We start from the raw sequence: 143,181 nt of genomic DNA, 5'->3' as shown, positions 1-143,181 counted from the left end.
CAGAGCTTTCCTGCCAAGGAGAGTTCATGAGATGTGGCATAGACACATATGCTCAACCCCCTCCCTGTTCTTTCTGGGTGGTTGAGGATGTGTAATGGTCTTAAGAAGGTAATCTGTGAAGACAATGGGTCAGAAAAGGCACCAGACCGCACAGCCTCAGGGGTCTCTTGAGCCTTTGTTCAAATCCGGGGATGCACAGCTGTCCCACGACGTTACCAAGCCAATGGGTTTGGACTACAGGTTCACTTCTCCTATCTAATGTTTGGCTGGTTGCACTTTCTGTAAGCCAAATGATGATAGGATAAATGCAATCAGTATAGTGTAAAGAAGCCTGAAGTCTTGTTCTGGTTTTGTTGCTAACCACCTGTGTGACCTGGGGCAAGTCAGTAATGTCTCTGAGCATCGAGTTCTTGCAGTGTAGAATGGGGGTTCAAAGCCCTTCTTGGCCCTAGGAAGAAGTCTCACGGTGTCCAACCAGGACTACAAAACACTTCAAAAAATTACTTAGCGAAGAGGAAGGGACAGCAGAACATAGCAATTACATTTGTTAATATATCAATTTGGCTGCTGTAACACATAGCCCCAAAGTAATAACAACTTAATGCAGAAATTTAAATCTAATTATCTTTCCCATAAAAGTTTGAATAGGTGGTCCAGGGCTTGTATGGCAACAGTAATCAGAGCTCAGTCTTCTTCTGTCTCATTGTTCTGTCATTCTCAAGGTCAAGCTTCCATCTCATGTTCCAAGATGGCAGCTCCTGTTCCACCAGCCCCATTCTCATTGCATTCCATCAGCAGGAAGAAATAAAGGGTTACACATAAGCTTTGCTTTCCTGTCCTATGAACCAGAACTTACTCCCATGGCTCAGTTGCAAAGGACTCTGGGAAGTAAATACTTCAGCTGGGTATCCTGCCCAGGTCGTCTATACCTCCAAAGAAGGGAAGCATGGATATTGGAAGCCTCAGTTCCTTGCTTCATGCATCTCCTTGGGGCAGGGCAGGCGGTCTTCAAGGATGAGCGCTGTGACTCCTAGACACCTGTGGCTCTCCCCACTCTCCTCTGCCCCGTGAGCATGACCGTGCTACCTCACACAGCCTGGGCAGGTGCCAAGCAGAAGTTCTGTCTGCCCCCATGAGCTTGGTGAGAGTCATAGCGTTCTCTCTTGCCTCCTCCCCTTGGGTCCAGGGGTCCTCAACTTGAGAATAGAGGGGTCTTAGCCACAGCTGCCCTCAGGGCCCCTGGGGACAGAGGAGAGAACTGAGACCCCTAGGGACAGACCCAGGCCCAGGAAGTCGCTGACCAAGCTGCAGACCAGGCCAGGGCATGGGCTCTGGAACTTTCTATCACCTGGGAAAGGAGGTGAGATAAGATTTGTCTGGTTTGAGAAACAGAAAGGAGAACAATGTGGCCGAGGTGACCTGGGCACTGAATGAGGTTGGCAGGGGCAGGAGAACGGCCCTGATGGGGAGCTGCCATGGTACCCATAGGAAGATGGTCAGAGGAGGGCCTGCTCCAGGACGGCTGTCCACCAGCGATCTGTCCCTCGGAGGACAGACTCCAGCCACCTTCCCAGATCAGAACCCTCCTTGGAAGGAGATGCAATGAACCTCTTTCTTCTAAGACACAAAGGGTCACAGGAACTGGCAGGTTAACCTTTTCAGAGGCACAGCCCTCTTTGGACCAGGACTCTGAGAGGATCTCTCCTGTAGGAGCCCCCTTCAGTCCCTTCTCCCCAGCAGACAAGGCAACTAGATTCAGCAAGGGAACTTGATTTGCCCAAAGTCACATAACAACTTAGTAGCAGAGGCCAAGCCCCCATTCCTGGACGTGTCTCCAGGTGTTCGAGCTGTGTGAGCCCAGCATTCACACTCCTTGAAATTCTCCCAGTTCTAAAGCTCTCATCTTAAAAAGGAGCAAGCCGGGGCTACCCACCGAGTGTTACTTTGTTGGTTTGGGAACAAAATAATAAAACAATACGTTACATAGACCCTTGTTTTGCTCACAAGCTGAGGTCTCCTGGGGCAGCTTGCTGGGTCCCCCAGAGCTGGTAATTCTGTGCATGAAGCTTCTCTTTGAAACTTCAGGCCAGCAAAAGCCAGAGAGAAGGACAAACCTTTTTTGGGTCTAGGGTATAATGAGGGTGTCTTCTTCCAGCCCCTGAGGAATAGTCTTTGGCTCATGACCCTTGGAAGTCAAAGGAGAAAAGGAAAGATATATCCTTCTGAATGCAGACTTCCAAAGAATAGCAAGGAGAGATAAGAAAGCCTTCCTCAGTGATCAATGTAAAGAAATAGAGGGAAATAATAGAATGGGAAAGACTAGAGATCTCTTCAAGAAAATTAGAGATACCAAGGGAATATTTCATGCAAAGACAGGCACAATAAAGGATAGAAATGGTATGGACCTAAGATAAGCAGAAGATATTATGCAGAGGTGGCAAGAATACACACAAGAACTGTGTAGAAAAGATCTTCATGACTCAGATAAGCACAATGACGTGATCACTCACCTAGAGCCAGACATTCTCGAGTGCACAGTCAAGTGGGCCTTAGGAAGCAACACTACGGACAAAGCTAGCGGAGGTGATGGAATTCCAGCTGAGTTATTTCAAATCCTAAAAGATGATGCTGTGAAAGTGTTGCACTCAATATGCTGGCAAATTTGGAAAACTCAGCAGTGGCCACAGGACTGGAAAAAGTCAGTTTTTTTCTAACTTAAAAAAAAAGGCAATGCCAAAGAATGCACAAACTACCACACAATTGCACTCATCTCACATGCTAGCAAAGTAATGCTCAAAATTATCCAAGCCAGGCTTCAACAGTACATGAACCAAGAACTTCTAGATGTTCAAGTGGAATTTAGGAAAGGCAGAGGAACCAAAGTTCAAATCACCAATATCCATTGGAGCATAGAAAAAGCAAGAAAATTCCAGAAAAAAACATCTATGCCTGCTTCATTGACTACGCTATAGCATTTGACTGTGTGGATCACAACAAGCTGTGGAAAATTCTTAAAGAGATAGGAATACCAGACCACCTTACTTGCCTCCTGAGAAATCTATATGCAGGTCAAGAAGCAACAGTTAGAACCAGACATGGAACAAAAGACTGGTTCCAAATTCGGAAAGGAGTATGTCAAGACTTGTATATTGTCACTGTGCTTATTTAACTTATATGCAGAGTACATCAGGGCTTCCCTATTGGCTCAGATGGCAAAGCATCTGTCTGCAATGCAGGAGACCCAGGTTCGATCCCTGGGTTGGGAAGGTCCCCTAGAGAAGGGAATGGCAGCCCACTCCAGTATTCTTGCCTGGAAAATCCCATGGACTGCGGAGCCTGGTAGGCTCCGTGGGGTCGCAAAGAGTCGGACACTACTGAGAGACTTCACTTTCCTTTACTTTTCCTTTCCAGAGTACATCATGTGAAATGCTGGGCTGGATGAAGCACAAGCTGGAATCAAGATTGCCGGGAGAAATATCAATCACCTCAGATATGCAGATGACACCACCCTTATGGCAGAAAGCAAAGAAGAACTAAAGAGCCTCTTGATGAAAATGAAAGTGAAAAAGCTGGCTTAAAACTCAACATTCAAAAAACTAAGATTGTGGCATCCAGTCCCATCACTTCATGGCAAATAGATGGGGAAACATTAGAAACAGTGAGAGACTATTTTTCTTGGGCTCTAAAATCACTACAGATGGTGACTGCAACCGTGAATTTGCTCCTTGGAAGAAAAGCTAACCAAGCTAGACATCATATTAAAAAGCAGAGACTTAATTTGCCAACAAATGTCTGTCTAGTCAAAGCTATGGTTTTTCCAGTAGTCATGTATGGATGTGAGAGTTGAACTATAAAGAAAGCTGAGCGCCGAAGAACTGATGCCTTTGAAAAGTGGTGTTGGCAAAGACTCCTGAGAGTCCGTTGGATAGCAAGGAGATCCAACCGGAAATCAGTCCTGAATATTCTTTGGAAGGACTGACGCTGAAGGTGAAGCTCCGATATTTTGGCCACCTAATATGAAGAGCCGATTCACTGGATAAGACCTTCATGCTGGGAAAGATAGAGGGCAGAAGAAGGGGACGACAGAGGATGAGATGGTTGGATGGCATCACTGACTCAATAGACATGAGTTTGAGCAAGCTCTGGGAGTTGGTGATGGACAGGGAAGTCTGTCATGCTGCAGTCTATGGAGTCACAAACAGTTGGACACAAACGAGCGACTGAACTAACTAACTAATATGATTCTTGATTCCAAGGCTGCTTCTGTTCTTGAAGTCCCTTCAGGGGACTGTTCATAGAGGGTCTGTGTCTGACAGACTGAACTTTGGATCCCAGACCTCTACTTCTGCGCTGTGTGACCTCAGGCAACTTGCTTGACCTCTCCTGCATGCCTGGCTCCAGGCTGCACAGGAGTGAAGTCCTTGGGAGCCTGTTCCTCGCTCCCCTCTGACCTACAGGCGGGCCCTTCCCAGTGGTACAAACAGGAACTGAGCCGGCCGGGATGGCTGTGGAAAAGAACTTTCTGGCTGAGAGGGTGTGTTTGTACAGTTTGCTTCTCTGCCCCCAGGGCTCTGGGAAAAGTTCCAGACCTGAGAAAATTTATCAGATTCCTTTCTTTACCCACCCAGCCTTGAATTTCATGGAAAACAAAACAGAAAAAAAAAAAAAAAAAAAAAAGAAGCAGTCTAACATTTGAGTCAGTTACTGCATGGAGCTTAAAGTCTTTCAAAGCTGAGTTTCTATACTTGACCATCCACTAAGTGGATATTCTTAGACCACATATTTCAAGCTCTTTGAGACTCATTTTCCTTGCTTCCTGGGTGCAAAATGGGCACAACAACAAAGAGCCTGCAGGGTGTTTAAGGATGATCCTTCATTCCTACAGAATATGCCACACAGCCCTTGGCCTGGAGCCCATGATCGCAGTGTGACTGAAATATCTGGTGTTGCTCCTGGAGTCCCTCTCCACACTCAGCCTCACCACCTGCTCCCAAATATGTCCATATTCCTTCTGCCCAGAGATATTATTTCACATGGCCAAGGGGACTTTGCAGGACTTCCTTGGTAGTCCAGTGGTTAAGAATCTGCCTGCCAATGCAGGGGACACAGGTCTGATCCTTGGTCTGGAAAGAGAGTCCAGATGCTGTAAGGCAGCGAAACCCATGTGTCTCAACTACTGAGCCTGTGCTCTCCATAGCAAGAGAAGCCTGTGCACCGCAACGAGAGAGCAGTCCCTGCACGCAGCAATGAAGACCTACACAGTCCAAAAAAAAAAAAAAAAATAATAATAATAATAAAAGAAAAAGGACTTCAGACAGCATATTAAAAAACAGAGACATTACTTTGTCGACAAAGGTCCGTCTATTCAAGGCTATGGTTTTTCCAGTGGTCATGTATGGATGTGAGAGTTGGACTGTGAAGAAAGCTGAGCAGCAAAGAATTGATGCTTTTGAACTGTGGTGTTGGAGAAGACTCTTGAGAGTCCCTTGGACTGCAAGGAGATCCAACCAGTCCATCCTAAAAGAGATCAGTCCTGGGTGTTCATTGGAAGGACGGATGCTGAAGCTGAAACTCCAATACTTTGGCCACCTAATGTGAAGAACTGACTCATTGTAACAGACTCTGATGCTGGGAAAGATTGAGGGCAGGAGGAGAAGGGGACGACAGAGGATGAGATGGTTGGATAGCATCACCGACTCAATGGACATGAGTGTGAGTGAACTCCGGGGGTTGGTGATGGACAGGGAGGCCTGGTGTGCTGCAGTCCATGGGGTTGCAGAGAGTCAGACACGACTGAGCGACTGAACTATATGTGATTAAGCTAAGGGTCTTGAAATGGACTGATAGAATCCCAAGGGTTTTTAAGAGAGAGGGAGAGGAGGAGGATCAGAGTCAGAGATAGGAGGTGATATGACCACGGAGGTGGAGAAAGAAAAGGTGATGCGATTCAGGGCCAGGAGCCAAGGAATGTGGGCGGCTCCTCGGAGCTGGAAAAGGCGAGGGTCAGATTGTCCTGTGGAGCCTCCAGAAGAAACACAACCCCGCCGGCACCTTGATCTTAGACTTCCGAGCTGCAGCGCTGCAAGACCATCAATCTGTGCAGCCTAAAGATAACTGAGATTGTGGTGCTTGGTTACCACAGCCATAGAAAACGAATAGCAACCTTCAAGAGACAAGGATGCCGAGACCCTGTTGCTCCCGGTTTCTGCCCTTTCCCGGTTCTGGGCCTCCAGCCTTCTCTCTGGTTCTGTGAGCTCCCTGACATTCCACACGGCTCATGCTTCCAGCACCAAGCCCGGCTCTCCGGGGCTCCACCCCATGCACAAGCTGAACATGTTCTCTGCCACGCGCAGTGTTGTTTACACTCCTGTGGATGTTTCTTTGGCCATTTATTTATTTCACATTCTGGTTGATGGCTGTGACTCATAACAGCTGATAAGACATGTGCAGATGAGGATTTGTTGGGACTTGTCTCCAGGGCCAAAGGGAAGAATCCGATGCTAGATGTAACAAAGCAGAGTTTTCAAGTTACTTGAGCTGCCCATCAGAAAACATTGGCGAAAAACCACAAGATAAAGATGAGTTGGGCAATTTGGTTATGGAAAAAATTCCCCCTGCAGGCTGGGAGGGTTGACTCCAGCTGTCTGAGTTCTGGTAGCTCATGGGTGATGGGGGCCACCCCACTTGTGACTTTGAGATTTGAAGAGAGCAAAGCAGTGCTTGCAGGTGTGTGTGTGTGTGTGTGTGTGTGTGATATACAATATCTGTACAAAGACCCCTCCCTCCGGCTCTGAGCTCCTGTTTCCAGGAAGGATTTCTGGTGCTAAGAAGCTGAGTCTCTCAACTCTTGTCTTTGGTTACCTGTTGAATGTTGTATCTCTGATTAGGTGTCTGGTTCCCAGAGGTCAGAGGGAGATTTCCCTTCCTCTTCCAGCCCCCAGCATCCGGCACAAACCATGGACCTGGTGCACAATGAGTAATCAGCAGACATGTACAGAATCAAGCTTTCCTGTCTCTGGCCGCCTCTCCTGAATTCAGCCAGTTCAATTCAGTTCAGTTGCTCAGTCATGTCTGACTCTTTGTGACCCCATGGACTGCAGCACACCAGACCTCCCTGTCTATCACCAACTCTAGGAGCTTGCTCAAACTCATGTCCATCAAGTCGGTGATGCCATCCAACCATCTCATCCTCTGTCATCCCCTTCTCCTCCTGCCTTCAATGGGGCAGTGGCAATCCTTTACATCTCCAGCACTTCCCATTCACCGAAAACTCTTAGGAGGGTCCAGAGGAAAGAACACGTGTCTGAGTTCAAGTTCCAATGTGACCTGAAGCTTGATCTTTGCGAAACCTCTCCCAGTCTGGCTCCCTTCAGCCAAGGAGTGGGGTAATAAAACCTTCAAGGGTGGACAGGAGCAGATTTCAGCAGATGGACCTTGCAGTATTGACTCTGCAGTGCCCAGCACTGGGCCTGTAGAGTGGGCTCGGTGAGTGTCCGTTTCTTGAATTTGGGGGACTATCTCTAGAAGTCAAGTCCCCTCTCTTTCCCCATGACCTTCATTTCTTACCTGCATCCTTCTCCCTTGGCCTCCAGTGTTTCCCTCTGAAGCAGGAGGGATCCATCCAGAAGGTAAGGCTTGAAGGCTCCCCATGGACCCCAGCCTAAAGGCCCAAATCTCTCTTTAAAAAAAATTTTATTTCTTTCTGGCTGTGCTGAGTCTTTGTGGCCATGCACACGCTTTCTCTAGCTGTGTCGGGGCTATTTACTAGTTGCAGTGTGCAGGCTTCTCCCTGCAGTGGCTTCTCTTGTTGTGGAACACACACTCTAGACTGCATGGGCTAAGCCCATTAGCTGCCCCATGGCATGTGGGATCTTTCCAGACCACAGATTGAACCTGAGTCCTCTGCATGGCAAGGTGGACTTCCACTGGGGAATCCCCTTACATTTTTTTTTTTTTAAACTTTACTTAGTGATTCATTTGCTGTGCTAGGTCTTAGTTGCACCATGTGGGATCTAGTTTCCTGACCAGGGATCAAACCCGAGCCCTCTGCACTGGTGGTACAGAGTCTTAGCCATTGCACCACCAGGGAAGTCCAGGGCCCAGCTCTTCAGCATGGTTAGCAAGGCCCTTCCTGCTCTGGCCCTGCCTTTTCCCTCCATCAACCTCTTTGCACCCCTACCTCCAGCCACATGGAACACGTCTACCTTCCCACCCACACTGCGGTGTTTAGGCCTCCATCCCTCCCCTCTGCCAGCCACGCCAGGCTCAGGCAGGTGGTTGAGAGCAGTGGTTATGGGCTGAGCTCTATTGGAGTCATAATCCCAGTTCTTCCACCTCCTTGCAGGGTGGCCTTGGGTGTGCAACTTCACTTCCCTGGGCCTCTGCTTCCTCATTGGTCTGATAAGGAAATTAAATACTTCCTTCTGAGGCACAGTGGGTGATTTAATGACTTTTTGCAGGTAGAATTTGGAACAGGGCTTGGTATATATACATATATATATATATTATATTATATTATATTATATTATATAATTCCTACTTTCCTGCTTTAGCTTGGAGAAGATGTTTCGAGTCTCAGCTCAGATGTTAATCCTTCCATGCAGCCTTCTTTGAAGTCTCCTATTATTTTTATGTTGCTGTCTCTTCCTCCCTTCAATTCTGTCAGGGTTTGCTTTATGTATTTAGGAGCTCATATGTTTGGTGCATAAATATTTATAGTTGCTGTCTCTTCCTGGGGAATTGACCCATTTACCACTATGTTACACCCTTCTTAGACTCTTATGACAGTTTTAACTTAAAGTCTAACCAAGTCTACTCTGTTTGGGCTACCATTCAGATGGAAAGTCATTTTCAATTCCTTCATTAAATACTTTTCATTTAAAAATTGAGTTCTATTACCAAAATGATGGATTTCAGCAGTCAGAAGTCATCTCTAATCTACTTTTCCATTATTCATAAGAGAATATGTGAAAGAAATTGTCAATAAGCACAAACATTTTTTTTTCCTTTCTCTCAGTTTATTCTGTCCCTAACAATATTAATTAATTTTAAAAATGAATAAAATGGGTTGATGTAACATCCCCTTGTTCTTGGGTGGTTTTCCGGGAGACTTTGCCATGCATTTCTGGCTTCCTCCCCTCTCTGCCTTCTTGCAGGTTCATTGGCACTGCATCACAATATTCTCCTATCTTGAGAGTTCACATGAGGGGTAGACTCCTAAGGAAATAATCTGAGATGAAAAACTAGCCCCGGGTCCCATGTTAGTCACAGAGTGCTTGTTATAATATAATGCAAACATCTGATGTAGTCTTAATGCCCAGCTCTTACGGTGCTGAACAGGCAAGACACAGCTAAACCACAGGTTGAAATGATAGGCAGCCATAAAAGGAGAGGTTGCAAATATTTATTCAACACCAAATAAAAGCTCAGGATATGTTAGGTTGAAAGAGAGGATAGACAACTGTAAATATCTAAGTTCAATTACCAAAAAATACATATATCATAAAAATAATCTGAAAGGTAAATTACAGAAACGTTAACAAAAATGTTTATCACCAAATGATGGCAGTTGGGCTGTAATTTCTTTCTTCCACATTTTTGTATTTTTTTAACCTTAATGTGAAAGTATGATTTCCAGAGTCGTAAAAGGGAAGAGAAATCTCTATAACCACATGAAAAAGCAGGAAACACAGTTTTGCCCAGTTTCAATTGCGTGGGTGGGGCGTGGTGGAGGTGGCAGCTGGTTTTATGGTTCCCTTTGGTTGAGCTGAAAATGGACATTCGTTCCAGAAAATCCTCAATGGATGGAGAGGGAGGGACCCTGAGCCTATCAGACCAGTGTGTCTCTTCCTGCAGCCCCCAAGATGATCAGAAATGGACATGTTGGCCTGGGGTCAGGGTAAGATCCTATGTAATTGATTGGGACGCACTCAGCCAGCTCTCTCCCCCTGGGGACTCAGTGTGGAGTCAGGCTCTCTGCCGTCTCCCAGAGAACCCCCCAGGAGCGAGCCCCAGGGGTCTACAGCCATGACCCCCTCACGGATGCGGGGGCACTGTTGTGCCTCCCTCCCCTGCTTCAGTCTCCCACCCCCGTGTTTCCTGAGAGCATTTCCCCAACAAACCACCGACGTGCAAATCCCTGTGACAGTCTAATTCTTGGGAAACTCAACCTAAGACTTGGCATCTCCTGCTGGCTCCCCTGGCATTTTTATCATTCTTTGCTTCTCATGGATCTTACACTAGGGACACATGAAAGGTCAAGGTCTTGTCCCCAGCACTCACCCCAATTCCAGATCTCTGGTGTGCCATGCCCTCCAGGTGGGGCTAGTGGTGAAGAACCCGCTTGCCAATGCAGGAGACATAAGAGACATGGGTTCAATCCCTGGGTTGGGAAGATCTCCTGGAGAAGGGCATGCCAACCTCCTCCAGTATTCTTGCCTGGAGAATCCCAAAGGACAGAGGAGCCTTGTGGATGACAGGCCATGGGGTAGCAAAGAGTTGGACATGACTGAAGTGCCTTGGCACACATGCACACACCCTCTGCCCTGATGTTTGCAGAAAGACCCATCTGTGTTTTCTTCTCTGGTTTTTCAAAACTGGCAGCTAGTATATCCTTGTTCCCTTCTGTAGTCATTTCCCTGATTCCTCAGGCACTTATCTCTCTGCAGAAGAGGCTCTCAGTTGCTGTCCTCTGCTCTCATGCAATGCCCTCTCCTTTAAGCCAGATGATAACAGTGGGAACCCTCATGGAGTTTGCTGGAATCATTCAGTGTGATCATGGGTGGAGGGACCACACAGGGTGCTAGCATCCACCAGGTGCTTGGTTGGCACTCCCTGGCTGGCTGCACTTCAGCAGTGTGCCAATGTACCTTGCATAGAGTTCCACAGCTTATTTGGGGCCTGGGAGCAAGAGGGTGACTCAAGGGGGCAGCTCAACCTGGTTCTTGTGGGTGGAGCAATATGTGTAACAATAAATTCACAGAAATCATACCATTGGGTGGGTTCCTGTTGGCCCAGAGAAAGGGTCACATTTCACCCACTGGTGGTCAGCAGTCAGCTTGGAGTGATCCATGGCTCAGCAGCCATCTTGCTAACAACAACATCAAAGGCAAAAATAATAATAAAAACAGTGATTTCTTGACCTAACGACTTTCCATCTCTCATGCACGCGCTTGTGCTTCATCTCTGTCGTGTCCAACTCTTCACGACCCCACGGACTGCAGCCTTCCGGGCTCCTCTGTCCGTGGGATTCTCCAGGCAAGAATACTGGAGTGGGTTGCCAAGCCCTCCTCCAGGGGATCGTCCCACCCCAGGGATTGAACCAGGGTCTCCTGCATTGCAGGAGGCTTCTTTACCATCTGAGCTACATAGAAGAAGCCAAAACTTTGACAAAGTCATATGTAATCAGCTCTCCTTTCTTTCTTTTCTGATCCTATCTTTTCCTTGTTCCAGGAATGTGAAAAATAAGGTAAAAATAGAGGAAAGATAAACAAGGAAGACAAACAGAAAATATCTAACTTATTCATAATTAGGGTTTCTGAGAAAGAAAACAGGAAGATGGGGGAAATCATTCATGTATATACTAGATTGAAACTTGCTTAAAATAAATATGCAGATTCAATGGGTATAGTCTCAGAAAAAAAATGCCAGAAAATAATCAATGTCAAGATATAGTTACTGAACTTTAATTCTAAGGAAAGGACCTCAAAGACATTCAGGTAGAAAAAGGTATGAGAGGGGCTAAAGCTAGGCTGACTTCTGATTTTTTTTCCAGCAGTCTCAACTGCCAGAAACAATGGCAATGAAATTTTGAAGGAAGGAAGTGGAGTTCAAATCCAGTGTAAAATCCAGCCACACTGACTTCTGTATATAAAGGCTACAGACAGATATTTGCAGTGAAGCAAGAAATTAGAAACTAGAGTATGCATGAACTCTTCTTGGGGGGGGGGGAGAAGGAAATAAGAGAAAAACTGGTTGATATAAATTCCTGTCCCCCGGGTGATAAGCACAGGACACTGACAGGGAGAAGCTCCATAAACAGACCAATGATGAACCTCAAGTTCATTTAAACGGCCAAGTGATTCAAAACAGATGCAAGAATTATAGTTCTGAAATAGAATGCAAGTTATATCAAATTTAATATTGAAAACATCACTAATCACATAATAACCATGCAGTGGAAAAAAGGAATGTTAGAAACATACATAAGGGCACAGACTTCCTTTTTGTCATTTATTCATTCAACAAATATTCGCTGAGCCCTTACTATGTGTCAGAACGAGGCAAAGCCCCTGCTCTCACGGACCTGGCATTCTGCTGGGCCCTGGGACAATACTTCCGGCTACTTGCTTAGTTTGGGGTTGTGCTATGAATCCCTTAAGGAGCTGCAGAACCTACCATGCTTGTTCACGCTTTTAATGTCCTCTTTACCTGAAACACTTTTCCTACCCTTCTTCTGGTTTGCTTCATTGACTCCTACTCAACTTTAAATCCTTGATTTAGGTGTTAACCTCTTCCAGGAAGCCTTCCCTAATCTCACACTCTGGTTGTTTTTAAGTGTCCTTCAAAACTGGCTTCCTTGGCCACATCTGCTTCCCCAACTCCTGACAGCTTTCGTTATCTTGATATTTATCACACTTAATTGTAATGAGGTTTTATTCATCTATCAGTTCTTCTAGAAATTGAGCTACTTGAGACATAGATTATGTCTTCTGTGTCTCTGCACTCTGACTGCAGTGCCAAGCAGGGAAATAAGTAGTAACTAAATGTTTATTAGATAGATTAGTAGACAAACTGATGGATGGATGGGAGGATGGATGGGAGGGTGGATAGATGAATGGCTGGATAGGTTGATGAATGGGTGAAGCATAAAAGAATGAATAGATACACAATTCAATGGCTGGATGGAGGGATGAATAGCTGTATGTATGGATGAAAATTTAAGAGTGGATAGAGAAATTAGTTGTATATAGATATGTATGTATGTATGTATGAATGAATGAATGAATTAAAGAAGGGGTGGATGGATTAAAGAAGGGAAGACAGTTGACTGTATACATGGATAGAAGGATGGCAGTAGATGAGCTGGTTTCTGCTCATGCCGCATCAGGCTTCCCCAGCGGCTCAGATGGTAAAGAGTCTGCCTGCAATGCAGCAGACCTGGGTTTGATTCTTGGGCTGGGAAGATTCCCTGGAGAAGGAAACAGCAACCCCACTCCAATATTCTTGCCTGGAAAATCCCAAGGACAGAGGAACTTGGCAGGCTACAGTGCACAAGGTCACAAGAGTTGGACATGACGTGGTGAGTACACCACCACCACCATGCCATATCATGCTCTATGACCCACATCACATCTTATTGATGTAAGCTAGAAACCTACCCATGCCACACAGTGCCTCAATCTTTCTCTTCCATTCTATTGGCTACTTAATAAAGTCCGGGCTCTTCATTGTGCCGTATAATGCCCTCTATGATCTGGTTTCTTCTTGCCTCTCTAGGCTCGTGTCTCAAAGTTGTGTCAGCCCCTGACTCAACCAGCACATATTACTTGTGAGTAGCCACCTGCTCTAAGCGAGGATGACACTCAACCGTTGACATGGCCTCTAACTGGCATCTTTCTGCGTTTGCTTTTCCTGCTTCCTCTTCTTGGAATTTCTCAGGATTCTTTTTCATCTCGTTTGTCCCACCACTCCCTGTATAGAATTACACCTTTACATCTGAAACTCTCTAATTTGCTGATTTGTTTACTTGAGTGTCATTTGTACTAGGCTGTGAATTTCTTGAGAAGACAGACCTAAATCTTGTTCAGTTTAGAATAAGATAATATGCTGCTGCTGCTGCTGCTGTTAAGTTGCTTCAGTCATGTTCGAATCTGTGTGACCCCATAGACGGCAGCCCACCAGGCTCCCCCGTCCCTGGGATTCTCCAGGCAAGAACACTGGAGTGGGTTGCCATTTCCTTCTCCAATGCATGAAAGTGAAAAGTGAAAGTGAAGTCGCTCAGTCATGTCTGACTTTTCGCTATCCCATGGACTGCAGCCTACCAGGCTCCTCCACCCATGGGATTTTCCAGGCAAGAGTACTGGAGTGGGGTGCCATTGCCTTCTCCAATAAGATACTATATTTGGCAACAAATAGATACTCAATAAATATGTGTGAAAATATAACTCTGTGATAGACAGACTAATGGCCCCTAACGATGTTTGGGTCCTTATCCCTGGGACTTGTAAATATTTCACTATACATGGCAAAGGGAACTTTGCAACTGTGATAAAGTGAAGGATTTTTAGACAGAGAGACTATTTATTTTATTTTATATACCATAGTGTGTATACATTAATTCCAAACATCTTTATCCCTCTCCCTGGGCTATTCAGGTGGGACCAAAGTAACCACAAGGCATCTTGTGGAGATGGAAGAAGCCACAAGAGTCAGAAAAGGAGATGTGATAATAGAAGCAGCTGTCACAGTGAAGTGATTGCTGCCTTTGAAAAATGGAGGGAGGAGGTGGGGGAAGGGATAACTTAGAAGTTTGGGATTAATACATACACACTAGTGTATATCAGATAAAACAGATAATCAATAAGGACCTATTGTAAAACACAGGGAACTCTACTCAATATTCTATAATGACCTATATGGTAGGTTTTTCCAAAACTCATGTACAGATGTGAGCATTGGACCGTAAAGAAGACTGAGGGCTAAAGAATTGGTGCTTTCAGATTGTGGTGCTAAAGAAGACTCTTGAGAGTCCCTTGGACTGCAAGGAGATCAAACCAGTCAATCCTAAAGGAAATCAAGCCTGAATATTCATTGGAACAGTATGAAAAGGCAAAATGATAGGATATTGAAAGAGGAACTCCCCAGGTCAGTAGGTGCCCAATATGCTACTGGAGATCAGTGGAGAAATAACTCTAGAAAGAATGAAGGGATGGAACCAAAGCAAAAACAATACCCAGTTGTGGCTGTAACTGGTAATAAAAGCAAGGTCTGATGCTGTAAAGAGCAATATTGCATAGGAACCTGGAATGTTAGGTCCATGAATCAAGGCAAAGTGGAGTGGTCAAACGAGATGGCAAGAGTGAACGTCGACACTCTAGGAATCAGCGAACTAAAATGGACTGGAATGGGTGAATTTAACTCAGATGACCATTATATCTACCACTGCGGGCAGGAATCCCTTAGAAAAAATGGACTAGCCATCATGGTCAACAAAAGAGTCCAAAATGCAGTATTTGGATGCAATCTCAAAAATGACAGAATGATCTCTGTTCATTTCCAAGGCAAACCATTCAATATCACAGTAGTCCAAGTCTATGCCCCAACCAGTAATGCTGAAGAAGCTGAAGTTGAATGGTTCTGTGAAGACCTACAAGACCTTTTAGAACTAACACCCAAAAAAGATGTCCTTTTCATTCTAGGGGACTGGAATGCAAAAATAGGAAGTCAAGAAACACCTGGAGTAACAGGCAAATTTGGCCTTGGAATATGGAATGAAGCAGGACAAAGGCTAATAGAGTTTTGCCAAGAGAACGCACTGGTCATAGCAAACACCCTCTGCCAACAACACAAGAGAATACTCTACACATGGACATCACCAGATGGTCAACACCAAAATCAGATTGATTATATTCTTTGCAGCCAAAGATGGAAAAGCTCTATACAGTCAGCAAAAACAAGACCAGGAGCTGACTGTGGCTCAGATCATGAACTCCTTATTGCCAAATTCAGACTTAAATTGAAGAAAGTAGGGAAAACCACTAGACCATTCAGGTATGACCTAAATCAAATCCCTTATGATTATACAGTGGAAGTGGGAGATAGATTTAAGGGCCTAGATCTGATAGATAGAGTGCCTGATGAACTATGGACTGAGGTTCGTGACACTGTACAGGAGACAGGGATCAAGACGATCCCCACGGAAAAGAAATGCAAAAAAAGCAAAATGGCTGTCTGGGGAGGCCTTACAAATAGCTGTGAAAAGAAGAGAGGCGAAAAGCAAAGGAGAAAAGGAAAGATATAAGCTTCTGAATGCAGAGTTCTAAAGAGTAGCAAGAAGAGATAAGAAAGCCTTCCTCAGTGATCAATGTAAAGAAATAGAGGAAAACAACAGAATGGGAAAGACTAGAGATCTCTTCAAGAAAATTAGAGATACCAAGGGAATATTTCATGCAAAGATGGGCTCGATAAAGGACAAAAATGGTATGGACCTAACAGAAGCAGAAGATATTAAGAAGAGGTGGCAAGAATACACAGAAGAACTGTACAAAACAGATCTTCACGACCAAGATCATCACAATGGTGTGATCACTCACCTAGAGCCAGACATCCTGGAATGTGAAGTCAAGTGGGCCTTAGAAAGCATCATTACAAACAAAGCTAGTGGAGGTGATGGAATTCCAGTAGAGCTATTTCAAATCCTGACAGATGATGCTGTGAAAGTGTGGCACTCAATATGCCAGCAAATTTGGAAAACTCAGCAGTGGCCACAGGACTGGAAAAGGTCAGTTTTCATTCCAATCCCAAAGAAAGGCGATGCCAAAGAATACATAAACTACCGCGCAATTGCATTCATCTCACACGCTGGTAAAGTGATGCTCAAAATTCCCCAAGCCAGGCTTTAGCAATACGTGAACCGTGACCTTCCAGATGTTCAAGGTGGTTTTAGAAAAGGCAGAGGAACCAGAGATCAAATTGTCAATATCCGCTGAATCATTGAAAAAGAAAGAGCGTTCCAGAAAAACATCTATTTCTGCTTTATTGACTATGCCAAAGCCTTTGACTGTGTGGATCACAATAAACTGTGGGCAATTCTGAGAGAGATGGGAATACCACACCACCTGAGCTGCCTCTTGAGAAACCTATATGCAGGTCAGGAAGCAACAGTTAGAATTGGACAATCCAACAACAGAGTGGTTCCAAATAGGAAAAGGAGTACGTCAAGGCTGTATATTGTCACCCTGCTTATTTAACTTCTATGCAGAGAAATGAGAAACACTGGGCTGGAAGAAACACAAGCTGGAATCAAGAGTGCCGGGAGAAATATCAGTAACCTCAGATATGCAGATGACACCACCCTTATGACAGAAAGTGAAGAGGAGCTAAAAAGCCTCTTGATGAAAGTGAAAGAGGAGACTGAAAAAGTTGGCCTAAAGCTCAACATTCAGAAAATGAAGAACATGGCATCTGGTCCCATCACTTAATGGGAAATAGATGGGGAAACAGTGGAAACAGTGGCAGACTTTATTTTGGGGGGCTCCAAAAATCATTGCAGATGGTGATTGCAGCCATGAAATTAAAAGATGCTTACTCTTTGGAAGAAAAGTTATTACCAACCTAGAGAGCATATTCAAAAGCAGAGACATTACTTTGCTGACTAAGGTCCGTCTAGTCAAGGCTATGGTTTTTCCAGTAGTCATGCATGGATGTGAGAGTTGGACTGTGGAGAAAGCTGAGTGCCAAAGAATTGATGCTTTTGAACTGTGGTGTCGGAGAAGACTCTTGAGAGTTCCTTGGACTGCAAGGAGATCTAACCAATCCATTCTGAAGGAGATCAGTCCTGGGTGTTCTTTGGAAGGAATGATGCTAAACCTGAAACTCCAATACTTTGGCCACCTCATGCAAAGAGTTGACTCATTGGAAAAGACTCTGATGCTGGGAGGGATTGGGGGCAGGAGGAGAAGGGGACGACAGAGGATGAGATGGCTGGATGGCATCACCGACTCGATGGATGTGAGTTTGAGTGAACTCCGGGAGTTAGTGATGGACATGGATGCCTGGTGTGCTGCAATTCATGGGGTCACAAAGAGTCGGACACGACTGAGCGACTGAACTGAACTGATTCATTGGAAGGACTGATGATGAAGCTGAAGCTGAAGCTCCTCCAGGACTTTGGCCACCTGATGTGAAGAGCCAACTAATTGAAAAAGCCACTGATGCTGAGAAAGATTGAGGGCAGTAGGAGAACCTTCTCAGAGAATGAGATGGTTAGATAGCATCATCAACTCAATGGATGTGGATTTGAGCAGACTCTGGGAGATAATGGAGGACAGGAGAGCCTGGCATGCACAGAGTCACAAAAAGTCAAACATAACTTAGAGGCTGAAAAACAGCAACAAATATGGGGAAAGAATCTGAAAAAAAATGGATTATATGTATATGGATAACTGAATCACTCTGCTATACAAGTGAAATCATCACAACATTGTAAATCAACTCTTCAGTTCAGTTCAATCGTTCAGCTGTGTCTGACTCTTTGCAACCCCATGGACTGCAGCATGCCAAGCCTCCCTGTCCATCACCAACTCCCAGAGTTTACTCAAACTCATGAATGTTGAGTCAGTGATGCCATCCAACCATCTCATCCTCTGTCATCCCCTTCTCCTTCCTAGCATCAGGGTCTTTTCCAGTGAGTCAGTTCTTCGTATCAGGTGACCAAAGTATTTGAGTTTCAGCTTCAGCATCAGTTACTTCAATATAAAATAAAAATTAAATTCTTTACAAAGGAGGAAGAGGCCAAAAGCCAAGGAATGCAGCTTGACTCCAGAAGTTGGAAAAGAAACAGAAACAAAACTACCCCCCCAGGAACCTCCAGAAGAACACAGCCCTGCTGACACCTTGATTTTAGGTCATGTCGCACTTAGGGATACACTGTCTTCTTCATTCACCATGCTTACCAAGTGGTGACTTTGTGATCAGTACTAATAATCGCAGGCGTTACCAAGATGCTTGGTCCACAACGGGCGAGCCTCCATGGAGCCCTCAAGTTCATAAACTGTAAGATCCTCAAGTGAAGTGAAGTCGCTCAGCTGTGTCTGACTCTTTGCAATCCCACGGACTATAGCCTATCAGGCTCCACCATCCATGAGATTTTTCCAGGGAAGAGTTCCGGAGTGGGGTGCCATTTCCTTCTCCAAAGCTTGTGTAAGATCCTAAGCTTGTGTCATTTTAAGGCACTGACTTCTTATTACAGCAGCAATAAGGAAACATCAGAAAAGGAATGGCTAATACGTGGGGAAGGCTCCCTGTACCTTCCCCTGTGCTTGGCTCACTGCATCTGTTGTGTCTTTTAGCCCTGGGAGGCTGAGAAGCGACGTGACTGTCACGTGGATACTAAGTGGCAGGAGGGGGTTGGAACCCAGGCAGTCTGGCTCCAGAGCCCCAGCTCTTAGCTGCTCCCTTGAATTAAAAGATGCTGGACATCTTCACTGCTGTGACCCCCGGACACCGCAGCTGACCGTGTTAGTGTGGATTCTAAGGAAAAATCTCAAAGGACCTCAGTTCCTTCCTCAATCAGACCCCAGAGGCTGGAATCTCTCTTTCCTCTTTACTTTTCACCTTCTCTTTGCCTCCTTCCGCGAGGAGGAAGCCGGCGGCACGAAGGAAAACAGCTGGAGCGGTAGATGGACCTTGCTGCGAGCCAAGCGAGCTGGGAGGCGGTTCGGAGAGCTCAGCCAGGCTGCACCCCTGCCTCTGCCCTGGGGGCCCCAGTCCTGGCCTCCCACTGAGAAGCTGAGGTGTGCAGGTGCCAAGTCGGCCTCGGGCTCCGGCCAGGTGGGCTGTGGCTTTTCCCAGAAATCGTTGCGCTGTGCCAGTCTCCTCCTGGAATCCACGCTGCCCACTGTGCGGGGCGGAGTCTGGCTCTGCTGCTCTAGGCGGCCTGCGTCGGGGCGGGCAGCACAGGGGCTGAGGGCGCTGCACCCAGGCCCTGGGTCGTCAGGACGCTCTCCTGAGGCCCGCTAGAGGTCTGCGCCCACAGACCCCATGAGCTCTAAAGAGCAGGGCCAGCGGAAATGTGGGCAGTGGGTAGACGGAAAACTCAGCTCCCCTTACCAGCAATCAAAGAAGCATACATCGGTTACCTGTCACACTCATGACGTTAAAAAGGCCAACACTCACGCTTTCACAGGTCCTGAAACAGATTTGCTAGAAATCAGTATAGGCTTATAATAATTTGAAAGGACTTTCCCAGGTTTCTCAGTAGTAAAGAATCCTCCTGCCAAGCAGGAGACTCGGATTTGATTGTTGGGTTGGGAAGATCCCCTGGAGAAGGGAATGGCTACCCACTCCAGTGTTCTTGCCTGGAGAATCCCATGGACAGAGAGGAGTCTAGAGGGCTACAGTCCACGGGGTCACAAAGAGCTGGACATGACTTGGGGACTAAACAATAACAACAATTATTTTGAAAACTTCTTACTCTCTGGCCCACTAATTCCATTTCTAGGGACGCTTTCAAAAGGGAAAGAAGACAAAATAGACATATGAATCGTAATTTATGTAGAACCATTCTCATTGCCAGGTTAGATATAAGAATTAAAAAGGAACAATGCAAAATTCAGATTAGGGGATCAGTAATATTTTGGTAATTCTGAATGATAGTTAGCTAGGTAGACAATAAAATGAAAGTTTTATAGGACTTTGATAGCACGAGAAACTTTTTCTGATGAAGGATTATGTGATAATGAGAAAATACAAACTTAATACATATTGTCTGATTCAATCAGGGTGGGCACACACACACGCGCACACATTTTTAAAAGGATACCCCAGAATGCTGAGCGAGGTTATCTCTGTAACTAGTAGGTATAGCTTTTACTTTCTTTTTTATAATTATTTTTCTCTTCCAAATTGATGTTATATTAAGTTTCAGCTACTTTTAAATCAGAATAAACACAGGTGTTAGTTCTTTAATCCACATCAGAGATACACTGTCTTCTTCATTCATCATGTTTACCAAGTGCTGACTCTGTGGTCGGTACTAATAAGCACAGGTGTTACCAAGATGCTCAGTCCACAGCAGGCGAGCCTCCATGGAGCCCGCAAGTTCACAGAGACTGTGAGATCTGGGCAACCCAGGGACAAAGAGCCTTCAGGAGCCACCTCTTTTTATAAAAAGAGGCAGGTCTGTCTGTGAGCTCCACTTGCAAACCCATGTTTAACCAACCAGCCCCAGGATGTATCAGCTGACCTCACCTCCGTCCGCTTCACATGTGCCTGCCTGGGAAGGACTCCAGGCACCTTAGGTGGACATTTATATTTTTAGAAACAAAACTGATCAACAGCAGGCAAAAGCAGTGTCTGCCTCCAGTTTCAGAAACCCAACTCTGACCTCCCAGTGTGGCATCTCAGACTCCTTGCCCATCTCATCAGGCAGCCCCATGTCCGAGCCCCAGGCCCTCCCCCTCCTCCTTCCTGCAGGGCAGATGGTCCTCTTTTCCCGGAAGACCTGACTGCTCAGAATGGGAGCCCGAGACCTGAGTCTGAAGTCCAGCTTCTCCACTCACAGGTTGTATGACCTTGAGCAAATTACTGAACCTCTTCAAGCTCAGTTTCCTCATCTGAAAAATGGGCACAAGACCATGCCTGTTTCAAAGAAATGGATTTTGAGTGTTCATCAATTAGAGTAAGTACTTCATGAGTTCTCACTGTGTCCGGGCCCCCTGGTACAGAGGGCAAGAGGCCGTGCTGATAAACCACACTTTGCAAAAGACGAGAAAGGCCCTGATATGTAGCTTTTCCCAAATGCTGTGCTGTAAACACGCCCACCATCAACCGTTTCAAGCTACTGATGGCTTAACTGGTTGGCAAGATTCCTGCATCTTTAACAACTGGCTTTTAGGATCTCGTGAGCTTCTGTACTCTGTCTGTCCTGGGAGGACCCACTGAATCCTGATCTTCATGGGCTCACGGTTTGATGGGGGAAAACCAAGAACAATTTGTACAGTAATGTAATATCTTTCTGTCCCACCTGTAAGTTTTGTGATGGCAAAGAATTTTTATTTTTAGGAAACTTTTTCTTACTATGTGATCTTCAGTCCTGGCAAATAGGAAGTTACCTAATAACACATGTTGAATAAATGAACAAATGTCTCCAACAAAAAACAAAATGATTGAACGTTGGGTTAAATGTTGAGATGCAGAGTAATAAGGAGAAAGTCTTTTCAACAGGTGGCCTCTCAGAGGAAAATATATTTAAGAGTTAAATGAAATAGTAATTCTTTTTTTTTTTTTTGGCTGTGCTGCATAGCTTGCAAGATCATAGTTTCCTCACCAGGGCCTGAACCTGGGGCCACGACAATGAAAGCACCAAGTTCTAACCACTGGACCTCCAGGGAATTCCCTCAGTCTTTTCTTAATATTTCATGTGTGAAACGCTTCCAGCCATGAGGAGCTCCCTGCCATACAGAATGAGGTTTTCCATTTTGGGGGGGGCTCTGAGAGTGTGGGGTGAGGTCTGTGGAGTTGATAGGAGAGAAGAGACTCCACCTCTGCTAAGCACCTACTATATATATGCCAGCCATCCAGGGCACAGCATTCTGTCCATCACCTCCCTGAGTCCTCCTAACGCGGGCATGACTCACTCTCCTCATTTTACACCCAAGGAGGCTGAGGCTGGGAGACACTGAGTCACAGGCTTGAGGACACACCACCGGCACGCTCAAACCTGGCTCTCGCCTCGGGCCGCCTGATGCCAGGCGCACAGAGCCCAAGCCCAGCACCACTGGAGTGGGCACTTCCTCGGCCACGTCTGCCTGGACAACGCCCCTCACCAGTGGGACGTGCCTCTCTGAGAGGCCCTGACGGCAAACTCAAGCCACCTTGGGTGATATCCAGGGACTGAGGCACTTATTAGGTGCCCCAAATGCCCTCATCTCTTGGCCTTCTATCCTGTCGCATACTCCTCAGCACAGGCAGTAGAGCTCATGGTTAATGACCGGTCAGTCCTAAAGGAAGTAACCCTAAGTGTTCATTGGAAGGACTGATGCTGAGGCGGAAACTCCAATACTTTGGCCACCTGGTGCGAAGAGCTGACTCAAGTGAAAAGTCCCTGATGCTGGAAAAGATTGGAGGCAGGAGGAGAAGGGGACGACAGAGGATGAGGTGGTTGGATGGCATCACCGACTCAATGGACATGAGTTTGAGTGAACTCCGGGAGTTGGTGGTGGACAGGGAGGCCTGGCGAGCTGCAGTCCATGGGGTCGCAAAGAGTCGGACACGACTGAGCGACTGAGCCGCAACAGCAAGCACTGGTTGAATGCACAAAGGCATGTCCCTCGCAGGGGCAGGTAAGAAAAGCTGGACCCAGAACCTGAGACCAGCTCAGGTCCCAGGAGCTCAGCCCCACAGGAAGCCACATGTTCTCAACCATGTCGGTTTGCCCACAGCCTGGACACAACTTACCAACTGAATAATGAACAAAGTCCCCAGGGAGACTGGGCCCAGTGACCTGTGTTTAAAAAAGGCAGATATGGAAGCCTCGGGACCTGGGTTACTCATTACATTTTATTAAATGCTGATATTGCCAACCCTCATACATCGGCCAAGGGTGCTAAGTCATCAAAAGGCCGAGGCAGACAAACAAGAGCCTTACTGATTAACCAAGCCCTGCTTTCCAGGCCTGCCAGCTGCTCAGCCTCCCTGGCTGTCTCTCCTCCCGCTGGTCCTGGGGCCTCAACTGCCATCTCTGACCTGGCCCTCACACTGGCTCCAAGTTAAAGACACAAACATTCAACCTGCTATGCTTAGTTGCTCAGTCATGCCTGACTCTTTGCGACCCCATGGACTATAGCCCTGCAGACTCCTCTGTCCATGGGATTCTCCAGGCAAGAATACTGGAGTGGGTTGCCATGCCCTCCTCCAGGGGATCTTTCTGACCCAGGGATCAAATCCAGGTGTCCTGCATTGCAGGCAGATTCTTTACCACCCGAGCCACCAGGGAATCCCACATTCTCTGGTAAACTCACAGGTCTTCAAAGTTTTCATGAATAATACCTGCAGAGAAACAGTGAAGTGGGAAGGGAAATGACCGTCAAGAAAAGCAAAACAACGGAAACTGGAACGAAGTTCTGGAATCTTCTAAAGTCCCCAGGGCTCTGTCTTAGCTGACGGGTGTATGAGTTTACTGTGACTGCTGTGAAAAATTGCCACAAACAGGCGCGTAAGCTTCCCAGGTGGTGCAGTGGTGAGGAACCTGCCTGCCAGGGCAGGAGATGCAAGAGAGGCGGGTTCGATCTCTGAGTCGGGAAGGTCCCCTGGAGGAGGAAATGGCAACCCACTCCAGTATTCTTGCCTGGAGAATCCCAAGGATAGAGAAGCCTGCCAGGCTATAGTCCATGGGGTTGCAAAGAGTCAGACTTGACTGAACACAAGGCAATCGAATTAACCGGAGCTTAAAGCAACGGGACTTGGTTATATTACAGTTCTGGGGGCTCAGATGTCCAAAATGGGACTGCGTTTCTTCTGGAGGCTCAAGGCAAGAATCATCAGCTTGAGACTGCCCAACATTTCTCGAATCAGAGCTCGCATCACCCTGCTGCCCACATCTCCATCTGGGACTCCGTCCCTCCTACCTCCTTCTTCTCAGGACCCTTGTGACCACCTGAAGCCTCTCACATAAGGTAATGTGTTCCCAGATTCTGGTTGCCAGCATCTGGACCTCATTGGGGAGGGGGCTGTTACTGGGGGTGGGGGGGGTGAACAGTGGGCTTCCGTAGTGGTTCAGTGGTAAAGAACCTGCCTGTCAATGTAGGAAACATGGGTTCGATCCCTGGGTCTGGAAGATTCCCTGGAGAAGGAAATAGCAACCCACTCCAGTATCATTGCCTGGGAAATCCCATGGACAGAGGAGCCTACAGTCCTCAGGGTTGCAGAGTCAGACTTGACTTAGTAACCAAAACAGCAACAAATATCAACAGTGGGTTTGCACTCTCTTTGCAATAATCACATTGTCCTAAGGACATCAGGCTTCCCACTGACCCACACACAGAGGGATCCCAGAATTTTCTTGCTTAAGGGATTGTGTGCCAGGGCCAGGAGGAGCCCTCCCTCAGGGTGACAAGGTGCAGCTTGCTCTGGGGGGTGACACTCATGCTGCCAGGCATCACCGCCTCTGGGCACATTCTCACCCTTGGATGCCAATGCAGCTCCAGCTTCTATTTTCAGCAAGGGCTCCTGTCTCAGCCTTCACTTTGGAACCAGACTTGGCCATGCCAAGGTCAAGAATAACTGGACAAATTACTCCTGCCTCTGACTCTCTGTTAATGAAACACCAGTGCCATCCCCTCCCCAAAGCTGTTGTGAAGACTGGAAATGGCGAACTTCAGTTCAGATCACTCAGATACCCGAAAAGTTCTCCTTGGACTTTGGAATGAGGATAAGATGTCTGAAGAACAACTCGGGTTCTGGCATCCCCTACCTGACATGCTCCAGAAGCTTCCAGAAGCACTTAGATTAAGATCAAGCTCTCTCCCCAAATCTCCAGGAACCATGTTGTCCAACCCCTGCCCACCTCTCTCCTCTTGACCCAAATCATCCCCACCAGCCCGCTTCCGTTTCCTTAAATACATCAAACCCACTTCTGGGATTTGTCTGTCTTCCCTGACTCTCCAGCACAGTCTTCCCCAGCTAAGTGAGCCACTGTCTCTAGCCTTTGGCACTTAGCCCAGATCCCATCTCTTAGGGCAGATCAGAGTCGTGTCCCGCACTTCCTCCCCGTCTGAGCACCATGCTTCTTTCCTTCATCACACGTGTCATGTTCCTCCTCCTCCTGGGCACCGAGCTGGACCACACCGCCCGCCTTCCTTGCAGTGAGGCATGGTCACGTGACCGTCTTTGCCGCCAGTGGCACGTGTGTGGGAGTGATGCCCTCGGTTACATCACTCGGTTATACAAACCTCCTGCATGATCCTCGCTGCTCTCTCTGTCCCCGGCTGTAAGGCCAAGTACAGAGCATCCAGTGAGGACTAGGAGGTCCTGGCAGATGGGGATATAGGGGCCACATGCTAGTGAAGACTTCACCTGCTAATCGGAGGAGCCCTGATAAACACCCACTCCAGATTTCTCCATGAGTAAGAAAGAAAGTCCCATTGTTCTAAGCTGCTGAGATTTGGGGTTGTTGGTCAACCCTGACATTTTTGTATCTGCTTCCTTGCTGATTGCCCATCTTACTCAAATGTCAGCTCCAGGAGCACAGGGTCACCGGCTGTCCTGGTTCCTGTTGTCTCAGCTCTGAGCACAGGGTCTCTGACACAATGTAGGTGCACAAACTAAGCTTTTTTTTGGATAAATAAATACATGAGTTGTATTTATGTTGAGTTGTCGGATATTATGAGTTGTCAAGCTGCCCTGACTCTGCTTTCTAAACACTCTATGGAAATCCAATGCCCACCTCAAGCTTTTGCAAATTCTCATGGACTTGGGCTCAAGGATTCAGAGTTTTGGCATTTTGCTCCCCTTTCCACTGGCCTATTTAAGTCTGAGTATCTTCATTTCCTCGTATTCAGTTTGATAAGTCAAGCATGGAACCCCATCTCTTGTGTGCACACACACACACACACACACACACACACACACACACACACACACCAGCCCAGGGTATTTGTGGGTACAGGATACTTGACTAAAGTTAGAGGGGGACAGAGGACGACATTCATCCCAGTGCAATGCATGCAGCAACCAAATGAAGTCAACGACCCATTTTTACTTTTGGGGCCCCCCTGCGGCTCCGCCCAGGTGCTTTCCCTACGCTATTCTCACTGCCCAGCCCTTTCCTGGTTGCCTTTTCCCTCTTCCTCCTCTCTTCTCTGTCCTTGGGGCAGATTGTGCTTTTATCCCCAAAGCATTGCAACACCATCTTTTGCACTCCCTTCAACTCTGTGACTCACCATCCTCCGGTCGAGAGGTGAAGTCTCTCTCCATGCCCTCTTGACTCTGAGCAGGTCTGTCTGTAACTGCTTCATCCTGATACAAGAGGGAAGTCATCTTCGTGACTTCTGAGTCCAGGACCTTATAGGCGATGCAGCTTCTGCCTTGTCCCCTTGGACGCCTGCTTTTAGCAACTTGCACTGATATGTAAGAGATCCAGCTCCCCTGGGGCCACCATAGTGTACAGAAGCCCCGCCCACATGGAGACGCTGTGACGCTGGCTCTGGTCGCCAGCCCCAGCTGAGGCTGCACCGGTCCCAAGTCGGGGAGCAGAGGTGCCTTTTGATGTTCTCAGCTACCTGATGTTGAGACAGCCCATTCAGCCGAGTCTTCAGCCACTTTTCTGTGCTCCACCCCACTTTCTGACCCACAGAATTCATGAGCGTAATAAAACTGTGGTTTTCCCTCATCAGGTTTGGGGGTGCTTTGCGCTTCAGTAATAGAGCAGATCTCCCTTCCCAGATCTCCCAGATGCTTAAGGCTTTTCCTAAGCATCCTATTGTGTGCATGCTCAGTTGTTTCTGCCTCTTTGCGACCCCATGGACTGTAGCCCACCAAGATCCTCTGTCCATGGGGCTTCCCAGGCAAGAATACTGGAGTGGGTTGCCATTTCCTACTCCAGACAATCTTTTCAACCCAGGGAGCAAACCCGTGTCTCTTACATCTCCTGCACAGCAGGCCAATTCTTTACCACTGAGTCACCTGGGAAGCCCAAACATCCCATTAGCCAAGGCTTTTATTGTCCTAGTCTCTGCCCTTGGGGTCTCTGATTCCACCCTGAGTGGCTTGTTAAGGTGTTTTCGTAAACAACACATATGGGATGTGTTCTGATGTGAGCAATTAAGATAGCAAAGTGTTTTTATCTCTGCCAAGTTTCTGAGTGCTTGGCATCTAGAGATGCTGAATTAATGTTAGTTTTGAATTCAGTCTTCTTTGAACTCCTGGGGAGCTGGAAGAGGAATGGAAGGCTAGGGTAAGGCAGCAACTTCAGAATTCCAGAAATGTGCCCCTGGGTCATGCAGGATTCAGCATTCAAATCAAGCAGGATATAGCAATGAAAGAGCCCTTACCAGGAAGTTTAGTAGAGGACATTTAATGCATACTGCTAGGTAAAACAGTGTAGGAAGATTTGAGAGGCCTCACATACAAGGCTGCCAGATAAAACACATGACAGCCAGTTACATTTAAATTTTAGGTAAACAAGATTTTTTTTTTCCATATAAGTATGTTTCATGTGATATTAAGGAAAACTTACGTATACTAAAAAAAAAAAAGATGTATTGTTTATCTGAAATGCACATTTTTAACTGGGCTTGCTGTATTTTTATTTCTTAATTCTGGCGAACTCTACTCACAGGGGCCTTTGAGGCCTCCTGGAGGTTGGCAATAGGAGGAAGCATTCTTTCCTGGGGCTGAGGCATAAAAAGGAGGGGCTATTCCCAGGGCCCAGGGGTTGATGCTGCCCCCTGGAGCTGGCACCCTGGCAGGGACTTCCTTGCTGGGGCTGAGACCAGAGAGGGCATTTTGCCTCTGCAAAGATGCTGCTGGAAGCAGAGGGACAAACAGGATAGCTTCCTCCTTCTTCCCCTCCTCCATCCCCTACCAGTGCCTCCTGCTGGCTGACCCCAGCTGGAAGTTACTGGCAAGTGAGCCTGGAAGTGTAGTTTGCAGGGGTCAGCCCTCTGGGCCACAAGCAGAGCTGACAAAGGAACAGTGTCTACACTCTACAGTTCACCGTATTTATCAACACACGTTAGACTTCTTTCACCATTTCTGGAGCTCTCACAATGTTCGTGGCACCATATTAGGCAATTCTTAGTTAGACCACATGTCTTTCCATTCCTGAGCAAATTATGAGGAAGACACAATTCTTTTCCACATGTTACATATGAAGACATCGAGGCTCGGCGAGATTAAGAAATTTGCCCTACGCGGCAGGGTCAGATCTTTGCTACATCAGCAGGAGGCACTTCAGTCCTGTGGGCAGGTTGGGGGAAGGATGGGAGTCAGAGAACCAGAGCAATATCAATTCATCATAGACTCTACGGGTCTGGAAGGGGCACCATCTTGATTTACATCCATTGGCTTTGGTTAACACTGTACCTGAAACATCTTATTGTTATTTGTTGTCTTCTAGTCACTAAGTCAAGTCTGACTGCAGTCCCATGGACCACAGCACAACAAGTTTTCCTGTCCATCACCAACTCCCAGAGTTTGTTCAAACTCATGTGCATTGAGTCAAAGATGCCATCCACCATCCCATCCTCTGTCATCCCCTTCTCCTCCTGCCCTCAGTCTTTCCCAGCGTGAAGGTCTTTTCCAATGAGTCAGCTCTTCACATCGGGTGGCCCAAGAATTGGAGTTTCAGCTTCAGCACCAGGCCTTCCAATGAATATTCAGGACTGATTTCCTTTAGGATTGACTGATTTGATCTCCTTGCAGTCCAAGGGACTCTCAAGAGTCTTCTCCAACACCACAGTTCAAAAGCATCATTCTTGCTCTTCCTAAAGACATCTAACCCATTAGTTCTTCAACACCCCAAACTCAAATGTTGGCAGCCCAACATAGCAGAAAACAGCAGAATGTCATAATTAAGAGTCATTAATTGAACTTGGAGTCAAAGGGCCAATTCAAATCCTGGCTCTGTCATTTATTAGCTCTGTGACTTTAGGCAAGTTACTGAAGCCCTCTGTGTCTCTCGTTTTTCATTTATAAAATGGGGCTAATGATGATGACAAAGACAGTGGTGACAATGATAATGATGTTGTCTACATTGCAGATGGCATTGCTGCAGGAAGAGTCAAGACTGCCTCTACGAGTAACTTTCCAGCGGCAACCCTGCCTGTAGATATGAATGTTCAATGAATTTATCCACGAAGAACACCCATATAGAATCTAGTCCATAGTCTGCACGCAATAAACATTGGCTATTGTTATATTTATTATAGAATCAACTAAGTATGGGACAGTACAGAAAGCTAAAAAGTGAAAGTGAAAGTCAGTCCTGTCTGACTCTTCGTGACCCCATGGAATACACAGTCCATGGAATTCTCTAGGCAAGAATACTGGAGTGGGCAGCCTATCCCTTCTCCAGCGGATCTTCCTGACCCAAGAATCGAACTGGTGTCTCCTGCATTGCAGGCGGATTCTTTACCAACTGAGCTGTCAGGGAAGCCCCTAGAAAGCTAAAGCTCCTGTGAACAGTGTGGTGAGCGAGGTGAGAAGCGGCGTGGAAACACACTGTGTTAGCAAGCTGCCCTGCGTGCTAATTAGGGTCCCGTTGTTATCCCTGGGGGGCAGAGGACAGAAAACACCAGCTCTGGCTGGAAAATAAACATGAGGACTGGGAAGGAGTTAGTCTTACAGGAAAGGACCCCAGAGGAGGGGATATCCAGGGTGTGGGCTTGGAGGAGAAGCAGACATAGGAGCTGTGGGGCGGGGAGTGGGCGTGGGGTGGGGTGAGATGTGGGCACAGGAGGGCAGGCGGCAGAAAAAAGGGCAGAAGCACTGATGCAAGTGGCAGAGGCTGGAGAGGTGGACAAGGAGCATGGGTCTCACAGGAACTCTGGCTGAATTCACGGTAGGAAGACTTTCCAGTTGAGAGCTTGCTTGGGCAGGGAGGGCAGGAGGGCGGGAGGGAGCAGGCTTGGTGCCAGGTCAGTCCCTGTTTTCCATCCCCACTCAGCCATCACTGGGTTGCACTGAAGCTGTCAGGACAGGTCACTTACACAGAGGGTCCTGGGTCCTGGTCCTTAATGAATGCCTTCACTTGGATGCATTGTGCACATGAACAGAGACGTCCAAGCCTAAAGAAGGAAAGCGATGTGCTGTGGGGCCTCAGTGAGTCACTGCATGTCCCTAAATGTGGAGCTGGTGGCCTCTCCTCCTGGCTCTATGCAAGGATTGTGACGTGTGATTGTGGACGTGAACGTATAAGCAAAAAGAATCTTATTGGATAAGACCCTGATGCTGGGAAAGACTGAAGGCCAAAGGAGAAGGGAGGGACAGAGGATGAGATGGTTGGATGGCATCACTGACTCAATGGACATGAGTTTGTGCAAACTCTGGGAGATGGTGAAGGACCAGGAAGCCTGGTGTGTTGTAGTCCACAGGATCACAGAGAGTCAGACACGATTTGGTGACAATTTAGACACTATTCCAGGATCTGGAATACTGCACAATATTCCTGGGGGCCCCTGATCTTAGCACAAAGTGTCCCCCTGTTCTGTCCATCCCCTCTCCATCCCAGGTGGATCCTTCCAGGTGGTGTGTCTTGATCCACAACTCTGCCAACCTGAGTCTTTGGCCTTGGGACAGCCCCGTGCATCCCTCAGTATGCCGTGGGCTCTGAATCTCATCGAGGGTCAGATTAGGGGAGAACTTCTGGGATCCAGACCCCCAAGGCCTTTTACTTTATAGCCAAGAGGACCAGGGTCAAGGAAGAGACAGGGGGATCCTATGGGTTCTCCAGTGGGTCGGGAATGATTCAGGGAGGGCTCTCCTACATTCTCACTTCTCACGCATCCTCCACCTTCTGCTTCATCTCTGGCATTTCACTGCCCACCTGTCCCACCAGCATTCTTCCATTCAGCCAGCACTGACCAAGCACCTGCCAGGCACAGTGAGAACACGAGGAGCCCGCTGCCTGCCCCTGACCAAGAGCTGCCCAGGAGGCGAGGTGGACAGGAAGGCAAAGAAGCAATTTGCTGTGGAGTAAGCATGCTCCTCTGAGAGTAGAGGTCATCCTGGGGGCTCTGGAAGGCTGGTGAGACATGAGATGTGGATGCCAGGAGGCAGGGGGCGATGGATGCTCCAGACAAAGCTGAGAGGCCAGCTCATGATTTTCCAGCGGCCCAGAGGCAATGCATGGCAGCCCTGCCAGGAGGCTGCAGAGCTGGAGATCGGGGGCGGGGCTGGGACTGGGCCTGGGTCATGGGGCGACCTGGTTTCCCAGGGACTCAGAGCCCCAGGAGTATGAATCTGACCAGAGGCATCGCCTGAGCATCCCGGCTCTTTCTAAGCTTCCCGCTCTCAGCTGTGCCTACGTGCGTCAGGACAGAGAAAATTCCACAGTTGACTCAGCGATGACCTGGAGAGGCTGCGCTGTGCGTTTTCCACCTTGATTCGGAAAGTTCAGCTGGTAAGGGGAAGCCACGTGTGGGGACAAGAAGTCGCATTTCCAGGACATGCCTGGAGTCACAGCTCTATTTCTGGAACAATCCACTGGGCTCCAATTTCTTTAGGAAATTCAAACGAAACCCTGCAAGGCCAGTTTTCTCTCTCATTGTTCCTGGTCCTGACGAGCCCTCCCTGCTCCTTCCCGTCCCCCATCACAGAGGCCTGGTTGTGGAGAGTGTGTGACCTGGCCGCCTTCCTTCAGGGCTTCTAGAGGAATCCCTTACACTCTGAGGACACGGGGCTGGAGGGCTGCCCAGAGGCTCCACCCAGAGGGAGATCCTGTCTCCCTAATCTCTGGCCATGGGCCCAGCTCTGCAGACACAAGCCCCTACTGTGTGTGTGTGCTCAGTTGCTCAGCCGTGTCCGACTCTTTGCAACCCCGTGGACTGCATCCCGCTGGGCTCCTCTGCCTGTGGAATTTTCCAGGCAAGGATACTGGAGCATGGTGCCCTCTCCTCCTCCAGGGGATCTTTCCAACCCAGGGATCGAACCCATGTCTCCTGCATTGGCAGGTGGCTTCTTTATCACTAGCGCCACCTGGTAAGTTCCCACAAGGCCCCAGAGGCTCCCGGAAAGCCAGACAGACAATCAGGGAATCCTGCTCTGATCTTCCTCCTGCTGCCAAGACCCTCTTAGATGCCGAGCAAACTTGTATACCCACACCCTGTTCCACATCCATCAAAAGGGGTTATTAACTCATATTCTGCCCTCTTCCTAGGACTTATCAAATGAGAAAATATAGGAAAACAATTATTGATAACTATATTAAATGATTTCTGTATTTAATTTTTTAACTTCGGTGAAATCCAGATTATACGTAAGTAACCGTTTTAAATTATACCATCCAGTGGCATTTGATGCTTTTGCCTTGGTGTGCGATTACCACTAATGAGAAGCTGATACAATGCAACCAGTGAGTAGCCCCTGCTCACTGCAACCAGTGAGTAGCCCCTGCTCACTGCAATCAGAGAAAGCCCGCACACAGTAACAAAGACCCAGTGCCGCCAATAAAAAAATAATTAAATTAAAAAAAATTTTTTTGTAATTAAAGTACCCATGTTACAGAGGCAGAATGGACAGGGTGTGGGGACATAGGGTGGCTGTGGTGGGTGAGAGACGGGGAACCCCAGGGAAGCTGCCTTGCACGTCTGTTTTGCAGACAAGAGAGGCCAACGGAGTCCCAAGAGCAGAAGCAAGGAAGGAAAATGAAGGATTTGGTTTGGGTCTGTGGAAGTTGAAGGGCCACAGCAGAGAAAATATGCAGAAGACAGGTGGGTATGTGGGTCTGGGGGAGGAGAAAGAAAAGAGAGCGGTGGCACCATCAGCGAGGAGCGGCATGCCTGTGGTTTGTAGGAAGAAGACCAAAGAAGTCTTCTCAAAAAGCCCAGATATTTGAAGGCGAAGTGGGGGATATGGACCCTGCAAAGGGCCAAGACGGGATCAGAGAGGAACGGGGTGGGCCACAGCTGCCGCGCGAAGAGCGTCGGGTCTCCCCCTGCTTCCTCTTTTTGGAAGGCTCCTATGATGCCCTCAGGACCCAGCTGGGTGTGACCATCTTCTCTTTTTGGAGCGGCTCCAGTCCTGCTGCACCCCTCCAGCTCAGTCTGGTCAGCAATCTGGACCAAGGTGAAAATTAACCTTCTGGCAGCCCCAGGCATTCCCTGAACGGGGCTGGCCCTTCTGGGATGAATCAGCCCACCAGGTTCACCTCTAACATGCTTGAGTGAGTGAGTGAGCGAGTGAAGTCGCTCAGTTGTGTCCGACTCTTTGCAACCCCGTGGACTGTAACCCAGCAGGCTCCCCCATCCATGAAAGTTTCCAGGCAAGAGTACTGGAGTGGGTTGCCATTTCCTTCTCCAAGGGATCTTCCCGACCCAGGGATCAAACCTGGGTCTCCCGCATTGCAGGCAGACGCTTTACCATCTGAATCACCAGGGAAGCTTAGCATGCCTGCTTTAGAGCAAAACTGTGAATCCCTTGTCCCCACAGCTTTGGTGGGAGATGGAGCACAGATAAGTCTCAGTGATGACTCGTTTCATTCCCGGTATGAGTCAGCTCCACGAGTTTGTTCTCTCTATACCCCCACGGTATAGAGGGTCTCGAGGGTGTAGCTATTTCGGGAGACGCTGCGAGGAGCTTAGGGGTTCCAAGCACAGGCTCAGAGCCTGACCACCTGCTTTGCATTCAGGCTCCACTGCTGGGGAGCTGCGTGTACCTGGGCAAGCCGGTTTACGTCTCAGAGTTGTTTATCTTTAAAACGTACATGCCAGGAAGGGTACCTATCTCCCAGAACTGCATAGCAGGTAAGTTACATCTTGCAAACTGCAAACAGACTGGAGTTTGAGAGATACTTACTATCTGTTAAAGTGAAGTTGCTCAGTTGTGTCTGACCCTTTGCAACCCCATGGACCGTAGCCTGCCAGGCTCCTCCGTCCATGGGGTTTTCCAGGCAAGAGTACTGCAGTGGGTTGCCATTTCCTTTTCCAGTGGATCTTCCCAGCCCAGGGATTGAACCCAGGTCTCCTGCATTGCAGGCAGACTCTTTAGCATCTGAGCCACCCGGGGAAATAGCTAATGCATATTAACTTTCCTTCTATTCTTTTAATTAAGTAAGTAATATTTATTTTTGGTGGAACGGGGTCTTCGTTGCTGCTCGTGGGCTTTGTCTAGCTGCGGCAAGCGGGGGCGATCTTCTCTGTGGGGCGTCTATTCGCGTCCGCAGTGGCTTCTCTTGTTGCAGAGCACGAGCTGTAGGGAGCATGGGTGCAGTGGTTGCAGCCCTTGGGCTCTTCCCGGACCAGGGGTCGAACCTGTGTCCCCCGCATTCACAGGTGGAGTCTCAACCACTGGACCACCGGGGAAGCCCCTTTCATTCTGTATAAATAGAATGAATTCCCAAAGGCCCACATAGTCAACCAACACAAGTTTTAAGAGTCTTCTCTGTACCTGGTACTGTGCTTGTAGTTTGGAATTCCAAAGAGAAGAAACAGACTGTGTTCCTGGGCTTAGGGAACTTTTGTTTGTGACTTCGGGCGAGTGGCATCCTTCGGTGTCAAAGCTTGAGACACATCGATTTTGCCCAGGTCCCCCAGTGTACAGACCTGGTAACAGGGACGCGGGACCCAGTATGTAGCCGCTACTGCCATGTTGCCTGCAAGAATGGGAGTGGCCTGGCTTCACTGGCAAAACCCACCCTCTCTTCCCAGTGTGCTTTCCCTGATGCCCAAATTACTCTTAGCATCTCCTGGAGTAGTTCTGTGGACTTGCTGAGGCAGCTGCCAGGAAGAGCTCCCTTCCCCCAGGAGACAGCTGCTCATGCCATCGCTGGGGTGTCTACACTGGGACGGGCCATCTTGCGCAGAAGGAGCCAGACAAAGGTAACAGTAACAGCCAACCGGACACACCAAGCTCCTAGTCTGCACACCAGCCGTTGCGATAACAGAAGGCATGGATGAAGACTGGGCTGAACAGTCTTGATTCCACTACCCCCTGTCTCTGGGGCCCGTCCCTAGGTTCTGGGCTGGCCTGTCTGCATTTTGCTGAGCCTGCAGAAGGGAGCGCTCCACCCAGGCACGCTCAGGACTCTGGGGCCCTCTCACCAGTCACCTCCCTGATGTCCATGACGTCGAGGAAGACATGGGTGGACATACTGCTCCTCTGCTATCCCAGATGGTCCCCCACATTCCCAGCCTCCCCGGCAGTTCACATGGGTAGATCACGTTGGCCACCAGACTGTGAGTGGAAGTGATGGGTGTGGACTCCGAGTTAAGAACTAGTGAGTCATTTCCACCCCCTCGTCCCTTTGCCAGTGACCTTGAAGACCGTGGATTGAAGTTGAGGTCAGCACAGTCACAAGACGAAGACAGTAGGGGAGCCTGAATGGACGGCCAAACCCACCAGCCTTTGACGCAGCAAGAAATAAGCCTCTGCCGCTTTGCCCTAAGTCACTGGGGTCTGTGGGCTTATTTGTTACTGTAGCACCAGCCTGTTGCATGCTGACTGATGCAGTCACGTCTGATCTTGAACCGTCTAGCCCGTCATGGAGTTTGTGACCACAGGCAAGTAACTAACAGTCTCTGAGCCTCAAGTCTTCCCTGGAAGTGGTAGCACTATCTCATCCGTGGGGGCTCTTGTGAGAACTGAATGAGAAAAAGCACAATGAACGCCTGGAGCAGAGACAGGACTCAGGAAATGTGGGGCTGCCCTCTTGGCTTTCTGTAGACTTTGTCTTCTAGTACCCATCCTACAGATTGAGAAGCTGAGGCTCTAAGAAATCAGGTTTATCCCATAAGTTACGAGGCTCATGAGTCACAGAAAGGGCGGGAGTCTTAAGCTAGTGAAATCTGAGGTCCAGAGGTCCAGCAGGCCATGGGGAGAGCTAAGCTGTGTGACAATGTGACATCATTTAAAGCTTTTTAGCCAGTCCACACTTGCTGGGGTTTTGACCTTTTCCAGCTGCGTCCAGCCTTTTCCTCTTGACCCAATTCTCTTGGCCAAGTGACAGAGATCTCAATGTCCTTATCTGGAGGGTGTGGACTTGATAATTCTCAATGCCAAGTCTTTTTTTTCCAGGCAAAGCTACATTGGGGCCACTACCGAAGCAGGGAGGGAAGCAAGAACAATCAACAGTTTCCCTTGCTTGCTGGCCCACTCCCTGAGGAGGGTTGAGCTGGTTCCTAAGATGGGGTGAGGGTAGGGGTGTGTCCTGGGGTCAGGCTGGAGAGGTGGTTTGCCCACCCCTTAGGAGGTGGTGTGTGTGTGTTGGCGGGGGGCGGCGAGAGGTGGGTGGCGGGGGGTGGGGTGGTGGCATGCATAGCCACTTGCTTTTGCCCCTGGCTCTTCAAAAGTGGTAATTGTTTTTTTTTTTTTTTTTTAGTGTCTTTGTATCTTTTGTCCAGAATTTGTCCCAACTAATCAATGCCAAGTCATTTTAAATTCTGACCTGGGTGTGTGTTTTCTCATACCATTTTCAGACACTCTCTGTGTTGACGATCTGGCCGAAGGCGATTCCACTGCGCCCTCTGGTGGCCAGTGTCTCTCAGTGTTCGGGTCCAGCTCTTGACCAAGGTCTCCGTGGAATGCAGGCAGCTCCCAGGTCAGGGCAAACCAGTCTGTTGGGGGGCGCATCTCCAAATTACTTCATTTTGGAGCAGAGCAGACAGTTCCCTGTCCACACACTCTGGTGGGGATCTCAGCACCTTGCTTTTGGAGTCCTGGCTCCCCCCGCTCCTTCACTGGCAGGCGACTTCATCTCCTGGAATCTCAGTTTCCTTGTTAAATTCTCTTCTTCCAGAAACAGTGCCTCTTGGCAGGATTGCTGCCGGATTAAATGAGACTAACATAGGCAAAGCCCTTAACCCATGTTGACAGCATGTGAAAGGGAGTTATGATCATCATTAAGAAGCTCCCATGTTTTCTGGTGTTGCTGTCGCCCTGGCATAAGACTGTGACCTTCTGATGTCAGAGAAACTGTCTTGCCCATCCCCAGCCCCCAGTGGCTCTTGGTACATATTTATCAAATGACATGTATATATAGATATATATATAACATTGGGCTTCCCAGGTGATGCTGTTGATAAAGAATCTGCCCACCGATGCAGGAGACATCAGAGATGTGGGTCTGATTCCTGAGTCGGGAAGAGCCCCTGGAGGAGAGCATGGCAACCCACTCCAGTATTCTTGCCTGGAGAATCCCATGGACAGAGGAACCTGGCGGGCTATGGTCCATGTGGCTGCAGAGTCCGCCACAACTGCGTGACTAACACACACATACCTAACATCAGGAATCACGGTTCCCACTTTGCAGAAAAGTCCCTGTCTGAATCCAGGTCTTTGACAGCCAGGACCTGTGGACATCATGGTGGGGCGGAAGGCACCCTCAGGGCTCTCGAGTTTCTGCAGTAACAGGTTATACGTAGGCACCAGTACATCATGAGAAACGCTGGACTGGAAGAAACACAAGCTGGAATCAAGATTGCCAGGAGAAATATCAATAACCTCAGATATGCAGATGACACCACCCTTTTGGCAGAAAGTGAAGAGGAACTAAACAGCCTCTTGAGGAAAGTGAAAGAGGAGAGTGAAAAAGTTGGCTTAAAGCTCAACATTCAGAAAACGAAGATCATGGCATCTGGTCCTATCACTTTATGGGAAATAGATGGGGAAACAGTGGAAACAGTGTCAGACTTTATTTTTGGGGGCTCCAAAATCACTGCAGATGGTGATTGCAGCCATGAAATTAAAAGACACTTACTCCTTGGAAGAAAAGTTATGACCAACCTAGACAGCATATTCAAAAGCAGAGACATTACTTTGCCAACTAAGGTCCGTCTAGTCAAGGCTATGGTTTTTCCTGTGGTCACGTGTGGATGTGAGAGTTGGACTGTGAAGAAGGCTGAGCGCCGAAGAATTGATGCTTTTGAACTGTAGTGTTGGAGAAGACTCTTGAGAGTCCCTTGGACTGCAAGGAGATCCAACCAGAAATCAACCCTGGGATTTCTTTGGAAGGAATGATGCTAAAGCTGAAACTCCAGTACTTTGGCCATCTCATGCGAAGAGTTGACTCATTGGAAAAGACTTTGATGCTGGAAGGGGGTTGGGGGCAGGAGGAGAAGGGGACAACAGAGGATGAGATGGCTGGATGACATCACTGACTCAATGGATGTGAGTTTGAGTGAACTCCGGGAGTTGGTGATGGACAGGGAGGCCTGGTGTGCTGCAATTCACGGGGTCGCAAAGAGTCGGACACGACTGAGCGACTGAACTGAACTGAAGCACCGCTTCTCCAGGACTGGAGAAAGGATGCTCTGTATTGATGGTTATCAGGACCCCCTGCTGTGGTCTTCCACTTTCCAGGCGTGTGGCACCCAGGTGGACCGCCAGCCCTACAAAGAAGCTGGCTTGTTCCCTGACTTGTGGGAAGTGCCTGGGGGCTCCTGAGGACCCCACCATCCCCCCAGCCTGTGGCAGCTCCCGTCCAGCTCCCAGCAGCAGCTTCCAGGGTGAGGGCCACATCTCTGTTGGCTTCGTAGATGGTTCTGGACTTCACGCACCCCCGCTCCCCTAACTTTCCTTTGCTGCGGGTGCCACCTGGGCCGTGGGTGCCAGATGGCGCCTTCCCCTTTCCTGTCACTGGTACCCACCATCCTGCTGCTGATGCTCCCCCATTCGCGGCAGACAGCAAATCGATGTGTGTGTTTCTTAGCAACCTGCTCCCTTGGCTTGCAGGCTTCTGCCCAGATCCCTGGCCTTCACAGTCCAGAGCCTGACAAGGCCCAGGTCTCTGATTCCAAGTGGCTGAGATCTTAGTGCTTCAGGCCCACCTTTCAGTCCTGGCCTCTGGGTTCATGGAGAGATTGCTTAAGGAGCCAGTAACAATCCTTTGCTCACTGTACTTCGAGTCAAGCTGAACTGGAGCGTGTGGCTTTGAATTGGAGCAAAACATGCAATTCCCTTATTTGTTTCATCCAGTCGAACTGACTTTTCCACCCCTGACTGCAGCATCCCGCCTGCAGCAGCCATGAGAGCCGGTGCAGTGAGCCCTGCGGAGGTCTGGAGATGTGGGAGGGACTGAGGGAGGGACAAGCTTCCCGGATGCAGCGCAGATGTGATTTTGCTGGGCTGCCTTCTCTCTCTGTCTCTTCTTTGTTGTTGTCGCTGTTATTCAGTCGCTAAGTCATGTTCGACTCTGCAACCCCATGGACTGTAGCCTGCCGGGCTTTTCTGTCCATGAAATTTTCCAGGCAAGAATACTGAAGTGGGTTGCCATTTCTTTATCCAGAGTATATTCCAGATCCACGGATTGAACCCGCATGTCCTGCATTGGCAGGCAGATTCTTCACCACTGAGACACCTTTGAAGGCATGTCTCTTCTTATAAAGGCACTAATCCCACTGTGTGGCCCCACCCTCATGACCTCATATGAACCAAATCACCTCCCAGAGGCTTTGTTTCTGAATACCATCACATTGGGGTGAAGGTTTCAACATGAGGATTTGGGGGGAAGATAATTCAGGTCATACCAGGGGGACTGGAATTGAGCATAGCCAATCTCTGAATCCTCCCCTGTGCCCACAAATAAAAGTGTGGCAAGGTGCCCAGAGTCTCCGAGAAACAGGTTACCTGGAATTTGCCGACTCCAATGAGGACCTGATGTTTCAGTTGAAGATGACCAAAGGGTCGTGACTCTGACACGCGGAAGGATCATCATTGTTCTCCGGGGCTCCAGAGCTTGGAGAGGCCCAGTGGTGCGTGTTAAAGGGAGAGGGTGAGAGGGGAAAATGCACCATCATCCTTGTCCCATGGACGGATGCTGTTGAGGGAGGGCTGCCAGTGCCTGAGCCCCGGCCGTGTTCCGTGGGTGCTGAGTCAGAACAAAGCAGAAGGAGAGGCCAGCCCTTCCCCAGTGGACTCAGAAGGACCCACGGACCAGTGCAGGGCTTTCTTCTCAAGCCCCTAGAGCACAGCTTCCTGTACCTCACACAATGTCCTGACTTAGGAAGGGATAGACTTTGGTGACTTGACTTTAGTGAGTGCTGGTGTAAACAAAACATCTTCCAAAGGCAATTGGAGGATGGGGCGCCAGAGGGCCAGGGACACCTCCGCTTGGTGAGTGACACGGCAGACGGATGTGACAGGCACGTTCCAAGAAACCCACTCGCTCATGCACAAGGACAGAGCAACGCCTGAGGTGAATCCCTAAACACAGGGGGCCATGAACAGTGACAATGAATAAGGAAGAGAAAGAAAAAACGAGGGGGGGTGCGGTATGTAGGAAACACTGATGCTCATACACTCTCTCCTGTCAATCCTTGTGTATATGTGCAGATCCTTACGATAGAAAGTAAAAAGAAATTAGAAGCCCACCTTCTTTTTTGGTTGGCTTGTTTTTTTCCTACTTTCAAACTTTTTCATTGTTTTTTAAATGTTAAGATAACTTTTATGCAATTTTTAGAGGTACTTTCCATTTACAGTTATTACAAGATAGTATCACTCCAGTATTCTTGCCTGGAAAATCCCATGGATGGAGGAGCCTGGTGGACTGCAGTCCATGGGGTCATGAAGAGTCGGACATGACTGAGCGACTTCACTTTCACTTTTCACTTGGAGAAGGAAATGGCAACCCACTCCAGTGTTCTTTCCTGGAGAATCCCAGGGATGGGGGAGCCTGGTGGGCTGCTGTCTATGATGTCGCACAGAGTCGGACACGACTGAAGCGACTTAGCAGCAGCAGCAGCATGTATATTCCTCATGGTGAGCAATACATCCCTGAGCCTGTCTTCTTCACCCCGCATTTGCACCTCCCACTTCTCCACTTCTATATTGCACCCCCCACCCGACTTCCCTGCACATAGCCACTTGTTTCTTTTTTGTTATATTCCCTAGCTGATTGTATTTTGTAGGTTCCACTGTAAGTGAGGCCATACAGTATTTGTCTTTCTCTGTCTGACTTATTTTGCATAGCATCATGCCTTCCAAGTCCATCCATGTTGCTGAAAATGAGAAATTTTTGTTCTTCTTTTCTTATTCCGTTAATCCTTTGTGAAACAGTCATGCGTGTGCTTGGAGCAGCCTCCGGGATGCTGCTGGGAGTATTTCGTCAGTGGGCCCATAGCCAAATCCTGGGGGACCAGCTTTTGTGGGAAGGGTCAGTGGTGCAGAGCAAGCTGGCTTTGGCTTGTACCCAGCGGGTGCCTGAAGGGTCCCAAAGAAATGCCTTTGCATTCTCGGGACCACCTATGGAGGATCATGGCTGATTCTGTCCCCTGCTGGCAGCTCCCGCCTAGGACAAGGGAGGGTGAGTTCCCACCTGGCTGAGCTCATCCGGTGGGGCCTGACTTCGTGTGTCGCCACCTTGTGGCCGCATGCCCACATTACAGCTCTATTGTGATAGAATGGTTGTGGGCGTGTTAGTAGCTCAGTCTTGTCCGCCTCTTTGCAACCCCATGAACCCCACCAGGGTCCTCTGTCCTTGCAGTTCTCCAACCAGGAACAAACCTAGGGGAAGATAGGTCTCTGATGGAAGGTCAGTAATATTTTCAGTCAACAAATGATAAGATCAGGGCCCAGATATGGTATAATTCATTTAACTCTCAATGCATGTTTACAGCTTCCTGGGTGGCTCAGATGGTAAAGAATCTGTCTGCCATGGGGGAGACCTGGGTTCCATCCCTGGGTCTGGAAGATCCCTTTAAGAAGGGAATGGCAACCCACTCCAGTATTCTTGCCTGGAGAATCCCATGGACAGAGGACCCTGGTGGGCCACAGTCTGTAGGGTTGTAAACAGTCGGACACGCCTGAGTGACTATCACTTTCACTCACATGTTTACATGGATGGTACTTCAACACTCCAACTTTGTTTGGTCTCTAAGTCTTGTCCGACTCTTTGTGACCCCCTGGTCACATGGAGCCTGTAGCCTGCCAGGTTCCTCTGTCCATGGAATTTCCCAGGCAAGAATACTGGAGTGGGTGACCATTTCCTCCACTGGGGGATCTTCCCAATCTAGGGATCAAACCCGAGTTTCCTGGAATTGGCAGATTCTTTACGAGTAGCACCACCTGGGAAGCCCCGTCCCAACTTTATTCATAAGGAAATACACACAGAGAGGTTAAGCGACGTGCTCAAGTTCACATAGCTAATACGCAGTACCCTGAGCAGCCTGACTCCGGAGCGCCTGTGCTAATCTCTGCACCGTCCTGCCTCCTGAGCTGCCTTCAGGTCACCACAAACTTGTCAAGAGACTGGGGAGGTGTCACTGAAGAGAACAGGGAGCCCCAGATCTGGAGAGGGAAGGAAGTCTTGGCTTAAACATCACCTCTGCCCGCAACTGCCTGCTGCCATTCACCAGCCCTGCAGGGTTGTTGAGAAAGTTCAAGATCACCCCTAGGGAGGGAGTGTGCAAACTGTAAAGTGCTGTACCAACTGGGAGGTAGTATTATTGACACCAACTTTCCATTCTGTAGTCCAGTGATTGGATTGCTGGAATTATTCTAAAACCTGGGAGATTTGTGCCGACTCTGGATCGCACTTGTACCCATACATGGATGTGCCCATCTCTAAGGGAAGGAGGGACACTAACTCTGCCCACATCAGGCTACTTCATTCAGCAAACGCTCAGTGCACTGAGCGGGCATGTATCTCCTCCGCCCTCCTAGGATGCGTTTGTTCTAGACCTCACACCCCGTCTGACGGCTCCTGCGGTGGTGCACATTGGATAGATGAGACAGCTGAGGTTCAGAGGGCTTGGGTGACTGGCGTTAGTCACACAGCAGGGAGAAGGCACAGCTGCATCTGAGCAGAGGCTAGCTCTTCATGTCCTGAGCCTCTGGGTACCTGGTCAGGGTGGACACTAACCCCGGAGGTGTCTTTTAAGACTCAAAGCATCTCTTGCATGGAGACTTTGAGAGGCTGCACCAAGACACGGCCCTTACAGAAAAACGACGGACACACCTGAACGATAAAATAGCTCTCTTTTATTCATTTTGATTTGGATCATTGGAAATATTCAACAATAAATTAAAAATAAAAAATAGAGCGGAGGCTGTGGAAAGCAGACTCTTGCCAACTCCATTCAAAAAAAGCATGCAGATGAACACTCAGCTGCAAAGCACTGGAGCCAGGCAAGGAGGGGCGGACGAAGAAAGCGGACTTTAAAACACCACCAACCAACCCAACAGGACTGCAAAGAGGGGAAAAGTGCTCGGGGAACTTTGGCTTTGACACGAACTGGGTTAAGTGCTAGTGCGATGGTGCACCACGTCCATGCTACCGGGGCCCAGTGGGGGCTCCTGACACAGACCCGGGTTAAAGCTAGTGTCTGGACCAGGATATTGGGCGGGGGGAGAGGACGGCAGATCAGAAGCTGAGCAAGAGGGTCAAGTTCAACATAAGTACAGATCTCTGATGGGCTGGGAGGGAAACAGGAGGCTGGAGGCAGGCTTGGAGGAAACGCGTTGCTTTGGGTAAGGACAGACTGTGTGATGCCACCTTGCCTGGTAGCTGTTCCTCACCCTCTTCTGTGCACAGGTGTCATGTACCCACCCACGGCCCCCCGGGGGGCTCAAAACACATTAGCCCAGACCCCACAAGAGGATGACCAGCCGATGGCCTGTGGCCAACCCTGCCACAAACCAGATGTCCCTGATGGACGTGTTGACAGCCCCCAGCGTTTTGGAGGGGTGAGAACAGTTGCGGGTCCTGATGGTGCGTGGCCGGAGCCCCAGCCATCTCTGGCTTCCCTGGAGAAATCGCTTCCGACCACAACCATGTGAGGGAGGGCGAGCTGTTCTCAGTCTTCCACTTTTTCTCTGGGTTCAGGCTGCCTTGAAGGGAACAGCTGAAGCGAACATCACAGTGCTCAGCGTCCTCTGTGACTCCATTCCACCCTGGACCCAGAGGCCCAGTTTGCATCGAGGTAGGTTTGCCCTTTCCCTGGCCCTTCTGGCCACAGCCGAGCCTTGGGGGGGCGGTCTCCTGTGAACCTGCCCCCGACTCCCACCCACCATAGCAATCACCTGCCCACCCCTCGTTGCCTGGCTTCTCCCTTTTATGTCCTATTTCTTTAGATCTCGCTTCTCCCACTAATCCCAGCCTAGGTGATTTTCTGGACAATACCTGATGAAGCTGGGGTTTCCAAATGCATCCATTCAAGAACTTTCGTCTCTGCCCCAGATCACTACCCTCTCGCCCTCCTTTCTTCTCCTTCGCGTGGGTGAGGCCGGGGGCTCCAGGAGATGTGGCTACAGGCGTAGATTTTGCTCCAGCACCAGAGAGCAGCTTCCTGATTCCCTGGGGGAGCCAGAAGGCTAGGGTGTTGTTGACATCTTTCTCCCTCATTAGCCCGGTTTCTTTAGCTTCAGGCTCAGCACTGATTGCTACAGCAGGAATGCCTCTAACGCTTGCCCAGGGCTAGTCTCCAGGGAGCTCTGTCTGCGGAATGGGCAGAGCCCTGGGCTGGTATGCTGGGCCCCAAGGAGAGCCTCCCCTTGTGGGTGCTTCTCACCCTCCGGCTGGTGGCCAACCCCCCGTGGAAACATTCTTGTCCAGGTCTTGGCCACTCTTACCCCAGGTATGGGCCCCGCTGGTTTAAGGCGATGGTGTGTTAATCCTGGCCACAGTGGCCGGCTGGATTCGCTTAGGTGGCTGTTGGTAAGCCCAGGAGACAGACACAAAGCTGTGTCTGCCCCAGCTGTGGGAAAAATGCGAAGCTATCTCCTCCACTGGAAGAAGGGCGTGAGAAGGCAGAGGTCACAGCTTGCCTCGGGCTCCCGTGGCGGCCTGAGAACGAAGTCGGGTGGTGAGAGGCTTGTAGTCAGAAGCTTACACTGACCACGGTTCTCAGAGGGGCTGGGGAAGCCCACCTCTCGGTGGCCTAATAGGGACCCAGTAACACCCTCTTTTAGCTCGAGATCTATTTCACAGTCGGTTCACTTGTGCGGTCCCTTCCCTTCTCTGGCCTTGCTTTGCTCATCTGCAAAAGGGGACCTGAGGACTGAAAGGCATGTCACAATGAACAGCCTGGTGGCAGGGAGAGACTGGGTGGAGGCCAGGCGACAGCGATTCAGCCAACCCACACACCCAGCAGACTTCCTCACGTCAAGGACTGCCATGACCTCTAGCTCAGGATTTATGCTGGGAATCGTGACCTCACAGCAATTGACAAGCATTTGTCAGTCAAAAGGATCTTCAGGTTTGGAGGATTTTAATGCTGGAACAGTTTTTTTTTTGTTGTTTGCTCGTTTGTTTGTTTGTTTTTTTTCCTTTTTTTTGAAAAAAGACTTTCTGGATTCTGAATCTTTGAGAATCAAAGAAAAACTGGACCCTGTCCCCAGGCAAACCTTTAGGGGAAGAACCAGCAGGGTGTGTGACTTCTAGGGACACTTGTAAATGACCGATACCCGCTGTGGACCCTCCCTGTTGGCAGAGGGAGACGAGGAGGCGGAGAGCAGGGCTTGCCAGAGGGCTGTGGGGTGCGGTGGGGCGGGACCCCAGGCCTCTGAGAGTGGCATCCTTCATCCTCCTCCAGCCCACGGTCACACCTTCTCAAGGCACCCGTGGCCCTTCAGGGAATGCCCTCGACAGCAAGAAATTTCTCTTTTTTTGATTAAATGTCAGTGCGTGCATGCTAAGTCGCTTCAGTCACGTCCGACTCTTTGCAACCCTATGGACTGTAGCCCGCCAGGCCCCTCTGTCCATGGGGATTCTCTAGGCAAGAAGACTGGAGCGGGTTGCCATTTCCTCCTCCAGGGGAATCTTCCCAACCCGGGGATCAAACCCGCATCTCTTACGTCTCCTTCATTTGCAGGCGGGTTCTTTACCACAAGCGCCACCTGGGACTGAGTCTATTCCCACCTAGCCCCAAGGCAGTGCCGCTTGATTTGGAGATTCTTAGCCTGAGACTGAATCTAAGCCCACAGTGAGGAAGACGAAAGTGGGGCTGGAAGAGAAGGAGTTACACAGCATCCGGCAAACCTACCAACCCGACACCCCAGGGTCTGCCCACCAGCAAGCCCTCAAGCCCTAAACACCCCAGTACCCCACGTTTGAAGACTTCTACAAAACTGGCTCTGAGCGCCCACACCTCAGTTGCCTGCCGAAGCGAGTGTAACCGAGTCACAAAGTGCAGACGATGTCAGTTGAATTTAAAAGACAAAACAATAAATAATTAGGAAGGCTGACGAGGAAGAAAGAGCAGCTGGGACGTGAAGGATGAGGTATGACTTCTCCCCTCTGACGGTCACGTTTCTAGCATGTCCTCACACAGGTGGCCGGGGGGATCTGACCCTGGGGGCAACTGCTGGCTGATGCCCCCTCTCCGCCACAAAGCTCTGGAAGGTTATGGGCACCAAATCCAATAGTCTGTGAAAACAAGAATGTATGATCCATGGCTGACGGGCCTCTGGATGGAGCCTAGTTCCAACTGAGCGTTCTTGCAGCTCAAACACTGGCTCCGGAAACTAGAACACTCTCCCCAGCTACCGACCAAGGGGAGTGCGCTGCTGGGGTCTCTCCTTCCCCAAGTTGGGGCTTTTGCCACATTTCAGTCAATGTATGCATTTGTCCCCCCAGTACCAAGGCACATGGAAGCACGTAGACCAGTGCTCAGCCGTCATGATAACCACAGAGATCAGTTACTCGAGGAAACGTCAGCTTGGGAAAAAGACATCTCCTGGGCATTTAGAGTCTCTGAAGACCTTCAGGGCGGGGACCCCTCCTGGCCACGGTTCAGTGATCTTTGGGCAGAAAGGGGAGGTGGGGTGGCTCTCCTGGAGGTCATCTTCACCCAGAAACTTCCCAGCAAGAATCAGAGTGTTGGCCCCCGACCCCTCGGCAGCATAGTCTCTGTGCTTCCCCCCGGGAGACCATCCTCTCCTCTAGAACATGGGACTCCTTGGATGGGGCCTCTCCAGAGTCTTCCCGCCTCCCCCAGCCCAGAAGAACACTGGGGATGGGTGGGGGAGCGGTTTCTCCCCTCCCGAGACTGGTTCTGAGACTTGCTCTGCAGCCCTGGCAGGGGTCGGCGACCTTGCTGAGTAGATGCTGCCCAATGTTGGGGTGCAAGAGGCTGTGAGGGGCACCTGGGCACACCCCTGAGGCTGGCCCTCAAAGTTCCTGGAGAAGAACAGCTCCAGTGAGAAGCTGGGGCTGGATGTGAAGTCGCACGAGGCACACCTGTCCTCAGCCCTTCGCAGCGTCATCTTCCCTTGAAGATCCGGATTTTGTTGATGGACGCCAAGGTGGCCGTCACGTTGGACTCGAAGTCCCCATCGTGCACCCCAGTCTTTCGGAAAGCCCCCGCCGACGGGTTATTCTCCCAGTAGTGGTGCCAGTTCCCTTTGCTGTCCGCCCCGAAGCCGTACAAGTCCACCTGCCGGAGGCAAAGCAAAGGCGAGAGCCGGTCAGTGGGGGAAACAGCCTCCAGGAGCCTCCAGGAGCCTCCAGGAGCCTCCAGGAGCCGGGAACTCCCGGGAGCTCGAGGTAGCAAAGGCAAGTTGAGTCAAAGGCAAGTCCAAGGCCAGAAGGCATAATAATGGAAGCCTATTGCTTGTCTGTGCCTGCTGGGTCTACCTCCAGGGAGGTACAACCTCTTCTCCAAGGATTGAAGAGCAGAACTTCAAAGTCCAGCAGTCCACCCTAGGCCTCAGTTCTGCCTCCAGCTGGTATAACCAGTGAATGCCAAACCACTTCTTTGAGCCTCACTTTCCTCATCTGGGAAATGGGGCCAAGAGCGACGACCGTGGAGAGGTGGGTGTGGTCTACCAAGAAAAGGTACCTATCCTTTTCTTCCCCTGGGCTGGTGTTCACCTGGTCCAGAGGTCCTCACTGTCTGGTGGGTGGGTGGGGGGGTAGGCTTCTTACATGCGACAAGCATTTACTGAGCCTTTATTTTGTGTTGTGTGCATTAAACCTGTCAGAGTTCAGGGGGATGCTGGAGAAATTAGGGATGAGGGAGTTAGGTCTCAGTCCTCGGAGCTGCTGCTGCTTCTTTTTTTTAATCAATATATAATCATATCTTTATCAACATGCCCTTGCCAGCATGAGTACTGTTTTAGAGGAAAAAAAAAATTGTCTACTTAGACGAAAATATGTATTTTTGGTTATATGATTCCAGGATGTTTTCTCTTTCTCTAGCTTCTATGATCATATCACCATTTAATAAATTTAAACTAGGGTAAAACACAAAATATATGAGAAAATTTTACTTATACATTATGCAATGTAAATCCTAACTTTTCTTCCCTCAAAACTCTCCATAAACGTATTTTTAATTAATGTGCTTCTTGGAGAAACAAGTGTTAACACAAAATAATATATTTCATGATCAAATAAGGTAGGAAGTTTAATAGATGGTTATTTTTTTGCTTTTGTTCTGTTCGAAAATCAGCAAACTTATCCTGTAAAGGGTCAAATATTAAGTACTTTTTCATACCCTATCTTTTAGAAACAAATCACAGTCCTGCCCATATTCGAGAGGAGGTGATGACAAAAAGGTGTAACAGAACCCTTGAGCTGCTAACTTATGACAGCCACCAACTGAGCCCTCAAGAGGGGCTGATGCCAGGGCTTCCCCACCGCCCCCTCCCCTGCCTCCCCGCACCGAGGAGGGCGCGGCGACTGGAGCAGGCAGAGAGCTTGTCCGACAAGGTGACCTTCGAACTGGGTCTTGGAAAATGAGTAGAAGATGACCAGGAAGGGTCTGGCATGCTTTCGCTTTAGTCACGTCCGACTCTTTGTGATCCTACGGCTCCTAGCCCACCAGGCTTCTTTGTCAATAGGACTGTCCAGGCAAGAATCCTGGAGTGGGTTGCCATGCCCTCCTCCAGGGATCCCAACCCAGGGATCGAACCCATGTCTCTTCCCTCTCCTTCACTGGCAGGGGGGTTCTTTAGCATTAGCATCACCTGGGAAGCCCAAGGGACTGGGGAAGAGGCTTTCAGGGGGAGGAACAGCCATGTGGGATGCAGCGTGGCAGACAGATTCCAGGGGTGGGGGCCTGCAGACCAGGAGACAGCTCTGTGCTGACTGCAGACTTTTCAGGAAACGCCAGCACGGCCCTGGCCACCCCAGGGCAGGAGGGAAGGGCACTCCTGAGGCAGAAGCCCATGTGCTCTGCGACCAGCAGACAGGAGGTGGGGGCTGCAGGGGGAGTCGAGAGGCAGATATGGTTTCTGGCAGGGACCCCGGGTTTCTGTGAAGGATGCAGGAGACGGTGACAGAGCACAGCTCCTACCTGCGATTTCCAGCTCTGAGCCGTGCAGGGGCAAGGACGGACCGCAGGTGACAAGCAGGGACACTGGGGGGGCCTGCCTAAACCCGGGCCAGGGAGGAAGTTGGGGGGACTGTGGTCCCCTCCTGTTTCACTGCCCACAGGCAGTGAGCACCCCAGATCGCCGATGGAAACATGGGCACAGCCTGGTGGACAGCTAGGCGAGTCCATGATGGGGAAAGGCTGCTACTGCTGCTGCTGCTAAGTCACGTCAGTCATGTCCGACTCTGTGCGACCCCATAGATGGCAGCCCACCAGGCTCCCCTGTCCCTGGGATTCTCCAGGCAAGAACACTGGAGTGGGGTGCCACTGCCTTCTCCGGATGGGGAAAGGCATACTTGGCAAAATCCCTGGTTCTCAATCTTGGTGAGCAGAGGAACTCCTGGGTGCTGGGGGATCCCTTGGGTCCCTGGTCCCCAGCCAGCAGTTCCAGTGGAAGTGGGCTGTGGCCTGGGGGCTAGAATCTAGCTGCACAGATGATTCTAATGAGCAAACGAGATGGAAACCGAAGCCCCAGACAGCTCCCCCATTACAATCTGCTCCCTTATTCGGCCCCCAGGTCTGAGCTACCTGATGGGCCTGGCCCTGCCCAGGGAAGCTCCCACACCAGGAGAACACGGCTCCTTCCTGGAAGGTCCTATGGAGGAGACTGCAAGCCCCACCGTGGGGACAGGACCTGAGCTCCCAGAAAAGGCCTGGGGGTGGGGATGGAGGCCCTGACCGCAGGCGCTCTCGCAGCCCCCTGGGGAACCTGAGGCAGCGGGGGATGGGGTGCGTCCTACCTCATCACAGACGTGCAGTGAGAAGATCACCGACAGGATGCCGGTGGACGGGTACCGCCCGTGGCCCTGCAGCCAGCTGTCGAAGACGTACTTGATGAAGGCCGGGTGGTAAATCAGGATCTGCGGAGGGAAGGATGTGGCCCAGGGTGAGGGGCTGGGGGAGGACCCCAGGCACGCGTCAGGTGGCGCACGCTGCTGTGTTCACGGGGGACAGCAGTGCCCGGAGCTCATATCCCTACAGGGGGGTTGGGAGGGGTACAATCTAGTGGACAGTATGGACCCTAACCTAAATCATGAAAGGCTGGGCTGGAGGAAGCACAAGCCTGAATCAAGACTGCAGGGGAAAATGTCAATGACCTCAGATACGAAGAAGACACCACCCTTATGCTAGAAAGTGAACAAGAACTAAACAGCCTCTTGATGGAGGTGAAAGAGGAGCGTGAAAAAGCTGCCTTAAAACTCAACATTCAAAAAACCAAGATCATGGCATCCGGTCCCATCACTTCATGGCAAAAAGATAGGGAAACAATGGAAACAATTACAGGCTTTATTTTTGAGGGCTTCTAAAGTCACTGCAGACGGTGACTGCAGGCATGAAATTAAAAGATACTTGCTCCTTGGAAGAAAAGCTATGACAAACCTAGACCACATTTTATAAAACAGAGACATTGCTTTGCCAACAAAGGTCCGTATAGTCAAAGCTATGTTTTTTCCATTAGTCACGTAGGGATGTAAGAGTTGGACCATAAAGAAAGCTAAGCGCCGAAGAATTGATGCTTTTGAACTCGAACTGTGTTGGAGAAGACTCTTGAGAGTCCTTTGGACGGCAAAGAGATCAAACCAGTCCATCCTAGAGGGAATCAGTCCTGAATATTCATTGGAAGGAATGCTACTGAAGCTGAAGCTCTAATACTTTGGCCACCTGATGCAAAGCACTGACTCACTGGAAAAGACCTGGATGCTGGGAAAGACTGAAGGCAGGAGGAGAAGGGGATGACGGAAGATGAGATGGTTGGATGGCATCACCAACTCAATAGACATGAGTTTGAGCAAGCTTGGGGAGTTGGTGATGGACAGGGAAGCCTGGAGTGCTACAGTCCATGGGGGTCGCAGAGTCAGACACGACTGAGTGACTGAGCTGAACTGAACCTAAATCACGGATGCACAGAGGATGCTGGAATAGAGGATGAGGCCACAGAGAGAAAGAAAGCAGAGAAAGGTGAGGAAGGCATGGGTGAGAAGGCGGCATCTGAACAGCAGTCAGGAGGCCAGGAGCAGGACATGAGGCTGCAGGAGAAGGTTCCAAGGGAGCAGCATGGGCCGGGGACAAGGACACTGCTGGCACCCTGCAGGAAGACACCAAGCCACCTGTCTGGCCTGGCATGGGCCTGAATGACCTTCAGCTCCTAGAATGACCTCACATGCCAGCTGTCCCTCTCCTGGTGTCACAGGTGGGGAAATCGAGGCTCAGAGACACTAAGTAACGTGCTCAACGTCACACAGCCACCCCCGGGAGGACATCGGCACACAGCATCAGTGAACAAGCTGTGTGTCTCTGGGCAAGTTGCCTGGCCTCTCTGAACCTGATCTCTTCATCTCCACGCAACACTTCACTTCCACCATCCCTCTGCCCTTTGCCCACGTCTTACCTAACCCCACACCAGGGCCTACTGGGGAACATAGCGATACAGAGACAGGAGGTAAGGACTGGCTTTGAGATGCTCACACCATAGGGGCAGTGGCTCTCAAACAGCGTCAGCATCCTTGGGGGGCTTGTAAAAACCCAGAGCTTCTGATTCAGCGGATCTGGGGCAGCCCGAGGACCTGCACTGGTGACAAGGGCTGGTCCAGGGTACAGGTTTAAGGGAAACTTTCCAGGGCTCGTCTCTCTGCTCTCTAAGTGGGGGCCCACCCACTGCCGCCAACCCTGGGGGCCCAGGGGCTCTCTGCAGCCAGATGCGGGCAGAGTGGGGAGATGGCTCTCTCTGTCATCAGGCGGAGCCTTGAAAGCGAGACTGAGCTAGAGGGCAAGGCACCTGTGCCTTGACTCACCTTATTCTTTTTCACTTTGATCTTGGCGGGGACAGGAACGTAGGTACTGCAGGAGGAAAAGGCAGGTGGTTAGCATGGGGAGAGGGTCGGCTGCCTGGGCATCGGCTGGGGAGGAGAGGGCTGGAGATGCAGGCGGGCCACGGGGAGAGGCGGGCGGGCCACCGGGAGAGGCGGGGGGACCACGGGGAGAGGCGGGGGGACCACGGGGAGAGGCGGGCGGGCCACCGGGAGAAGAACTCTTCCACCAAGGGGCTCCACCTCCTGCAGTAGCCCATTATGGACACCAGAGGGCGATCGTGGCTAACTTGAGACCCTTCTGCAGACGCCAAGCTGAGCCCTAGCTGATACAGCCCCTCTGTCCAAGCCTGCTTCCCTCACTGCCCTGCACCCCGAATCCCTCGGGTTTCCTAACCAGGCCTCAGACAAGGAGGCTCTCAGCCATCTCGGCACTAAGGCCCTTTTCTTTCAGGCAGGAATGGGACCAAGTGCGAGCCTGGCCAAGCCTCCAGGTCTCCCTGGAGGACAGAGGTCATGAGGACTAGTGTGAGCTCAGCGAGACGCGTGCCAAGCGGCCGGAACAAATCAGATGTGAACTAACTCGCCGATGGTCCAGGCAGGACCGGTGACTCACACCAGAGCCTACATGCTCCTCACCCAGTCTGCCTAGCAGCCGCTTGGACAGTGTGAGAGGCGGGTGGAGGGGGTGCTGTCATAATAGGAGAGCAGCACAGAGATGAGAAAGTTCAGCAGGGTCCACCTCCTGGGGGACTCGCAGGGCGTTTGGGGAAGCAAGGGCAACCCACTCCCGTCTTCTTGCCTGGAGAATCCCCTGGACAGAGGAGCCTGGCGGGTTACAGACCACGGGGTCGCCAAGAGTTGGACACGACTGAGCAACTAACACTTTCACTTTTCCCTTTGGGGAAGCAGACCCGGGAGGTCTACTGTGTTGTGGCGTGGGGAGTCACGAGCGGGAGGAAGGCCAGAGCTCGGGGGCATCGGGGTGATGGGAGGAGGGGTACCAGGAAGAGCTGGAGGCAGCCTGGGAGCGGGGCTCTGCTGTCTAGGAGAGGCTGTCTGGGGAGGCGAGGTGCGCCAGCAGGACAGCATGAGTGTGGCTGTAGCGGGTGGAGCCCCCACCACGGCAGGGGGCTCAGAGGCCCTCACTCAGCAAGGAGGAGCAGTGACCGCCCCGGCAGTGACCCCCCCCCCCCAGCCATGCAGACGCCTCAAGGGGACTTACTGGGAGATGGTGCCCGTGGTGGTGGCACTGATTACCCACTCCAGATCGACAGTCTTGAAGGGGACCAGGACCATGCTGACATTCTCTGCCAGCTCCCTGAAGCTCTCAGGGTACACGAGGTGGTGGGTGGTCTTCCTCCCGACGTCGGCCTCAAACCCTGCAGTGGGGGCCTTGTTCATCCTGGGGGTGGGGGAGAGATGACAGGCATCATGTCACCATCAAAGATGACTTGGAGGGTCAGCTTTAGCTCAGAGAGGCTGTGCTGTGTCCCAACTTCCTCATCTGTAGAATGGGCACAGGGAGGGCATAGGTCAGATGCTTTAGCTACTTTTTTCTCACGTATGATCTCAGGTGAGCCTAACCATCCCCGTCACCAACAGCTGACTCTGTCCCGGTGCAGTGATGTACCTCACTGACCTTTAACGATAACTGGAATGTGTATTTTATGGTCCTACTTTTATGGCCAAACTAATCTGAGCATAAAGAATTTATCCCAGAACACAAGAGCTACCCAGTGGCGGCCTTGAACTCAGGGCCTGTCAACCCTAAATCTGACTCTCTTCCCCTCACCATAGAGATTCCCACTGGACACCAGTACACTGAGGATCCCCGAGGCCAGGTGAGTGGTCTAAAAACATAAAGTCAGAGTCCACAGACATGGGGGACAGTTCTAGAAGGGGTCTGAGGATGGCTGCCTGAGTTTCTCACGCTGGGCACTGGTGCCCCGGGTCTGGTGCCTGGTGTTGGGGTGACGAGAAACCCAGGAGAGAGGTTGGCATCTTCCTGGAACATTCATTTCACTTGGAGACAGGGAAACCTATGTTTGCATTAGAAGCATAGGTTATATTATGGCCTAAATGGCCAAGCAGGGACGGACTGCAAAGCTGAAACAAGAATCTTGTTAGTCTAGGCCTCCAGCCAGGCTGCTCCAGGCCGAGTTCCTGCCCACTGGGTGCTTCTCTCTGGGTTCAGAGAGGCCTTGCTGATTCATCCCCATCCTGCAACGCACATGGGGAAACTGAGGCCCTGGGGAAGTCTGGACTCCCTGACTGGAGTCCTGACCTCTGACCCTGAGCCATGACGCCTGCTGCAGCTCCAGGGGCCCAGGTAGGGGCGGCGGGGTGGGCCAGGGCGCGAGGGGCCGCTCTCACCTGAGCACAAAGTCGTGACTGTCTATCTGAGGCCCGTACCAGGACTCCCTCAGGTTGCCCGAGTTGCCCACGACGGCGCAGCGCCGGCAGCCCACGGAGCCCTTCTCCAGCAGGGGGTCCACGTCCCCGGGCACCACCTGGAACAGCTCCTTGATGGTGTCGTTCAGGTTATTAGGCTGCTTCTCCCGCTGGAGCTTCTGTGGGCAGAGAACGCGGGACGCAAGTCAGCCAGGCTGGACCCCGAGCTCCTCGGGGCTGGTGACCTGGCTCCTCCCGAGGCACCTGGAGACAGAGCTCCACCTCCCCGACAGGAGCCACTCGGGGAGACGGGAAGGCCAGAGATCACTCATTCAGTCTACAAATGCTTCCTGAGCACCTGCTATGCTTGGTGGGTGAAGAATGTGCCTGAATGCAGGAGACCCAGGTTCAGTCCTTGGGTTGGGAAGATCCCCTGCAGAAGGGCATGGCAACCCACTCCAGCAGTCTTGCCTGGAGAATCCCAAGGACAGAGGCTACAGTCCATAGAGTCACAAAGAGCGGACACAACTGAGCGACTGACACTTTCACTGTCATGAATGTGGTGCAGCTCCGGCCTCTTGAGACCAGGTGGTATGAGTGAGGCACATGGAAGAAAGGTCAGGTGACCCTTCGCGCCTGCCTCCTCTGCCTCGGCTCTGCTCCCCATCCTACCACTCGGCAGCCTCAGCCCAGGACCACTGGGGTCTGTCCAGACCTAAGAATCAGTGCTTCGCCGGATGCATCAAGGAGCTATTGTCTGCTTAACAAATTATTTTCATGTCCACACCCAAGGTCAACTACCCTGGGAACTCCCTGACCCCCAGGCGCGGGCAAACACTGGGTTTATCCTGAGGGTGGGCAAACATTGGGTTTATCCTGAGGGTGACCAGCCACCTGGTTGGCCCAGGGTTAAGGAGTTTCCCAGACTTTTAATAATCTGCCTGCCAATGCAGGATACACGGGTTAGATCCCTGACCCAGGAAGATCCCCTGCAGGAGGAAATGGCAACCCACTCCAGCCTTCTTGCCGGGAGAATCCCACGGACAGAGGAGCCTGGCGGGCTACAGCCCACGGGGTCAGAAACAGCTGAGCACTAGCACTGGGGGCGGGGCTCTCAGGGACGAACATGGGGCGAGTGGGCACCCGTCGTGAGGCCCCCTCTGCCCACCCACGTCCGCCCACCACCTCTGGGGGAGCTTGGCCACACTGCACGGTGACCACACGCTGGCACAGACCACTCCCCGACTCAGAGTGAAACCTGGAGCGGTCTCCTAAGTAGCATCGCATCTCCCGCGTCACCAGGTCATGGTGCTGTCAATTCAGCACAAGGAAGGAGGGTCTGAGTCCGTTGAGCACGTGTCCCGAATCCAAAGGGGAATTTGAAGCCAGGCTTTTATAAGCCCACCTTAACGTCTCTCCCCCAACACCACCCCTGTCTCAGAGCCCTGGAACCTTGACCTATGGAAAGCCCAGTCCCTAGGGCTGGGTTGGGGGAGGTGGCTGTGGGGTGAGTCCCACCTGTCTCACCAGCCTCAAAGACAGAGGAGGGGTTGCTGGAGAGAAAGGTGAGGTTAGCTTTTGCTCTGGCCACTGTCTAGGAAATCAGGGACCGGGGAATTGTGCGGGGAGGTCCCCGGGCACCTGGTCACCACCTGGGACGGGAGGAGCCAGCATCCACAACAGGAGGCACAGCGGGAGACCTGGATGGTGCTGTGGTAAGGCCACCTAGCATCTCCTCTAGCCTAAGACACGGCACATGCGTGCGGAGCTGTGGGCAATGACGTCAGGACCATGGGCACTGGCCTACTGTAAACATCACATAGGATGGTAATCATGAAAAGAAAAAGGGAAACTAACAAATGCTGGTGAGGACCTGGAGGATCCGGAGCCCTCGTGCCTTGCTGGGGGGAATGTAAAACAGTGTAGCCACAGTGGCAAACTGCTTGGCAGTTTCTCAGCGATTCCATCGCTAAGTACTAAAAAGAGCTGATCAGGGACCTCCCTGGTGATTCAGTGGTAAGGACTCGGCGCTTGCACTGCTGAGGGTCCAGGTGCAATCCCTGGTCAGGGAATTTAAGGTCCCACAAGCCGCAACCAAGAAAAGGAGAAAGAAACCTGAAATCGGGGTCCTGAACGAGGTCACTTGTGTTCAGAGCGGCATTGCTCACAATAGACAGAAGGCGGAGACAACCCCAGGGTCCACTGACAGACAAATGAATACGTGAAATGTGAAGCATCCGTGCAATGGGACATCACTCAGTCATTAAAGAGAAAAAGAAAGAAAAGGGACATTCGATATCCAGTACCAAGGGGTGAATTTTAAAGCACATATGCTAAGTGTTATTTCACTGACTTACTTGCCAGACACAGGACATATTTGTATGATTCCACTTACAGGAGATGAAGTCACCAGATGCATCAAGACAGAAAGTAGAATGGTGGTTGCCTGGGGGATGAGAGGGACGGCATGGGGTTTCGCTGGGGTGATGAAAGTGCCAGGTATGGGTAGTGGTGATGGTCACCCAACATCATGAATGCATTTACTGTCACTGAATTGCACACTTATAAAGAGTTAGGATGATAAACACGGTGTGTACGTGGTGATGGTTTAGTCACTCAGTTGTGTCCGACTCTTTGTGATCCCACAGACAGTAGCCCACCAGGCACCTCTGTCCATGAGATTCTCTAGGCAAGAATACTGGAGTAGGTTGCCATGCCTTCTTCCAAGGGATCTTCCTGACCCAGGGATCAAAGCCAAGTCTCTTGAGTCTCCTCCATTGGCAGGTGGATTCTTTACCACTGCCCATCTGGGGAGCCCATGTGATGCCTATTCTATCACAACAAGACAAAAAGCACATCCAGATTAAACACTTGCTCCTATGGGACCTCCTGGGGCAGCTCCAGGCTCCTGAATACACGGTCACCTGGGGATCTCGCTAACATGCAAGATCTGGGCACCAGATTCGGCACTTCTTACAGGCTCTCAGGCGATGCTGCTGCTTGTAAAGTGGGGACCACACTCTGACAACCCCTGGGATTGAAGACCACAGCCAAGCTCCCCATAAGGAAGGGCCCGGACATCATGAGGATGCACCCAAGACCAGAGAGAGTCCTCGGGGAGCATGACGCTGCATGCTGGGTTAAGGAGCCACGTGGCATTCTTTAATCCAGCGCTCAGTAGTTAGTTACTGAGCGCCTCCTACGTGACACACATGCCTGCTTTGTCTCAAGGGACCCAGAGTTTGAAGGCTCAGAGCTGGCACCCGTGTTGGGAGGACAGCCTTTCGTTGTCCCATTCACCTATTAGTGACTCACTCCTTGATTCATTTTTAAAAGCTGTTGTTCAGTTACTCAGTCGTGTCCAAATGTTTGTGACCCCAAGGACTGCAGCATGCCAGGCTTCCCTGTCCTTCACCATCTCCCAGAGCTTGCTCAAACTCATGTCTATGAAGTCAGTGATGCCATCCAACTATCTTGTCCTCTATTGTCCCCTTCTCCTCCTGCCCTCAATCTTTCCCAGCATCAGGGTCTTTTTCAATAAGCTGGCTCTTCTCATCAGATGGCCAAAGTATTGGAGTTTTAGCATCGGTCCTTCCAAGGAATGATCAGGGTTGATTTCCTTTAGGATTGACTGCTTTTAAAGAGTAAGTTTATTTTAAAAGGCAATCTCATATCTCTGCCACACGTGAAAGCCAAGAGTTACTTGGCAGAACTAAAAAAGTAATTATCCAATATGATGAAAACAAAATCACCTTATTCACTTCCAGCTCCATCCTGTTGCTTGCCCAGGCAAGCCACCCTGTCTTCACTATTAATAGAACTGAGACGGGCAGGTGTTAAAAGGCTGCATCACGAAACAAGGAGGCACATGTAACCCTTGCAACTTCAAAGATGGAAAGAGAATTAAAGCAGGGATGACTTCCTCCAACCCATGCCTGACGGGATGGTGTTAAAGGCCCTGCCCCCGTATCACCAGGAATCACGCCCCCGGGCCCCAGCTCACACTCCAGGAATCTTGGCTCTGTTCCCGACCTTCATTGGCAGGAGAGAAAACTGAGGTCCAGAGATGGAAAAATTCAGGCCAGTGGGGGAGGGCAGAGCGGGTAGAACCGGGGGCAGCGGGGGATCTAGCTGTTTCTGGGGATGAGCACCCTAAAGCGTCCCCTCACTGGCCTGGGGAGCTGAGGCCGGTCACACCCTTCTGCATCCGTCCTCCCTGGGAAAGGACCTCCTGATTTCTCTGTCTTCTGGAAATGACAATGCAAAGTCCCAGAGGGCTGCTGACAAGCACACAGGAGAGAGTGGGGCAGAGGTTCAAAGTCGCCTCCTTCCCTTCTCCTGACTAGTTTCCAAGGACTGTAGCGTATTTCCCCGTCTGCAGTCAGGGCTCAACCAGTGCCTGCCCGCTGCTGGTAGGGCTCGTGTCTTAGGGCAGAGCCTGGAGGCAGAAACTGAGACAGCCAGCGTGACCTTGATATGAAGGACGTGGGGGATTTTGTGATCCCCAAGGCACCTGGGCTGTCAGCTTCCAGCCCCTAAAGCCTCCATCCCTGGTCCAGCCTCCCTGCCCTCGCTCCCATGTGGGTCTGGAGAGGCCGCAGTGGGCAAGAAGGCAGAAAACAACGGTGCCTGGGGGCAGACGGCACAGCCCCAGGCCTGGCTTTGTACTGACGGCCGGGTGACCTCAGTCAAGTCCTTCACCTTGACCTGGAGACAGGAGAAGAGGCAGCAGACCAGAGGGGAGGAGCAGTCTAGGCCCAGCCCCTCTGACTGACGCGTCCAGCACCTTCCGTGGCCCCCTGCCAGACCCCAGCCTGCAGGGCATTTCCTGCCAGGCTCGTCACATTTGGAAGGCCGGGCTCTGTGTTCAGCATCCTAGATCTGGATTAGGCCTGGATGCCTGGGGGCCTTTAGGCAGTTCTATGGTGCCTCCCGGGAGCTCTCAGGATGGTTTTGATTCCAGTATTCTGTGTCTCTGCCTGGAGGGACAGAAGTGCTTGTCAGATGTGGTGTCCCGACTCTTTATTCAAAACATGTGGTCTCTGTGTTGTCAAGGAGCCCAGAAGCTGGAAAGGCCTGCTCCTTTCTGTTGATTTCTATTGGTGAGGCCCCTTCTCGCTTCCCCTCCTCCCCTGCAAAGTCCCTACCAGGGGCTAAACTCCAGCAAAGAAGGACTGCAGACAAGCACTGGGGTAGGGATTTAAAAAAACAGATAAAATGTTAAACAGCCATGTGAGAAAATATTCAGCCTTCGTACATGCTGAAAAAAATGCGAATTCATTACCCCTTGCCCATTAAAGCAGCGCAAATAACTAAAAATGTTAAAAGCTAATGTTTGCAGTGTTGTAGAGAAACGTAGTGAGGAGACTATTATGACTTCAATCTGAAACTCAGCAAGATGAAGTTCCTCAGAATCATTCTTGATATAATATAGGAAATTAAGAGCAAAAGCCAGGGACCCTGGGTGCCTACCACCCATCACTCAGTCTTGTGACTGTCCATTTTCCCTTCTCTCCCACCATCCCTAGAAAGGGAAAGCTCTTTTTTTCCATCTAAATATATTGGCATCTACTAGATGCTCAACACATCTTGAATGACTGGGTACTTTTCACTCTCCTTCAATCCATTTTGCATTTGACAACCAGGGTGACTTTTCAAACAACTGGGTCAGACCACGGACCTCTCCCGATTAAAACTCTTGACGTTTTCTGCTGCATTTAGACACAAATGCCACACTCTTCGCTTTGGGTCTTGCCCGCTCCCAGACCTCCTCTAGAGGCAGCAACCCCCACTCACGGCCACACAGAGCTCCTCTACTCACCTCCCCCACCCCCCAAGACACCAAGCTGATGCGGCCCCAGGGCTCTTGCACCTGCTGTCCCTGGGACCTACCGCACTTTCTCCTGATCCTTCCACAGCCTGCTTCCTCTCTGCCTTCAGTCTCCACTCAAGTCCTGGCTCCTCAGAGGTCTTCCCATTAACCCCATTTATAGAGGCTTCTGCCCCAAGCTCTTCCCTATCACAAACCCCTTTGTTCTTCCTCCGAGCACTTTTATCTGAGCCTATCTTGTTTGTTTGTTTTTTATCATCGTTCTCTGCCAGAATATAACTGCATGAGAGGAGGATTCTGTCTTTTTTGCTTCTCAGTAATAGTTAAATAGTGGCCTCTAAAAAGATATGTCCAAGTCCTGACCCCTGGAACCTGTAAATGGGACTTTATTTGGGAAAACAATCTTTGCAGATGTAGTTTAGAATTCAAGATGAGGTCCTCTTGAATACAGAGTGGGCCCTAAACTCAGTGACAGATGTCCTTACAGAAGAAGGAAGATAGGTGCTTAAGACACAGAGAAGGGGTCTGTGTGAAGACGGAGGCAGAGACCGGAGGGATGTGTGTACAAGCCAAGGAATTTGCAGCGATCAGCGACCCTCAGAAGCAGGGAGAGAGGTGTGAGATGGAGTGTCTCAGAGCCTCTAGAAGAACCAACCCTGCTGATCTCAACCTTGATCCCAGACTCTGCCTCCAGAAACAAGATGGAACGCACGTCTATAGCTTCAAGCCACCTTCTACGTCACCTGTTTCCGGCAGACACCAGAAACGCCTACAGAACCCTCGGCTCTGATTTATATAGAGTGGATTCTCAATGCATAGATGCTGAATGAATGAATGACTAATATTCCGAATCTCACCAAGCGCCTGGCAGGGCCCCAAGTGCACGCCAGGGACTGAGCGTTTGGCCGTCAGGAGCCCCCACCCTGCCTCCCACGAGACCCACCCACAGCCCCGGTTCTCACCAGCCACCAGTTGTAGGTGTCTTCCTCCAGGAGCGCGTTCTTGGCCGTCAGCAGGGGCTGCATGGACCGGTTGAACCGCTCGTCGAACCAGGAGGAGACCCTGCGTTGCCCGATGCAGCGAGCACAGGTACAGGGCCTGTTGGAATACTTCATGAGCTTCTTGAAGTTCTCCGAGAGCTCGTGGACCATCTGCTTGGGGAACCAGGTGGTGGCCAGCATGGTGTGAGAGTAGTTCAGGAAGAAGGAGGTGAGGAAGATGAACAGGAGGAGGAGCGTGAGCACCTTGAGAGTTCTTTTCCTCATGGTCGCCTTTTCTGCCTTCCTGAGGGGGCGGGGCAGGGATGGGCTGGAGGAGACCAGGCCTAACTGGGGAAGAACTCCCAAGAAAGAGCCCAGAGATGGAGGCTCAGTCGCAGGGCAGGACAAGACAGGGACGGCCAGGGAGATTTAGAGCCTCCTGACGGCCACGTCTGCAGGCTGAGGGCCACCAGGCTGTGCCGGACATCACCCGCAATACTCAGAGGCTAAGTGGACCACTCGTGGTGGGTTGGCTCTGCTGGCATGCAATTTGTTTTTTCAGGAAATAAAGTGGCCTGTTTCATCAGCAATCTTCAAACAGCCGATAACGTCTCTTGATGAAGCTTTAATCAAAACTTAATAACTGTGATTTCCTTTCCCATCCAAGGGGGTGGCGGGGTAATTAATCCTTGTGACAGTCCAGGGTCCCTTGGAGGTGAAGACGTCGTAGGAAAGGCCGCGGTGCGGGACAGAGGGAAGCTGTTTCTGCCACCGCCCTCTGGAAAGGATGGTGCGTGACAGTCCTTAATTAGAACTGGGTCTTGCCCATGCTGTCACCAGAGATGTGGTGGGGAAGCAGCTGGCTTGATGAAGGCACTGGGGGCTGTCTGTCATCTACACAGAGAAAGAGGAAGAAAACAGGATGAATGTCTATTCCCTTCTTTTCTCTCTCTCCACTTCCTCCATTTCTGCTCTGTTGCGACACCACCGATATGGCAGGTGACAATTTTTTAACCTTTTGAGCTTCAGTGCGTGCATGTGTACAGTGGGATGTTAATGCCTATTGTGCAAGGTTGCCAAGAGACACGGAAGGTGTCCCCCCACATCTTCCCTGCAGCCAGAACCTAGTACATTGAAGCACTCGACCAAAGTTTGTGAAATGAGTTAATAATGCACGTACGGTGCTGGGCACACAGAGCTTGCTGAGCACAAGCTACTTTCTCTCTCCTTCACTCCCTCTTGGATTCTGAAGTTCAACAACAACCAAAATGCTACTCTTAGAAGGTAGCCCAGACTTCTACCTGGCCCAGGTTCAAGTACTGGTTTACCAGCTGAATGGTTTGGGACAATTTATTCAACCTTCCTGACCCTCAGTTTTCCCTTCTGTAAAATGGGACAATAATACCTCCACTTATGGGATGGGCCATGAAGATAAGACACAAGAGATTCAAGCTCGATCCCTGGGTTGGGAAGATTGTCTGGAGAAGGAAATGGCAACCCACTCCAGTATTCTTGCCTGGAAAATTCCATGGACAAGAGCAGCCTGGCAGGCTACAGTCCACAGGGTCACAAGGAGTCAGACATGACTGCACACACACACACACAAACTTTCCTTTGCCATTTTCTGTGTATGAATGGATATTCTTGGATGAGCCACTAAGAGCCAGAAAGGATGGTGCATTTATGCATATCTAATTCCTCAACTAACAAAGTATATTGTCACCCAGATAGGGGTCTCCCAAGTTATCCAAAGAAGAAACTGAGATTCAAAGAGATTAAGTGGCTTTGCCCAAGGTCATGGGGAGAGGAAGAGGTGAGATCTGAGTCTGGATCCCAGACCTTCTGAGTCCATGCACCTGGAGGGGCTGGGGTACCAAGAACAGGGAAGGAGTGTGCCTTGGATGGACACCCTGTCCGTTAATTGGGCCCCAGATGACCATACTTGGAGGGATACAGAGAAAGCTGGGAGCCATTTATTCAGAGAAAGCACACCGGGACGCCTCAGAGATTCGTAACACAAGTCCCCACACCTCCCTGGCTTTTGGGTTCCTGCACAGCACAGCTGTGGTCACACCTCTGCACTTGAACCTGACTCCCCTTGGTCCTTGCTGAGCATATGCCCCTGTCTCTATCCATCTGATCAATTACGTTTGCCATCCCAACGTGTAGGCTGTCAACCAGCTGGATTTCCGGGCCCCTCCCCTGGCCCCACCCCCAGGGAAGAGACAGTGAAAGGAAGATTGATTACTTTCTGGTAGAAAGAATCTGGAAGAAATAATCTGGGGCAGTTCAAAAATCAGATTAAATCCACACCGCTGTCCTGGAGATAGCCAGGGGACAAGACGTGTTGTACTGCTTCCTCGAGCCCTCAGCCCAGGGGGCAAGGTCTCCCCATTTGCCTTCTGCTCCACTTTGTACTTGTCGTCACAGCGTGACTTGTATGGAGAACCTAACGGTGTGCAAAGCCGTCCCTTCCAGCCATCCCCTGCTCCTCCGTCCAGCAACCAGCTCTGTCATCTGAGTCAGATTAACCTGCTTATCCTCAAGGGCGGACTCTGATTTAACTTGGCAGGCAGAGGGTTCCCACCCCTCCTATTGCAGTAATTGGTCTAGGGATGGGCACTCAGCCTAATTCATCTGGAGCGAAACTCCTGACTTTTGCAGAGGAGGGGGGAAAGAGACGTTCTTTGGCTTTGGCCAGTTTGCTGCTTGGATGTGAGGTCTGGAGTTGTACCAGACACTTAGCTCCCTCACTGGAAGAGGCGATCGGTGTTAAGTCCCTACTTGATCATGGCTGCCACCCTCCCTGGGCCTTGACTTTTCAGTGACATCAGAGAATAAATCCCCTTTATTGTGTAAAGCAGACTGCTTGTAACTTGAAGCAACATGACTGATCCACAGGTCACAGTTGTTCTGGCCTCTGGGCACCCAGCCTGGCCGTCCCCACCATCCAGAAAATCCACCCCACCCTGCTTGGCTCCCTTGACTCTGGGAGGGAGGTCTGCCCACGCCTGGCCTGAGCGGGGGCCTCTCCTGGCTTCCGCTGCATCCCGGCTCCTCTCTGCCTGTGCTGTGTGCTTGTCTGTCTCCTCCCTGAGCTGGGCGCTCGTGAGGATGGACACTCAGTCCCACTCATTGTCCTGGCCCTGACATCGGGAACCCACAGGGTGTAAAGGGACACAGACGTAGATGAAGGGAAAGAGCCACTGAGTCAGAGGGGAGAGCTGGGCCAAAAAGCACAGGCTGAGCCTGAAGACAGCGATTCTCACCAGGCTGCTCAACCCCATTTGCTGTGTGACTGTGAACAAGTGCCTGACCCTCTCTGAACCACCCCTTCAACTGGAAAATGGAGCTGACAACACAGATTCTGCCCACTTCTTGAGGCTATCAACCAAGGTACGATCTATCCATTCAACTGATTCACTCAATGCGTATTTGCCAGGGCCCTGTGCTGTGCCAGGCTTTGGGCTGGGTGGCAGGGATCCATCATGAAAATTTCTTAGTGGGAACTTCCCAGGCACCTGCAAGGCCCCAGCACCTTTGGAAGAGAGGATGCTGGTGTCCTGGGATCCGAGAGGGGCATGCATGTGGGTGGGGCGGAGGGTGTGCAGGATTCAGAAGCCAGGATCAAGACTGAGTGTCTCTGAGCAACATGGAGACTCACTGGAGGGTCTGACTCACAAGGTCTCATTACATTTGTCTTTGTAATGAGCAGAGCCCATGATGCTCTTATGAACTCTGTATCCTGATGCCAAGGGCATCATTTCACTGAAACAGATAATTACTGAACCATGTTGATCAAATACAACTGTGAATGAGAAGCTAGGTCCCTTACAATGTCCCAGCTCCAAGAGAGGTATTAACATTCTACCCTGATGGTGGAGGGAGGGGGCAATGAGTGTTGGGACAGAGGGCAAGGCCCAGCTGCAGAGGCAGGGGGGACCGTGACACCCTTCGCCCATCCATTCATCTGGTACATCCTGGTAGCTGCATCTCCGAGGCCAGGGTGCTGGTTCTAAACCCACCTACCAGCAGACCCTTCCAGGCTGGTACCCTCAAAAGCCCTGGAACAAAACTGCCGTGGAAAAGTAGGAACAGCCCTCCCCCCCACCTTCTCCCCTGCCCCAGTGAAGAAACAAAGAATGCGTGACTTTCTGTTCTCTATTAAGTGAGGCAGCCTGCAACACACGGGGAACGCCAGCCAGGGCCCCTGAGATGGGACCGAGGCCAAGGCGCCACGGGCCAAAGATCTCCCAGAGCCAAGTGCACAGCAAGGAAGGCTGGCTACGCCTCCCCTAACAAGGACGAGGAGAAGGAAGGGGAGGCGGACCCAGCTCCCAGTGCTGTCTGCAGAGAGGCAGCCATGTCTCAGCCACGGACAGGAGTTCTGGGGGACGCACGGAGGAGGTGCACAGAAAAGATGGATAATTTGGAACGGTGGCTCAGAGGGTAAAGCGTCTGCCTGCCATGCGGGAGGCCCAGATTCGATCCCCGGGTTGGGAAGATCCCCTGGAGAAGGAAATGCAACCCTCTCCAGTATTCTTGGCTAGAGAATCCCGAGGACAGAGGAGCCTGGTGGGCTACAGTCTATACGGTCGTGAAGAGTTGGACATGACTGATGAACTTCACTGGGGGACGCACAGAGGAGGTGCGTGTCACGGTCCTACAGGATCACCCCTCAAAGTTGACACAAGTCAGTGCCCCTTCAGGAACTCAGAAAGGATTCCCTGAAGGAGGGTCCCTAATGAAGCTACCCTCCCCTCCTCCACCCCGAACAATAGGGAGATAGTGGTGATTACCAGCCACTAAGAGAAGAACTGCTTCCAGTACTTGGCAAACCAAATGAATGGACAGATTGGGTTTGTGAATGTTTGGTTAATGCCTGCTAAACTTCCCGCTTGGGAAGATCCCCTGGAGGAGGGCATGGCAACCCACTCTAGTATTCTTGTCTGGAGAATCCCATGAGCCAAGGAGCCTGGTGGGCTTCAGTCCACGGGGTCACAAAGAGTCAGATGCGACTGAGTGACTGAGTCAGATGCGACTGAGTGACTGGTAGCTCTCACAAGGCTGGGATGTCATACTAGCTCTCTGCATAGCCTCCTGCCCTATGTTGGCTGGTGAAGTGACCGGGTGAACACTAGGTTGCTGGTAATATTCACACTTCTGATAAGGAGTGTCCTCCATGGGATCCTCAAGTCAACTGGGTGAAATAAGCCAAAGGAGCCACAGGGTCCCAAAGTCAGACACAACTTAGACACAACATCAGACATGTTTCCCTGAAATGAGAAACCGAGGTTCAGAGAAGGCATGTGACTTGTCCAAGGTCATACAGCGAGATGCCAGCAAAGCCGGCACTTTGCTCCAGGCTCCTACCTCCTGCTGGGCTGTCCTCCTAAACACAGCTAACTGTTCTACTTCATCAGGACCTGCCCTCACGGCCCTCATTTCTTTTCTTGTAATTTCTGTTGGTTTCAAATCTGTCATGTTTCTGACTTCCTGAGATGGATACTACCTTGTCCATCCTCTCTTCCACTGTGTCCACTCCATTTAAATTATATACTACATTTATTTCAGTTACTGTAATTTTTTCAGTTTTAGAATTGCCACCTGAGTAATATTTTAAATAAGATCCAGTTTTCAGGTGAAAATCTGCACCTTGTTGCCTGTCTGCCTGAAATGATCCATCACGGTTATTTTAAAACCATGTCTTGCCCTGGTGACATCTGGAGGAGATGAGGGTCTATTTCTGTTGTCTGTTTTCTCTCCTTCTCTCTCTTTGGTCATTTGGTTCTGTCTCCTAGCATGCCTGGTTAACAGTGGACAGAGCGCGGGCCGGAAGTGTAGCAGCTGAGGACAAGGCGGGCCTTAGACAGGAAGGAGTCTGTTTGCCCCTGGAGGCAGGCAGAGCACAGACACATGCCCCCTGTCCCAGCTGGTGACCAGACAACCAGGCCGCACAGTCTTCATGACGACTAGTTATTCCTGGCTTGCCCTTACTTATAAGGAATAGCCTTTCTTCTTTTAAGAAAAATATTTTATTCCTTTATTTTTGGCCCTGCTAGGTCTATGCTTTGCTTTGATAGGCTCTCCTCTAGCTGTGGGCTCCCCTGGCGGCTCAGACGGTGAGTCTGCCTGCAGTTCGGGAAACCCAGGTTTGATCCCTGGGTCGGGAAGATCCCTTGGAGAAGGCAACGGCACCCCACTCCAGTACTCTTGCCTAGAAAATCCCATGGATGGAGGAGCCTGGTGGGCTACAGTCCATGGGGTCGCAAAGAGAGACACGACTGAGCGACTTCAGTCTCTCTTTCTTTCTCTAGCTGTGGCGAGTGGGGGCTACTCTCTAGCTGTGCTGCACGGCCTTCTCACTGCAGCGGCCACGCCTGCTGTGGGCTTCAGTGTTGCAGCTCCCAGGCTCCAGAGCACAGGCTCAGTAGTTGTGGCACGGGGGCTTCTCCCACGGAGAAGGAAACGGCAACCCACATCAGTATTCTCACCTGGGAAATCCCTAAGGACAGAGGAGCCTAGTGGGCTACAGTCCACGGGGTCCCAAAGTCAGACACAACTTAGCGACTGACTTCCATGCGTGGATATTTGAATTGCTTCCACCTTTACTGGACTATTGAGCCACTTTATTGGTGGCTCAGTGGTGAAGAATCCATCTGCCAGTGCAGGAGACCCAGGTGGAACCCCTGGGTCAGGAAGATCCCCTGGTGTAGGAAATGGAAACCTACTCCAGGATCCGTGCCTGAAAAATTCCATGGACAGAGGAGTCTGGTGGGCTAAGTCTACGGGATCATGAAGAGTCAGACATGGCTGAGTGACTGAACACATGGGCTTAGTTGCTCTACAGCCTGTGGGATCTTCCAGGACCAGGGATGCAACCAGAGTCTCCTGCACTGAGCCACATAGTCCTTCTTAAAGGAAAGCTGGGAGGGCTATGAGTTTGGAGGCATGCCTCCTCCATGCACTCTCTCACTTCCAGTTTCTTTCTCCCCTATACTGTGAGACTGTCAAAAGCTCAGTCTAGCTTTTCAATCTCTCAGCTGCTGTGTTCAGCTTGTTTCCTTAGGCTCTAGTCCCATGCAACTTAAATTCTGCCAAATGCCTCGAAAGGAATAAAAAAGGTCCAGAATAATGGCCCTCTTCCTGAGGTTTCTGTTGCTTTGCTTCTAGGCCCCTTCATTTCAGCTGACCTGGGAGTCCTGCACCCCATTTTCATCTCGTTTCATTATTACTGGTGGTCACTCCTCACCTCTTGAGAGTGCTCAACACTGAGCTGCTTCTCTCTGCTTGTCTTCTGGAGCCGCTGGCCACAGGACACTTGGAATCCATCTGTTCTGGTTCTGTCCCAGTGGATCACGGCCAGTGGGTTGTTGGAATAAAAAAATGGCCCAGACATACCTGGGTTCAATCCTAACTCTTCCTATCCCCAGTTCTGTTCTCAGGGGTAAGGCACTGCAGCTCTCAGACACTTGGTTTCTGAATCCACAAAGTGGGACTGTGTGCGTGCTCACTGATTTCAGTTATGTCTGACTCTTTGTGACCCCATGGGCTGTAGCCCGCCAGGCTCCTCAGTCCACGGAATTCTCTAGGCAAGAACACTGGAGTGGGCTGCCATGTCCTCCTCCAGGGCAATTTCCTCACACAGGGATCGAACCCGCATCTCCTGCACTGCAGGCAGATTCTTTACCCCTGAGCTACCGGGGAAGCCCACAGCGAGGCTTGTAACGCCTGAAGGCAGGGCTGCCGTGGGATAAAGGGGTTTGCACAAAAGCGAGCAGCTTGGTTTGAGGGCACAGAGCAGGCTCCTTATAAATGTCAGTTCTCTTCCCTCCCTGAGTTTCAGGTTTCTTATCTGTAAAAAGCCCAACAGATTCCCTGGCTTGCCTTACTGGCGGGGTTATTTAAAAGACTGAGTGAAATCAGGCATGAAAGGACAAACTAGGGGAATGAGGAAAATGATGATTCCGACTCGCTTCATTAGCTGCTTCCATGTGTTGAGGGATGGGACAACCAGCCCTTCACTTCTTCCTGCTCTGCTGGCCAGGACCTCTGAGGATCTGCAGGGAGGAGGGTCCCAGAGCGATGCATGGGCTAGAGTGTAATGGGTATCTGTGGTCATTCACGGGGCCCTTCTCTCTTCAAAGGGTTAACTGTTGGAGCGTTAACCTCTGTGCAACGTGAGGGCTTTTAGGGCATCCTGATTCTTCCTGCTTGCACGGTCCCTGCCGGCTAGCATCTTCTGGGCTGGGGATTCTGTCTCTGCTCTCTCCTCTGCATTGTAGGGGCTGGAAGGTTAGAGATGACACTTCCCAGCTTCCCCTGACCAGGGGGCTCTGCAATAATGGATAATCAGCATGGAGGTAGGCTTGTCCTCCTTCCTGTGGGGGTGGAGGCTGCTCTGTGGACCAACCCCTCTGTCTCCCTCCACCTTCCAGTTTGCAGGGCATCTCCACACTCTGAGCTGGCATCTTTTTTTTTTTTTTTTTTTGAGAGTTACTTTTAAAATTTTATCTGATTTTTGGCCGTGCTGGGTCTTCATTGCTGTGCTCCGGCTTTCTCTAGTTGTGGCGAGCAGGGGTTACATTTTGTCATGGTGCACACATTTCCCCTTGTGTGCCTTCTCTTGTTGCAGAGCAGGGGCCCTAGGGAGCGGGCTCAGGAGTTCTGGTGCATGGACTTAGCTGCCCCTTGGTATGTGGGATCCTCCTGGAGCAGGGATCGAACCCATATTCCCTTCACTGGCAGGTGGATTCTTAACCACAGGAGCACCAGGGAATCCCTGTGATGGCTTCTTGTGGCTTCCTGGCCTCTGGGCTCCAGCCTTCAGCATCAGGACTGATATACCTGAGGGCACGGCTCCCATCACCTTTCCAATGACTGTCTAAGCCCCAGATCCTCTGAACCAAATCCTTCTGAAGCTTCTGCCTCAGTGAAGCTTCATCATCACCTGGGGATAAGGCGGTGCCCACCTCACGGGCTTCCCTTGTGGCTCAGCTGGTAGAGTCCGCCTGCAATGTGGGAGACCTGGGTTCGATCCCTGGGTTAAGAAGATCCCTTGGAAAAGGGAAAGGCTACCCACTCCAGTATTCTGGCCTGGAGAATCCCATGGACAGAGGAGCCTGGCGGGTTACAGGGTCCATGTGACCACGGGGTCACAGTCGGACACGACTGAGCGACTTCCATTTTGCGTTACACTTCACACACGCCTCATGGGGCTGGGCTGAGAAAGGCTCCAATCAGTGCAGGCAGAGCTCAGGGGTCTGCGCCCAGCACACAGTGAGCACTCCCTGAATGCTGGGCTTGACTTCTGACATCCTCCAGCGGCTTCTGGTTTCCCGCAAGGAACACCATCTAACACCCCCACCCAGCCCTCTCCTTTCTGCCCACTTCACTGAACAGACGCCGAGACTGAGCTCAGAAAGGGGAAGCGATGCGTCCAACAACACATGGCAAAGTCCAGAGCCGAGAGGGGAGCAGGCGCCTGACTCTAAGACTGCCTGGATCCTTAGAAGGAACCCGCTCTGTTCACGCAGCTGCCCTGGCGTGGCTGTTTCCACACCTGCCGGAGGCAGGAGGGTGGAGAGCGTCACGGGCTGGGATGGACAGGAAAAGGAGCCGGCAGGGGCTGAGGGGGCCGCATCAGGCACTGATTAATCCGTCATCAGGGCACATCGCCTGCTCATGGAGGCTGTCCCTTTGCAGACCCTGTTTACCCACAGTACTGGACAGTCACAGCTCTAGGGCTGGGTACCAGCTCCATCTTTCAGAGGTGGGAACAGAGGCCCACAGCTGTCAAGGGACAGAATCCCAAGGAGCTGGGGTACTGGAAGAGGGGGAGTGCAGCAGGTGGGGGCCCCGCCCTGAGCCCCTCGTAACGTCCGAGCTGAGGGAGACCGACAGTGACCACGCCACAGCGGCGACATGAGGATCTGCGTGCAGCCAGTTCGGGGCCTGGCAGAGGGCAGATGTGACCTCTCCTCTCCCAGCTTTTGCTTCCTCCCTGGTCAGCATCTCCCAGCCAGCCCCACCCTCTGAGTCACACACAAAGTTGGCAGCCAGGCTCATGTGGCCCAGCCTGGACCTAGACTAGCTCTGTGTATGTCTCTCTCTCCCCTGGCTCAAGAAGGACCAGCCTTGGCTGCAGCCAGACCCAGATCGCTCCAGAAAACATCATCCAAGAGCAACCCAGCTTGAGTGAGGTGAGGCCTGAGAGATGGTCTCAGGGAGAGCAAACAGGCTGTGATAAGTAACACAGAAATCCTGCCTGACTTGCCAGCCTGCCAGCTGGCCATATAGAGTTCACACTTACGGCTGCAACATCAGCCACAACTACATCATCAACTCCTGCCTAAGTCTCCAGGCTGTAGGTCTGCCACGCAGATTTTGAATCTGCCAGCCCCGCGTTGCATGTTGTTGTTTTTCAGTCGCTAAATCACGTCTGACTCTTTGCGACCCCATGGATTATAACCCGCCAGGCACCACTATCCATGGGATTTCCCAGCAAGAATACTGGAGTGGGTTGCTATTTCCCTCTCCAGGGCATCTTCCCAACCCATGGATCAAACCCACATCTCCTGCTTTGGCAGGCAGGTTCTTTACCACTGAGCCACCAGGGAACCCCATGCCCCCCGCCACCGCCCACCCACATGGCATGAGCCAATTCCTAAAATTGAATCTCTCAATATACACACACATCTATTGTATTGGATTTTTTCCTCTGGAGAACCATCTGTTACCCTTTGCTTCGTGTGATCGAAGAGAGAGCCAGGGATGAGTCGGGGGTCCCCTAAGAAAGTGATAACGGCCAGAGGACCACAGGATGGGCCAGTAACTGGGCAGAGAGGACAGGGGCCTCCGGGCAAAGGAAGCTGCAGGTGCAAAGGCCTGTCAGGAAAGCAGGTGGGTTGGCAGGAACTGAGAGAAACGGTCAAGCTGAGCAGAAACCCAGAGAGGAAGATGCAAGATGGGGTAGGGGTGGGGGTGGGTCAGGCAAGGGCTGGAGCCACATACCAGGGGCCAGGGGAAGTCTCTGCAGGCTTTGCAGCAGAGGGGAGGTCAGGCTCTGGAGGGTCCCGACTTGCCAAAGTCTTCTGGGTTGGGGCACCCGCAGGGCACCTCCCACGCGCAGCACCGCCCCTGCCCGGCCGGTCCTGGGTTTCTGGAAGGGTCAAAGCTGTGTGGCCCGGCCTCCCAGGGGCTCGGGTGGTGAGCTGGGTACCTTGGCTTTCCTTACCTCCACTCCTGGCACTCTGCTCTGTGCCCAGGGCTGCCCTGGGGCCCCACCCGTGAGTTCCTATGCTGGTTGGCTCTGGGCCGTGCGGGCACAGACAGGAGACTGAAAGGAGGATGGGGGCTGAGGCCAGACGCTTACGGCTCTGGCCCCTCCCGACCCCCGTGGGGCAGCCAAGACCTGGCGGCCTCTGGCTCCTGTCAATGGCCCTCTTCATGCGATGGCTCTGTTTGCGGGTCTCAGTCCTCTTCAGCCCCAGGATGAGAAACACCCCATGGGTTTTCATCCCCAGAGGCCACACCCACGCCCTTGAGAATCACGCTGGCATTCACCTGCCCTGGATGGCCCACTCTGGATGGACCCTGTACATCCTGCAAAGATCATCCCCTGGAGGTGTGGTCCGCAGGGAGCCCCGCCCCCCATGGAGCCCCGCCCCTACCCTTTCTCTCCCCAGAGAAACAGCTGCTTCAAGAACAGCCACGGCAGCTCGGAGGGCTTTTCAGGAAGTTGGCTCAGGCTCTTTCTGGAATCCTCCCAACGCTGCTCCCAACGCTGCCCGGGACTCACCCATCAAGAAGCCTCCCTGCCCTCCTCCGGCCAATGAGACAGCCCGGGGCAGGGACAGCACTGGGATGGGCGTCCCTGTGGGTGCCATGCAGGCTCCAGGCTCACCAGATTCCAGGTTCCACCAGGGGGCACCCTAACAAGCCCTGCCTCCAGGCTCCCGGGGTAACACCCACCAGCTTCCTCCCAACGCTGCCTCCTGCTGGATAACAGGTGAGTCACAGGCCCAGGCCCCTTTAGCCCTTGACTGCTCCGGGTGGTGCCTGGGATTTGACCCCACCCACTCCTGAGGCCCTGTCTGTGAACGATTCACCGGCTGTCTCCCACTCGTCAACTCTCTGACTTCTGCTGGACTTAACTATCCAGGTATCAGACAGAATCTTCATTGTTTTTCCTGTGGACCAAGGCTTTTGAGCTGTGGTGTTAGAGAAGACTCAGTCCCTTAGACTGAAGGAGATCAAACCAGTCCATCCTAAAGGAAATCAACCCTGAATACTCATTGGAAGGACTGGTGCTGAAGCTGACGGTCCAGTACTTTTGCCACCTGATGCAAAAAGCCGACTCGTCGGAAGAGACCCCATGCTGGCAAAGATTGAAGGCAGGAGGAGAAGGGGTGACAGAGGATGAGATGGCTGGATGGCATCACTGACTCAATGGGCAGGAGTTTGGGCAAGCTCTGGGAGATGGGGGAGGACAAGGAAGCGTAGCGTGCTGCAGTCCATGGGGTCACAAAGAGTCGGACACGACTGAGCGACTGAACAACAACAAGGCTCATAGAACATCCCTAACCAGCTCTGGTGGCCACGGGGAGTGACTTTCATCCTATCTCCCCGTCTATTCACACAACCCACCCATCCAGCTGTGTCAGTATCTGACACTTTCTTTGCTGGACACCTGGCAAGGCACCTAGAGGCTCTCCAGGGTGGACACCCTTCAAAGACATGTGGCTTCTTAGGAACCAGCCCAGGTGTGAGCGAGACAGTCACAAGTCGTCTGCGGAAGGTAGTATTATCATCACCTCCTTGGTACAGGGCAGAGCTGCGGTCACATGACCATGGAGGAGCTCTTCAATGCCACCCTCCTGGCTTCTCACCTGGGCACGTGAGGACACCTGTAACACCTCACGGAGCACCACCACCTGTCTTCACTGCTAGATAGTGAAGCCCGCCTGGGCAGCAGCCCATGAGGGGCCAGCATCACGAAGGAGAAAATCCCAAGGTCCCCAGGGATTTGGAAGCAGCAGGTTGGTAACAACCGAAGGGAGGAGGGACACAGCTTCTGTGGATGAGGTGGGCATGGAGCTGGACCTTGAACACAGCAGGGGCCCTGGGGCTGATGGAGGCGATCGGAGAAGTGGCGGAAATCAGGTGGTTTCCAAACAGTGAGTTGGTGGTGATGGGGGGCACAGTTCTGGAAAACGGGGTACCCTTAGGAGTGACTGTGGTAGGCGGGGGCCCAGTGATGGAAGTCTGTAGGAATGCAGACTTTGGGATGAAGGCAGTGGGGAGCCAGCGATGGTCTGTGAGCAGCAGAAGGCATCCACACAACCAGCACGTGGAGCCTGGACTGGACGGTGTGCACACCGCACCCCCTGGAGTCTGGAGAGCAGCCCTGCCTCCATCTTGGTGCGTTGGGAAGCCCGTTTTGGGGGACTTCACTTTTCTCCATTCCTTCCTGCAATGACTTTGCCCATTTCCTGCACACCCAAGAAGTGCGGCAGGTTGAGGGAATCCTCTCTAGGACTTGTGAATTCTCTTCACCCTAGTACCTCTTGCTTGCTCCTGTGTTGGGGAGCTGGAGGACAAAGCAGAGGGTCCTGGACGCACCAGCTGGACTTCAGAGCAGGCAGTTTGGAGAAGCACCCGTGAGAAACACGATTAACCAGGATTAGGGTCATATGAGAAGGAGCTAGATCAATTTTCATGCTTTGAGCTGCACAAAAGGGAATTTAAATCCACAAATCTCCTTATGTGTGTAGACTGAGGGATGCTCAAATCAGAGTCCAAAGACATGCACACAATATCCAAAGTGTGTAACGTGGTCAGGAATCTCAGGAGTTGCCCTGTGTAGGCACCTCCAGGCAGACACCAGGTCCCAGAAGAAAGAGGGGTTTCCCTGATTTGGGTGGCAGAGAAGTCACGACAAAGGAAAGGCGATTCTGAAGGGTGAAGCCCCCACCACACCCTCATCTTGGGGGTCTGCCCTTGGTTCTAAAGAGCTGGGGGTTCCCTGACTTCCTCCCAGGCCCCCTGACTTCAAGGGGAGATCTGAATTCTAATGATTAACAAGGGGCATCCAATCAGCTCCTGAAGGGGGTTGAGGGGATTGATCTCTGGTGACGCCCAGAATGGGGGTTCAGATTGCAGGATAAACCCAGCGGCCAAAGAGGCAAGGGGTCCAGCACCCACCTGTGTTCTGGGGTGGGCAGGAGCCCCAGAAAAGCACATGTCTGGCACAAACCATCCCTGGAAGTCAAGGGTCGGAGGACTGTCATGGTGTCCAGTGGGGTGACTGGGATAGAACTGGCCCAGCTCCCCACCCCTGGCCAAGCCCCGTTTGGGAAGAGAGGAGGGGCTGCTCTGTGTATTCAACCCCGCAGCGCTTTGGGCCCAAGTCACCCATGTGGGGCCCCCTCCCAAGTCCTGAACTTGGGAAGGAGGGACACCTTGCCCCCTTGATGTAGGGCTGTGCAGTTGTCCACGGGGAGGACTGAGAGCAAAGCTGTCTGAGCAGATGCGCAAGGATGGTGTCAGGGGCTGCAGCGAGCTCCCGGGGTGGCTGAGATCAGGCAGCTTGTGGGCAGCAGAGGCCCAGCGAGCCGGGCAAGAGCAGAGAGACCAGGAACGACCTGCGCACGTGGAGGGCGTGGCAGGAGTCCTCGGAGCCGGGAGCAGCAGGGAGGCTTGGAGCCACGGGAGAGGGGGATCCCCAAGTGAGTATTCCCCATTTGCTCCCACAGCTGGTGAGTCCCAGAGAAACCAGTGCTGGTGTGTGTGTCAGGGAAGGGGCAGGGGACCTGTCTCTAACATCCACAGCTGTGCGTCAGGCACCAAGCTGGGCGCCTCTCCCAGGCCGTGAGGGGGTGATGCTGCCTCTGTCAAGGTCAAGGCTGAGGGCTCTTGTTCAAGGGCACCTGGCCAGGGATGAGCCTGAGATGCAACCGAGGGTCAGAGCCTTCCTGAGGCTGCCGTGCCTGTGGGAGGCCCTGCCCTGCATCTTAATCCCCCTTGGGAGATGTGAAGGACGCCCACAGCCAGGTGGCCCTCTCCCGCTGCTGGAGTTTTGGCCCCTTGGCCTTGTATCTCACTGTCTGTAATTAATGAATGCCATCTACTGATAGTAAGTGCTCATTGTCCAAGGCCTTATTTGACCAAAGGGGCTCAAGCAGTTAAAGCACACGATCATGGTCAGCCATTGGGCAAGCAGGGGATGGAGACAGAGAACTCAGGCCAATTTCTGTTTCCTGTGAGAGAAGCAGAAAGAGGACAGAGGGCTGAAGTTCCAAAGCATGATTAGCTATGTGACGAGCCACCCTGACTACAGTGATCCTTTGTGTGCAGAATCGGAACCGTAAAAACCCAAGCCTGGAAATGAGACAGAGACGAGCTGTGACCTCCACAGGGGCCAGTAGCCTATCTGACTCCTCCTCTGTACAGAGCCTGTTAAGAGCAGACGTACCTTGTGCCCTGACTGTGTGCTGAGTGTACCTCTCAGGATTGGTCGAAGAGCTAGCTTTCTTCCTGTGAACTTACTGAACCTATTAATATGCCCATTTTACAGATAAGGAAAATGGAGGCTCAGGGAGGTTAAGCCATTTGGCCCAAGGCTGTACATGTGGAAAGAGGGACGCTAAAAGGTGATCTAGGATTCAAGAGCCTGAGCTCTGCACCTAAGCGTCTACCCCCCAGCCTGAGCTGCTCTCACAACTGGAGTGCTAGCTGGAGCCCAACACCCCTACCGTGGGTGCATCCATGCTGCCTGGAAGGTCACACACCCACTCAGCCCTACTCCCATTCCCACTCCTCCCTACAAAGTGCTCACAGCTACTACCCGTCCTCTGCAGTGGGGGAGGCAAGTCAAGCAGAAAGGCAGGAAAGAGTGAGCTACGCTGACCACCCCCTCCCGGATGGTGAACACTCCCCTTGTGGCCACAGGTGCTTGGGGACAAAGCCGTTCTGCTCCAGCTCCCCAGGCTGAGGGCGGGAGACTGCAGGGTCTGTCCCCGGTTGCCCATCAAAGAGCCTCCCACTTGGGGAGCGTGGCACTTTGAAACCCTCTCGTTCTGCCTAATTTGCTTTAAAGCACAGACTTCCTTTCATCTTTTCCTGAAATGCCATGGTGAGAAGCAGGCTTTAAAGAGGTTGGCTGCTGCCCTGAGGTCTCAGAGGCTGGCTGGGTGGCGGGTCCAGGCCTGTCTTGGGGTCTGGTGGAGCGTACCTGACACCAGGCAGGGTCTCCATCCGAGAGTCCCAGCGCTTCTATTCTGCCAGCTGGGAGACCTCACCCAGCCATGGGGCAATGCACATCCTTGTGTTTGAGTATCCTGAGCTGACACAGGGACCAGTGGAGTTTGTGGGAGGGACACTGGGGTAACTACAGCCCTCCCCAGATATACAATACAGGCTAAGAGTGATGGATAACGAAATCAAGCCTGTTTTACGGCAAGACAAGAAAATTTTCCTCTGGAGAAAAATTTAAACACAAAGGTTATCTTTGTCCATGTGGGCCTGCTCCTTCCATTATAGTGTGGATTGTGTGTCCCTATTAACCAGACCATCTTCCTAACCCGGGGATTGAACCCAGGTCTCCCGCATTGCAGGCAGATTCTTCACCATCTGAGCCACCAGGGAAGCCTAACTAACACTCATTTTAGTGTGTGTGTTCGCATCTGTATTGACCAGATCTGCTTAAAAGATGGGAGGTCCTGATGGCTCAGGGGGTGAAGAATCTGCCTGCCGTGCAGGAGACCTGAGTTCAACCCCTGGGGCGGGAAGATCCTCTGGAGAAGCAAACGGCAACCCACTCCAGGATTCTTGCCTGGAGAATCCCATGGATAGAGTCTGGCAGGCTACAGTCCATGGGGTTGAAAAGAGTCACACACAACTGAGCGACAACACTTTCACCTTCTTTCACTTCCTTAGAAGATTTCTCCTTCATCTCATCAAGGGCCACCAGATTCCTCAGGAGATAACCTTTCTTCTTAATCTTGTGAGGGTTCACGAAGACCCATAACCCATCGCTTGCTTTGGATGTGTAGATCTGGATTGTGTAAACTGTCCATAACATGTCATCTGACGTAGAACTTTTTGTCTCTAAAATGTGTATAACTGTGCTCTGACTTCTAACATGAGGAATAGTCCTCCGAGTTTTCTGAAAGACTGTCTCCTGGGTTATGATCCTCCTGCCGTGCTAAGTCGCTTCAGTTGTGTTGAAGAAGAGTCAGTTCTTCACATCAGGTGGCCAAAGTATTGAAGTTTCAGCTTCAACATCAGTCCTTCCAAAGAACACCCAGGACTGATCTCCTTTAGGACAGATTGGATGGATCTCCTTGCAATCCAAGGGACTCTCAAGAGTCTTCTCCAACATCACAGTTCAAAACCTTCAATTCTTCAGCTCTCAGCTTTCTTTATGGTCCGACTCTCACATCCATACATGACTACTGGAGAAACCATAGTTTTGACTAGATGGACCTTTGTCGGCAAAGTAATATCTCTGCTTTTCAATATGTAGTCTAGGTTGGTCCTAGCTTTTCTTCCAAGGAGCAAGCGTCTTTTAATTTCATGGCTGCAGTTACCATCTGCAGTAATTTTGGAGCCCCCCAAAAATAAAGTCTCTCACTATTTCCATTGTTTCCTATCTATTTGCCATGAAGTGATGGGACCAGATGCCATGATCTTAGTTTTTTGAATGTTGAGTTTTAAGCCAACATGTGATCCTCAGGTTGGCTCAAATAAAATTTTCCATTTCTTTCTTAGATGGACTATTGATGATGCTTTTTTTTTTTTTTTTTTCCATCCACTGGGGCAAGATCTGAAGAGGCGCTGCCTTAGCTGTTTTCTCTCTTGCTCTATTCTTTTGCTCTCTGGGAACCTGACCCTGTTTACCTTCACGTCCTCCCTTCTCCCAGTGAATGACCAGCATCTTTATCAGGGAAGATCCTGGCAGGTGAATTCTACATAAGTGTCTGCATGTGTGCTGTGAACTAGAGCTGCAACTCAAACAATTTCAATTTCAGTTAAGAAAGAAATAATCCAAAACCTAGAAGGCTGAATTATCAGGGTGAGTTTGCTTCCTCACATTAATGCAAATAATAAGCACATGGTCTTCTGATTCAATGTATATGCCTAGGTGCTTATTTCCTTCCTATTTTATAGGTAGATAACAGATGTAGAGAATAAGTGCCTACTGATAAGCTATGACCTAGGAAATGGTACCAAGAACCTTCACTCCCTTTTGTTTCCTGAACTCAACCTCTGAAATTATTGACTAAGTTATGTTGCTGTTATTGTTCAGTCGCTAAGTTGTGTCCCACTCTCCGTGACCCCAGGGACTGCAACATGCCAGACTCCTCTGTCCTTCACCATCTCCCAGTTTGTTCAAATTCATGTCCATTGAGTTGATGATGCCATCCAACCATCTCGTCCTCTGTCGTCTCCTCGTCCTGCCTTCAATCTTTCCCAGCATTGGGGTCTTTTCCAAGGAGTCAGTTCTTCGCATCAGGTGGCAGCCAAAGTACTGGAGTCTCAGCTTCAGCATCAGTTCTTCCAACGAATATTCAGGACTGATTTCCTATAGGATTGACTGGTTGGATCTCCTTGCAGTCCAAGGGACTCTTCAGAGTCTTCTCCAACACCACAATTTGAAAGCACCAATTCTTTGGTGCTCAACCTTCTTTATGATCCAACTCTCACATCCATACATGACTACTGGAGAAACCACAGCTTTGACTGTACAGAAGAACCCATTCTGAGATGAGGCTCCAGGCATGAAAGGAGTAGGGTCTCCCCCACTTCACAAGTCTCTTATCTCTGACCTAGGACTCCTCTGTGTTCTGCCAACATCCCCAAAACACTAACAAGTTAGCTATTAGCTCATAAGTGGAATAAATCAAACCCCAGACCATACACCCATTAGCTTGTAAGTGGAATAAATCAAACCCCAGAGCTTACTTTCCATATCTTAAAGTATTTTGCTATCGGCCCAAATCCCTTGTTGATGGAGTGGCTGTTTCCTGTCCCCTCCCGGCTGGTGAATTCCATGTCTCCAGCGCCACTTTCCCAGGAACTTCCCTGGTGCCCTTGCCCCTCCTTTTCCCCAGAATTCACATGAGGCTAGGATGCACTGGATGGAATGGAATGGACCAGAAGAAAATTTGCACTGATTAAAGGAGAGGCAGACATTAGCTTTAGTTAGTAAACAAAGGATGTGTTGCGCCAATGAATTTGGAGTAAACATTGTGGATAACAGAAAACATAAAAAAGTGAAAGTTTCTGAATGTTCACATTTTTGTGACCTTGAGAGTGAACTCAGTCACAGACTCTCTAGAGTTCGACCAGATGTAGAAAACTGTCAGACTGAGCCTTAAGTGCTCTGAATGCACAGGCTGTGTCTCTGGTGCCCTGGGCCCTGGCCCCTCATGGGGGCCTGTTATGGGCAGATGGACAGGTCATTAGCCCAGTGACGTGGATGGGCTTGCTGGTCGACCACGAGGCTGCCTGCTCCCTGCGGAGGAAGCAGGGAGGGCTGAGCCTCATGGTACAGGAGCTTTTTGACCCTTTCTTATGAGAAACGTTCAACTAACCAGGCGGAACTGCTCTCTGATAATTCTTTTTCCAGCTGAATGAAATTCAGTTCATGGAAGACTTAATAAGTCCTTTTGGGCCCTGAAGAAACAGACATATTCCTCTGCTCCGGTAAATGAGTTTCTGGCTCTGCAGCCCCAGGTCTCAGATCAGGGGGAGGTGAGGACTATCTGAAGCTCCAATCTGAATGCCTCAGGCAGGATGGCCAAGGTCGTGCCCTCTTCACTGGGCACCTCTCCGCTGAGAGCTCCAGGTCTACAGAATCAAAGGGGCGCTGCTAGAAGGCTCTGTCCCTGGGCTGGGCTGCTGCCTGCCTTGGAGGCAAAGGCTCGTGGCATTTCAAGATCGCAGAGGATCACAAGGAGGATCAGGCCTCTCCACTTTTTCTTCCCCCCAGGTGCAGACACGAAGGCTCTAGGAGAGGATGTGATCTGTCCAAGGTGGTAAATGTGGTAGCAGCAAGGAGATTAGAAGCTGGTGTCCCTCATTCCCAAAGCATGTCCCTTCCGGCACACCCGGGCTGTGAGCTGCTCCGGAAGGAGCTAGACAAGCATCAGCACCAACAAGGATGCACAGGAAACGGAGCCCGGAGGGCACAGGGTCTGCTCAAGATCACAGCCCGCTAATGGCCAGGCCCCCGCCCCCACCCCCACCCCGGGCCTAGCTCCGTGCGCTGGAACCTCCTCTCCTGTGCTCAGCTTGAGGTCAGCAGTGCAGCCCCAGCCTACTTTCTTGCTCTGTTCCTGTGATTTTGGGGTCCAGGTTCCTGCCCTGCTTGGAAAGATGAGCTTGAACTAGTGCACCACAGCACGCTGAAAACTCAGTCTTGGTTCAAACATGCATTATGAGGATAAATGCAAAGCAAGAAGGTGAAACTATTTCAAGTGTCACCCAAGAGCACTGTGCACTGTGCTTCGTAGCTCAGTGGTGTCAGACTCAGGGACTGCAGCCCACCAGGCTCCTCTGTCCATGGGGATTCTCCAGGCAAGCATACTGGAGTGGCTTGCCATGCCCTGCTCCAGGGGATCTTCCCCACCCAGGGGTTGAACTCCTGTCCCTGCATGGCAGGCGGATTCTTTACTGACTGAGGCACTAGAGAAGCCACCCAGGAGTGAACTGTGCACAGAAGATGAAGGGATGAGACCAGCAATTTCTTGTTATAGTCGCACCTTCCCTCGGCTCCAGTCAGTTCTGTCTGATTTTTCTTACCATGCAACAGCTACTCCCTGCCACAGCCCTAGACGCGTGGAGGTGATGGATGGAGGGAATAATGGTGACGATTAGGAGCTGTGTTGCTGGGAAGGTGGGAAGGCAAACACCCAGACCATCAGATGCCAAGGGTGCGAGGTACAGTAAGCACATGCCCTGCCCCAGGACCTTTGCACATGCTCTTCCCTCCACCTAGACTGTCTTAGGGTGGAGCCCACAGGGCTCGCTCCCTCACTGCAAGCATGCTTCTGCCCGGCCGCTCTCCTTGGAGAGGCCTTTTCCGATCACCCTAAGACAGGATCGCTGTAGGGATCACTCCTGTCACTAGCCCTTTTGTTCAGCTGCATTTTCCCTCACAGCCTTAATCACAGAAGGGCACCCCACTGCATCCGAGTTCCTTCTTTGTCTGTCTGTCTCCCCACCAACCAGGGGGGCAGGAACTTCACCAGTGTCCCTCACTGCTGCGTTGATCTCGCTGAGAACCACACTGGGGCCTCAACCTATCCATGTGGACTGACAGCAGGGTGAGAGGTGGTCCAAGCTCAGGGAGCAGAGGTGCATTCTGGTGTGCGCACAGTGTGAGTGAGGGGTCTCGGTCACTTCCCAGCCTCGGTGTCCTCACACGGCGAATGGGATGATTCCAATGACAACTCAGTCGGCCTGACCCGTGAAGGGGTGGGAGCAGGTGCCCTCTGATCCCTGGACCTTGTGTCTGGAGGTTTCCGGTCCTCGCTAAGCTCTGCTGGTCCCCGCCCAAGCAGATCGGCCATCCTCAGGGAGAGGAAGTCAGAGCCCAGCCTACACTTCCTTTGGTTTTTGCAAAAGCAGCAAACCCCAAAATACTACAAAACCGCACTGTGTATTTGTACAGCACTCAGAGGTGTGATCTGCAGGTGTGAGAGCTGCCTGCTGAGTCCCTCTGTGGCTGGAATACGATGTAGGTACACTGCCTGTGCGGAGGCCCCTGGCCCGCTGTGGGGCCCACGGCTCTGGTCTGAGCCTCTGACTGACCTCCCTGGAGTGGGGAGATGGCCTCTGTCGGTCACGGGAGGCTCATCCCCGAACCCACGTGTGCATCTGGCTCTGGGGCTGTCTTGATCAGGGTACAGCATTGTTTTGATCATACGCCACATCTCCCTCAGTCCTCTGCCCCCGTGGCTCTTCCCTGTCAACCCAGGAATCTGCAAGAGTATCATCAAAGGCTCACCAATGCTGCAGCTGAGAAACCACAGCCAGGGGTCAGTCTTAGCTGTACTTGGTCCATAACCCACTGTACAGATGGACAAACTGAGGCCCCCAAGAAGAGGAGGGACTTAGTAAAGTCCACACTGGGTGATGTGGCAGAACCAGGCTTAGAACCAGCTTTCCAGACTTCCGGACAAGCACATCAATTGTGGTTTTCATGTTTTCTTTAAACGGAATCTCACCCAGGCAGAAACGAGCTACTGAAACTCAGCTTTTCTGGGTCACATGGCTTGGGGGGGGGGAACCCCTGGCCCAGCTGCTGGGCCTCCTCATTACCACTAAGGGGGTTCAAAAACCAAATCCGTTAGTAGACCACACCCAAGGTCCACACTGGTGGCCTATGAACATCACACCCACTTCCACTCCAACCCCAGGGTTTTTCTTTGAGGAGTTTGGAGACCAAATCAGGTAGTTTGCATATGGTCATGCTACTAAATGGGGCTTGTTCATATTCAAAGGGTTCTCAAAGATGAGTTCCAGGAAATCTTCTGAAAAGGCAGAGACTGGTTTCAAGGATGAGAAAGAGGAGATGGAAGAGAAGAGTCGTGAGAAGCAGGAGGACCGACGCAAAGTGGGTGTAGTCAGAGCCAAGGCGAGGCTGCAGGAGGAAGGCTGGGGGACGGCATCAGTACCCTGTGGGAGCCCATTCAGATACGGGGGGAGGAACAGGGGGCTCCAGCCTGCACTCACCGCCCTGCCCTCCGTCCCACCATGGATCCTACTTTTGGAATCACACAAAAAAGGACCCACTCATCTTCAAAACAGTCTATGGATACAGTCCGCACATAGGGTATCTGATCTTTACAATAAGGGGGTATAACGCATTTCTTATTTGTATCTGTTGGAAACGTTGATGAACTTGTGTGTCTTAGACACTCAGTCCTGTCTGACCCTTTGTGACCCCATGGAAACTGTAGCTCCCTAGGCTCCTCTGTCCATGGGATTCTCCAGGCAAGAATACTGGAGATACTGATGTATTTGAACGTGGCAAAAAGTGGAAGTAGCTAACCAGGACAGTTCAGTGATTAGACACACACCCCATTCCCTGAACAGTGTACAAACAAGTAGGATCAGAAAGGCTTGCCTTCTAAACGCCCTGTAGGCATGGAGAGCCTACTCTGTTCTGGATGCTGCAGGAAGCACAGGAAGAAATGAAAGTCACCAAGGCACAGATCTCCCACACTCAGGTGGAAGAGGACGATCCAACAGCTTAAGGCACAGAAAACAAGGCAATTAAGAGCACAGATTCTGGTGTCAGAGAGCTGGGTTCAAAGTCCAACTCTGCCACTTACCGGCTGTGTGATCTCGGAGGAGTCCCTTAACCTCTCTGAGCCTCTGTTTCTTCATCTGAAAAATGGCCAAAAGAGAGAGAAAAAAAACGAAACTCAGTCTTACAGAGAGGGCGTGAAGATCTAAGGAGAGAGCCTGCCTCGTGCTCAGCTCAGACACAGAGTGAACGCTGAGCGCTGAGAAGTGACAGAGACGTGGAGGGCAGAGGGGACAGCAGTCACCTTCAGAGTCCCGGGGGTGGGGGGAGTCGGGGGACCCGAGGGTGCAGGCTTCCTGTTCCACACCGAACGTGAAAGCTCCACGCTGCCTGATCGCTAAGCCCGCTTCCTGCTCTAGAGCGAAGACAGGAGGGCGGGCTCGGACCCAGCGACCGCTGTGCGCCCTGCACTGAGTTTAAGACACTTCACACGTGGGTTAACCTACAGCTTCCTGTGGGACAGAGGAGGAGACCGAGGATCGTCAGGCAAAGCCTGTGGGGTCGAAGCCCTTCTCTACCCAGAGGACAGACACGGGCAGGTGGCACTTGTGGGTGAACTGGTGGCAAGTCCCAGATCACGCGTGGAGGCGGGGGACGGGGTCTGATTCCGGAACATTCTAACCGGCAACAGACTGCTGGGTGTTTTGGGAAGAGAGAGAGAGAGCTTGAATCTGAGAAATCAGGAGGCATCATTGCTATTTAGCTGCTTTTCCTAAACATGGGGGAGCCCTCCCTAAATAACAACGACAACACCCTATGGTGTTATTATTATTACACATAAGCCTGCGGGCTTGTGGATGACCTGTGCAGGTTAGTGTCTGCACGGAAGTTGCCCTGGCCGGCATGAGGGAGTCACCGCCTAGGGTGGGGCCAGCCTACCTCCGACTCTCCATGGAAACCATATGAAAGAACTTTTTTTCATTGAAGCCCTAGTGGTAAAGAATCCTCCTGCCAACGCAGGAAGCATAAGAGATGCGATTTCGAACCCTGGGTCAGGAAGACCCCCTGGAGAAAGAAACGGCAAGCCACTCCAGTATTCTTGCCTGGAGAATCCCATGGACTAGAGGAGCCTGGTGCGTTACAGTCCATGGGGCTGCAAAGACCTGGACATGACTGAAGCGACTTAGTGCACGCACATAGTTGATTTACAGGGTTGGTACCTGCGCTGTAAGCCCCAACTCTCGCGGTTGGTAGGAGAGGTAGATTTTGAGATCGTACCCTTAAAGCTTCCAGAACCATTCCTGGCATGTAGTAGGGACGTTAAGAAAGGAGAAACCAGTACCTCTTTCCTCCCTGGGGCTGTCCTGGAGGACAGGCAGGAAACCTGAGTGCCTGCAGGGGCAAGCGTTGGTAACTAGAAGCTGCTGGCCCTTCCGCAGGTAGCAGACGACTCCCAGTGATCCTCGGAGTCACTTCACCCGGTGGGGGCAGGTCTCGGGTTTGAATTTCCTCAGCGAGGGTCAGGCAGGAGGACGGGGCTGGGTCCCTGGAGAGTGGCTCCTCTTGGCACCCAGCCCAGAGAGCCTTTCCTGGGTGGCTGCTGTGTCTATTGGCTGCTGGCAGCTGCCTCTTCCTCCAAAGGACTGTCCTGGCCAGATAGGAGCTGCCCAGCCAGGGAGGAGACCATGCCTGGCCCCCAGTCTATGACAGAGGGAATCAGAGCTGCTCAACGGTGACCCCCCTTTGCCTCCACATGGAACTAGCCCTTGGTGGGTGCCCTGTGCCCCTGGGGTCAGGCTGAAGCTTGATTCCATCCCGAGACACCTCCCTGCCCAGCTTCTGTCTTCCCCCTGCCCTGTCCGTCTCCCCTCACTGCCTCCTCAGTAAACCACATGCCCCAAATCCCGGCCTCAGGCTCTGCTGGGAGAGACCTGGGCCTCCCTGGGTGAGGCAGGTCAGACGTCAGGAAGAGAAAGCCTCAATGTGAAGTGCTCTGAAGTTCCGAGAACTTTTTTTGCAGAGCGGGGAGGCTCCCAGGGCCACTGTCTGGTCCAAACTCCTGGCTTTATAGAGAGCAATAGAGTGGTGCTGGTGACCCCACGGTGAATGAGGAAACAGCTTTCTCCTCTGGCAGCTCGGTCACCACACAGAGTGGAGCACAGGAAACACTTGGGTAGCCAAGTCAGGGGGATGGCGTGACAGTGGGGGACAGGGAAGTGGGCCCTGGGGTGAACTCCAAGCTGAGCTCCTGAATGAGCCGGCCGTGAAAAGGCAGGGGTGAGGAGAGCAGAGAGCAGGTGGAGGGGAGAGTCCGTGCAAGGTTGTAAGGCAGGAACGAGCCGGGTGTACTCTGCCCGAAGCCCAGCACTTTGAGCCAAGGGGTGATTTTACAGGACGAGGAAGTAGGGCCTGATCATGCGACTCCCCTCCCCCGGGGCGGGGGGAGCAGAGGCTTGTCACCCAGCAAATTAGCAAAGACGAGCAACTCTTCATGACCCCAACCTAGTCACCTTCTCTAGTTGAGCTCTGTCCTTGGAAAACCAGTGCATGCCTGTCCCACTGGGGTTTCCCAGGCCAAGTCCATCTTTCACATCGAATATTTCAAAGCCAGTGATTAAGGCTCGTGAGTTAACCAATTAGTGGTCCTCGGAACATCAGCTCCACTTTCCAAAGAGTTTCTTGGGCTTTCATGTGAAGGCACCCGGCAGACATGAGGCTGATAAGCATTTCCACAAGGCCCATAAATTTGCCCCCCTTCGTGTCATCCCACATCAGATGGATGGGGCACAGGAAGCGTGGGGAGCTCCTTCTGGGGAGGAATCAGGGCGGAGTGCAGGCTTTGGGTGGGGTGCTCGTGGCCACTCAAAGGAAGAGGCAGGTCCTGCTGCTCGCTGGCCAGGCAACCCGAAGCCAGAGCTGAAAGCGTCGGGAGCCTCAGTCCCCTCCTCTGGAAAATGGGGACAGCAGAAACCACGAGAGAGTGGACCGAAGGCTGCAGGAAAGCTGGGGACAGGCGACTGGCCTTCATCACTGACAGCACCACGAGCCTGGTCCTCCTCTGCCTGGGGCGCCTACCCCAGCTGGAAGCAGCACGGGGACACGGGGCAAAATCCATCATGGGTTATGGACAGAGGCTGGAGTAGAAATCTGAGGGCGCCCACCTCCTATTCTTCCTTTCTGAGTCCTCACGTACTTCACACAAATAACCTCTGACCTTTTCAAACAGGATTTCAAGTGATAAACCAAAGTGTTTGTTGCCACAAGCACACAAAGGGCAAAGAAAGGAAATCCTTGTCATTTCCCTCTTTAAATCTGCAGCCTTAATATCCAGCACCCTGAATTAAATCTTTTTGATATACTTGCACATTTGGGCAGTAAATACTCATCTCGGGTTTTAAAAGATCGACAAACACAATTTGAAAATTCTCATCAAGGCAAAGCTTGCTAAGGGACAGAAAAGCAAGGATATCTGGGCTTGGAACTTTCATTAATGGTGTATGGGAAGGTAGATATGCAAGGAATCTGCAGTCCTTGTGAGAGTGGCAAAGATTAACAGAATGGAATTGTTCCGGAGCATCTAATAACACAGAAGAGTGACTGTCTTCAACGAGCACCTACTAAGTGTGCGGCAATTTTTACAATAGAACGTTTTAGTGGATGTTTTACTGTGTAAAACACTTTATGTGGATAAAGCTATTCAATCTTCCGAACAGCCTAGTATCAGGTACCTTTTCATCACCCCATATTTGGGCAAGCACAGAGAGGTGAAGTCACCTGTCCAAGGCCACACAGCGAGTCACGGCAGAGTCAATATCAGAAGCCAGATTGCCAGGCTCTGGAGCTGACGCCAACAGTGCCAAACGGTCCTAACTTCTCTCCCCTCCTCTTTCTACAGACCTTGATGGTGCTCTATCATCGTTTCCATACTTAGGAAAGCCCATTGAGCTGCAGAAGGTGAAGGGCTTTTCCCAGGTCACAGGCCAGCTGTGAATCAACTCAGGGACAGTCCAGGTCCCAAGCCTCATTTCTGCCATGTGTCCCGAGGTTAACCAAACCAGAAATGGGTCAGAAGTGAGCTGGGAGGAAAGAACAAAACCATTCAGCCTGTTCAAATTCAGAGAACCAAATGGACCCTTTGCCAAACCAGTTTGGGTTTTCACATGAACAATTAAAATTCTTTAACAGGAAATTTGGATCTTAGGCACAGCACAGGGTATAAGGAGATCTTTGAAACTAACACTTTCACTTTTCACTAATTAGAATGATTCAAACAGCAAAGTGACATCAATTCAAACCTATCAGAATCTCGAGGATGACAACATCTGACCTACCCCTGACCTCTAGTTCCTCCCGCCCCGCAAGGCACACACCCAGGGAAACCTCCAACTGCGATTTGGGACTTGCAGACTCTCCCAGAGTGGACCAGAGTCTACGCACTGGCTCAGCATCTCCCGGGAGCATGGTGCTCAGAGTGGCCGTGCCCTCCTCGTTGTGGGAGGGGAGTCAGTGGGTGAGACCAGGAGGAGTGAGCCCCGGCTTGTCCCCTTTCTCCCTTCTAACAGATGCCCAGGCTCCTTCAGGTGGCTCCCTCCCCTCCTCCGAGTGCCCTCTATGGGGTGGTAAATACCCAAGTCGCCTGCCTACAACATGAGCACAAATGGTCCCTGGAGACTTGTCAGATGTCTGTGTTCCCCGGGCAGTGAGATGCCCTCCTGGGGCCCTGACCTCTGAGCACATGTGCGAGGCTGGAAGGAATGAGGTTGTGGGGGGTGCAAGAGCCTGCATTCCAGGTCCAGACATCACTTGGGTCTGCCCTCTGAGACCCTGCCTTCCTAGTCCAGGGCTCAGGGCTGTCTCTGGCATCTTGTGGCTCAGCCAGTTTCATAAAAAGGGAGGCCACACTGCTAGCGTCCACACTGGCCTCCGCCCATCCTGTTGGCAAAATCCAAGTCCCTCTCACTATCCAGCCCATCTTCCTCACACCTCACCGTCTGGATCACTCACCCTCCCTTCCTTGATGTCTTCTGGGGTGATCCAGCCTCCTCCCCCGACCCCACTGTCTTCATTTCCTGGACCTCTTGTTGCCCCACCCACAGTCTTGGCCTTGCAAGAAGGGCCTATCTCGGGGGTGAGATCCTTGCTATTTTCTCAGGGGAGAGCACCTCCCATGAAAGGCCAGGCAGCTGGCCCCCCTCCAGGAACCACACTCCTAGAGCCCCCAGCCACCTCCGTCTGCCTCGCCCTCACACGTGCTCCCCTGCCCTCTCTGTTCTCTTCCGGCTAACTCCACAACTGCACTTGAACTCACCAAGTTCAACCTGCCTCAGGGCCTTTGAACTTGCTGACTGGGCTGACTCTTACTCATCCTTCCTTTCCCAGCTCAGATGTCACCTTTTGGTGAGAAGAAATAGAAGGGAAAAGAGTTCACATTTCTCCAGCTTTTCCTTTGTCAGTTTACAACCATCCACTTGATTACATTGGCAATAACTCCGCGACAGCAGCAGAGCAACAGTGATGAACACGGGCAGCCCAGGGTCACAGCTGCGACATAGGGAACTGGAACCGCTCATGATCAACTCCAAGCTCAGGTTCACTTCTCAAAGCCATGTGGCTGACCACAAAGGAGAGGAAACATTCCCCTAGACCGCCTGAGATTTCACAGGCAGACTCTAAAGACACCAGTTCAAGGGCAATCAGACTACCCAGGCATTCGGCTGGAGGGACCCTTCAGAACGAGGCCAGAGCTGGTCTCTGCACCCTCGGAGCTAAAAGCATTAGTTCAGCAAGTACACAAAAAGCTCCCCTGGGGGCAGAAGTGCCCTGGCCACCCTGCCCACTGCACACCAGCTGTTTCCTGCTGATGGGTGATGGGTCAGAATTTGCTGTCTGCTGCATTCTTTTTCAGCTTTTATAGAAACCATTCCAGGGTTGTTTACGACAGCCCAGTAGCTGAACAGTCCCAGGGAGGAGGCCTAGAAGCCCCAGTCTTACCCCCAGACTCTGCCATTACCAGCTGTGTGACTTAGAGCTGGTGCTTTTCCTTCTCTGGGCTTCAGGTCCTGCCTCGGAACAAGGTGAAGTTAGGAGCCTGTTGGGATGGGCTCAGTCATGTCGCTCAGCATGTCTGACTCTTTGTGAGCCCGCCAGGCTCCTCTGTCCATGGGATTCTCCAGGGAAGAACACTGGAGTGGGTTGCCATTCCCTTCTCCAGATGATCTTCCTGACCCAGGGACTGAACCCAGGTCTCCTGTATTGCAGGCAGATTCTTTACCACTTAGGCACTGGGAAAGCCCACTGGGATGTCGGACCGTGATTTATCTACCCAGGAACTTTGGTTCTGAGCCTGTTTCCCAATCTGTCAAATGTGCTAAATCAGAGGATGTGGAAACTTCTGCCTCACAAAGGTATTTTGTCTGTGCTATACGTGTGTGTGTGAACATGCTCAGTCGCTCAGTTGTGTCCAGCTTTTTTCTGACGCCATGGACTGCAGCCCGTCAGGCTCTGTCCATGGGATTTTCTAGGCAAGAATACTGGAGTGGGTTCCCAGTTCTTCCCACAGAGGATCTTCCCAATCCAGGGACTGAACCCAAGTCTCCAGTGTCTTTGCACCATAGGCAGATTCTTTATGGCTGAGCCACCAGGGAAGGCCCCTGTGCCATACAGCCATTGACAAAACTCTGAATTAGCTATAACTTTAAAAAACCAGAAAGCTTATCATAAAAATCTGGCTCTCTAGCTTCTTTCAACAAAAGAGGAGAAAATTATGGAAGTCTGAGCTCCCATTCCTGAGAGCAACAATCCCCTGCAGTGAGCAGCAGCCACGACCTTTGGTCAGAACTTGCTTGGTTTCCCAGTTTGCCGCAGGGCGTACTCATCCTATTGTCTTTGTACCACCCATATGGTCACTGTGAACAGAGGCGACTAGGACTCCTGGATGAAGGGTCCTGAAGGTCCCCTTTGCTCCTGCTTTTGATGACTTTCCTGATATTTTTCATCCTCACTAGTGCTCTCCTGCCATCCCCTGGGGTAGACAGTGGAGGGCCACCAGCTTGAGGCTGTGACCTCCAGGGCTGTCTCCCCTGTGCTATGGAAGAGGGAGGCCCTGACTCTGCCAGGATTCCGATCCCCTGGTCAGTGGAAAGATGATCGCCTCCAGAACACACCAACCAGCCATCAGGCCAGAGGGAGCTCCCTGCTGCCGCTGCAGCCTCCTATAATTACCTGCAGTGTGTAATAAAGCCCCGCTGAGAAACCTTAGAAAGGACCCCACAAGGAGAAGTGTTTCCTGGGTAATTTCCTGATCATAGAATTTCAGGGTTAGAAGGGACTTTATAAAAGCTTCTAGACCAACCCACCATCTGATGCTTCAATCTCCTCCAGAGCGGCTGACACAATACCTTCCATCAAATCCTGATGATTTGCCCATCAGGAGCTGAAAATATAAAAAAGGCAGCAAAGGCGGCCCTGCCTGCAAGTCCTCCCAGGCTGGGGAGGCCAGTCTGGCAAACAGACAGTGAGGAGGCAGGATGTGCTCAGTGGTGTCCGACTCTTTGGGACCCCATGCGCTGTAGCCCGCCAGGCCTCTCTGTCCATGGGGATTCTCCAGGCGAGAATACTGGAATGGGTTGCCATTTCCTTCTCCAGGACACAGGATGGCGTGGGCTCTGATTCTCAACAGCCATCACGAACTCAGCCCATACTATATGCCAAACACTCTGCATAAATCATCTCAGCGAATTCTCAAGAAAACTCTTCCTTGTTTGCAAGTGAGGACTCTGAAGCTCAGAGAGGTTAAGGCCCTTGGTCAAGGTTGCACAATTTATAGGTGCTGGAGCAGGCTTTGAACCCAGCAATATGAGACTCCAGAACTGGGTCTGTAAACACAACCTTAGCCTGCAATTCTGGAAGGGTGGCTGGGGAGCAGAGAGGAGAGGCTGGGGCCCAGAGCCTGCCAAAGGGACAGATGTCTGTCCTGAGTCCAGAAACACACACAGAGGAGAGAGTGAGCCCAGAGTGGGAGAGGAGCCAGGCTGAGGGCAAGACAGGCCCAGGGGTCTGGGGCCTTGGTAGCAATCAGGGAAATGCCAGTAAAAGCAGAATGAGACATCACTTGACACCTATTAGCCTGGCAAAAAATTAGCAGGCACTGTGATGCCAAGTGTTGGGTGGGTGGATGGGAAGGCAGACTCAGCAGGGGCCCTCAGACACGACCTGGCGGTGCTATGCCAAAAGTTACACATAGGCATCCTCTATGCCCCAGCAGTTCCGCTTCTAGCTATGCAAAGTGTTCGGGAGTCTATCTGGAATGCTCTCATGCATGGAAGAAAAATTCTGATTCACAAAGAATTTTTTAAAACATGCGGAAGTGTTTCTGTTGTAATGCCAAGGGGGCAGGAGGCAGAAAATACATGGGATGAAAACAGAGCCAAGAATCCCCAACAAGGGCCCGGGATTACATGCTAGGCACGTTTAACTCAATAAATCAATGTGGTCAAGTCTTGTTACTATAAATAATCATGTTTTAGGGACCTTTGATCTGAAATTTCCAATTTCCCCTGATCATTCAATACATATTTACTGAACACTTGTTGTATGCAGGTAATGGATCAGGCGGTAGGGCAATGTGGGTGTTCAGTTGCTCAGTCAAGTTCAATTCTTTGCCAATCGGACAAAGATTTTTCAGTCTATCCCATTGACTGTACCCTGCCAAGCTCCTCTGTCCATGAGATTTCCCAGGCAAAAATACTAGAGTTGGTAGCCATTTCCTTCTCCAGGGAACCTCAATCCAGGGATTGAACCCACTTTGAACCCACACCCTGCATTGGCAGGCAGATTCTTTACCACTGAGTCACCTGGAAAGCCTTACAGCAAGGAGTAAAATGGGTGAAAAGAGCTTAAGTTCCAGGTGAAAGAGATAATCGTCAGAGAAATAAATGAGTAACAGGTCAGATGTCCAGAGACCATCCATAGAGAATAACGAACGGAGGATGGGCGGAGAAGGCAGGGAGTGGGTGTGTGCCCACACAGCTGCACTGTTTTGTGAATGAAAGTGTTAGTTGCTCAGGGTATCTGACTCTTTGCAACTTCATCGACGGTAGCCCGCCAGGCTCCTCTGTCCATGGAACTCTCTAGGCAAGAATACGGGATTGGGTTGCCATTCCCTTCTCCAGGGGATCTTCCCAACCAAGGATTGAACCTGGGTCTCCTGCACTGCAGGCAGATTCTTTACCATCTGAGTCACCAAGGAAGCGATATTCGACAGTGAATCCCATCTTGCTGGAGGCAGCCCCCTATGCCAGCAGCACAAAAGCTTCAGTGTCCTGCCTCGTCTGCCTTCCAGGGGGTTCTAGTCTTTCTCGCTTCAAGTGAAACTTAACTGAGCTCATCAGGACGCCTAGAGCTGCTTCGCATTCATCAGAAAGAGAGGCTGAGTCTCGTCCAGCTGGTGCCTTTCCTTTGAGTCGGGTACAGGTGGTTTCAGATTCTTTCAGCAGCAGTGCGAGCCCCGCGCAGCAGAGGCACGGTTCCTGCCAGCTCTGCTCACCAGTCTCCAACAAGAGGACCTACACGTGCAGCATCCAAAGCCTCAACAAGCGCTCAGCTTCTGCCCCTGGGGTCACCGGCCAGGAATCTTCTCTCAGAAACGACTCGATGTGTGGACAGAGTTTTGTACCCGGAGAGGCTTACCATCATGTTATTTTTTTTTTTTTCTTTCAGTCTCATTGAGATGTAACTGACAAAAAGCACTGTATAAGTTTAAGGTGTACGACATCATGGTTTGACTTACATACATCAGGAAATGATAAGTTTAATGAACATCCATCTTCTCATATAGATACAAAATTAAAAGAATAAAACTTTGTGATGAGAACGTTTAGGATTGAGCCTCTTAACATTTTTTATATCAGTATATAATACATGGGCTTCCCAGGTGGTGCTAGTGGTAAAGAACCCGCCTGCTAAGGCAGGAGACATAATGAGAGGCCGGTTCGATACCTGGGTCGGGAAGATTCCCTGGAGGAGGGCATGGCAACCCACTCCAATATGTTTGTCTGAGAAAATCCCATGGACAGAGGAGCCTGGTGGGCTACAGTCTATAAGGGTCACAAAGAGTCGGATACGACTGAAGTGACAGCATGCTTACATATAATACACAGCAGTGTTAATTAAGGATTCCCCACTGGCTCAGCGGTGAAGAATCTGCCTGCAATGCAGGAGCTTCAGATGAGGGTTTGATCCCTGGGTCGGGAAGATGCCCTGGAGGAGGAACTGGCAACCTGCTCCAGGATTCTTCCCTGAACTCCCATGGACAGAGGAGCCTGGCGGGCTGCAGCCTGTAGGGTTGCAAAGAGTCAGACACGATTGACCAGGAACACAATGAGTGTAAGTTATATTTATCATGTTGCACATTACATCCCTAGGACTAATTTATCGTATAACTGGAAGTTTTTACCTTTTCCTTTCATTCAAGTCTCTCTCCCTTACCTTCCCATCTCTGGTAACCACAAATCTGATCTCTTGTTTGAAGTGCAATTTTTTTTTTCAAGTGTAATTGACCTACAATGCCATGTTAGTTTCTGATGCATAACAAGGAGACATTTTTCTTTATATTTCAAAACGATCACCATGATAAGTCTAGTTTTAATATGTCACAATAGAAAGATATTATATAGTTAGTGTCTATATTCCCCACACTGAATATTTCATACCTGTGACATTTACTTTGCAACTGGAAGTGTGAACCTCTTAATCTCCTTCACCTATTTCTTTTCTCCCTTCCCTCCTTCTCCTTGGCAACTGCTAGTTTGTTCTCTGTTTTAATATCTCTGCTTCTGTTTCATTATGTTCATTTGTTTAACGTTTTTAGATTCCACCTAAGTGAAATCGTACAGATTTATCTTTCTGTCTGACTTTTTTCACTTAGCATAATACCCTCTAAGTCCACCCACTTTAGGTGGCAATATTTCATTTTTTATGGCTGAGTAATATTCCACTGTGTGTGTGTATACACCACATATAATATGTATATATATATATCACATCTTCTTTATCTATCATCATGTTATTTTTAACAGTAAAATGCCACAGAGCTCCAACATGCTCCACCTTAAGGAAATTACTAAGTGCACCATAGTCTGTGCAAATATCTGTTATACTGTGCAAAATTCTGCATCTTTAATAACGCTCATGAAGAATTTAAAGCAAGAGGAAACATTTGCTATACTCTTAAATTGTTAAAAGACAATGGAAACAGTATTAGAATCAGATGACAGTTTTAACACTAGAGGAACTGAAACATATACAGTGAAAGAGAATTCTCTGAAATGCTAAAATAGGTACTTTCCTGGAGGGGTGGTTCTGTGGGATTCTTTTTTTCCCCCACATTTTCTTCTCTTTTCAGGATTCTCTTCACTGATCGTGGCTACTTTTATGATCATGAATGAGAACTACCAATGCTCCCCAACCCTAAAAACTGCTGGTACCTTCAAAACTTTCTCCAGCCACCCAATGCTTGGCCCCGGGACCCTGACCTAGCGATCTCCCGAGGCTGTATTTACTGAGAAAATCTCCCAGGATTTGGGATTTCATTTCCAGAAGCTTAGACCCAAAGAAGAGAAGGAAAAACAGGATGCGATATACGATGCCAGCAAAGGTCTACGAGAATGCAGGCCCAGCCAGGGTGGACCTGGCTTCCAGGAAGGAGGACTTGGGCACACCATCCCTGGATTCTGAGGCTCCCTAGAGCCCACCCAGCCCCCAGAACCTCTCTCCAATCCCAACTGAAAGCCTGGGACAGCGTCACTTTCACCCAGGAGCACAGAAAAGTCCTTCCTCATCTTTCAAAGCTTCATCAGGGCTCCACACGGGTGAAGCTCCTTGCACTGTCCTTGTCGGGACATATTACAGTGTCATATATCGTATGCCCCAGCAGAAGTTCCGAGGCTCAGAGAGGTCTATCTACTTGCCTGAGGCCACACAGCTGGTAAGAGACAAGACCTGGGATTGAGGCTTCTGCTCTGAACCCTGGAGGACTTCACCCCACGCCATAGCTGGCCCAGGAGCCCAGCGCTGGCATCCAGAAGCCTGGGTTCCACTCCCAGCAGAGTCACTCAGCAGCTGTGGAGGTTGTGCTAGTTAACCCCGGGGAGACCAGGTTCCATCTGTAAGCTGGAGGCAAATCTGATGCTGACCCTAGGGCTTAACTGCTAAGCCGCTGGTACATTGTAAGCACATGATCAATGCTGTTGCTCTTGTTGTCACCTTCGTCCTCCCTGGAGTAAGGTCACTCTCTAGCCTCATGGTGTTCGCCAGTACACTGCCTCCTGCCCTTCTAAGCCCCCCACCCCAGGCCAAGGAAAGAGCATGCCTGGATCTGTCCCCAGTCCTGTTGGCTCATCGGGTAAAGAATCCGCCTGCAATGCAGGAGACACAGATTCAGTCCCTGGGTGTGGGAAGATCCCTTGGAGAAGGAAATGGCCACTCACTCCAGCATTCTTGTCTGGGAGCGCTGCAGTAAAGAGACCGGGACAGAATCACAAGAGGAGAGTCAACTCTGAGACATGAGCAGAGTGTTTCCAAACTGTTTCTTGGCTCAGTGTGGCTGCCTTCTGGCCAACTGTGCTCCGTTCCCGTCTAACTCCAAACAGATGGGCCGGGGCCCCACCCCCACCCTGCTCAGTCATACCCCCTCTAGGGGCCTCCAGCCTTTGGACCAGAACCGAAGAGAGCCGCCCAGCTTCCTGGGGAGGGTGTGGTGCAGCACTTCCTGGGGGTTTGCCCTGTCCTTCGTGTGCCCCGGGCGCGCCTTTGCACCCGGCACATGGTGACAACCAAGCAGGTGCACGGCTGTTGCTCCCTCCATGCTGAGAGGCAGGGAAGCCTAGCGGTTAAGCAAATGAACTCCTAGGCCAACTTCCCCAAGTCTGAATCTGGTGCTGCCAAATCTTTGCTGGGCACCCCAGGGCAAGTCTCTCAACCTCTCTGTGCCTTTTTCCCTCTGTGTAAAGAAGGGGTGGTGATGCTAAAACTAGCACCTACCTCAAAGGGGGCCCTGCAAGGATGGAACGCCTGGCCGGAAAGTGGTAGAAGCAGGACACAACCCAGCAGTGTGCCCAGGACAGCGCTTTAACCACCAGACAGCACTGCCGCCTCCAGCTGACATCACTGTTCCGCAGGCAAGTTGACCCCCCAGCTTCCTTTAGTCCTTCCAAAGGTAGCCTTACCTTGCTTGGAAGGCAGGTCCGAGCTGTGAGCAACGTGCTTTCTGACAAGTCCCTAAGCTGAAGATTCTACCACCTTTGCAGACACAACAACTTCCCAGCCCTGGGCACCAGAGACCCTCACCCTCCTGTTCCCTCTTCATCACTCATTGCTTAGCAAGCACCCAGGGTCTGGGCTCCTGCAGATTGTCCAAGATCAAGGGGAAGGAAGCTGGAAAGAGTGGATGATGACTTCAAGGCTCACCAGGCATCCGGAGCCAGCAAATCCATGCAGAGGCTTTATGAAAGGCTTGGTCTAATCACAGAGTTCGCTTCAACAAGCTAACGTCTTCCTTTCCATCCAGACATCTGTCTCCACACAAAGAGGGCTTCCACCCTGGGGCTGGGGGCCTAATTGCTGCGGGTTCCTGAGATACAATTACTTTGTCAAAGAGAAACAGGGCGAATCCTGGGACTTGCAGGCAACAGAGAAACCACTGTAAAACCCTGCAATTAAAGGGCAGGAACAAAAAAGGGAGCTGTCACAGCCCCTGGGGTGGAAATAGCTCAGCGTGGTTTCCTGGGTTTGCAGTACTGCCCAAGCTGAGGTCAGAGCGGCCACTCATGGGAGGAATCATGGGAGAGGTTCTGCAGCAGAGCAAAGTGGGAGGGGTGCTCGCGGCTCCCTGGTGCAGAGGTGATGAGGGAGGGAAGAGCAGGGAGCAGATGAGGACGGGGGACCAGAGGGCACACCTGCTGAGGACCAAGGACTCCGGGACGGCATGATATTCACATATGTCATTGCACTTAGTTCTCAGAACAACTCAGCCACCTGGAGCCTTGTAGCACCAGTTGCCAGATGAGAAACCAGAGAGTCAGAGACTTGCTCCAGCCTATCAGAGTACAGGAGAAATATCAATAACCTCGGATATTCAGATGACACCACCCTTACAGCAGAAAGTGAAGAGGAACTAAAGAGCCTCTTGATGAAGGTGAAAGGCAAGAGTGAAAAAGCTGGCTTAAAACTCAATATTCAGAAAACTAAGATATGTCATCCGGTCCCATCACTTTATGGCAAATAGATGGGGAAACAGTGGAAACACTGACAGACTTTATTTTCTTGGGCTCCAAAATCACTGCAGATGGTGACTGCAGCCATGAAATTAAAAGATGCTTGCTCCTAGGAAGAAAAGTTAAGACAAACCTAGATAGCATATTATAAAGCAGAGATATTACTTTCCCAACAAAGGTCCATCTAGTCAAAGCTATAGTTTTTCCAGTAGTCATGTGCGGATGTCAAAGTTGGACCATAAAGAAGGCTGAGTGGAGAAGAATTGATGCTTTTGAACTGTGGTGTTGAAGAAGACACTTGAGAGTCCCTTGGACTGCAAGGAGATCCAACCAGTCCATCCTAAAGGAAATCAACCCTGAATATTCATTGGAAGGACCGATGCTGAAGCTGAAGCTCCAATACTTTGGCCACCTTATTCGAAGAGCCAAGTCATTAGAAAAGACCCTGATGCTGGAAACGGTTGAAGGCAGGAGGAGAAGGGAATGATAGAGAATGAGATGGTTGGATGGCATCACTAACGTGATGGACATGAGTTTGAGCAAGCTCCGGGAGATGGTGAAGGACAGGAGCCTGGCTTGCTGCAGTCCATGCAGGGTCACAAAGAGTCGGACATGACTAAGTAACTGAACAACAACAATCAGATACTGATTCTTGAGCCCAGATCTGGCTGGATCCAGGCCCAGATACCCATCAACGTTAACTAAGGTGCACAGCCATATTGCCACTGCCTGGAGAAGGGGTTGCTTCTTAATAAAGGCTAAGATGAGAGTTGGTAGTAGTCTGGGTTGTATTTTTCTACAAGTTCCAAGCCAAAGGAGAGGTTTGGGTTTGGTGGATAAAGTACTGGACTGGAAATCAAACCTCAGATTCAAATATTGCCTCTGTCATCAATGCTGTGTCATCTCGGCCAAGTTACTTCAGTTTTCTGTGCAACCATGTTCCAGCTCGAGAAAGGGGGCTGGGGTGGAGGATGAATTCAATCCACTCTGCTTCCCTCCAGCTCTGTATGCTTTCTCTTGCATTTCAGTTTGCCCTGGGGGTTACGAGCCAGAGCTCGGTGTCAGAACACTGGGTGCAAATTTGAGCTCTGCTCCTGTGTGGTTCAACCTCTATGATGCAGAAGGCCTTGTGTAACGTCAGGATAATAATATCCACAGCACAGGCAGTTATGACAATAATGTGTGTGAATAGTAAACAGTGTGTGAATCGAACTTGGAACACACAAGGTGCTGTGTGTGCTCCTGCCTAAGTATATGTCGGGACTCAAGCCACTCAGACCCCAGAACATTCTAATGCAGGACACGATCCGCTTACCTCCTGGGGGGTCTCACACCTCAATGCCTCCTTTCAGGGACTAACAGCAGACAGGAAGTTCCAGGTGCCCCCAGCCCCCATCACAGCTCTGCGGTTAAGGCCGGGTGTCTTAGAAGTCTGTGGGCTGCGGCCAGTGGGGAGGCATTCCTAGGCTGTCAGGGGTCGGGAGGGCTGAGCTGAATCCTCCCAGGGCCACCTTGAGGGGATGGAATGATCTGCACCCGCTTAAAACCAGTGCAGCGAAGATGTTCCTGGAGGAGGGGATTTAGTGACTCGCCCAGGGGTCCCAGAGCCCATGACCGGCCCCTCCCCAGCATTGGGTGCTGGGAAGGAAGGGACAGGGTCCAGCCTGGCTTGCTAGGCTCAGGACCTGCAGGAATGTCATCGCCTCGCTTGCTGACCCGTCCTGTGTCCTGGCAGCTGGCCCTGTGTCAGGCACATGCCAGTCATGGAGGGTGCGACGCTGGGTGCAAACACTGTGCTCAGGAAGAGCTCCTGCCCAGCGATGGGGGGCCCATGGCAACAGCAAACAGGATGCGCGTGTGCCGGTCAAGCTGTTTCCCTCTGCAGCCAAGGCTGAGTTAAGGCCAGGATTCCGTGAATGGCCACCCGTGGGCCCAATCTGGCCGGCCGCCTGTTTTGGTAAATGACGTTTTACTGGAACACAACTATGCCTGTTCATCTCTGTACTGCCTGTGGCCACTTCTGCGTGGCCATGGCATATCTGAGAAGTCACAACACAGACGATCCAGTCCACAAAAACGAAAATGTTTACTATCTCTGGCCGTTTACAGAAAGAACTCTCTGCCCCTGCTCCAGACCTCCAAGGGCTCCAAGGGCAGGGCCGTGAGGGCAGGGCCGCATGAATCCTTCTGACACATCAAAGCTTCCTCTCCTCCATGGGAGGTGAAAACAGCCACCAAGAGGGGAAGGGCCGGCGCTAAAGGGGAGTGAGCATTGAGGACTGAGAACCGTTTCCCCAGGAGGTGGCCGTTCTGTTGAGTTAGTAAGGGCTCGTAAGGGACCTGCTGGGTGAAGAAATAGGAGAAAGGACTTCCCTGGTGGTCCAGTGGCTAAGACTCTGGGCTCCTAGTGCAGGGGTCCTGAGTTCGATCCTTGGTCGGGGAACTGGATCTCACATGCCTCAATTAGGTGTTTGCATGCTGCAACTAAAGAGCCTGCAACTAGGATGCAGCACAGCCAAATATTAATAAGTAAGTAAATAAATATTAAAAAAATAAATAAAAGAAATAGGGGAAGGGCACTCCAGGCAGAGGGTTGGCCAGGCAAGGACGCATGGGTGCTGCAAATACTGAGCTGGGAGATGGGTGCACGCGGGGGGCACAGAAGCACCGCACAGTCAGGCGTTGAAGGCTCTGGGGGCAAACCTTGCAATGGTGGGTCCCCCTCTCCAGCTGTCTCCAGCCACAGTGAAGATGACACACACAGAGTTCAGGCTGCCATTCCCTGCCTCGTGGAATTTAGCATCTTGTGGGGGAATGTGACAGGCAAATGCCAGGCAGAACGTGCTGAGTGCCTGGGAGGGGCACAAGAGCATCTGAGTGGGTTCTGTGGAAGGGGAGAGGTCAAGGTCCATTTGGGGACAGGATGAAAAGGGTCCTAGAGGACAGATGAAATTTGAGAAAGTCCCTATGGGCTTAGAGGTTGGGGGTGGTGCTCCTGAACAAGGGTAGGAGGTCATGAAACCCAAGACCAGCTGCCGCCCACTTGGTGGACAGAAAATTGAAACACCCAGCTAATGGGCCTTAATCTGGTAGGCGGATTAATTTCCATCTGAGCTGGAGGATGCAAGGCTAGGGGCCAAAGTGGACGACCTCGGATGTCCAGAGGAGGGACTCCAAGCCCAGTCAAGGGCTCAGGGCTGGTTTCCCAGAGAAGGGGAGGCTGACTAATTACAGGAGGAGGGAATTAACCTCAGGAAGTCATTGAAGTCCATCGAGACAAGGGTCACCCCTGGAGAGAAGTGTCACCCAAAGTCCAAGGTGAAATCCCTATAATCTGCCCTCCCCTTCCTCCCTGGTCATCCGGCCGCTCACTCACTCTGCAGGGCCCCCCGAGTCCACTGCTGGTCAGACGACCAGTCACACTCCTCCTGACCTAGGGCATGGCCATGGTGGCCCCCGGTGCCCAGCTGGGTCAGATCCTCACGGCCTCCAGGTCTCTGCTGACCTGTCTGCTCTCCGTATGGCCGCCCCGTCACCTCTGCCGGCGGTCCCCTCAAATCCTCTCCTCCCCTTGCTTCTCTCTCTCACAGCACTTCCCATCTTCCTACAAATCTTTGAATCCTTTACCTTTGTCTTTTATCAGAAGTCATATATTATTACATTTCCCAAGGGATTGACTGAAGCAGCCCTGGCTTTCTGAACCCTGCCTGGTACAAGGAGGCATCCAGTCAATATTTGTTAGTAGAATTAATGAAAAAAGCAAGAGGAAGAGCAGCAACCAGCACTTTATTAAAAGACCCTCCGCCCAAATACCTTCTTCCTGTGCCTGAAAGCTGTGGCTGGATAATTCATGCTGACCTATATTTTTTCCCTCTTTGAACCGATGTGTATTTTCAAAGGCTAAGGGAATGCATATGCCTTGGCAAAGCTCACACTGAGAGCTTCCAGACAAAAAGCATTTCAGGAAAACACTCCCCCTGTGAGCCGTGCTGCTGATAGAGCAGCCCGTGAGCCCCCAGGAGCTGCCTGGGGTTTCTGGGGACTCTCTGGGGCCAGGCACCTGGGACCCCCACTTTGATATCTGCCCCAGCGGCCAGCTGTTCTCAGTCAGGCGGCTAAATGAAGACAGTCACTTCACCAGCAAAGGGAGGAAGAGAAAATGAGAAGGACGGTCTGGAGTTGTCACCAAGCCCTTGATCGGGGCTCCAGGGAGCATGAGGGGGACAGACACGTGGCCCCACAGCTGAGCTAGCGTCTGGCCATGCTCCGCGAGACAGACCCTGAGCACAGTGTGACGGTCCCTGCAGTGCCCCCACCCGGGTGCGGGGTCAGAAATGCTGCCTTACGATGCGGTGCTGGGCTGGGGGATTAATCGGGAGATGGGGAGAGAGATATACGCTGCTATGTACAAAATAGGTAACTAATGAGAGCCTGTTGTACAGCTCAGGGAACTCTCCTCAGTGATCTATGGGGACCAAAAGGGGAAGGATGTATGCACTCATATAGCTGATTCACCTTGCTGGACAACAGAAACCAACACAACCTTATAAAGCCACTACACTCGAATAAAAATTGATTAAAAAAATAGATATGGCTCTGTTTAAGATTCAAATTCTTAGAATTGAAGTGAAATGGGTGACTTGCTGTGGTGACTTAAAATTGTTTTTTATTCAGTATATACATGTATACACATACATAGTATATGCATGTTGTATGATATGTATACATACATGCACCTGGTATGACATGTATACAAATACATTTAGACGCATATAGTGTTCATATAAAGTATGATATGTATACACATATGCATATACATATAGCGTGTATGCACACCTGTATATGTGGATACATGCATTTAATAAGTACCTAGCTCTGTTCTTCGACTGTTATACATATTCGATCATTTAATTCTCATAATGATCCTGAGTAGGTCCTACTATACCATTTGACAGAGGCTGGAAGCGAGGCACAGGAGTTACCTATCCTGCCTAAGGTTGCCCAGCTGGGTGCAGGCGACCCTGGGAGCTGGCCTCCCCTCCCCTCTCAGCAGTCTGCTTGAAAAGCCAAGCTCTTAACCATGCACTTGTGCTCCGTCAATCATGTCCCAGGGCCGCCAGGGTGTCAATGAGCCCCTTCCAGGGTGTCCATGAGGGCAAAGCCATTTTCACGGCAAGACACCACTCGCTTTTTCATTCTCACTCTCTCAGGAACTGACTGTTGCCTCTGTTCCCCAGAGACAGGCAGTGTGGGATTCCAGCACGGACCGAGGCGACAGCAGACTGAGAGCCCAGCTGCTTTCCTCTGAGCCAGACATGGAGATTAGTAAGACGATGCTACTTTTCTCACTAAATTTCTGTTTCATTTGGGAAAGCAGCTGTTTTTCATTATACTTATATTATCAGGCGATAGACCTATTATTGCCAATTTTAAATAAAGCGATAAATATGTAAAGAATGTCTCCTTAAAAGACAGAAGACACAAAAGCTATTTGAGACCATCAGTAACATTTAAGACCCTGTAAAGAGGCCTTCAAAACCAACGGTTTAAGAACAGCTGCTATGCTACCAACTGCCCCTTGGGGTTTTTGAAGAGCGCATCTTGGCATTTCCTGCCCAGCTCAGGACTGGCCATGTTGCAGGATGCACAGAATCCCGGGGCCCTACTTATAGAACATCAGAAGACCCTCCCCTCCAGCTGCTGTGACAGCAACATGCCTCTTCCTATGTGTAGGAGTGTGTGCTGCTGCTGCTGCTAAGTCGCTTCAGTCGTGTCCGACTCTGTGAGACCCCACAGACGGCAGCCCACCAGGCTCCCCCGTCCCTGGGATTCTCCAGGCAAGAACACTGGAGTGGGTTGCCATTTTCTTCTCCAGTGCATGAAAGTGAAAAGTGAAAGTGAAGTCTCTCAGTCGTGTCTGACTCTTAGCGACCCCATGGACTGTGGCCCACCAGGCTCCTCCGTCCATGGGATTTTCCAGGCAAGAGTGCTGGAGTGGGGTGCCATTGGCTTCTCCGAGGAGTGTGTGACAGAGTGTCTATTTGTGTGTGTGCATGGGGGGAGGGACACTGGACCCGGTTGAGAGCAGCAGGCCCACTCACCCTCACAAGCTCTTACTGTTGCCGCCGCCAGCCTTTGCATGGGTCCCGCTCCCAGTTCAGTGGGAATTGTTTTCCAGCTCCCGTCCCCTGGTCTATCTTCCTCCATTTCTTCCACGACAAAGTCACAACTGATAATACGTGACAGGAACAAACATTCTCAGGATCTCTGTCCTGGGAACTTAGCCCAAGGACACAGTCCAAAAGAAATAAAATGCTAAAGCCACTAGACGTTCCGTGCAGTGCTGTTTACAATGATGATGATGACGGCGATATACACTAACATACTTTATACAGAAATATGCTGCCATGGAGATGACTGAGTCAGTGGTACTGCCACCTGGCGGGTCATTACACAGCTGTACAGGGTGACAGCCGTCCAGGACAACTCCAGAAACACTCATCGAGTAACCCCTCCTTGACCTGGATACTGGGGGCTCAATGGGGAAGGAGATGGCCCCTGCCCTCAAGGAGGTTTCAGTTAAGTGACTGTCTACCTGCTGAGATTTCAAAGTACAGGGAACCAATTCCAAACACCTACCCACCTCCCTGTCCCAGAGACCTTCCCTTCAGTCCTTCTCCTTTTCTGACAGCCAATCCCCTGGCACTGGGGATATTTTTAGTGCCTATGACAAAGTGTTTATGAGAAGGCCATTGAGCCACAAGGCGGTGTGCCTCTTCCCTGCACAGTGCATGGGATATTTTGGCCAAGTGCATTTCAGACAGGCTGGCTCTGGGTCCCTCCCATGTCCTTCTTCCTCTTTCTCATGATCCAAATCTGAAAGGGCTGTGGTGTGCTGTGGTATCCTGGCAAGGCGTGCTTGCTTAATTTAGGCTGAGCATGTAGATCTATAAATAGCAGGTGTTCTGAAGGCAGGCAGGCTGAGCTGTGAACAACAGAGACGGTGGACAGTCCCAACATTAACCAGCCAGAGCCTCTAGGCGTGGGATTCCCCCATCTCCAGTTCTCCAAAAGCGGGAGGTGGAGCAAGTGTGGCAGGCTGAGTGATGCCCCAGAGGGTGTCCAAGGAGAAAGAAATGATCCCCAGTGGGGAGCAGACCCGTGTCCAGCTCAGCAGAGAGGTCAGTGAGCTGGACATCATGTTGATGAAACCAACAGCCAGGGCTGACTCTGTGTGGCTGAGACAAATGGACAAACCGTGCCCACTTTCAGCTGCTCATGCTTGGCCCTGGAGATGCGGAGCTGCATCTGGCCCGGCTGACTTCTCAAAAAGTCCCCGCGAAGGATGAATCACACATTCCTGTTCCTCACTGAGCTCCTGGGCCAACAGGGAAAACAGACACACACACAGGCCAGGCACCATAAGGAGTGGAGTCAGCAGGATGAAAGTCAGACACACACACACACGGGCACACACACGGGATGTTTGGGGGAATGTACAGGACGCAGGGAGGAAAGATTCCCAGAAGTGGTGCTTGAATTGAGTTTTGAAGGAAAGATGACTGAAGCAGGAAGATAAAAAAAAGGGCATTCTAGGTGGAGGGCAGAGCAGATAAACATCACATATTCCAAGTCCCGGAGACAACAAAGCTACTTCATTTAGTATGAATGCTATTTAGGGTAATGAGAACATAGGAAGCATCTGTATCTCTATCTGTATCTACAGCTGTGGTACTGTGTACCGTGCTCAGTCGCCCAGTCGTGTCCCACTCTTTACGACCCTATAGACTGTAGCCCTCCAGTCTCTTCCGTCTTTGGGATTTTCCAGGCGCGAATACTGGAGTGGGTTGCCATTCCATTCTCCAGGGGACTTTCCCGACCTAGGGACTGAACCTGCATCTCTTGCATCTTCCGCATTGGCAGGCGGGTTCTTTATTTTATCTGGGTAGTTGTAAATGCCTGACAATTAGCTCTTTTGATTGCAATGTAAGTGCCTGACATTAAGCTTTTAATTGTTTAGACATCTATGTCGTAAACACACTGCCACAGATACACAACTAAAGAGTCACGTGGCCCCACCCATGAAGTTCCTCTTTCTAGAAAGTCTGGGTGATCTAGATAACTGACCTTGCTGAGTGCCCTTGCTTTCCCAACCTACGCTTGCTTTAATTCCCTCTCTTTTGTTTCAGATTTGCCAATGAGGAGTGACCTTGCAAAACACTAGCCCCCACCCCCGCCTCCAACCCAGGCCCCAGTAAAGGCAGAACCCCCGGTCTGTGCATGCCCCCCACCTCCCTGTGTGGCCCTGGGCAAGCCATTTACCTCCAGAACTCATCAGCCAAAAACCTTGTTTGTTTTTGTTTTTCCCTAAGTTCCCTGATGGTCATTGCTGAGGTGCATCTTGTAATCATAATAAGAACTACAAGGCCAGAGAGTAGTGATAAGGCTGAGGATGTTGGCAAAACACCAGGTCATGGTGGCCTTGTCTGTCCTCTGGTGGAATTTGGACTTGGTCCCTAGACCATAAGGGAAATGGTCAGAGAAAGAAGGAAAGGCATAACTCGATGCCCTTCGGGAACAAAGGTTATTGGTGAACACCCAAATGCTTATCAGCCGGCCGGGTCTGAATAGAATAGAAATTGTTTTTGGAGAATAACTCAAGTCTGTGGGCTTGGCTTCTAAAAGGACGTTATTTTGCTGACAAAGCTATGTTTTTTTCCAGGAGTCATGTATGGATGTGAGAGTTGGACTATAAAGAGGGCTGAACGTTCAAGAATTGATGCTTTTGAACTGTGGTGTTGGAGAAGACTCTTAAGTCCCTGGGACTGCAAGGAGATCCAACCAGTCCATCCTGAAGGATATCAGTCCTGAATATTCATTGGAAGGACTGATGCTGAAACTCCAATACTTTGGCCACCTGATGTGAAGAACAGATTCATTGGAAAGATTGAAGGCAGGAAGAGAAGGGGACGGCAGAGGATGAGATGGTGGGATGGCATCACCAACTCGACAAACAAGCTCCGGGAGATGGTGAAGGACAAGGAAGCCTGGCATATTGCAGTCTATGGGGTCGCAAAGAGTCAGACACAACTGAGCGACTGAACAATAACAACAACAACAACAACAAACGTCCGTGCTTTGGGTGGATGCCCTCCTGTGGCACTAGTGTTGTTAAGGCCTCTGGGCCCGACAGCAGCAGCTACCGCTGGGGGTCTGTGCTGTAACCAGACACCTTCCCCTGCTACCCTCACAGCTCACCCACATCCCACCAGCACAGCTTCAAGTAAGCACACTTATAACAGGGCTGTAACTCATCCAGCATCGCCTATGGCCAGGCACCGCGCCCAGCTTTCTGCATCATTGTCTCATTTAATTCTCACAACCCCTTGTAGGTGGGTACTGTGACCATCCCATTTCTTACAGATCAGGGATCTGATCTGTAAAAAGTCTGATCTGATCCCCAAAAGCTGGAGAGGGACAGACGTGGGTGCTGCCTGGCAGGTGCCACTCCAGGCCTTGAACCTGCCACAGCCTGCCTGATGCCAGGGGGGGTCTATCTCCCCTGGTGGGTGGGACTGGTCCCATCAATGGAGAGAACAAAGCTCATCAGGTTAAGGACACATGGCTGGCAATCAGAGAGCTATCCTGAAGCTTTTTCTTTGGAATCCAGGGACCCTGCTTCCTCCCTTCCATCCTGGCTGTCCATGGGGGCTGGATATTTGAACATTCAGGGAGGAGGGCACTCCCTGCAGCTGTCAGGAGCTTGACCTTTTCTAGAAGATGGTAATGACGTGAGGTGTGGCTGCTGACGACCGTGAAGAGCCTAAGCTCTGAAGTCCAGGAGGTCTGTGGGTCCTTGGTCCATTTTAGAAATGAGGCAACAGGTGCAGAGGGGGGCTGGATCTGAGGGCTGGGGGTCAATCAGAGTCCCAGGAAAATACGTCCAGGGTCACATGGAAGGAGAAAGTCCAAGCAGACCTTGCAGTCAGAAGCTGGACAATATTTCTGCTTTGCAAATAGGGTCACCTGTACCATTTTTCCAGATTCCACACATACGTGTTAATATACGATAACAAACGTATGGACACCAAGGGGAGAAAGTGGGTCGGGATAAATTGAAAGATTTGGATCGACACGTATACGCTGTGTGAGTGCATGTTCAGTTGCTTCTGTTGTATCCGACTCTGAGACCCCATGGACTGTAGCCCGCCGGGCTCCTCTGTCCAGGGGATTCTCTAAACAAGAATTCTGGAGCAGGTTGCCATTTCCTCCTCCAGGGGATCTTCCTGACCCAGGGATTGAACCTGGGTCTCCTGCATTGCAGATGGATTCTTTACCACTGAGCCACCAGGGAAGCCCCCTATATACACTACTATGCATAAAACCGGCTTCCCAGGTGGTGTTAGTGATAAAGAGCCCACCTGCCAGTACAGGAGATGTAAGACACATGGGCTTATCTATGAAAAAAAATAGTGAACTGAGAACCTGTTGTATGGCACAGGGAACTCTATTCAGTGCTTTGTGGTGACCTAAATGGGAAGGGGATATATGTACACGTGTAGCTGATTCACTTTGCTGCACAGCAGAGACGAACACAGCACTGGTAGGCGACTATACTCCAATACAAATTAGTTTAAAGAGAAGCTGGACATAAATGAGCAGCAGGAGAGCAGAGTCCATGGTTGAGCTCGTCGTCATCACGTGCCCAGCACCAGGCACATGATGGACTAGGGTAAAGCCTGTTGGATGGACGTGTGAACCAATGAGCCATTATGACCATCCAGGAGAGGGTACAGAGGCTGAGAGGGGGTTCAGGCCCTGGAACACTGTCAACAGTGCCATTTCTCACGTGTTCCATGGTTGCACCTCATCAAAGCATTTCAACGTGCTGGTAAGAATTCTCTGTATGACCTAGACAGGTGGGATGAGGTGGAAGGTAAGAGGGAGGTTCCAGAGGGAGGGGACACGTGTATACCTATGGCTGGTTCATGTCGATGTGTGACAGAAACCAACACAACACTGTACAGCAATTATCTTCCAGTTAACAATAAATAAATTATTTTTTTTAAGAAGAACTCTCTGTAAGGATCAAGTATGTGATATCCCATTCTATGGATGTCCTTTAGCCACTCGCCAGTGTTGGACACTCGGGATGTTTCCATAATGTTGCTATAAAAGAGTTAGGCAGTGAGAATCAAGGAGAGGCAATGGAGCAAGCCCTGCCTCCAGAGCCCTGGACGCAGACTAGATACCTTGAAAGCCCAACTCCTCCACTCATTAACTGTGCATCTGTGAGCAAGTGACTTAGCCACCCTGGGCCTTGGTTCCATCATCAACAGAACAGGAAGAATGTGGGCAGCTGGCTTTCAAGGTGGCCGTGGGGGTAAAGTTGTCACTACTCGGGGCTGTCAGGAGAGCCTGGTCAGCCCTCTGTAAGTGCCCACACTCACCCCACCAGCGCTTATACCCCTAAGTCCAGACAATTCCACAGAACATCGTCCTGGAAGTGGGACCACACGGTCAGCCTGCAGAATTCTAAGGAGAGCATCTGTGAAAATCCTGGCAGCATTAAGAAAAGTCTTTAGCCCAAGCACAGAGGCTCAAGGGACCCAGAAGACGAGGCTGCCCTGCTGTACAGCAAGTTCCCTACATACGAACAAGTTCCATTTTAAGAGCACATTTGTAAAGTAATTAGCCTCTAATTAAAATAAATAAATTAATTTTAAAAAATAAATAAAAACACACATTTCAAATTAAAATAAAAGGAAAAAATAAAAAGCATATTTGTAAGTCGAAAGTCCAACTAAGTTAGCTTAGGCACCCAGATAACACAATCTGCTATCTAACACTGCACTGTAGCAGGCTTATAGAACTTTTCACACAAATAAGACATACAAACAAACAGAAAAAATAAAGAGCAGTTTTTTTTTTTTAATCTTACAATACCTTGAAAACTACAGTACGGCTACATTGCCGCAGCTTCTATGCTTGCTTCTGGACATCCTGAGCTTGAGATAAACTACATAACAGCTATGTTGCCGCAGCTTCTGCGCTTGCTTCTGGACATCCTGAGCTTGAGATAAAAGGCACCGCACTACTGTTCTCTATACGGTGCTGCACAGTAAGGTGCACAGAAGACAACCGCTTGTAAAAGATGCACCTAGGTGACAATGACAATGTAGTCAGACACATGGACTAATTTTCATGATTTACTAACTTGCATTCACACATCTGCATCTTTGCAAGTTCCCAACTTGAAGGTTCGTATGGGGGCCTTATCACATGACACCAGAATTCCTGCTGCAGGCCTTTCTGCCAAGTGTTCATCCAGCCTCCTGCAGGAAACAAAGCCTCGTGCCCTTTCACCTCCCCCAGTGGAGGCCTGGGCCAGGCCAAGGAAGCCTAAGGACCAGGGACCCTCAGAGGATCCCCATTAAGCTAGGGCTTGTCTTTTAAATTCCTAACCTTATATTCTTTTCTTAAAGAGAACGCCTAAATTCTGTTAGCTTCCAGCCTCACAGAACTCATAATTGCATGTCTACATATCACTAATTTGTTCATCTGTTTCTCCCATTAAATTAATTTTTTTTTAGTTTTTATTTTATATTGGCGTATAGCTGACTAGCGGGGCTTTCCTGGTGGCTCAGCAGTAAAGAATCCACCCGCCAATGTAGGAGACATGGATTCGATCCCTGGGTCAGGAAGATGCCCTGAAGAAGGAAATGTTAACCCACTCCAGTTACTCTTGCTTGGGAAATAGCATAGACAGAGGAGCCTGGCGGGCTATGATCCACGGTGTCGCAAAACAGTCAGATGCGACTTAGCGACTAAACAAGAACAATAGCTGATTAACAATGCTGTGATAATTTCATGTGGACAGCAGAGGGGCTCAGCCTTACATGCACAGGTATCCATTCTGCCCTAAACTCCCCTCTCATCCAGGCTGCCACCTAACATTGAGCAGAGTTCCTTGTGCCCTACAGTGGAAACCCACCAAATTATTAACATGTTGAAGATATAGCCCTTGTCTTACTCTGTTATCCCTCCAGTGCTTAGCCCAGTGCCAGGCACCCAGTTGTGCTCGCTGAATGAATGAATGAATGAATGAGGGAGTGAGAAGGAAAAACCTTCTGTGAACAGAAACTTGTGCATTTCAGTTTTTCCACTTGGGTTCCCTCCTCAGACTCGCCCAGGGCAAGCTAATCCTTTTCCACCTGACAACATCTCAGACCCTCAGAGAGGGCTCCTGCCTTCCTGGGACACAGCCCTGGCTTCTGTAACAAGCGCTTCTTTCTTAAACGTTATCAGCAACAGAAATTCCACCAGCCTTTCCCTGCTGTCCATTTCCATCCCCCTAACGACTGCCAGGCTACGCTCTTATCTAGCAGAGTGCCTTGGCCTGCAGTTTGCCTGTGGGCTGGTTGATGAAATTTGTTTTGGGAGAGGAAATGCTTGAGTTCTGAGGGAGAGAATGCACCCGTGACTCTTTAGGCCTGAAAGGACTCATGGCAGGAAATGGGCCTGGCTCTGGGGGTGGCGGGAGGCCACACCCCCCGGGGGAGAGCAACTGAGTCCCCTCACCTGTCCTTAGATCAGCAGCCCCTGCTCACCGCCCCCTTCACTGTTTTATCTGCAGTGGGACTCAGTTCCTTAAACAACTCAGAGTCACCTTCCTGGGCCACCATGTCTACCCTGGGATCCTCCCGGGGCCCCCTCTGCCTGCCCCCAGCCCTGCCACTCACAGATCCATTTCTTCCTGCTCAAGGCCAGTCTCCTGCCTTCTCCCCGCCACCCCCCGTTTGCCAGCACGTGAACTCTCTGGGTCTCTGACTAGAACAGGGCCTGGTGCATCAAGAGATCTGAGAGCTCTCTGACTCAGCTCTGATTTGCCTGAAGCACAGGTAAAACTAGCACGGATCCACTGCACATTCTGCATATATTCTGCTGAGAGCTGGGGACACAAATGTATTTACGTTAAGGCCTCTGTGCTTAAGTAGCTCCCTCCCAGAAAACCCCAGCGCGAGAGGAAATGCCCGCTCCCCAGAGAGGCCCAGTTCTGTAATCACACCTTCAACCAGATCAAGGCCTCTGCAGGCCTAGGACAGCAGCCACACGCCACCCCCCAGGAAGCACACAGGCACACCGCAATCACACACGGATGCACATTTCCACCACGTGCATCGTCGCACGTCCTGTTACATGCGACATGGCTCTATCAGTGACGTAGTCGTAAGCACAGCTCCTGGGGTGTGAAGCGAAGGAGACAGTGTCCACCAGCATCGTTTGGCTTTCTTGCTGCTGTGAGGGCCTGAGATCCCCTGATCCACGGGGACAAACGCTCCCCCACCTTCTGCTCTGTTGCTTCCTTCTGAGACTGTTCTGTCTCCCAGGGCCATCTGATCAAATGTCAGCCTGCAGGCAGGCACTCTCGGCAAGCATGCCACATTCGCTGGCTGCATCACTTGCACAAGTTAAGGAAATTTTCAGAATCTTGCTTCCTCCTCTGAACTTGGGCCACTGGGATTTTGTGAGCAGTAATGGCCAGGCAGAGGTCTGGACAGGATCTGATCCATAGTTTAGTAAATGTGGTGAGTGGTGGTGCTGACAGCAGGGGCGGGGTGACTCTAGCATTTAGATGTGCATCAAGAACATTCTGGCATCATCAGTGTGCACGTAAGGTGGTTTTAACACAGAGATAGGTTGAGTTAGAAATGGGCTTCTCAGGTGGTGCAGCAGTAAAGAATCCATCTGCCAAAGCAGGACACACAGGTTTGATCCCTGGGTTGGGAAGATCCCCTGAAGGAGGGCAAGGCAACCCACTCCAGTATTCTTACCTGGAAAATCCCATGGACAAAGGAGTCTGGCAGGCTGCAGTCCATAGAGTCACACAGTTGGACATGACCAAGCAACTGAGAACACACCCACACGTGTGAGTTAGAAATAATCTAGATGGTGTGTATGTGTACATATAGAAACACATGTATATGATGTGAGTGGATGTATATGTGAGGATGTATGCATATGTCTAAGAACATGGATGTGTGTATAGCCATGCACACACACACACACACACACACCCCACACACATTTCACAGTACCCAGCTCCATCTGCCCAGAGGGCCTGGGAGCAATGCTACCCTAGGAATAAAGGACACGCCTTGTCACCAGATGGCACTTCTAAATAACATCCTGCACTGAAAAGCACCAGGATTCCTTGAAAAATGCTAACTCTGAGGCTGGGCAGAGGAAGCACAAAATGAGGCTAGAATATTTTGTCTCACCAACAAGTAAGAAAGTGCTCAGAAACCAACAGAGAGATGTTAAAAAGATGCCGCAGCCATCCCTCACTGGATACATTTGGGACAACTTTAAAATATCAAAATGATATTTATAATGACAATGATAACAAATTTATTAAGTACAGTTAAAATCTGCCAGTTCACACCCTGCATAAAGAAGGAAAGGAAGGAGGAATGTTCTTTTCTATGCTGGAAAACCAACTAACAAATGAAAAATAAACAATGAGATGAGAAAAATCGCTATTTGGTAACCATGCTGATAATAAACTGACGCAGGCAAGAACCATCAACAGATGCTAAAGCTCACGTGGCAGGTTAAGGAGTAAAAGGATATTTACAGAGTCTTATAGACGCTCCCGGTAAGATACTTGATAATTACAAAAATGAAATGGTAACTTCACATGGAGACACCTCGCAGAGGCCACCTCAACCAGGTGACAAATCAACGTCACCAGCTCTGAGACAGAACAACATCATCCTCCTAACAGGAGGCACTGAGGACCCAGCATCAGTTCCGCGAGATTCCTGGCAAGAGCCCACGGTCTCAATCGAATCACAAGGACACATCAGACAAACACAAACTGAGGGATATTCTGGAAAATAATTGGCTTGAATGTGTCAAAAAAGGTCAGTGTTGTGAAATACAAATCAATGTTAGCAGCAAATCAATGCTAAGCTTCTGACTCAGCTGTACTATGTTTATAATAATGCTGTGATTTCAGGAATATATAAAATGCTAACACTGGAGAAATCTGGGTAAAGGGTACCCATGATTTTCTGACTATTCTTGCAGCTTACCTGTAAATTTGCAATTATACAAAAATGAACTAACTGAAAAAAAACCCATTTTTAATTGAAAAGAATGCTCTGGGTTTAACTTTATTTAATTTTCATTTATTAAAATTTCAATAGCCACAGATGGAGTGGATGTATGTGGACAGCTCAGTTCTAGACCCGGGACCGACACTTTTTTTTTTTGTCTTAAGGACCGGTCTGTAAATATTTCAGCCTTTGGGGCCACACTTTCTCTGTTGCAATGGTTGCTGTGGTGTGACATACCACAGATAGCCCTGATGAATGAGCATGGCTGAGTGCCAATAAAACTTTATTTGTAAAACATGACCAGGAGGGGACTTGTCCTGTGGGTCACAGGGTTTGCTGGCTGAGCGCTCACCCCAGGACACACCAGACTGTCATTGCACCAGACTGTCATTGCAGCGCTTCTTTGGGATGACGGGCACTTGTCATAGAAGGATCTCCCAGTTTTCATGAGAGCACAAAGACCTCTAAAAAACAGAGAGGTTGCTTGATACTCTAAGAGGCTCACGTTTCTCCTTGAGGGAGAAAGCCCTCCCTCTTTATGGAATACCCAAGTTGCAAAGAGATCAAGAAACAGGGGCAATCTCCCCCACCTCCATCTTCTCCCCACAACCTGATGTAATCCACAGAAGAAACAGGAAAGAGTTTCTCACTGGTGTTAGTCAGTTATTACCTCAGTGGGCTGAGGGAGTGTCCATCTCTGCTCTTCAGACGACTGTCCTGGACACAAAGCTCAGAGTGTCTGCTCACCACAGCCCCTGGAGATGCTAATCACTTCTACTGGCATTTCCACATCAGAAAGGTTGAATTTGAAACCAGTACCAGCTGGAAGTGAAGACGATAAAAGTTTGTCAGCTTTGACATTTCACTCACTGCCTTTTGGAGATGACTCAACATAATTAAAAGGCATTCACCCAGTTCCCCATTCACCCAGCCAATGATTTATACATCAAATATTTTGTAGATAAACCCCTATTCTGCTCCATGCTCAGAGTCAAGTCCCAGAGACAGAAAGGTGAGTATAGTTCATACCCCTCCAGGAGCTCAGCCTGGCGGAGGAAACAAATAGACAGTCCAGGCCAGTATGATATGAGGGTGTGGATGATATCTGGGAAGAAACAGCCAACTCAGTCTGAAAGACAAATCTGAAGAGGAGATGGTATTTTTAGGTGCCCCTTGATCAGGGTACAAGCAAGATGCTATTTGGCAAAAGAAAAGCCTTGGGGGAAAATGTGTTTCAGGACAAAGATAAAGAAATAGGTAGGATGTGAAGGCGAAAATTGTGAGATCAAAGTTAGGATAAACCAGGCTGAGGCTGGACAGGAAAGGGCTGTCGAAGACCTCGTCTGAGAACGGGAACAGAGACCCTCAGCTGAGTTCTTTCTGTGTGCCAAGCACTGCAATGTGCAGACCATGGGTTTTCTTAGCTGACACTCTCTTGAAATCCAAGGTGCCCAGATTGATTATTCCCACAACACGGATGGGCAGCTGAAGCTTGGAGAGCTGCCATGAGTGGAGCTGCCCGGCATGACAAAAGCAGTCAGCGGCAGAGAGGAGAGTGTGACAGGACACACCCATCCTGTCTGCTTCCAAAGCCTTCATCTCAGCCACTGCGAAAGAGGATTTCGGTGAAGGTCCCCTATTACTCACATCACCTTGCAGCATCCCCTCTGTGGTGGGGCTCTGCCACCTCTCTCACCACAAAGTGAAAACCGTTTCTCCACTCTTGGAGTCTGAACTTGGCCATGTGGCTTGCTTTTGAACAATAAGCCGACGATAACAAACTTGACACAAAGAAAGGCTTAAGAATGCTTAGGTGGAGGACTTCCTCTTGCTTGCTGCTGGGAATCATTCTGCAATCACAAGAGCACACCTGAGCTAGCCCCTGGAGGATGAAAACCAACCAACATGGGGAGAAGCTTCAGCCCTCCCAGCTGAGCCTGCAGGCTTGCAAGTGAGATTATTACAGGCAGTTGAGCACCAGCCAAGTCGACTAGTCCAAAAGAAACACCTAGTCTACATACCCACAGCATCAGGAAAAATAATAAATGTTTATTGTTGAAGGTGCTAAGGTTCGAGACTGTTTGTTATGCAGAGAAACCTAGCTGATACAACCACCAAGTTATCCTCACACCGCTGGCAGTGAGACCACATGATTTCTATGTCAGAAAGAAAAGTCAGTCTGTGCTGTCCAGTTCAGCCTGATTGTCAAGAGACGATGAGGGCCAGGGATAACGCTGGGCTGTGGGCAAGACGAGGAGAAGATTCAAGAACTATTTTACACAAGAAATCAACAGGATTTAGAGATCAACTGACTCCAGATTTGTTTACAGGCATCTGGTGTTGATGATAAACAGACTCTATTTGGAGGTCCCGATGTAGGCGGGATGTTTATACAGAAGAAACACAAAGTGGCCAGAGCAGCTAGGGGAAATTCCGGGAATGAAACTTTATTTTCAGCCCCAGTTTTCTGGAAGAATGAAGGTGGAGGCTCACTGCCTCACAGCCTCCAAATGGTGTCTGCCACCTCCTCCAACGCCAGAGGGGTCCTTGTACACTGCAGCTCACACCTTCCTCCCTCCCATTACTGACTCACACCATCCCCACCCACACTCTGCTCACCCTTCGGGTCTCAGTGTCAGCGCACTTCCCAGGGACATCTCTATTGACAGGACAGACAAAGCCAGGCACTGCCATGACACATTCCCAGAATTCCCTGCGCTCCTGCAGAGCATCGGTCACAGCCCAGTAATTCCACGAGGCAAGAGTGAGGCAACTGTCCTAGACACCACTCTACAAGCCACCACCCAGCTCTCCCCCCCGCCCCCCGGGAGAAACTCAGTTACTATCTCCTGAGTCAGAGAATGAGCAAAGCAGTTCATGCACCACACTTCCAAGATGTTTGCTTTGACACCATGCTGTCCTTACCCTGAAATGGGTTAGGGAACCTTACAGGGACTCCACGGTTTCCTGTGCTGATCTTCCCTGGTTCATTCTATTGTTTAACAAGAATTTACTAAGTGCAAGCCATCACCACAATTCTATCACCCATTGTTCTCATGAGACTGAAGCCCTTAGGGGTGGTGGAAAGGACAGCATTTTACTGACTTTACTTATTACTAGATTTCCCCACCCGCACTGGACACTGTATGGGTAAAAGGGGCACTTGCGGGGAGGGGGCACTCAGTAATGGCTATAGAATGAATGAGTGAGTGGGCATCACTATCCACAACAGCCAAGACATGGAAGCAACCTAACCGTCCATCAACAGATGAATAGACAAAGAAGATGTTTTATATATATATAAAACAGAATATATAGCTGTATATATATATATGTAAAACAGAATACTACTCAGCCCTAAAGAAAAGAATGAAATAAAGCCATATCAACATAGCTGGACCTAGAGATTCTCATACACCAAGTGAAAGTAAGTCAGACAGAGATAAATATCAAATGATATTAGTTATATGTGGAATCTTAAAAAAAATGAACTTATTTACAAAACAGAAATAGACTCACAAACATAGAAAACAAATATACATTTACCAAAGGGGAAAGGGCGGACAGATAAATTAGGAGTTTGAAATTAAAACATACACACTTCTGCATGTAAAACAGATAACCAACAAGGAGCTACTGTAAAGCACAGGGAATGATATGCAATATCTTGGCAACTGCATTGGATTTCCAGCCCCAACCAGCAAGCTTGCAACCATGAGGCCTTTAAAACTGGATCTGTGCCCCCCAAGCATCACCCACCTTCCAGAACCCGGGGTTCTCAGCTGCTCTACCAGGACCCAAGGCACTGATCACACAGAGAAGGAGAGGACCCCACTTCCTTACCTGCTGGGCCCAGGAGCAGCAGCCTCATCAGCTACTTTGACTCTCCCTGATTTCTGATTTTAACTGATCTTTAACACCTCCTCTTGTTTTGAATAACTGTATGCGTACATATTTTTGGCTTTGCTGAGTCTTCATCGGTGCGCAGGTTTTTCTCTAGTCTTGGTGGGCGGGGGCTACTCTCGAGTTGCAGCGCACAAGCTTTTTGCGGCAGCGGCTTCTCCTGTTGCAGAGCGCGGGCTCTGGGGCTCACAGGCTTTAACTGCTGTGGCTCACGGGCTTAGTTGCTCTGTGGCATGTGGGATCTTCCCAGATCAGGGATTGAACCCGTGTCTCCTGCGTTGGCAGGCGGATTCTTTACCACTGAGCCGCCAGGGAAGCCCTAAAAATCTCTTCTAAAATGCCACATCACAACTTTCTTCCCTATGCCCTCTTGCCCTGCATCTTCTTATATTCCTCCTGCTTTCCCAAGGCTTCCACTAACTCAATTCTTGAAAATGGTGAAATGTGTTCATACACAGGGACTACACAGGAAGACAGATCAGATGTAATCCTCATTTTTGGAAAGGGTGCAGAAATGCTCATGTGACTCTCCCAGGTACAAATGAAGAAACTGAGGCCTGGAGAGGTGGGCCCATGGATCACACAGCTGAGAACAAGGCTATGGGAACATGGGCCAAAGGCTTCTGATTCCAGGCTCAGGGCTTGCCCCCTCATTTCTCTCCATCCAACTGGCAGCAACCAGCTACCAACCGGGTCCTTAATGGTAAACTGCTGGACTTAAACCAGGAGACCTGAGGCAAGAAAAATGCCCACAAATTCCAGCCGCGAAGGACAAATTCCAGTCAAACGAATTAGCGCGTTCTCACTTCTCCTAATCTGGATTCATAAATCATACCTTCTTTGCCCCTGTTAGTGCATCTACCACCTGAAATTCCTTTCTTCTGTGCAACAGAATGCAATAAATCTTATAAGAGAGTGTGTTCTCCAATTCTGTTTCTTCTTAGGATAGGGCAGGGAACAGGATATGAAACTCTCCATCACACCTGGAGTATAGTAGTTTGCTTAATAAAGCATAGCCTTTCTCCTCGAAGTCAAAAAAGAAAAAGATAATCTGAATAATTATTAACACTGGGCCTAGGTGAAAAAAATACTGCTGTGCTTTTAAATTACAGGAATCTTTTCTCAGAGGCCCATGGTCATATCATGTTCCAAAACAGTGTGGCTGGCTGCTAGGTATGCCAAGCAGAGGAGGCCAGCCACACAAAGTCTAGCTGTGTGAGTTTAGAAAAACAGCCTTTCTCTGAGTCATAGTTTACTTACTAGTAAAATGGAAACTGAACCTCCCTCAATGCTTCACAGGGCTGTACTGCAAAGCAAGAGAATAAGAAACAACATGAATTTGCTTTAATAAAAATTATAAGGTAAAACTAGCAGTAGTGATGGTAGCAGGTACTGTTTTTAACTGTTTGTGAAGATTTTGCCAAACTAAGCCCTTTGTACTCAAAAGTTCAGTGGCTCCTCATAATGGTCCTGTGATGTGTGCGGTATTATTATCTGCAGTCACTGTGTAGGTGAGTAAGTGGAGGCTTGCAGAGATGAAGTAACTTGCTCATGGTCATAGTAAAGAGTGGAGCCTGAATGATAAACTGATTCCTAGCTGGACTCCATTTAAGACCAGGACTAACACAGCTCCCTTCAATCAGCACTTACTGAGCTTCTTCCGTGCTGTGCAAGCACTCTGCTCTGCCCTGATGGGGACGGCAGTACACTTGGGGGCTCTCCCACTGTGGGGAAGAGGACTCGGGCAGACAGTAAGAACCACCTCACTCTGTACCCAATGAAAGAGGGCACGGGTTAACTGGGTGGTTTCTTAATCTGAATTCCTGACCAGCATTCAATGGTCATGGAGGACGAGAAAAAGAACTGAGACTGGCTAGATCAGCTTGCAATGGGAACAGATGACGCAGAAGAGCAAGGGTAAATGGTGAGATGCCCTAGAAAAGCCTGGTGTCAGTGCTAGAATGTCCAGAGCAAGACTGAAAGTGGGGTGTGAAGGCAGAAATTCTGAGTGTGCAAACCAGAGATGACGGAGCTAACTAATACTGAGAGCGAAAGGAAGCTGAGTTCAGCAGCTTGGCCCTCTCCAGGGTTTCGCTGCACCTCCCCCGTCTTGGTGTGTGGGCTGAAGAAGCCAGTCAGAACTTGGGCAAGAAGCAGGTATGTTCACCAGGCTGGGAAAGCCAGCATGCACCCTCCCTCTCTGAAAGGGTTCCACATGCTGGAGTCCTGAGAAGGAGTGGATTTCTGAAGCCGGTGCCTGACTGCTGAGTTCTGGCTGCTCTGCCACGGGAGATATTATTATAACAACAGCTACCACGGGATGCATCTGGACAGCAAGGCCAGAACCACAGTCACATTCCACGTGTGTGATTTCATTCCATCTGCGCAGCCAGCCTCTTGAGGGTGGTAGTCTTATCCCCACTTCACGGATGTGGAAACTGAGGCTCTGAGAGAGTTTAGGTATCTGCCCACAGCCACACAGTTAGAAATCAGCAGAGATGTGATTCAGAGCCAGGGCCATCTTGAGCCCCAGGCTTCCTCTTCACCCTCCAGCCTGGCTGGGCTCCAGAAGGGTGTCCTCCTGCACCTCAAATCCCACAGGTCTGGGATGGGAGGGACAGCATGGTCCCTTGGTTTGTCCAGTTGCCATGCTCCCTGTGGCCATCCATGGCCCCCCAGTTACCTTCGCAACCAGACTGGAAATCTCCAAGTGGCTTTCGCTTTCTAATTTCTCAGCATCTGAGTACAATCAGCTCTTGAACCTCAAAGAGATAAAGTCACCACTTCTCACACTGGAGCAACGCAAACACTCCCACGTGGACTACCCAGGAGCTGCTCAGGCCTCTGCCTCCCACCCACTGCAAACCTCAGTCTGCTGGTTCACCTAAAATGTGGGTCTGCCTAAATCTCTTTCTGCTCACAGGAAAAGACACCTTGATCACGGCTGGAAGAGGGCAGAGCGGTTAGGAGCACCAAGCGGGTGCCTTGAAGTTTTCCTCTCTTTCTCCTTCTACTGATCACATGGCTGGGGAGATGCCCTTGGCTCCAAGTGTGGGTCCCACTCCAGGGTCCCCCATGCCCAGGCTCTCCCATCTTCCAGCCTGAAGACCGTCTGTTCTCTGGGCCTTTCCCACACTGCCTGATTTATCTCAACTCTCAGCCAGAAAGATGGGTGGTGGTGTCCCCAGAGTACCGATGGGGAGACTGAGGCTCAGGCATGGTAGGCACTTGCCCCACACTCACAGCTAACAAACAGTGGACCTGTTCTCTCCCCCAACCCCAGCCTTCACTGACCTCTCTGCCCCCGATGGTTTCCAGGGCAGGAGGTGCCCTCGTGGACTTTCTTGTTGGGTACCCTGATTTTGCCTGCAGAGGAAGGAGATGGGAGGCTGGGCAGCCTCCCCGGGGCCTGGTGGGCACTGCTTTGTGTCTGTCAGAACTGGGAGAAATCGTGACATAGGCACGTGTTTGTTTTCTAGGCAACCACGGCCAAATGAAGGAGGCTGAACTATGTACTTTGGGGCAAGACAGTGGATGAGGGGAAAGAAAGAAGGAAGAAAAAGAAAGGAGAGTGAGAGAGAGGCAGGGAAAAAACCAGTGCTGACCGTGAAAACCTTGGGCTGGAGGACGTGCTGGCATCACTCAGCGTCTGTCCTGTCCATGGCGAATGAGACGGAGTGCCACCACTGGGTGTCCTATTTATAGTCCTCTGAAGTATCATTTGGTGAAGGAGGGGCTTCATTCTTTCCGGCCTCTTATCTGATTCCTGGATTTCCCTGGTAGCTCAGCTGGTAAAAAATCTGCCTGCAATACTGGAGACCCCAGTTCAATTCCTGGGTCAGGCAGATCTGCTGGAGAAGGGATAGGCTACCCACTCCAGTATTCTTGGGCTTCCCTGGTGGCTCAGCTGGTAAAGAATCTGCCGGCAATGCGGGAGACCTGGGTTCGATCCCAGGGTTGGGAAGATCCCCTGGAGAAGGGAACGGCTACCCACGCCAGTACTCTAGCCTGGAGAATTTCATGAACTGTGTAGTCCATGGGGTTGCAAAGAGTCAGACATGACTGAGCGACTTTCACTCACTATCTGATTCTCAGAACAACTGAAGGGAAGTGGAAGGAAGCTGCTGTCACATGGGGGTGGATGGGACACATGGAGCCGTGCTGGCAGGGGACCAGTCCCCACCTAGAGGGCCTGAGGTTAAGTGGCCCACTTCCACGAGCCTCGGTGTTCTCAACTGTCAAAATACTGATAACAAGAAGGACCGAAAAGCCCTGTTTAGAAGGTTAAATGAGTGCAGAGTGTCCAGAAGTGGTATTTCCTGGGAACGGGACTTAGGGAGGAGAGAGGACAGAATTCACAAAAACTGACACGGACTTGCTCAGAGGGAGGTCTCAGGGAGACTGGGGGTCAGGAGGGAAGTCTAGGAGACTGGGGAGAAAACACGATGGGGATCACTAGAGGAGAAGGCCTGCCCAGTGGGGTTACCTAGGAGCCCTTGGCACCCGGGTCAGTGCCCGCTGCCACATCCCGTGCTCTGCACATTGGAAGCTCATCTCCAGGACACCTCGAGGTGCCCAAGTCAGCTGTGACAGCCTTGAACTCAGGGCTGGTTTCTCACTCTGGCTCCGCCTGCTAATGAGGAATCATATGGGTCAGGCCTCCACCTGAAATCTCAGTGGTGAAATACAGGGCAGGGAGCATCTAAAATGTCATGTCTGAAGCCTCAGGAGGACTCTCTCTACTACTAGTGTCCAGGAGCCACACCATAGCTTCTTAAGCCCAGAGAACTTTCCCAGCCTTAATTTCAGACAGCTCCAGAGACACCCCACCCCCATCTTACCATCTCCTTCAGGAAGTCCTCCGTGGATGGAAGCTGTGTGTGAGGAGGAGCTCTCTAATCCACAGAGGTGTCCAGAAATCAGAGGGCCATCACTGGCAACATTCAAGCAGAGGACTGTTAACCACTTGGTAGAGACGAAGTGAGGAAACAATTCAGGGGAAGCTGAGCAAGGCATTGCTTAACTTGAAAGCTGATGATGATCACAGCGTGCACTCTGCAAGCACTTATACAGCAGGCACTCGGCAGGGTCCTGTTCTAAACACCTTCCAAGTATTAACTCATCTAGTACCTGCCAGGTGCTAGGTGCTATTATTATCCACAGTTTTAGAGATGAGGTGATGGAAGCACAGAGAGGTTATGAAACACACTGAAGGTCACACAGCAAGCCAGTGGCACAGCCAGTACTTCCACTGAATGAATCAATGAGTGACTCAGTCAATGAATAATTGAAGTCTGGGAGTAGAGGAAGGTTGAACAAGGGCACTGCGAAGGATCTTTGCAAATGCTCAGATTTGACAGTTCTTCCTGACTTCATGCTCTTTAAAGGTACAACCTTTGTAACTTGTTATCATTCAATCAACTCACGCACAACACAACTTACGTTCCGAGAAAAAAAGAAGCCCCTTCACTCCATTCCAGAGGCAGGTTTCCAAGGACACAGGGGGATTTCGATACTCCAAACTGCCTCCAGGTCCATCACATCTTTTCTCCTTGTTTGGACGTTTGGCATTGTAGAGATATTAGGGGAAACACACTGACTGAAGCCCCTCACCTTGGCCAGGCGTCATAGTAACCGTTCACGTGAGTTATTTTACCACTGGAGGTCGTGGTAAGGAACATGGAACTAATAAGCCACCACCAACAGGAAGAATTCGGGAAAGATCAAAAGGAGACCCCACGTGTCCTTCCATCTCCCAGAAGCCTTCTTGCCAGCATCCATGTTTGCTGAGCTATGCGTGCACCACCAGGAAGGACTCTGCGTCAGAGTGACTGGCCGAAGACAACCCGGAAACTAACCGCATGACTATAAAACCCCGGACTGTGAGCCTCGTGTCAGAGCAGTTCTCCTGGGCCCCCTTACCCTGCTGCTCTCCACGCAGGCACCCCTTTCCAATAAGGTTTCTTGCTTTGCGTGTCTCCTTGGCACCTGTGTCTCCTGAGACAATTCATTTCCAAGCGTTAGACAAGAGCCCACTCTCGGGCCCTGAAAGGGCCCCCGCCCCCACTTTCTGCAGCGAAGACATCAGTTTAATTTCTATAATCCTATAGCTCACGATGGATTTTTGCGTAGCTCGGTTTGTTTCCTGTCATAGATTACAGACAGAAAATGGAAGCGGCCCTTATGCTGGAGCCGATTTTTCAAACCATTCTGAGAGGTGTGTTTTTCATTTGAAATTACCCTTGGGCGGTGGTGCACAGCCTCACTATCTTCTAACCTCTCCTTTTCATTTTAATTTCCTTTCTTCACCAAGAATATGCTCCAGAAACAACGAGGAATACCCCCCACTAAGACATTCTTGTTGGTGGCAGCTAACGTTTCAAAGCAACAGTTTTGATTCATCAAACTCTCCACCAGGTGGTAGGATTAACGGTGTTTTCAAGGAAGAAGAACAGCAAACACTTTCTCCATTGCGAAGGTGTTATTAGTGTGAAGTAAGTCAGGAAGAGAAAAACAAACACCGTATGTGAAGGCATCTATATGGAATCTAGGCAAACGGTGCTGATGAACCTATTTGCAGGGCAGGAATGGAGACGCAGACGTGGAGAACATACTTGTGGACACAGCAAGGGGACGGAGACAGTGGGACAAGTGGAGAAAGTAGCATCAGCATAGACACACTGTCGTGTGTAAAGTGCACAGCTGGGGAGAGCCCAGCCTGGCCCCCTGTGATGACCTAGAGGGGTGGGGTGCAGGCAGGGGAGGGAGGCTCAAGAGGGAGGGGCTATATGTATGATTATGGTTGATTTGTGTTGTTGTATGGCAGAAACCAACATAACATTGTAAAAATTAAAAAAATAAATATATAAAAAGGGGACGCTTTTAGCATCACAACAACAACATTTATAGTTCATTTTTCTTGCAGCAGACTGCCCGAGAGACACCTGTCTAGGATCCTGGTTAGGTCTACATGCCTGGTGACAAACTTTATACCAAGCCTTCCTGCCCAGTCCTTCTTCAACCCCTGGGCACTGTGTGGGCTCTCTGAATTCAGTTTGTGTGGACGAGCCAAAGGAGGAGAGCTTGCAGTCAGCAATGCTGGGATCCACGCGGAAGATCAGAGACTCCAACCAGACTGCGTGTGTGCTAAGTGACTTCGGTCGTGTCCGACTCTTCCCACCAGGCTCCGAAGTCCATGGGATTCTCCAGGGGATCTTCCTGACCCAGGGAACAAACCCACATCTCTTCTGTGTCCTGCATTGGCAGGCGGTTCTTTACCACTAGCACCACCTGGGAAGCCCACTCATGTCATGTCACGTTCAGCCGCAGTCGTGTCTGACTCTTTGCGACCCCATGGACTGCAGCACACCAGGCTTCCCTGTCCTTCACTGTCTCCTGGAGTTTGCTCAAATTCATGCCCATCCAGTCAGTGATGCCATCCAACCATCTCATCCTCTGTTGTCCCCGTCTGTTCCTGCCTTTAATCTTTCCCAGTATCAGGGTCTTTTCCAAAGAGTTGGTTCTTCACATCAGGAGGCCAAAGTATCAGGAGGCCATTTAGGAGGCCACCCTCTAAAACGTGCAGGCAAGCTTCCCTGTTCCCAGACTGTCTGCAGGCATCTTCTCTCCTATCGCCTTTCTTCGAAACTCTGTTCATGTTATTGTTCTATGACTTTGACTCTATGCACTCGCTAGCTGACTCTCTCTCCTGGGAGAAAATTATTTATGGGCAAAATAACTAAACAGTAGGGAAATTATCTAGCCACATGCCTGAGTTAGTGGTTGAGAGCTCCTTTCTGGAGGTTCCACTGTCATCTGCCTACCTGAGTCTCACCAGCACACCCCACTTCGACAACCCCTCGCTTAAGGCTTCCCTTGGGATGGCGCTCTCTGGCTTCCTGCTAACACTAAAGCTGGTTCTCAGCCTAGTCTGTTTCCGCTCCGGTGCATTCATACACTCTTTGCATGATCTGTGAACGGCAGCTGTGGTTGTTATGTGGTGTTGTGTTATATAGCGCTGTGTCATATTGTGTTGTTACGAAGTTTTGTTCCTTAAGTTGACTGTAAGATCTAATAAGGATGCTGAGATCCAACTTAGGGGATTTTCTGCCATTGTTCTCAGACTTAGCCGAGCAGAGAGAGGGAGCAGGCATTGAGGTGGAGACAGCAAAGGCCGGGATGCAGGGAGGTGGCACCACCAAGGCTGGAGGTCATTTCCACGAGCCTGGTCACCTGTCTGACCTTCAGCTTCCTCATCTGTACAGCTCAAGGTGGAAAGAGTGAAGGTAGGGGTTCCAGAGGGTGAGCAGAGGAAAATATGTGATGGGGATTCAAGGTGGCTGGATGTGTGGGCTTATTATTCCTTGGCCCACCTATAGGAGTCACCTATTTTCCCATGAGGGTAGTCCAGGCACACGGAAGATCTGGGCGAGGGCAAGACTGTGTGACCTTGAGTAAGTCACTACATCCATAAAATGGGGAGGACCCGTGTCACAGTGGAGCACACAGAGGGGACGGACTGAGGTCCATGCAAGGTCGGAGCTGCAGATGTTGGTGTGCAGAGGTGGGCATTTCAGAGAGCATTTGCTTTCAGAACACTGGGAGCTCTCTGAGCTAGACCAGGGTCGGGAGGGAGAATGCAGCTCTTCATGATTTGGCCAAATTCAGGGGATTTATTTTGGGCTCCAGTCTGGTCTTCCAAGGAAAAAGGTTTTTTGAGGGGTTGTTTTTTTTTTTCCATTTTCTTTTCTTTCTACTGAGCCTTTTATTTCTGAAAAGGTAAATGCCCAATTAGAAGGATTTTCATCTTTCATGCAGAGTTGTCTTAGGCTTTTTGAACATGAAACGATCTTTTGGAGTCATTCCACCCTCTCAGAGAAGTAGCCAGGTTTGCTTTGGTTGTGTTTTTCAGTTGGGTTTTTCTCAAGAGCTTTCTGCTAAGTAAATATGCATGAAGGGAATTTTTAGCCACTCCGGTCTGTTGGTTCCATGTGGATTCAAATGGATGAATATTTAATGCAGCACAATCTATTACAATGATATCGATATTGGTTTGATTTTTTTTAAGGTATCTAGTGAAATTCGGAGAATGTATTTTCTTTGTACACCCAAACAGGGACTTTCCAAAAGTCATTTGCAACTTCTTCTTCTTTTTTTTTTTTTCTGCCACATAATTTGGAACTAATGTTTTCTTCTCAACTCTGAATGACTATAAATAATTTTTAGTTTGTACTTTATAATCTTGTATGGGTTCCAGAATCAGGCCTAGTTAGATAGCTTTTATGTATCTTAGAGGAGAAAAAATATATATGTATACATACACATAGAAGCAGATGAAATGGTCCAAACATCCTCAGGTGTTTTTGGAAGGGAGAAAATCTTTAAGAATATTCAAATAGTATTCCTTGAATATTGAATAGGTTAAAAGGACACGATGGCACACAACCCACTTCTATACCAACAGGTCTGGATCTAGACCTTTTCAGGAAAAAAAGCCAGGATTTGTTAAGAGACTCTCATTTATCTTTCACATCAACTATCCAGAGTATCAGGGCTTCCCAGGTGGCACAACGGTAAGGAATCTATCTGCCAAGTAGGAGACATGGCAGACTCAGGTTCAGTTCCTGGGCTGGAAAGATCCCCTGGAGGAGGAAATGGCAACCCACTCCAGTATTCTTGCCTGGGAAATCCTATGGACAGAGGAGCCTGGCGGGCTACAGTCCATGCGTCTGCAAAGAGTCAGACATGACTTAGCGACTGAACAACAGTAACTATGCATTCAAGAAAATACCTTTGCTCTCCAGCAGTCTGACTTATGCCTAAAGGAATTCCTCAAGGTACTCCTGGGTAGTCTCCTCAATGAATCTTTCTGTGGGTCCCCCAAAGCAGAAGAATCCTTTCTTCTCGGTCAAAACCCTGCCTGAGCCCATGCACATTTCCACTCCAGTGCAAACCCCACCAGAGGGCAACCCTTCACGTCCGCATGTAGGGGACAAGGATCAACCACGTGTCCAGCACGTTGCATGGTGTCAGGGACACAATAAGTTCCTAATAAATGTTGGTTCAACCGAAATAAAAATAATCCAACAACAAAACTTAAAGAAATAAGAAAACCCCATTTCTGATACCAAGCAGGACCCTGTGGGGCTCTTGGGCATAAAAGATGGACTTTGCCATGAGAGTCTGCTCCTCAAGGATCCAGGAGAAAGAGCAGGAGGCACACAGTAGGCATGGGGTGGGCGAGCCTTATCTGTGATGCCAGGGAGGCCTGGAGGGTACTGAGGATGAAGCTGGAGGCAAAAGCAAATGATGGGGTGGGGGCTGCCTTCACAAGGAAAAGGCTCAAAGGGCCCCAAGGTGATGTCAGCAGAGCTCCGAGCCTCTCATTTCCCACAGTGAAACTGAGACCCTGAGCCTGAAACTGTCTGGGTGCCAAGTGGTCAAGCCATTGCTCACTGGCCCTGAGGCCAGAACACAGGCTGTTGCTGGGGTCCGAGGCTGGGCTCCTGGAATCAAATTAAGGCGGGGCGGGGGCACCCAGATTCTCTGCTCGGCCAGGGCAGGGGTGAGGTGGGGGCCAGTGCGGCAGGATCCAGAGAGTTCCAGACCTGGAAAAAGTGCATGGAAGCCTTACCCTAGAATAATTCCAGCTCTTTCACCCGCCCATGATGGGTGTGTGCAGACATGCACGGAGGACTCGCTGGGAAGCCGTGCAAGGTTTTAAGTGGATTTTATTTTTTGCTTTCTTGGCTGTTTTTTGTGATGTGGGAGGGGACTTCAGGGAAGGGTTAAGGTTTAGATACTATAAGGCAAAGCCTGTTCAGATACAAATCCTCTGAGTCAGCAACAGACTCAGGCAAGGTTAACTGACCAGAAGATTAAGAGGCCCCTATGGGGCCTCTATGGGGCTCCCACGGGGCTGCAGACAGCTGGCCTCTAGCTGATGCTCCTGGGGTTGGCAGTGGAGAGAGGAGACAGACACCCACCTGCACAAAACCCTCCCTGCCAGGCCCACAGATGGACCCAGCCCACCAACACTGGCACACGGAGAGCTCCAGACGGCCGGTGCTAGGACTTCAGGACCTTAGGTCTGGTGAGCCCAGCCTGTGCCTCCAAGTGGAAACAGTCCTGAGGTGAGCAGGAGGCCACTGCTGATAAGAGCCTGGAGGAGCAGAATGTGCACCCCCTAGAAAGAAATTCCTCTGCCCAACACTTTCTGTTTTTTTCTCTTTTTTTTACTCTAAGCCCAGTGTTCCAGGGGAGTGCTGGTCCCGCCACCAATGGAGGAGGGAAATCAAGGCAAGACGCTGCTGGGGCCCAGGCCCCAGCCTTGCCCGGGAGGCAGACCTGGGGAGGCAGACCTGGAGAGCAAATGCAGGCCTTGCAAAACACAGGACGGCATATTCCCACCCACGTGGGATTCTTCAAAGCAGGGGACGGCTCCCCCCCCTACTTATTCTGTTATTTATTCCACAAAATAAATTTTTCATAGGATGAAATTCCTTTCATGTCCAGACTTGAGGTCAATACATATGAATATATATACACAAAAATAGTGTGTAAACATATGTATGTATATATACTTATACACACACATTCACACAATTCATATAATATTTAGTCTAACATATTTGGAAGGTAATAGCCGTGACCCCATTTTACCCCCACTTGGCACAAGATCAGGACATGTTAAAGTGGGGGATTCGGGTTAGTCTCTTCAGCTACCCGCAGGATTGCAGAAAAAGGCCAGGACATGTTTGGGGGCAGTAAGGAAGGTGCTGGAAGGTGCTAGAAAGTGCAGGGAGCGACTCCTGGCACCAAGTCTCCAGCGCCCCTTCCCATCCCTGTAGCCAAGCGGCAGTTTCCACAGTGGTCGGCAGGGGGCAGTGCACTTTGCCTTTTCTGAACCTGAGGAACGCAGTCGCTCAGCTCCCCAGGGACACACACACACACACACACACACACACACACACACACACACACACACACACTGATGGCTGCGCTCGCATCTTCTAAGAATAGCCCATCTTTGAGCCCAGCGCACAGTAGGTGCGCAAAATACGTCTAGAAGTCAAAAGCTCTGGACAGGGCAGATGGATGCGAATTCAATAATAGTAAACGGGGAGAAAGAGGGAAGAGACACCGTGGCCTCCGCCAGCGCCTTCCCAGGAAGGGACCTTTTCACACCTTTCGCACCTACTGTGTGCCGGACGCGACAGCTGGACCACCCAGTCCCCAGCGGACCTCATTTTCCGAGCTGGCGAATACTGCTCGCCCAACACACACAGCCGCAGAGCGGGAGTGGGTGCTCACTGTCTCCCTGGGGAACCATCTAGGCGCAAATCCAGGTGGCGTGGGATCCAGGAAGGGGATGGGCCGGGAGAGGCGAGGGGTTCCAAGAGGTAGGCACGTGAAATCCAGGCGGATGCCCCATGCGGGGCCGTAGCCAGGAGGCACTGCCCTCAGGGTCAAGGCTTTCTCCCTCTGCGGGACACGCAGAGCCCGCGAGACGCAGTGACCCGCCCAGCCCTCAGCCACGCGCACACTTGCGAGCGGACTCTCGTCCGCTCGCCAAGCGCCCCCACCGAGCTCCACGCTCTGTAGGCTCTGTCCGCGATCCTCGCGTACGAGGGAGGTGGGACTTGGATCTCTGGCGGACAAGCAGAGCCCAAAAGATCCCAACACCCTTCCCGGGAGACCAGGCCACGGGATAGAGCGTAGGCACCCTGGGGCATAACTGTGCCCCGCTAGGGAGCAGCCTCAGTACCCATCTCAAGTTCAGCCGCGCTGCCTCCCGCAAGGTCAAGCTCAAACACACTCTCGCTTAGTGAAAGAAGGAGCTCAAAGTTGCGCCACCGTCCCGATTTCGAACAAGGCTGTGCCCCCATCTGGGCACTCTGCCCCAATGGCACTGCTGCCCGCTCCCGCGCCCCCCGGCGGAGCTACTCCTACCCCGCGCAGGTCACACACCCCAGACGCAGACAAGTTGCTAACTTTTGTCAGATTATTTCGCGGCAGCTGCGGCGCCTAACGGGATCCCGGGCAGACTCAGTTTCGAGTTGCCGCGGGCACCACCCCGGTCAAGCTCCCCTTCGCCCACCTCAGTCCCTCCCTGTTCAACACGCCACGTCCAGCTGGCCTGCCCCGGTTGCCAACCTCTCCACCGTATCCGGAGCAACGCGGGCCTGCGGTGTCCCCGGGGGCGAAGGCCACCTCCCGGATCCGCGCCTTCCTGCAGCGGATTTGGACGCTCGACTGGGATCACTGGGCGGCCTCCGCGCGCCCCCGCACCCCGGATTCCGCTCTAAAGGGTCGCAGGGCCCCATCTCCTCGTGGGGTCTTAGCCCACAGGCGAACCCGCGGGGCATTTCGCTTTCGGCGGCCCCAATCGGCGGGATGCCAGCTCCGCGCGCCGAGTGCAATGTCACTGGGGCCACCCCGGGGACCGCTGCCCTAGACCCGGCGTAGGCTCCCTAGAGCTCCCAGCAGCTCTGTTTGAAACGGCTGTATACCCTTGAGCCCGACACCCCGCTCCGACCTCCTTGCTCTCCCAAAGACCCCGACGACGCCGCTGCTAAGGAGGGGGGCTCCCTGCGTGTGCCCTCTTCTCTCCCGGCGCCTGGGTCCTCAGTCCACTTCCACGCCCCTGTCACACACTCCCAGATCCTTCCCCATCGCCTCTGTCCCCGGGTCCAGACCATCACCCCCTCCCCTCGGAGAACACACACGAGACTGCCTGAGCCCCAACTCGGGTGGATGGAGCCCCCCGCGCACCCCCGGCTCCGCGCGCTCACTCACCGCGGCCGGAGACACGCGGAAGTTTCCGGGGCTCTGGGGCTGCGGGTGGGTACGGGACGAGGAGATCCGGAGGAGAATAAAAACGGGGGTGTCCCGAACACTCGGCCCGTTCCCTGCTCACATCGCCCCTGCCTCCTCTCTCTCCGCCTGCTCTTCCTCCCGGTCCTCCTCTTCCTCCTCGCTCTGGTCTTTGTCTTTGCAAAGTGTCGAAACTGTCTGGCATAGTGGAGCTCCGCCGGCGGAGGCTGGAGCCGGGGGAGCGGGGAGGCGGGGTGAGCAGGGGGGCGGTCCGGGAACACCTTCCCCCGGGTGGAATGGGAGGGGGAGGCAGGCGGGCCGGCCGGGGAGGGGCCGGGGCCAGGAGCCGGGAGCCGGGGCGCGCCGGAGCCGAGCGGGTGCCTCTCGCGCGCGCCGCCCTCCCCTTCCTCCGCCCAGAGCCCGCCCCTCGCGGCCCCGCGCTCCCCCGGCGGCCGCCCCACCTCCCACCCGGCCTCGGCTCAGCTTTCCCCGGGCTCCGGGCTGCCGGCGAGCCGAACCGAGAGCGCCGAGCCACGTGGACTGCAGCCGGGTCGGCGGAGGCCCGGCGGGGGAGACGCTGAAGGCGGCACGGGGAATGGATCGCCGCCCAGAGCGGGGCTCTGCGGGGACGGCCGCCGCCGGCGGGCTGGCAAGGCTGGGGAGGCGCGGCCTGGGGGGGTGACCCGCAGGCTAAAACCCGCGGAAGAGGCGGCGGTGCTCCGAAGAGCCCGCGTGGGTGCGCGGTAGCGGGAAGGGGCCGATCCCCCTGCCGGCGGTGGGGCCAAGCCACCTACTTCCTCTAAGGGCGCGCGAGTCGCGGGGGGACTGAGAGCGGGGGTGGAGGGAGCGGGGCTGGGCGGCTGGTGAGGCCCCGGGGCGGGCGCCCAGATGAGAGCCCGGAGGGGCCACCGCGGCCCGGCCTCCCGCCCTGGCCCTGCTGCCCGCTGCGGCTTCTTCCCTCCCACCCGCCGGGGCTGCGACGTGATCCAGAGCAGGGCGCGCCAGCCCGACTGCCAGGACCAGGCCCCCTTTCGGGGTCAGCTTTGCGGATTTGGGCCCTTCCTCCCGGGGATTTTCCAGGCAAGAGTACTGGAGTGGGGTGCCATCGCCTTCTCCGTCCTTTATAGGGAAGTGGGGCGGTGCTGGCGTCTTGCTCTGTAGCAGAATGCCAGTCCTACAGGCTAAGTGCTGGACACAGGATTTAAGAGGCATGACCAAAAAAAAAAAAAAAAAATCTAGTTTTACAGCTCTTAACTCCTTATTGGGGCTTTTCCTCTTTCACGACTTTTTGGAGGAATGCTACGAGGAAAACGGCCCAGCTTGGCCTAGGGGGTCAGTCAATTCTTGCAGTGCCCCCGGCCCCAGTCGGAGAGGCCAGCCTTCTGCAGTGGAAGGAGAAAGAACAGTCTTAGCTCTTCATCAGAAAGAGATGTAGTGGGTGCTCCAGAGTAGGGCCCGTAGGACCAGACTTCTTGGTTCCAATCTGCAGTGCCACTCCTTGGACGTGTGAAATTAGGCTAGTTTCGGAATCCCTAAGCTTGCCACCTCTGTGCCTCAGTTTCTCCATCTGTGAAAATGGGCATAATGCGATCAGTCCCACAAGGTCACTGTGATGACTAAGTGAATGCATATATGCCCAATACTAAAAACTCTATACAGCATATTGATAAGTGCCCAGTAAGAGTGTGTTGTGCCAGTGGTGGACTTCTCCAGCCCCACGTCCCTGCCCACAGCTGGGGAACGGCTGGCCTAGGGAATGCGGTGCTGGCATTGGACAAGTCCTTCTGGGACATGAAGGAGAAGAGGAGAGATATTTTGAGCTGCAGAAAAGATAATGATTAAACAGGGCAGGGGAGAAACTGAGAAGATTCTCTGCTAGAACGCGAAGGAAAAGAGGAATGAAGACGTATAAAGGGCAAGAGAGGCGCTGGAGGTAGAGGATCCGAAACAGAAAGCATACATACGAATCTGCAGGAGTTCTTCAAGAAGTCCTGCCAAACTGCACCAGCGCACTGCCATCTGGCTATGTTTCCTGGCCTCCAGGGTTTGCAAGAAAAGTTTTGGGTATTTTATCACCTGAGGCCTCTTGCTTGAACCTATTGGCTTTTGGTTCAGTTCTGGGTGGGGTGTGGCGGGGGTGGAGGTGAACCTTCTGGCCCGCAAGGAAGCATCTTGTGGGCTTAGCTCTTCCTGAGATGAGTGCTCTTGGCATTCCCCAAAATGCTTTCGCATACGGGATGAGGGGAGCAGAGGTGTTGCCTAGAACAGCAACATCAGCTGCTGTTCTCGGCAGTGGCAGCATCTTTGGGCCACAGGAACCTTCTCACATGGACCTCTGGGACTTAGCAACTGGGAGCATGGCTTGGAGCTCCATCCACATCCAAGTCATCGGAAATACAAGAGCGGCGACGATCATCTTGCTACAGGGACAACTGCCTGCAGTGCCCTGTTGGTTTTCCTGATTATATAGTTGGTGACTTTGGCCTTCTGATTTGATTCAGCTTGCTGGGGGGCAGGGAATACTATGTGTACTGCTCCCGGCTGACTGCAACGCCCATCTCTGTGCCCAATAAAGAGTTTCTAGCTGAATTAATAAAGGGATGTTTACTGCAAGGATCAAGGAGTATAATGTACAGAAAAGCGCTTTACAGAATGGAAAATGCTTCAGTCATTAAGACTATCCTGTTATCTCCTAGCAGGGGAGAGGATCAGATTGGGCAAGTAAGTGCCCAAGATCATCCAGCTGTTCTGCCCTGCAGCCAAGAATCAAATATTGGCTCTCAGTCACAGCCCTGGGCTTTTGGCAGTTCGTTTAGATGACTCCACAGTGAGATGGAAATTTCTTATTAAGTGACTCTGATGAAACATGCATATATCATCAGCTTACTGCTATAAAAAGATGCTCCTCAGACGCATCTTTTGCCAGCCTCTGATGGGTTAACCTGCCAAGGCTTTTTCTGACCCTATTTCCTTTCTTTTTACAAGGGTTTTCTTTTTCTTTTTTTTTTTAACCAGGTAGCTAGCTGAGAAGGGCTCTCTCCTTCTCCCTTTTTTCCTACAGTCGTGACATTTGATGAAAAGCACTTCTGACGCCCTGGCCAGTTTCCAGGAGCCCAGATCTGGGGCTGTGTGTCAGGAATGTGTGTCTGTGAGCCTGTGTGTTTCCCAACACGGCCTGCCGGTAACAGTCATGACTGTAGTGTCTGCACAATGAGCTCCCGGGAGAGACCCGTCATTGATTTAAGCTCGCCATCACCCCATCCACCCGCACAATGGCTTCAGAGCAACAGCAAAGCTCTCAGTAATAATGGTTAAGAAAATTGATTCCATCCTCTCCCGGTCCCCTTTCTTGGCACATCAGAGTGGAAAGATCCTATTGGGCTCTGATGCCATCCGGGTGATTGTGCAGAAAAGGAAAGAGCTGCCTTGCTTGTCAGAGGTGAGTTCAGAGCTGCTGGGTACTTGGTGTTTGGTTTTGGGCAGCGTTTTGCTTTGGGTTCTTGGGGGCTGTGAGGACCTAGCCCAACTTTTCCTTAGGTATTAAAAAAAAAGTTAGGGATGTACAGACTGATGCTGAAAGTGAGGCACTAGAAGGGGGAAGGTAGCCTGTGTTTCTGCTCTGGCTCTCTCTGTTTCTCTCCTTCTGTTTCTCTCTGCTCTCTCCCCTGCCCATAGCCTTTCTCTGTTAAGTCCTGGATTCACCCCCAAAAGCTTTATGTTTGTGACCCCAGCCCATCCACATTGTGGCAACTGTTTGACCACTCCAGGTTTTAGTTTTTCCAGGAGAGAAATCTGTTGGCAGGTCTCACTCTGTTATAGGTCAACTAGTCAACTGAATAGGCTGCTAACGCCGCATTGATTCAGGAGTCAATGTGTGGACGGAGACCTGTATAGGAGATTGCAGGGCAGGTAGGACCCGTGACTCTTAAGTCCCGTCCCAACCCTGAAAGTCTCAAGGCATTTGAGTCAACGAGAGTAAATAGCCATACCCTAAACCACTCACATGTATTAGAACCAACAGCTAAGGCAGCTGATTAGTCTTGTCCAGTCATGACTCCCCTAATCTCTTTGCAGAATTTGGCTCAGGAATAAGTAGATTTAACCCCTATTTGGATCAATAAGATAGAAACATACTTGGGTCTTACAGGGAAGAATTTCTTAAAAGTATGTCCTAGGAAGCTTCTCTTTATTCCAACTGGACTAAACAAGAAAGTGTTTTTTTTTTTAATGATTTACTTATTTGGCTGTACCGGATCTTAGTTGCAGTGTGAGAGATCTTCAATTGCCGCATGTGAACTCTTCGTTGTGGCGTGTGGGATCTAGTTCCCTGACCACAGATTGAACCCAGGCCCTCCGCATTGAGAGCACAGAGGCCTAGCCACTGGACCACCAGCGAAGTCCCAAGAAAGTATTTTTAACTCAGTTTCTCTAGAAGACATCTTCGGCCCCTGCGTGCATGTATGTGTGCTAAGTCACTTCAGTTGTGTCTGACTCTTTGCAACGCTTTGAACTATAGCCCACCAGGCTCCTTTGTCCATGGGATCCTCCAGGCAAGTATACTGGAGTGGGTTGCCATGCCCTCCTCCAGGGCTTGTGCCCCTGAGGAAAACGAAACTGAAGCTAGATAGATCCATAGACCAGATCACACTGTACCTGAAGTCTACGTTCTAGCTTTTCTTTTGTATGCGTAAATACACCTATTTTGTTTAAGTCACTTTAGGCCATGCTCCTGTTACTTGCAGCCAACCACTTGATAACCTATATACAGCTACAGCCAGAGTGATTTTTCTGAAGTCCCCCTTCAAGATAGTCACCCCGCCCCCAAGTCAGTCCCAAGCTTACAACCCTTAAAACTTCAATTGCTCCCATTGCCTTGGAAAGTAAATCCAAACATCTGAGCCTAGCAACTAAGGTCCTCCTTGATATGGTCCCAGTGTATGTTTCTTACTTGTCTTCCATCCTTCCTTTTTATGAACCCCTATATAGCAAACACGAGTCAGCCCAGAAGTCCTGACATGTTTTGGACCCTTGAAATCAACATAGATCTCTGTGTTGCTGGGCTGGTAAAGAGTTCCCTAATACCTGTCATGGGGCTCTTCAACTCTGGAGGTGTTTAAAGGTCCAGAGTTCTAACCAGGGCCTGGTGTGAGGGACCTCAGCTTTTGAGCTGCACTTGCTGCATCGGCCCAGCCTCCTGCTCTTCTAAGCTGCCTGACCCGTCAGGGACCAAGGCTCCTAAACACCCCCCGTCCTGCGGTCCAGCCTTCCTGGATGTGTTGGTTTCCTAGGGCTGCCAGTACAAATGACCACAAACTGGGTGGCCAAAAACAGCAGAAATTTATTTTCTCACAGTTCAGGAGGCCAGAAGTCTGAAATCAAGGTGTCAGCAGGACCGATTCCTTTTGGAAACCCTGAGAGAATCTGTCTCCTGCCTCTTGGCTCTGGTGGCTTCTGGCAATCCTTGACCTTCCTTGGCTTGTGGAAGCTTCTGTCTTCATATGGCTGTGTGTGGGGAGTCGGTATGAGTCTCTCTCTCTTTCTCTGTGTGTGAGTCTATGTGTGTCTCTGTGTGTGTCTGTATGAGTCTGTAGGTATGTTTTGTGTGTGTCTCTTTAAGTCTGTGTGTGAATGTCTGTATGTATCTTCTCCTCTTGTAGGGACACCAGGATTTAGAGGCCCCACCTTAATCCACTATGGGCTTCCCAGGTGGCTCAGTGGTAAAGATTCACCTGCCAGTGCAGGAGATACAAGAGATGTGGGTTCAGTCCGTGGGTTGGGAAGATTCCCTGGAGAAGGAAATGGCAACCCACTCCAGTATTCTTGCCTGGGAAAATTCCATGAGCAGAGGAGCCTGGTGGACTATAGTCCATGGCGTCACAGAGTCAGACACACACATCTGACTAATCCAGTATACCCTTCTCTTAATTTATTTAACGCTTACTCCTGGGAAGAAAAGTTATGACCAACCTAGATAGCATATTCAAAAGCAGAGATATTACTTTGCCAACAAAGGTCCGTCTAGGCAAGGCTATGGTTTTTCCAGTGGTCATGTATGGATGTGAGAGTTGGACTGTGAAGAAAGCTGAGCGCCAAAGAACTGATGCGTTTGAACTGTGGTGTTGGAGAAGACTCTTGAGAGTCCCTTGGACTGCAAAGAGATCCAACCAGTCCGTTCTAAAAGAGATCAGCCCTGGGTGTTCTTTGGAAGGAATGATGCTAAAGCTGAAACTCCAGTACTTTGGCCACCTCATGCGAAGAGCTGACTCATTGGAAAAGACTGTGATGCTGGGAGGGATTGGGGGCAGGAGGAAAAGGGAACGACAGAGGATGAGATGGCTGGATGGCATCACCGACTTGATGGACATGGGTTTGAGTGAACTCCGGGAGGTGGTGATTGACAGGGAGGCTGGCGTGCTACGATTCGTGGGGTCGCAAAGAGTTGGACATGACTGAGAGACTGAACTGAACTGAACTGAACTGAATTTATTTAACTAATTACCTATGCAATGGATATGAGTTTGAGCAAAGTCTGAGAGATAGTGAAGGACAGGGAAGCATGGTGTTCAGCAGTCTGTAGGGTTGCAAAGAGTCAGACATGACTGAACAACAACAACATGTGCAAAGACCTTATTTCCTAATCAGATCACATTCAGAAGTTCCCAGGGGAACATGAATTTGGGAGACGCTATTCAAGCCATTATACTAGGGATGCTCAACCTTCCTGCTCACCCCTCTTCAAGGCCCTGCCCTTGAGTGCTGGTTCCCCTCTGCACACCTCCAGCTGACCTCCAGCCTTAGAGATCCTTTTTGTCATTTTTTTCTCCTAGTGCTCTCAGAAGCACACCACTGTCTCCTTTTTCCTATGCAAATGGATTGAAACAAGATTTCAAACAATTCCTACTTCTGATTTCCCCTTTGGCAAAAGTCTTTGAGTCAAAAACAGTCAAGGCCTGGTATGAAAAGGGAACACATAGAGGACAAAAACCACAAGTAGTATATAATAGAGGGTCTCACCTTGCCTGTCATACCTGTGTTCTCACGCAATGCCAGTCCTTCTAGAAAACCCACCACCAGGCTCTGCATACGGACTATCGGTGCCCTTGAAAGCTCTCCATCAGCCTGACCCCTGCGGTCTCACTGACCCCTTCCGTGAAGCTGGGGGGATTGTTACTTCCTCTGCAGCTTTAGTCCCTTCCCTTCGGGATATCCTGCTGTGTCTTTCTTAGACTCTGCCATTCCTTTGTGCCTTTGTAGTTTATTTGCATATTAAGCTACATTTCCAATGAGATGGAAAAGTCCCCAGAGAAAAGGAGCACAGTTCATCCAATGCAAATTTACTGGGCACCTGCTAAGCGTCAGATGCAAAGTGCTGGGGATGAAGAGGTGGACACAACACAGTTCCCGTCCTCCAGGAGCCCACACTGTTCAGGGGACTGACTGTGGTTGGTTATTTCACCATGTTTGGGCAGTGCCATGATAGGCTGAGAAGTGGGTGTACTGAGATCACGAACAGGTTGTTGGTTTGCCACTTTAGGAGTTTTGGGGGTGAAATCTGAAACCACCCCTGTACTTGGAGCCAAAGAGAGACCAAAGAGAGAAGAAGGCACTCCAGATTGGTAGTTGGCAGGTTTAACAAAGAAGGACACTTACTCAGGACTTATTTCAGGCAGTGAGAAACAAGTAGATCTCTGCCCCCACGCACAAGAATCTTAGGAGTTCATCATCAATTAGTTGCTCAGTTGTGTCCGACTCGATTCTCCAGGCAAGAATACTGGAGTGGGTTACAGGTTCCTTCTCCATAGGAGTTCACAGCCTTAAAGGAGCTCAGTGACGTACACCATTCCGAGGGTCTCAACCACACGTGCTCTCTCAAGCCTGCATCCTTGAAAACAGATGCCATGGTGGAGATGATGGGCAGAGTGTACATCCCTAGGACAAGCGATGCCGAAAATTCAGCTTCTCTGTACACTGATGCAGAATCAAATCTCGGAGACAGAGTTTTGGATGAAGTAGAAGAAGACAGTTTTATTGCTTTGCCAGGCAAAGGAGAATATAGCAGGTTCATGCCCTGAAAACCACATATCCCCACTTGGAGAAGATAGTGAGAAGTTTAATATTAATTGTCCTGAGAAGGCATAATCAGTTCTTGGACATCCTTTTGCTGGGCTGGTGGTGAGGTAAGCAGGAGTCCACATCATCAACCTTAAGGTCCAACTGATCTGGAGTCTACATGCGTGTAGGCTCCTGGAAGGGGCTTCAGTATCTGCAAAATAGCTCTAAGACGTTATCGTGTGCATCCTTTGATGGGGAACCAGGCCCTTGCCCCACTCTCCCACTCTCTCCCTTCCCTAATTAACAACTGCTTGAATCTGCCCATTGGAACTTGGGGAAGGTCCTGGAGGCTGAATGAAGGCAGTTTCCTATAATTGAAGAAACGGGGGACACAAAGTTCTTGTGCCCGGGACCCCCACAGTATTACAGGGGAGGGGTGAGGAGCCTCAGATGGCCTGGGTCCAGCTTTCCGGTCCACTGGAGGTCATGTCCTGGCCATGGCCTCTGATGACATTTTCTTTTTTGTGTGCCTGGTTTTTACATTTTTATACGTTTTTCCTCCTTTTTTTTTTAAATGTGGCCTTCCCTGGTGGCTCAGAGGTTAAAGCATCTGCCTGGAATGCAGGAGACCCGGATTCGATCCCTGCATTGGGAAGATCCCCTGGAGAAGGAAATGGCAACCCACTCCAGTACTTTTGCCTGGAGAATCCCATGGAGGGAGGAGCCTGGTGGGCTACAGTCCATGGGGTCGCAAAGAGTCCAACAGGACTGAGCGACTTCGCTTTCACTTTCACTTTGAATGAGCAGCAATGAGCTTTCCTAGCATGAAAGTGACCTGTTCGGTGGCTCCCTGACTATACTGGAGGCAGGTACATATAAGACACAGTACAGATTAAGATAATGATTTTTTTTTTTTTGCCCATGCCATGTGGCATGTGAGAGTTTGGTTCCCAAGACAAGAATTGAACCCATACCCCTGCAGCTGATGTTCAAAGTCTTAACCACTGGATCGCCAGGGAAGTCCCAATAATGATTTTTAAAATAAATAACAGTTGTTTTTTTTTTTAATGGAATGTCCCATGATCAGAACCATTTTTTTAGGCTGGAGAGTGAATCACTGAGGGCCTGTATTTGTGTTTTTATGTGATTTAATAAAGATGATGCATTAGTAGACTTGGGACTTCCTAGGTGGGTCAGTGCTAAAGAATCTGCCCACGATACAGAAGACAAGGGTTGAAAATCCCCTGGAGAAGGAAATGGCAACCCACTCCAGTTTTCTTGCCTGAAGAATCCCATGGACTAGAGGAGCCTGGCGGGCTACAGTCCATGGGGTCGCAAAGAGTCGGACATGACTTAGCAACAACATCCCATTAGTAAACTTATCAGATATGAACATATAATATTTTGTTTGGATAATGCATAGGTAACTCTTTGTGCGGCAATAATAATGTTTAAGGCCATTTTATTTGGGAGTGCTGCTTTTTCTTATTAGAGATGTTTTCAGTTCAGTTCAGTCTCTCAGTTGTGTCTGACTCTTTGCAACCCCATGGACTGCAGCATGCCAGACCTTCCTGTCCATCACCAACTCCCAGAGTTTACGCAAATTCATGTCCATTGAGTCGGTGATGCCATCCAACCATCTCATCCTCTGTTGTCCCCTTCTCCTCCTGCCTTCAATCTTTCCCAGCTTCAGGGTCTTTTCCAATGAGTTAGTTCTTCGCATCAGGTGGCCAAAGTATTGGGGTTTCAGCTTCAACATCAGTCCCTCCGATGAACACTCAGGACTGATTTCCTTTAGGATGGACTGGTTGGCTCTCCTTGCAGTCCAAGGGACTCTCAAGAGTCTTCTCCAACACCACAGTTCAAAAGCATCAGTTCTTCAGTGTTTGGTAAGTGCAGGCTTTGTTGACTATCACTTCAGGGTTTTTCGTGAATTTAGTAAAAGGTTTCATATGTATGATAATCTTTCCCAAACCAATGGAGGGAATAAAAAAGGTGGCCAGGCCAACTGACTGCATGAGTGAAAAATAAAATCTGTCCACCTGGCCTTAAGGAGAGGGAGGT

At 50.7% G+C, this 143,181-nt stretch overlaps 1 protein-coding gene across 5 annotated transcripts; it reads right to left on the bottom strand.

The window, feature by feature from the left end:
• Positions 1-43,358: 43,358 nt before the first annotated feature.
• ST3GAL1 (ST3 beta-galactoside alpha-2,3-sialyltransferase 1) lies at positions 43,359-133,239 on the bottom strand. Of its 5 annotated transcripts, none has more exons than XR_011145718.1 (9): positions 116,018-116,128; positions 85,042-85,096; positions 61,679-62,590; positions 54,869-55,065; positions 53,718-53,897; positions 52,478-52,523; positions 50,426-50,545; positions 44,941-47,744; positions 43,359-44,665 (listed from the first exon to the last, which is right to left on the bottom strand). XR_011145718.1 is itself a non-coding variant. In XM_068983318.1 (9 exons), exons 3-8 carry the CDS (start codon positions 61,979-61,981, stop codon positions 47,571-47,573), a joined length of 1,020 nt encoding a protein of 339 aa, XP_068839419.1. In that variant the 5' UTR covers positions 61,982-62,590; positions 85,042-85,096; positions 116,018-116,128; the 3' UTR covers positions 43,359-46,735; positions 47,549-47,570. The 5 variants fall into 5 exon arrangements, 4 of the variants coding, with proteins under 4 accessions (XP_068839419.1, XP_068839416.1, XP_068839415.1 ...); XM_068983318.1 differs by having other exon boundaries at positions 43,359-46,735; positions 47,549-47,744; XM_068983315.1 differs by lacking the exon at positions 116,018-116,128 and adding an exon at positions 133,048-133,239 and having other exon boundaries at positions 43,359-47,744.
• Between the last annotated feature and the right edge of the window lie 9,942 nt (positions 133,240-143,181).

The sequence above is a fragment of the Capricornis sumatraensis genome, chromosome 11 (assembly GCF_032405125.1).
Source record: "Capricornis sumatraensis isolate serow.1 chromosome 11, serow.2, whole genome shotgun sequence".
Classification (NCBI taxonomy): Eukaryota; Metazoa; Chordata; class Mammalia; order Artiodactyla; family Bovidae; genus Capricornis; species Capricornis sumatraensis.
This window is presented reverse-complemented; position numbering and strand designations above follow the sequence as displayed.

Coding starts and splice junctions, on each gene's coding strand:
- ST3GAL1 (XM_068983315.1), bottom strand. CDS start 61,981: ATGAGGAAAAGAACTCTCAAGGTGCTCACGCTCCTCCTCCTGTTCATC. Junction 53,898..54,868: donor AGTCACGACTTTGTGCTCAG/GTGAGAGCGGCC, acceptor CCCCACCCCCAG/GATGAACAAGGCCCCCACTG. Junction 52,524..53,717: donor ACCACGGGCACCATCTCCCA/GTAAGTCCCCTT, acceptor TTCCTCCTGCAG/TACCTACGTTCCTGTCCCCG.